Source organism: Aricia agestis, chromosome 12 (genome assembly GCF_905147365.1).
Source record: "Aricia agestis chromosome 12, ilAriAges1.1, whole genome shotgun sequence".
In the NCBI taxonomy this organism is placed as follows: domain Eukaryota; kingdom Metazoa; phylum Arthropoda; class Insecta; order Lepidoptera; family Lycaenidae; genus Aricia; species Aricia agestis.
The window spans coordinates 416,491-560,669 of record NC_056417.1 but is presented as its reverse complement, the minus strand read 5'-3'; the positions used below and the strand labels follow the sequence as shown (position 1 = coordinate 560,669).

At 37.1% G+C, this 144,179-nt stretch overlaps 5 protein-coding genes and 1 long non-coding RNA gene across 6 annotated transcripts; all 6 read right to left on the bottom strand.

Moving 5' to 3' along the window:
* Window positions 1-5,973: 5,973 nt before the first annotated feature.
* LOC121732367 (15-hydroxyprostaglandin dehydrogenase [NAD(+)]-like) lies at window positions 5,974-6,744 on the bottom strand. Its single transcript, XM_042122228.1, has one exon. The coding sequence runs from the start codon at window positions 6,727-6,729 to the stop codon at window positions 5,980-5,982; it is 750 nt and encodes a 249-aa protein (XP_041978162.1). The 5' UTR covers window positions 6,730-6,744; the 3' UTR covers window positions 5,974-5,979.
* Window positions 6,745-19,809: 13,065 nt separating this feature from the next.
* LOC121732323 (15-hydroxyprostaglandin dehydrogenase [NAD(+)]-like) lies at window positions 19,810-20,594 on the bottom strand. The gene has a single exon (XM_042122172.1). It carries the CDS (start codon window positions 20,563-20,565, stop codon window positions 19,816-19,818), a length of 750 nt encoding a protein of 249 aa, XP_041978106.1. The 5' UTR covers window positions 20,566-20,594; the 3' UTR covers window positions 19,810-19,815.
* A 13,963-nt stretch (window positions 20,595-34,557) lies between these two features.
* LOC121732647 (cytochrome P450 9e2-like) lies at window positions 34,558-53,189 on the bottom strand. Its single transcript, XM_042122601.1, has 12 exons — window positions 53,174-53,189; window positions 53,080-53,109; window positions 49,362-49,564; window positions 47,288-47,451; window positions 46,788-46,925; window positions 45,748-45,950; window positions 45,329-45,464; window positions 39,756-39,848; window positions 38,769-38,990; window positions 37,953-38,050; window positions 35,869-36,037; window positions 34,558-34,736 (listed from the first exon to the last, which is right to left on the bottom strand). The coding sequence occupies exons 3-12, from the start codon at window positions 49,559-49,561 to the stop codon at window positions 34,570-34,572; spliced, it is 1,590 nt and encodes a 529-aa protein (XP_041978535.1). The 5' UTR covers window positions 49,562-49,564; window positions 53,080-53,109; window positions 53,174-53,189; the 3' UTR covers window positions 34,558-34,569.
* Window positions 53,190-58,453: 5,264 nt separating this feature from the next.
* LOC121732648 lies at window positions 58,454-85,333 on the bottom strand. The gene is made up of 21 exons (XM_042122602.1): window positions 85,262-85,333; window positions 83,114-83,319; window positions 82,636-82,799; window positions 82,405-82,542; window positions 82,017-82,219; window positions 81,810-81,945; window positions 81,622-81,717; window positions 81,133-81,354; window positions 80,897-80,994; window positions 80,528-80,696; window positions 80,093-80,235; window positions 66,118-66,326; window positions 65,765-65,928; window positions 65,528-65,665; window positions 65,199-65,401; window positions 64,810-64,945; window positions 64,633-64,728; window positions 64,312-64,533; window positions 64,135-64,235; window positions 59,010-59,178; window positions 58,454-58,876 (listed from the first exon to the last, which is right to left on the bottom strand). Exons 2-21 carry the CDS (start codon window positions 83,314-83,316, stop codon window positions 58,701-58,703), a joined length of 3,186 nt encoding a protein of 1,061 aa, XP_041978536.1. The 5' UTR covers window positions 83,317-83,319; window positions 85,262-85,333; the 3' UTR covers window positions 58,454-58,700.
* Window positions 85,334-91,970: 6,637 nt separating this feature from the next.
* LOC121732296 (ETS homologous factor-like) lies at window positions 91,971-132,442 on the bottom strand. The gene is made up of 2 exons (XM_042122132.1): window positions 131,557-132,442; window positions 91,971-93,590 (listed from the first exon to the last, which is right to left on the bottom strand). The coding sequence occupies exons 1-2, from the start codon at window positions 132,414-132,416 to the stop codon at window positions 93,356-93,358; spliced, it is 1,095 nt and encodes a 364-aa protein (XP_041978066.1). The 5' UTR covers window positions 132,417-132,442; the 3' UTR covers window positions 91,971-93,355.
* LOC121732297 lies at window positions 93,901-110,813 on the bottom strand. The gene is made up of 3 exons (XR_006036348.1): window positions 110,705-110,813; window positions 105,998-106,003; window positions 93,901-93,911 (listed from the first exon to the last, which is right to left on the bottom strand). It is a non-coding gene; the product is annotated as an uncharacterized LOC121732297 (long non-coding RNA).
* Window positions 132,443-144,179: the final 11,737 nt, after the last annotated feature.

Genomic DNA, 144,179 nt, shown 5'->3' with positions numbered 1-144,179 from the left:
CCCTCGACACGAATTTTTAAATTACAGCATTTGTTACATTTTTTTATTGCATTATATATCGAAACATGTATATTTACTAGCAAAAGAACTTTTATCAGTAAAAATTTAAATCTGAATGATTTATAACATTCTGAAGTGATATCATCTAACGGCGCGAGAAAAACTGCTTATGCCACACATGATTATTTTTACGACAAATCACTAGCTCGAAGTTGAATTTCACTACATAATATTGACTGTATAACATAAGTTTATATTTCTGCGCAAAAAATCAACAATTTTAAATTAGTTTTCAAACATTATTAAAACAAAAGTTGCAATTATTGCACCCGCGATAAAAAAGGTACAAAAGTTTAGTTTTCTCGCTAAAATGAATTGTTAATAATTTGAAACTTTGTAAAAGTAAGAAGAATTGAGAGGGAAATAGGAATTAATCATTGGAATAAACTATTTGATGGTTTTTAATGAAAAAACAGTACCTTAAAAGTGGTTGCACCCGCGATCGAAGCAGTACAATTGCAAAAGCAACAATTTATTTTTTAACTATTCTAGTAATTTTCGACATATTTAATATTATTAAGGTAAACAATAACGTTAAATTATATTTGTTATCAATAGTTTTCATGTAATTACAAGATTTATAAAAATTTCAATAGAGTCACATCGTGTTTTATATTTTTAGATATATTTCATGTATTACTTAAGAGATGTTTCAAAATGATGATTAATCTTCTTTTATTTTTAAACATTTTATAAGACATGCTACAAATGACATAAAAATCATATATATCTAATATTTTTCTTTGAAAAAAATATTTTAACTTGTAATTCTACCATATTCTTTTAAATTATAGGTATAAATTTTGAATTCAATGTTTGCTGCAGTTCGGTTTTATAACAATACATCGAAAAACGTTTGCCTAAGTTACATTATTTAATTGTTTTTAGTGATTTAGACAATTTATTTTCTCAGATCGATAAATGACTGATAATTAAAAAATAACAACATTTTCAGTAGTATTATTACAACTTACTAATAATATTATGTATTGCATATCAAAAATGTAGAAATTAGTCGCAGACTTATCAGTAAATTCAATTTCTTTAGACTTGTTGCACCCGCGATATTCTGATGTTGCACCCGCGATCGTGGAAATTGTTAATAATTCCTAGTACTAATAACTTAAATTAATTGTATCTAGTTAAATCATTTCTTTGTCTTATACACTTTTGAAATATGGGTTAATAAATAACTAAAAGTTTCACAATTAACAGTATTCTCAAATGAACTCGTCCAAGTTCTTAATGGAGGGCCGATTTGGTTGCACCCGCGATACTCCTTAAAACATATTTTGTGGCTTTTCTTAGATTTAATTATAGTTTTCATTTACATATCATGATTAAACTAGTTAAAATGTATCCCTTCAAAAGATAATTTATTAATAGATATGTTTTATTTTGTCAGTAGGACGCTTTAAGTGCGTCTAAAGGTTGCACCCGCGATAATGGAATCGCCCTTAGGGTACATGAGACCCGTTTGGAGGATAATAAAGCAGTTAGAAATGCTTCTGAAATTAGTCATATTGTAATTTCTGTCCACAACTTTTGTTATTTTAACAAAAATATAAAAAACTAGATCACGCCCGCAACTCCGTTGCGCCAAAACTCGTTTATCGCGCGGGAACCGTACATTTTTCCGGGATAAAAAGTATACTATGTCCTTTCTCGGGACTCAGGGTATTTTTATACCAAATTTCAGCAAAATCGGTTCAGCGGTTTGGACGTGAGGATACTAACAGATAGACAGACAGACACACTTTCGTATTTATAATATTAGTATGGGTTACAAGTTTCAAGTAAACGGTGCATTCCCGTGACGGTGCGCTGTAAGTAAGACACGAGTGCTGGCTGTTGACTCCTTGATGTCGGCACGAAATTTCTAATTTCAGCGACGATACAAACGCTTTTTGTTATTCCGTTTCATTTGGATTTTCGAGGTTTCCTTTGATAATTTTTACGCTGATGATATAAAAATCCATTTACGTCCTAAAATATTCATGAATTTTTTATTCGTTTTTTCAAAGGAAGCCGAATATTTAGATACTCATACTTATCTTTACTAATATTATAACTTGGAAATATTATTATGTATGTTACAAACCACTCTACCGATTAATTAAAATTCATAATATTATTTCAATTATCCTTGGTGCGAAAAATCTAAATAATAAAATAACAAAAAAAGGATATGGACGAACAGTCCATAGACGGCCACAATTTTATAATAAAAAAAAATATAAAAAAACCACTCTACCGATTATTTATAATCAACATGGAAATACTTTGAATCCCAAGTAGGTACATATAACATAGAATAGTTTTAAATAAAACGTATTATCACTTAGTCTTGTTATACTACACCGGAGGTCCAATCCCCTACCCTATTCCCCTCCCTATACCCTCCCCTATTCCCTTCCCTTCCCATCCCTACCCTCCCCTATTACCCTATTCCCTCTTAAACGGCCGGCAACGCACCTGCAGCTCTTCTGATGCTGCGAGTGTCCATGGACGACGGAAGTTGCTTTCCATCAGGTGACCCGTTTGCTCGTTTGCCCCCTCATTTCATTAAAAAAAAAACATCCTGTAGTTAGGTACATAGTGAGATGAAGCTGGTAAGGAAGTCAGACGATTTTTAGGAATACACGGTACCAGGGAAACATAACTGTACAGAAGATAACTCGTACAAATTGTGTCGCGACTCGCGGATGATGAGGGATGACGCGCCTGACGCTGACACGTCATTAATACACTGTCACCGACCTCGACTACACCGCGACGATGCCGGGACGATATTGCAACAAGATCGTTGTTACATAACTCAGTCGCAGAAAAAAAGGATAGCTCCAGTAATAGTCGCGGTCCGCTGTGACCACCAGGCGCGCGCCGTGCTGCAGCAGCTGCTCCGCCGTGACCAGCCCGCTCGCGCCGCCACTCACCACCACCGATATTCCTTATATTTCCCCCGACATGGATCTCGGTTGCAAGAATAGTGCTATACTTACTAATGGTATGAATGAGAAAGTATGTCTGTCTGTCTCTTACCTCTTCACGCCCAAACCACTGAACTGATTTTGCTGGAATTTGGCATGGAGATACCTTGAGTCCCGGGAAAGGACATAGGATACTTTTTATCCAGACAAAATGTACGGTTCCCGCGCGATAAACTAATTTTGGCGTAAAGGATTTGCGGGTGTCATCTAAACTTTTTATATCAACAGTTATTTACAGTTATTCGAATGTTTGCTCCGGCTAAACATCCGCTGATAGTGCTTATCCAAATACGAATGAAACTCGAGGATCTAGATTAAAGTGTAGATTTAGCTGTACGATGTACCCCGTTGCAGATTAATACGGTACGGGTTTGTACGGTGAAGGAATTGTACAAACATTGCAGAGGAATTTGAAGGACCCTCATACATTTTTAATATAATTATTCGCAGATCAATTGATTTGTTTCATTTTATAGGCGTTCCTGCAAATAAACCCACAGCAAAACAGTAAACACACAGTGAATATTTAATAAATTTTATCACTTGAATTCATGGGCGTACCGAGGGGGGGCAGAGGGGGGCAGCTGGCCCCCCTGGCCCAGAACCTGGGTAATTTGCCCCCCCCCCCCCCTGGCACCAGAACCCGGGTGATATGCCCCCCCCCCCCCCCCCCCCTGGCCCAGAACCTGAGTACGCCCATGCTTGAATTCTAATACAAAATTCTGTAGTTCATAGCTTTCACACCGTAACATTTTACAGTCTCACATACATACGTTCAGGACAGTAGGTGTTCATGTAGCTGTGCACAGAAACTCATTCTGTTATCGACATGTGTACGTTATCGTAACGTTATCGGATATTGAATGTGAAATGTAACATATCTCTCAAAATATTATCATACAAAAAGTTAAATATAACAGCTTTAATATGCAGCTTAACACTGCAGGTGCCTACAGGACAGCTTGCATGCCATGTCTGAGTGTGAGAAGTTACCAAAGACGTTAGCAAAGAAGAATATTAGCTCATAGATAAAAGACAAAAATATAGACTTACAGTACTCAGTAAATTTTACTTTTACCCCTTTGGGGCGGAACCGTAATATAATAACTTATCAGGGTAACGACGGATATCATATATATACTCGTATGTAGTATTACACTGATAAATTATTCATTTCACTCATTATCGCATGGTGATACGTTTTGCGTAGGTATTATTAGGTTTCGATTCAATTCAATCAAATCGAAATGTAATGAATAGTGTACTAAATAAATAATATTATGTACCTAAATACACAATATTAATTGGTTTCAGTAAATTTAACTATGAAATATTAACATTTAAAAGTGAATGTAAATTTTAACGAGTACAGAAAACATTGAATGTGTGTATAATTATAACCAGGTTAAGTGTTGATTGAAACTTTATTTGTCTTAATCCCAACTGGAGCATCTTGGTAGTCGTATAGGAACCACATTACAAATTATAATATGTATAATATTATAAGACGCAATCTAAACAATAAAACTGAATTATTGTGTCCTATGCCTAGATTACAAATAGTTTGAAATTTTATTCCTTGACCTTTTATTCCTCGATGGGATGGGCACAAAAGTAGACAATTAACGGAGCACACTGGAAATAATTTAAATAGGTTCATTTTTGTTGAAAAATGTAGGATTCAATCGGGATTTAATTTTTTACCGACATAGAGATGATCAATCTCAGTTCTAAAATAAATACAACAATGTGTGCAGTCTTTTATTTAAACGGTAGGTGCATAATTATACCTAGGACCAATAAAAGTAAGTTTTTCACGCCAATTATAGTTTCACGTGAAAATAAAAATAATAATATCAAAATAATAACTTGGAAACTTAAAATGCAATAATTACCTAAGTATTTTATATTTATATAATAATAATGAAAAATATTTATAGCAATCATATAATTATAGGTACTTTGAAGTGCGAATAGTTAAGCCAGAACAAAACTATTTCGTTGTTAATGATGAAGAGAAAATGTTTTACTAATGCTCTTGACGTAGACTCTCACGACGAAGAGCCCAAGTAAGTATATTGTACAATGTACAGATTAATAAAATGACAAAAATTTAACATTTATACGTTTTTTTTACGTCCGTGCGTAGGTTGTATTTCTATTGAGAAAAAAACGGTAACTCAAATTAATCTACTAACGATGAAAATACAATAATATCATTTCTTATCTAGAAATTCTAGAATACTCATTTCGAGACTGATATAATTCTCAAAAGCTTTTTAAATTTCAACACCTTGATGTTGAGAGTGACTAATATTTTGTGTTTTAAAGATTAATTTGAAAAAGTTTGTGCATTCAACATTACTGCATAGTGCACAGTGGGTTAGGTATAGCATGCCGTGAGCCCGTGACATTCATGCCTATTTGTACATAGTGCACAGTGGGTAAGGTATAGCATGCCGTGAGCCCGTGATATTCATGCCTATTTGAACCGTCTGCACCCAAACATCATTTTAGTGCTGCATAAAATGCAATTAGTCATGCATAAAACATTTTTCTACTAACTTTATGAGTCACCACAGTCCCAAAACCCTAATGAGGGTTATATGGCGCTATGTGTCCGTCAGGTCTATCGTGCCAAATGACAATGTCAGACAGACATAAGACAGCTATTTTGTAACATAATATGACAGCTCCAGCTGTTTGGCACGACAATTGACACGATAGACTTGACGAGTACATAGCCACACACATAGCGCCATACAACCCTCATTATTTAATATTGGCATAAGCGAGTGATAATAACCGAATAGCAGAGAATTTCAGGGAACAGTCGGTTAAAACTAGCACATAAGACTCCTTGCTTAGAAGGTTGTGGCCTGTGGGTATCGAGTGCACCGCGAGGGAAATTCAAACGTGCGAGAGTGTTTTAGACGTTTATTTTCTCGGCCGGTCTCTCCCCCTCCACCAGCCACACCTCCCCCGACGCCGCCTGCCGGTAGATCGCCACCGTCCCCCGCCCGATGCTCTCCGGCGTCTGCCACTCCAACAACTTCACCTCCTCCTTGAACTCCTCGAGGAACTCGTCCTCCCTGATGTGCACGTTCGAGGCCAGCGTCGTGTGGGTGAGGCCCGGGCACAGCGTCACCACGCGCACCCCGCTCCGCTCGAAGTTGATCTTATGACCGAGGCTCTTCGAGAAGCCCAGCACTGCGAACTTGGAGGCATGGTAGATGGGGATGTAGGCGGAGATCCTGTACCCGTAGATGGACGAGACGTTGATGATGGTTCCGCCTCGCCCGCCGCGGTCCTTCCTCATCGCGTCGTAGAACTTGAGTGACCAGGCGATGACGGCGGTGGTGTTGATGTCGATGGTCTTGTTGTAGCTGTGCTCGGCGAGAACGCCGGCGTTGTTCACCAGCAGGTCGACGGGGCCGTACTCGCTCATCACCTTGTCGAAGACGGCGTCCAGGTCCTTGGTAACGTCACACTTGAGGAAGACGGCCTTGTCGCCATACTTGGCCTTGACGGTTTTGATGGCCTCGGCGCCCTTCTGCTCGTTAACGTCGAGGATGATAGCGAGCTTGGCGCCGCCCTGGAGGAAGTTCTCGACCATGGAGAAGCCGAGGCCCTCCGCCCCACCGGTCACTACGAGGGTAATGCCTTCAACGCTGGCCATGGTGCTGCGGTGAACTGAACCGGCGTCGACGATGTTTCCTGTTTATATACCGCGACGCTGCCGCACGAGACGAACGATATTCGGAGGCGGCATCGTGAAAATTTTTGTTTTGGTTAACGTTATCTTGTGCGAGTTCGCGGGCTATTGCTACTGAGATGCGGTAGGTATTGAGACATTTTTTTAATTAGGCGGATGTTGTTTAAAATACATCATCAGATAATATTATTATTGTGAATTAAATTATCTTGTATAAATAGCATTAATATAATATGATCAACTTAAGCATAAACAAGTGGTATTGTTAACATGAGACGAGATAACAAAAATTCCCCGCAACCTGCATTTGCAAATTACGATAATACAGATTACAGAGTAACAAGAGGATACCTACAATATATTCCCACCGTGAAATCCTAAGCACATATTATCATACAGAATAAAGATACAAACCATTCCAAATTACGTTCTTAAAAAAATCAAGCTGTGTTCGCTCAATTTCATTATCTAATTATTATCATTAAACACAACTGTTTAGCTACATGGCTCACTTGCACCACGGTTAATGTTAGCCCCGTCAAAAATCATGCGATCTGTTTCGTTCATCTTGTATGATACGAGTACCATGATATTTTGACAATTAATCAGCAATTATTTATCCATGGCGCTTCTAAGAGTCACAAATACCACGTCCACGTATGTTCGTCTGTCGCTACACTTGCAGCATACTAAACATATTTTACTCATTCATACTACATAATACATACACATTATTCCAACATCACGATCCACGGACTAAGTTTAAATTTAGCGATACTGATGAGATAAACTTTGTTTACTCAGTACTATTAATTTATTAGTTGTTGCTCAATATTTTTGCGTCGAAATTAATTTACGACGTGAAGTGCTCACTCATACATTTGTCCATTATAAAAACTATCCTACAACCTCCCGGGCACTCAACGTATATGCCACATTGCATCGAAATTCGTTTAGTGTTTTTAACGTTAAGAAGTCGCAGACAGACAGAAATGCATGTTTTGCATTCATAATAATAGTTTTAATATGATGATTTAACTAACAAATAAAACTACTTACTCAAAGTACTTATCTTTGTATTTTAAATAATTTATCAGGAGAATTAAGTAATTTTCATGTTACAAAGAAGCGACATGGCTGTCGTTAGACTAACGACAAAAGTAAATACAAAAGGAAAACTGTTGTTTAAATATTGACTTTCATCATTAGATGTAACAGCGCACTCGGAACAATCATGTAAATGCTACTAATGTAAGTTGTTGTTAGTCGTTGTTAACAAACATGGATTTATGAAACAAAGTAATTTTATAAATTTACTAGATGATCCGTTGAACTCCGTATCACTTTTTTCCTAATATAAACCTTCCCTGGACTTCCGTGAACATCTCAAGAATATTAAAATAAGCCAAATCGGTTCAGCCGATCTCGAGTTTTAGCGAGACTAACAACATTAAAAAAATATTTATATAGATTCAGGTTTACTTGAAACTACATCAGTGATTTTACTTAATCGGACTAAAAATAAATTTTTACGTATAACTCGACAAAACGAACGGTAATATTTACGACTTACGTTATGAGTTATAAGTAAATTAATACAAAGATAGCAAGCTCCTATCCTTACTAGTATTATAAAACATGTGAAGGTATCTCTTTCTGTCTGTCTGTCTGTCAGTTACCTCACGCCCAAACGGTTAAATAGATTTTTCTGAAAGTTGGTATGGAGATACTTTGGGTCCCGGGGGAGGATATTATAGGATACTTTTTATCCCGGAAAAATGTACGGTTTGCGCGACAAAAGAATTTTGGCGCAACGGAGTTGCGGGCGTCATCTAGTAACAGTGTATTTTATCAGGCTTTTAATATTATTTTCTTTAATTGCGGAATCCGCCGCCTCTTCCTTATACATAATATAATTACTAGCTGTCCCGGCAAACGTTGCTTTGCCATAATATAAATCAAGTATTTCACCCATATTATTTTATTGAAGTGACTAAATAAGTGTGTTACCATGACAACGTCCATCGCTATCCCATCCCACAAACAATGGTCGCCGTCAGTCTCGAGTTTTAATAATTTACTATTATTTATTCAACAAATGCACTTATCAATATAATAAGTACCCAGTAGCTGATTCTCAGGCCCACTGAATATGCATATAAAATTTGGTTAAAATGAGTAAAGCTGTTTCGGAGGAGTACGTGGCCTAACATTGTGACACGAGAATTTTATATAATATAAGATAATGTCCTCTTTGATCTCCAAATAATGTTTCGATATAAGTGCTGCGACCCCAGTTCGGGGGGATCTCTGAATTCTCCAAACTCACTACTCACGTACTTTTTGGTTTTTTTACACGGTATAATATACAGTGATATAATGGAAGTTTCAACACATACACAGCCACAATAAAGATGTCGAGTGCCAAAATCTGCTTATTACAATAATTACTTTTCTCGTTTTTCTTATAAATGGATAAAATATTAAAGGGTACTGACAGACCTCCAGCACCCGTAGCATGGTTACAGTAGATATGCAAAAGTATAGACAAACAGCGGAGATAAACTGAAGGTGCCGCTCCGATCTTTACTGCGGCTAGCCGCGATCGACAAAAAATTAAATATAATGCCACTGTATGATATTTTGTCATACAGTGGCATTATATTTGTCTATACTTTCTATACTTTAGTATTGCCGGGGTAAAGATCAGAACGGCACCTTCAGTTTATCTCCGCTGTTTGTCTATACTTTCGCATATCTACTGTTACCATGCTACGGGTGCTGGTTAAACTCATAAAATCACAGATGAAATAGAGACTTTTTATAAAGCCTATATCTATTAAAAGCCGCATCCAAAACTCGTAACTCCGAGATCCCATGTAATCATTCACTTGGGTTTGGTAGTGGACTCGTGTTAAGCGGGGCACACACTGAGATAAAATAAGGGCCCGCAGCTGCGGCCCTAGTACACGAATTACAACACACGTGACCATATTTGTTCGGTTAGATCGAATAGAATTTAGAAAGTATTCGACTGATTTTGATGAATTTAGCACAGATACAGAGGACCATCGCTACATGGCTACCCTTACAAGGACTAGCTTAAGAGGAGACACTAGGGCCGTTTTTCTATACAAACGCCTTCCCCTGTTTCCTCCCTGGATAATGCCGGTAGAGTTGTGTTTTTTTTTTCCTGAATATGGCCACTTGCACTATAAGCATGTCTCTATGTTTTTTTTTCTTTTCATAATTTAATTAAGTATTAAAAAAGATATGAACGTTCAAAAACAAAAAAAAATGGCCAGATTTTCCGCTGTCTTCAAACATCCAGAAAAAAAATTTGGCGTGATTATACAAAAAAACATAGGAACACAGCTCAAGGAACAGCCTGGCTTTTATTTTTAATGAAAAAAGTACTTAAATCGGTTAAGTTTTGGAGAAGAAATCAGGGGACAACGATTTATTAGAATTTTCAATTCAAGCTGCAGTTGTCTCTATCGCGCTCTGCGGGGGGAGGCTTGAGGTTAGGGGGACAGCAATAGATTTTACAAAAGCTTCTCTCTTGCCCTTGGTGTATCTGCTTAAATACACCGTTCCCGACTACGAGATTCAAAATATCGGTTTCCTTTTGTATACGAAAACATATTGTAGTGTTTAGACTCTAGACGTGTGTGTTTATCCATATAGCATCTAATTAACATAAGTTGGCAATGAATAGCAAACATAGTAATATTGATAATGGGAATATTAATAATAACTATTTAAGTACTAAAGATAACAGAATAAGCACAGTAATTAGTATAAAATATTTTTACTTTAAATATTTTTAGTTATATGGACCAATTTGAACAAAAACGATCCAAACCACAAAAACGTCATTCCGAGATAATTTAAGTTAAAGTTTATTTTGGAATTTAAGTGTCTTTTTAATGCACAATGTTGAGATTTTTTAATTTAATGTAATTGTATGTACACTAATCTAATAAACCTTTAAATATATAGTAAATAAATAGTTATAGTGTATTAGATATTCAAGAAAACTTGTGCTTGGATCATTATTGCAATATACATTTTGTATGAATTAAGCTGTACTGGTTGCTAAAATAAAATCACAAAAATTAAACGTTTATTAAAATTATCAAAATGTTTATTAAATTAATAAAAAATACTATATACTATCCTAATCCTCCTCCAAATTTAAATCAGGTTCACCGCCAAAACCGTCTACATCTTCTATAATTGTATTACATACTTCTCTTCAGTTTTTTTTTCTAGTAAAATATAGTAATCAATGCAATCGTCCAGTATTAAATGAAACAATGACTGCAAGCCGTTCAGATTTTCTTTGTTAATCGGTTTTCCTAACGGCCATAGTTCATTAAAATCCTCTTCTATAACTTCAAAGTCCTTACTCGGTCCTACTCCCACAAAAACCCGGCATAAGCCACCGCATCAATAAAGGCACCATGTGAAACCTTCCTTTTTATTATTAGTCTGTAAGATAATAATATTATTAATAATATATAAGTAGGTAATAACAATATTTGATTGACATTTGATTATTATTAGAGTATGTCTCGGGTAATGATGCATAATACTCGCTAATATGATTTTCATTACATAAACGCGGAAAATGTACGCATATTTTATAAAGTACTTAACCGTCAGCATAAGCATGGGGTACAAAAAGCCTGCTATAAATATAAGGTGTATATTTAATATATATTATTGATTATTGTAATATTTACTGAATATAATATTTATAACATAATTAGTCAATTGTTGTCTACTCGTAATACTTTTGCACATCACCATTTTCCTAAGACGTGTTAAATGTTGCCTGGAAGATGTTGCTTTAAAGACGTAATAAGGCCGCCTCTGTGTGCAGTTTAATTAATTATATTGTACCTATTTGTGTTTGTAATGTTATCAATACGACCTCTGTGGCTCAGTGGTGAGCGCGTTGGTAGCTCAAGCCGGGGGTCGCGGGATCGAATCCCGCCGACGGAACAAAAAGTTTTCAAAGTTCCTGGGTCATGGATGTGTATTAAATATGTGTATTGTTATGTCTATGCTGTATGTCTACGGTGGTATATGGGACACACAGAGACATAGACTATGGAGCAGTAGCAGGGGGGCACAAGTGAAAGACTCGAGAGCGTTGGACCAACTGTTTATTGAAAATAATATTTTACTTATTCTAAGCTCCGTTCATACGTCACATCTTACATACACGATTGCAACTCGCACGCGTCAGCATTCACACACTTACAAACAGGGTTCAAAGTACAGACCCCACAATATTCCCCCCCTTTTGAAAAATAAATTTTTGCATAATTATTAGTATCAAAATTACTAGCATAATACAAAAAAATAAGTTCCTGAAAATTACACAAGTAATACAAGATTACACCATTAATTACAATTTTACATATTATTTAGAAAAAAAAAATTACATTGATTTAAAATTAAATTTCTCTTTAATATTAAGCATTTTTATTCAATGTTTAATTAAGTATAAGTACATTAAAATTCCTTGTTACTCTACATTGCATAACGTTCGACAAAATCTGACGCAGAAATTACATTGTTGTTAATATTACAATAATCATTAATCACAATATAAAATGCTTTATAAAACAAGTCACATAATATTTTAACTTAAAATAGGGGAAATATTATTACTTATTACATTTTACATTTTTAAAGTATCATAGTATAATCTAAATAGTATATCAAGGTAAAAAGTGTAAAAACAAGGTGTAAACGTAAATTGTATACAATATAAGAATAAAATGCTTTAATAAAAATTGTCTTTTATTTAAAATTCCCATCAACTTATATTACGTTTTCACATATAAACGATCAATATAAGTTGTACTCATTAAAAATGTACAAGTTGTCTTACTGTTTGTACTGTATACTATATCATTGTTTTCATAAGCTATGACGCGGTACTCATATTACCTTCGCGGCGCTACCATTGTTATCGAACTTGACTTACGTGTTACTTTTAACGAATGATTAACTCTTATTTTGATCTAAGTCAGTTGTCTTGAACCACAGTCACTTTAAACGAATGATTAACTCTTATTTTTGCTCTAACTCGGTTATCTTTAACCATAATTACATAAAAATTAATATTTTCGTACTTTTTAACATAACGCTTCGTTTGAAACTAAAATGAGCAATTTCCTTATACATTTAAAAATCTTACTGGCATTTTAACTTTCCTTCCAGACTTTGTAATTTTTTGATTATTACACTCTACGTTACTTTTTTCTATAATATCATTTTCTACAGAGGTATCTTGTTCTGTAATATTTTTATCTAATAAAATATATGCTGGCTTTAACCTATCTATCGAAACTGAAGTTACTCTATCCTCCAATTGAATTTTAAAAACTTTTTCTGACCTTTCAATTACTTTATATGGACCTTCATAAGGACAAACTAAGGATGTTTTATTTCTATCGATTCTTAAAAATACATGTGAACAATTTCTAAGGTCTGGATGAACAAAAAATGCTTTCGAACTATGACTTTTAACACTGATTGGCTTGTACTGTCTGATATTATTTTTAATATCCTGCAACACTAAATAAGGATCTGGAATTTCAGGACTTTCTACAAAAAATTCTCCTGGCAATCGTAGTGCACGGCCGTAAACCATCTGAGCTGCGCTCACACCTGTCTCACATTTAATGGCAGCCCGAAGCCCTAACATCACGCTAGGAAGTTCGTGGCTCCAATTTTTATTACCATTAAGCCGTGCCATCAAAGATGCCTTCAAGCTTCTATGCCACCTCTCAACAGCACCGTTGCTTTGAGGATGATATGGAGTTGTCCTAATCTTATGAATGCCTAGGTATGACATTAAACTAGAAAACAATTTACTCTCAAATTGCCTGCCCTGGTCACTAGTGAGTTTCACAGGACAGCCAAACCTACATATCCATTCTCTATATATTGCATTCGCTACCGTATCCGCCGAAATATCTTTTAAAGGATACGCTTCTGGCCACCCTGTGCCTCGATCAATTATCGTTAAGCAATACCTATAATCATCTACTGTGACCGGAAGTGGTCCGATCAGATCAATGTGAATATGATCGAATCTATCCGCTTGTGGAAAACTACCATAGCTAGAATTCGTATGCCTCGTTGTCTTAGACCTTTGACAATTCAAACAAGTCTTCGTCCAAAAACCTATATCTCTATTCATATCTGGCCAAAAATATCTTTCTTTAATCATGCGGCGCGATGTTCGCAGACCCGGATGACTAAGACTATGTATACTACTAAATGCTGCTTTTCTATACGATTCTGTTAAATAAGGTCTAGCTATGTTGCTTGAAATTTCGCAATAAATATAATGATCGGAGTTCGGAATTGGCATCTTTTTGAATTTGAATTTAGGATTAGTAATAATATTCTGAAGTTCTGAATCATTACGTTGCTGTATAGCCAATTTTTCATAATCTATTGAACTTGAAGTGCATTCTATAGTTTCTATTCGAGATAATGCATCTGCTACAATATTATCTTGTCCACTAACATGTCGTATATCTGTAGTAAATTCACTTATAAAACTTAATTGCCTAATTCGTCTTGGACTTTCTTTCTTATTATTTTTACTTAATTTAGAAAATGCAAAAGTTAATGGTTTGTGATCGGTAAAAATTATCAAGTCACGACCTTCAAATAAACTTCTAAAATGTTCTACACCTAAAAATATAGCAAGTAACTCTCGGTCATAAGTGCTATAATTTTGTTGTGCCTGCGTTAACTTTCTACAAAAATAACCTAACGGGTTCCATTTACCGTCAACATGTTGTTGCAAAACTGCACCTACGCTGTTATTCGATGCGTCTGTAAAGAGTGCAAGCGGCACGTTGTTCGCAGGAAACGACAAAGTCGCTGCGTTCATGAGACCGTGTTTACACTCTAGGAATGCTTCTTCAGCATCCGGTGTCCAATGTATAGGAGTCTTATCGTTCTTTTTAGCTTTATGAATATAACTATTTAACTTATCTAAATATTCTATCGCTTTAGGTAAATGACTTCTGTAAAAATTGACCATGCCTAAAAATTTTCTTAACTCGCTAACATTTCGCGGTTTAGGGTAGTCGATAATTGCTTGTACTTTAGTTTTTAGTGGCCGAATCCCCGATGTTGAAACTTGGTATCCTAGAAATTCTACACTCGTAGCTTTAAAAGAACATTTCTCTAAATTAATTGTAATACCATATTCATTTAATCGACTAAATACCTGCTCTAAATGTTTTTCATGCTCCTCGTCACTAGAGGACGCTATAAGAATATCATCACAGTAACAGTATAAAAAATCTAGTCCCGATAGCACGATATTAGACATGAAACGCTGGAATGTTTGCGCTGCGTTTTTCAAACCAAAGGTCATGCGCTCGAATTCATATAATCCGAAGGGCGTAATTATTGCTGTCTTACAAATATCCTCTGGATTAATTAAAATATTATGATAAGCCTTTTTTATATCGATCTTAGAAAACAATTTTTTTCCTGAAAGTAAATACGTAAAATCCTGCACGCGGGGAATGGGATATCTGTCAGGTTTAGTTATTGCATTTAAAGCTCTATAGTCACCACAAGGGCGTACATGTCCATGTCCGGAATGTCCGGATATTTTTTTAAAATTTCGTAAACTGGATGGTTAATTTTTAATGTGGAAATCGTACTTTCACAATGGTTTACGATCGTTCCACGTACGGCCAAGTTAGTTATTTTATCTACTAAGCAGCGTCCATTAATATCTAAAATAAGTTTAAAATGATTTAAAAAATCTACACCTAAAATTGGCTGCTTAACGTCACAAATTACGAATGACCATTTAAAAGATCTCTTCAATTTTAAATCTAAGGTAAGAATTTTAGTGCCATAAGTCTTAATTTTAGAACCATTCGCTGCGAAAAGCGAGTAATTAGAATTTAAATTTATGTCCAGTCTATTTTTTACTACACTCTTTGGTAAAACAGAAATACATGCTCCTGAATCTACTAAAAATTTCAAATTGGATATTCTATCACTTACAATTAGGCGGTGATCGGAAACTGCGCTGCCTCCCGCCACCGGCTGCAGCTCTGCTAGTTTTCCGGCCTCGGGACGGGGGCTTCTCTCTTGTTCTCCCAGCTGCATGGGGGCTCGCATCGGAAAGCTCGTCCTCGATACTTCCAGTGGTACGTGCACAGCCAACCTGGACTCCCTGGCGCTCGACGTGGTCTCGATTGTGTCCGCTCCCTTGCATAGTTCCCAGTCGGCCTGCTCCTGCTTCTGCTTCTGCTCCGGACTCCATCTCTTTGTGCTTCTAACTGGTTAATTTTCAGGTTCATTTTCGCGATCTCTGCTATTATGGCTGCTACCTCGAAGCTGGTTGACGATGGCTGCTGCTGACCACTTGCTACTTCGCCGATATTACAGGGCTGGTGAGTGTCCATGATTTTATCTGCTATTCCTGCTAATTCTTCTAGATTACTAGTGGACGTCACTGCTAGGACCGCTTGGACCGAAGAAGGTAAGTGACCTTGCCACAAAATCTTCAGGGTCTCGTCTTCGATTTTTCCTCTAGCTAATTCCTTCATTCTTCTAAGCAGCTGACTCGGTTTCTGGTCACCAAGCTCGATTTCGGAAATTAATTTTCTTACTTGCCGCGCCTCCGATTCTTCATAAATTTGCAGTAGTCGATTTTTCAGCGCTTCATATTTATTCTGCTGCGGCGGATTTGCCAAAATGTCTGCAACTTGCTGAATGGCGTCCCTGTTCAGCTTCGCGACGCACATAAAATATTTATTCGCATCCGATGTCTTTTGTGGAGCTAGAATTGCCTCGACTTGATAAAACCACAGGCGAGGGTTATCCTTCCAAAATTCTGGGATTCTGCTACCAATGGAAATTGTTGCTAATTCTGTATCTTCTTTCTTCATAGCTGGCGAAAATCCGCTTGTTGAGGCTTGTGGTGCGGCGCCCATCAGGTTATGCTGCTGCTCGTTCATTATATTTTCAGCCCGGTGGTCGTCTGGGTGGAGCCTTCGTTGGTCGGAGTCTTCGTTGTCTTAGTTTTAGCCGGAGTCGGAGCTGTCTTCGTGTTCAGGGGTCACCAATGTTATGTCTATGCTGTATGTCTACGGTGGTATATGGGACACACAGAGACATAGACTATGGAGCAGTAGCAGGGGGGCACAAGTGAAAGACTCGAGAGCGTTGGACCAACTGTTTATTGAAAATAATATTTTACTTATTCTAAGCTCCGTTCATACGTCACATCTTACATACACGATTGCAACTCGCACGCGTCAGCATTCACACACTTACAAACAGGGTTCAAAGTACAGACCCCACATGTATTATATAATAAAAATCTTAAATATATAATATCTATAGTATAAAAGTATTAAATATATTTCCGTTGTCTGGTACCCGTAACACAAATCCTTCAGGTACTTACCATGGGGCCAGACTAACGTGGTGTGAAGCGTCCATAGAATATATTATTATTATTATTATGTGCACAATAAAGTATATTTTTTTGTTTGTTTGTACTATATTATTTAGTAAAGGTTGCAATTTCGTCCATGTAAACGGGAATGTTGCATTTAGCCACACTCAAAAGCAGCCTACTTCTTAAAATCGTAGTAGGTAGTAGTTTGAGAAGCTATTCGAAGTAAACAAATAGAAAAATCTTTCACTTTCATACTATTAGTAGAAATAATATCTTACAAGTATAGCCTACAGGACAGCTTGCATGCCATGTCTGAGTGTGAGAAGTTACCAAAGACGTTAGCAAAGAAGAATATTAGCTCATAGATAAAAGACAAAAATATAGACTTACAGTACTCAGTAAATTTTACTTTTACCCCTTTGGGGCGGAACCGTAATATAATAACTTATCAGGGTAACGACGGATATCATATATATACTCGTATGTAGTATTACACTGATAAATTATTCATTTCACTCATTATCGCATGGTGATACGTTTTGCGTATTATTAGGTTTCGATTCAATTCAATCAAATCGAAATGTAATGAATAGTGTACTAAATAAATAATATTATGTACCTAAATACACAATATTAATTGGTTTCAGTAAATTTAATTATGAAATATTAACATTTAAAAGTGAATGTAAATTTTAACGAGTACAGAAAACATTGAATGTGTGTATAATTATAACCAGGTTAAGTGTTGATTGAAACTTTATTTGTCTTAATCCCAACTGGAGCATCTTGGTAGTCGTATAGGAACCACATTACAAATTATATGTATAATATTATAAGACGCAATCTAAACAATAAAACTGAATTATTGTGTCCTATGCCTAGATTACAAATAGTTTGAAATTTTATTCCTTGATTACCTATTTCGATGGGATGGGCACAAAAGTAGACAATTAACGGAGCACACTGGAAAGAATTTAAATAGGTTCATTTTTGCTGAAAAATGTAGGATTCAATCGGGATTTTATTTTGTACCGACATATCAATCAATATCAGTTCTAAAATAAATACAACAATGTGTGCAGTCTTTTATTTAAACGGTAGGTGCATAATTATACCTTTTTTTTTTTAGGACCAATAAAAGAAGTTTTTCACGCCAATTATAGTTTCACGTGAAAATAAAAATAATAATATCAAAATAATAACTTGGAAACTTAAAATGCAATAATTACCTAAGTATTTTATATTTACATAATAATAATGAAAAATATTTATAGCAATCATAATATAATTATAGGTACTTTGAAGTGCGAATAGTTAAGCCAGAACAAAACTATTTCGTTGTTAATGATGAAGAGAAAATGTTTTACTAATGCTCTTGACGTAGACTCTCACGACGAAGAGCCCAAGTAAGTATATTGTACAATGTACAGATTAATAAAATGACAAAAATTTAACATTTATACGTTTTTTTTACGTCCGTGCGTAGGTTGTATTTCTATTGAGAAAAAAACGGTAACTCAAATTAATCTACTAACGATGAAAATACAATAATATCATTTCTTATCTAGAAATTCTAGAATACTCATTTCGAGACTGATATAATTCTCAAAAGCTTTTTAAATTTCAACACCTTGATGTTGAGAGTGACTAATATTTTGTGTTTTAAAGATTAATTTGAAAAAGTTTGTGCATTCAACATTAGTGCATAGTGCACAGTGGGTAAGGTATAGCATGCCGTGAGCCCGTGACATTCATGCCTATTTGTACATAGTGCACAGTGGGTAAGGTATAGCATGCCGTGAGCCCGTGACATTCATGCCTATTTGTACATAGTGCATAGTGGGGAAGGTATAGAATGCCATGAGCCCGTGACATTCATGCCTATTTGTACATAGTGCACAGTGGGTAAGGTATAGCATGCCGTGAGCCCGTGACATTCATGCCTATTTGTACATAGTGCACAGTGGGGAAGGTATAGCATGCCGTGAGCCCGTGACATTCATGCCTATTTGTACATAGTGCACAGTGGGTAAGGTATAGCATGCCGTGAGCCCGTGACATTCATGCCTATTTGTACATAGTGCACGGTGGATAAAATATAGCATGCCGCGAGCCCGTGACATTCATGCCTATTTGAACCGTCTGCACCCAAACATCATTTTAGTGCTGCATAAAATGCAATTAGTCATGCATAAAACATTTTTCTACTAACTTTATGAGTCACCACAGTCCCAAAACCCTAATGAGGGTTATATGGCGCTATGTGTCCGTCAGGTCCATCGTGCCAAATGACAATGTCAGACAGACATAAGACAGCTATTTTGTAACATAATATGACAGCTCCAGCTGTTTGGCACGACAATTGACACGATAGACTTGACGAGTACATAGCCACACACATAGCGCCATACAACCCTCATTATTTAATATTGGCATAAGCGAGTGATAATAACCGAATAGCAGAGAATTTCAGGGAACAGTCGGTTAAAACTAGCACATAAGACTCCTTGCTTAGAAGGTTGTGGCCTGTGGGTATCGAGTGCACCGCGAGGGAAATTCAAACGTGCGAGAGTGTTTTAGACGTTTATTTTCTCGGCCGGTCTCTCCCCCTCCACCAGCCACACCTCTCCCGACGCCGCCTGCCGGTAGATCGCCACCGTCCCCCGCCCGATGCTCTCCGGCGTCTGCCACTCCAACAACTTCACCTCCTCCTTGAAATCCTCGAGGAACTCGTCCTCCCTGATGTGCACGTTCGAGGCCAGCGTCGTGTGGGTGGGGCCCGGGCACAGCGTCACCACGCGCACCCCGCTCCGCTCGAAGTTGATCTTATGACCGAGGCTCTTCGAGAAGCCCAGCACTGCGAACTTGGAGGCATGGTAGATGGGGATGTAGGCGGAGATCCTGTACCCGTAGATGGACGAGACGTTGATGATGGTTCCGCCTCGCCCGCCGCGGTCCTTCCTCATCGCGTCGTAGAACTTGAGTGACCAGGCGATGACGGCGGTGGTGTTGATGTCGATGGTCTTGTTGTAGCTGTGCTCGGCGAGAACGCCGGCGTTGTTCACCAGCAGGTCGACGGGGCCGTACTCGCTCATCACCTTGTCGAAGACGGCGTCCAGGTCCTTGGTAACGTCACACTTGAGGAAGACGGCCTTGTCGCCATACTTGGCCTTGACGGTTTTGATGGCCTCGGCGCCCTTCTGCTCGTTAACGTCGAGGATGATAGCGAGCTTGGCGCCGCCCTGGAGGAAGTTCTCGACCATGGAGAAGCCGAGCCCCTCCGCCCCACCGGTCACTACGAGGGTAATGCCTTCAACGCTGGCCATGGTGCTGCGGTGAACTGAACCGGCGTCGACGATGTTTCCTGTTTATATACCGCGACGCTGCCGCACGAGACGAACGATATTCGGAGGCGGCATCGTGAAAATTTTTGTTTTGGTTAACGTTATCTTGTGCGAGTTCGCGGGCTATTGCTACCGAGATGCGGTAGGTATTGAGACATTTTTTTAATTAGGCGGATGTTGTTTAAAATACATCATCAGATAATATTATTATTGTGAATTAAATTATCTTGTATAAATAGCATTAATATAATATGATCAACTTAAGCATAAACAAGTGGTATTGTTAACATGAGACGAGATAACAAAAATTCCCCGCAACCTGCATTTGCAAATTACGATAATACAGATTACAGAGTAACAAGAGGATACCTACAATATATTCCCACCGTGAAATCCTAAGCACATATTATCATACAGAATAAAGATACAAACCATTCCCAATTACGTTCTTAAAAAAATCAAGCTGTGTTCGCTCAATTTCATTATCTAATTATTATCTCCGTAGACTCGTGTTAAACGGGGCACACACTGAGATAAAATAAGGGCCCGCAGCTGCGGCCCTAGTACACGAATTACAACACACGTGACCATATTTGTTCGGTTAGATCGAATAGAATTTAGAAAGTATTCGACTGATTTTGATGAATTTAGCACAGATACAGAGGACCATCGCTACATGGCTACCCTTACAAGGACTAGCTTAAGAGGAGACACTAGGGCCGTTTTTCTATACAAACGCCTTCTTCTGTTTCCCCCCTGGATAATGCCGGTAGAGTTGTATTTTTTTTCCCGAATATGACCACTTGCACTATAAGCATGTCTCTATGTTTTTTTTTTCTTTTCATAATTTAATTAAGTATTAAAAAAGATATGAACGTTCAAAAACTCAAAAAAATGGCGAGATTTTCCGCTGTCTTCAAACATCCAGAAAAAAAATTTGGCTAGATTATACAAAAAAACATAGGAACATAGCTCAAGGAACAGCCTGGCTTTTATTTTTAATGAAAAAAGTACTTAAATCGGTTAAGTTTTGGAGAAGAAATCAGGGGACAACGATTTATTAGAATTTTCAATTCAAGCTACAGTTGTCTCTATCGCGCTCTGCGGGGGGAGGCTTGAGGTTAGGGGGACAGCAATAGATTTTACAAAAGCTTGTTTTTCATTTCTCTAGCCATTGGTGTGTCTGCTTAAATACACCGTTTCCGACTACGAGATTCAAAATATCGGTTTTCTTTTGTATACGAAAACATATTGTAGTGTTTAGACTCTAGACGTGTGTGTTTATCATTATAGCGTCTAATTAACATAAGTTGGCAATGAATAGCAAACATAGTAATATTGATAATGGGAATATTAATAATAACTATTTAAGTACCTACTAAAGATAACAGAATAAGCACAGTAATTAGTATAAAATATTTTTACTTTAAATATTTTTAGTTATATGGACCAATTTGAACAAAAACGATCCAAACCACAAAAACGTCATTCCGAGATAATTGAAGTTAAAGTTTAATTTGGAATTTAAGTGTCTTTTTAATGCACAATGTTGAGTTTTTTTTAATTTAATGTAATTGTATGTATACTAATCTAATAAACATTTAAATATATAGTGAATAAATAGTTATAGTGTATTAGATATTCAAGAAAACTTGTGCTTGGATCATTATTGCAATATACATTTTGTATGAATTAAGCTGTACTGGTTGCTAAAATAAAATCACAAAAATGTTCCAAACTATTTTACTCAAAAACGTTTATTAAAATTATCAAAATGTTTATTAAATTAATAAAAAATACTTTAAACTATCCTAATCCTCCTCGAAATTTAAATCAGGTTCACCGCCAAAACCGTCTACATCTTCTATAATTGTATTACATACTTCTCTTCAGTTTTTTTTTCTAGTAAAATATAGTAATCAATGCAATCGTCCAGTATTAAATGAAACAATGACTGCAAGTCGTTCAGATTTTCTTTGTTAATCGGTTTTCCTAACGGCCATTGTTCATTAAAATCCTCTTCTACAACTTCAAAGTCCTTACTCGGTCCTACTCCCACAAAAACCCGGCATAAGCCACCGCATCAATAAAGGCACCATGTGAAACCTTCCTTTTTATTATTAGTCTGTAAGATAATAATATTATTAATAATATATAAGTAGGTAATAACAATATTTGATTGACATTTGATTATTATTAGAGTATGTCTCGGGTAATGATGCATAATACTCGCTAATATGATTTTCATTACATAAACGCGGAAAATGTACGCATATTTTATAAAGTACTTAACCGTCAGCATAAGCATGGGGTACAAAAAGCCTGCTATAAATATAAGGTGTATATTTAATATATATTATTGATTATTGTAATATTTATTGAATATAATATTTATAACATAATTAGTCAATTGTTGTCTCATACTTTTGCACATCACCATTTTCCTAAGTTCTTCATCTCTTAAGATGTGTTAAAGGTTGCCTGGAAGATATTGCTTTAAAGACGTAATAAGGCTGCCTTTGTGTGCAGTTTAATTAGTTATATTGTACCTATTTGTGTTTGTAATGTTATCAATACGACCTCTGTGGCTCAGCGGTGAGCGCGTTGTTAGCTCAAGCCGGGGGTCGCGGGTACGAATCCCGCCGACGAAACAAAAAGTTTTCAAAGTTCCTGGGTCATGGATGTGTATTAAATATGTGTATCATATAATAAAAATCTTAAATATATGTATAAGTAGTATAAAAGTATTAAATATATTTCCGTTGTCTGGTGCCTGTAACACAAATCCTTCAGGTACTTACCATGGGGCCAGACTAACGTGGTGTGAAGCATCCATAGAATATATTATTATTATTATCATGTGCACAATAAAGTATATTTTTTTGTTTGTTTGTACTATATTATTTAGTAAAGGTTGCAATTTCGTCCATGTAAACGGGAATGTTGCATTTAGCCACACTCAAAAGCTGCCTACTTCTTAAAATCGTAGTAGGTAGTAGTTTGAGCAGCTATTCGAAGTAAACAAATAGAAAAATCTTTCACTTTCATACTATTAGTAGAAATAATATCTTACAAGTATATTATGCTAAATGTTAACAGTTAACAATAATAGTGTTTTCCGATATCTAAATAAAAACTCTACAAAACTGAGGTAATCCTGCAAAAATAGCGGAAGAGACGCCGATATTGATAAATAGTTTTTTTTAATCAAATACATACAAAAAAATGAGCAATGACTGTAAATAACCTTGACCGAGACTCGCGCTAGGTCAGTGGGCAATATATTATGTTGTAGTGTAAAGAGCGTAGTAAACACTATAAATAAATAGTATATTTACCGCTGTACTCAGAGACGAACATTAATTACATAAATGCTACGAATAATAAAAACTAAGGAAAAGTAACTCCGTCAAAAAACATGCTCCACAATACTTGTCAAAAAAGTGTACCTTAGGTACACATTTCAATACTTTTGCAATATTTAGGTGACCTTGAGCGGTACTAGGCTGACGTTACATGACACATCAAAAGGAACCAAATTTAAAACGGTAATAATATGGGAGTTACGATTCCATAGATTTTATTATTCGTAGCATAAATGTAATGAAATAAAAATAAATCCGTTAAACTCTCCATGAAATTGAAAGTTTATCAAAATTAAATGTCTCTGAGTGCGGCGCGGTTAGAATCCTAAAATTATTTGGAACTCTCTCTCTCCTTCACTAGATTAAACATCGATCGTTTGTCATATATTATATTTTGGTTCCTTTTTCACATAGTAATTAGGAAAACAAGAGATACAACATGTTATTATTATTATTCATTAGCATTAGTTAATATTAGTTATACGACCTGCGAACATTCAAGAAGAAAGTGTATTCCCTATTAAAAGCAGCCAACGCACCTGCAGCTCTTCTAATTTTGCTAGTGTTCATGGGCGACGCTAGTTGCTTTCCATCAGGTCCTTTGCTCGTTTGCCCCCTTATTTTATATAAAAAAGTTCCTATCCACGATTAACTTTAACCGAGACTGCGTATGGCAGGGGCAAGCTATTGACATTAAATCCTGATGAGATATTAATAAGTCGAGACCTAAATTTATTTTATCGAAGTTCATCTTCGAACATGCTTGGTCCACATACAATGGGTCGGCGGTCCGGATGCGGACCGCGGTCCGCCGTTTGGTGATCCCTGGCTTATGGTATCCACTACCCCACTTCTGTCGGCAGGTGCAAGAGGCGCGGGGAGCGGCGACGTGTTAACAAGCATCATTTGCATCTAACCCGCTTACCGCTCATGTTCTCCTGCTACATCGGGATGCTGTGGGTAAACTAACAAAATTTATTCATAGATGGTTTTTTACTCTTAACTGAATTTAATTACGATTTTGACACAAACCCTATTATAACATTAATTGATAATTATATACAACTCTTCATTAATAAATTAAACTTCAATAAATTAATCAAATAATATGTCTCTGGGTGCGGTAGTTTTAGCAGGATAGTGTTAGTGTAGATTCTAGTAGAGTCCGTTCAGGGTTCACACTGCAAAGTGTAGACGTATGTACATTGTACATCCCGCGCTATCCCACATAAAAATGCTATTTATTATTAATATCTATATACCACAAAATATAACATCAACAATCTATTTGCTTAGATATTTTGTGGATGATAACTCTACAATCTATATTAATACCTACATAAAGTTCTATATATGCGCGTGGGATGTTTCTGCTCTGTTAATATTTGTCTGATAACCCGGTGTTTTGTAACAGATAGCGAGGTGTAAGTCAAGGTTATAGATACCAAGTGTTGAATGTTCCTCATATTATTGTTTTTTTTTTTTTTTTTATTCCATTTATTTAAGGTCGCTTAGAACAACAAGGTTATCAGCGACCACAAGCACAATAACATTATAACAAACTATAAAGATTACAAAATTTGATGAATCGCAGAACATTAGAACACATATCAGGATCACTTAATAAAAGATAACTATCACTACAAAGGTTAAACATTTGTCTTTCAGAAGTATAATTTACACATTCGAATAAAATATGTTTGACTGAAAATGGTAAGCTACATCTAAAACAAGTCTTAGGAGTGCTTTTCGTGATATAATGTACATGAGATGCATTGGTATGGCCTATTCTCAGACGCGTTAATATACATTGGTCTTTTCTATTAAGTTTTAAATTATATTTGGTTTCACCTTTAAAAACATCTCGCCTGAAAAAGTGCAATTTAGAAGTTTCAGCATTCCAATTTTGGTTCCACGTAAGATTTATAACATTCTTTAGGTCTCTTTTGGCGTCGAGAAGTATGATGGGTATTTCATTACCAGTGAAGGGTATCAAACTAGCTTCCCTAGCCACTTTGTCGGCTTTTTCATTACCGTCTATTCCCTGGTGAGAGGGTAACCATATAATTATTACATCAACTGACAGTTCTTTCAATTGAAAAACGACAGAGTGTATCAATTGTATTAGAGGGTTTTCAGAAAAGCAGTTTTGAGTAGCTAAAAGGGAAGATTTCGAGTCAGTGAAAATAGCATATTTTAAACTTACAGGGTTAGTTAAAATCATTTTTACGGCACAGTAAATTGCATAGGCTTCACAGGTAAATATAGAAAATTGTTTAGGTAAACTAATTGCGGTGGAATCGGAATCGTGAATAATGGAGCAGCCGGTTCCGTTATCAGTTACAGATCCGTCTGTATACATTAATTTATAGTCACAGTAATTTTCAAGTAGTTCTAAATAAAGTTTACGATAAACTAAAGTATCAGTAGATTCTTTATTATAATTGCAGAGGGATAAATCAACTCTAACATTGTATTTTATCCATGGGGGAATAGGATGAATATGTCGAGTAAATAATTTAGGAAGAGAAATATTTAAAGTTTCCAAATATTTTTTAAGGCGTAATCTAAGTGGAACCGGCAGTCTTACTTCTGTCTGAAATATATTTTGTAGATGATCGACCAAAATAATATCATTAACAGGATTTAACGGAGTTGAAGTAACATTATACATATAAGAAAGACAAAGCTTGATTCTTCTAAGCCACAAAGGAAGTTCACCTGATTCTACAACTAAGCTGTGTGAGGGACTAGTTCTGAATGCCCCTAAACATAACCTTAGGGCGGTATTTTGGATAGAATTTAAACTATTTATTAAACTTTTATTGGATTAATCATAAATTATTGATCCATAATCAAGCCTTGATCTTATTATAGCACGATAAACGTTTAGCAAACAATCTTTATTGGATCCCCACGTAATAGACGATAAAACTTTAATAATATTTAATTGTTTCAAACAGTCGGCTTTTAACTTTTTAATGTGGGCTTTCCACGTATGTTTACTATCAAATAACATACCGAGTATTTTAATAGAGTAAGTTCTAGTGAGAAGATGGCCATCAAGATGTAGTGTTACACTATCGAAAGGATTGTTTTGTCTAGAAAATATAATGAACTCAGTTTTAGATTTAGAAAACTTAAAGCCATTTTCATGAGACCATTTTTGTATTGAACTGAGAGCATTTTGAACCAATTGTATCGATATATCAATATTTTTACCAACGCAATACAAAGTCAAATCATCAGCGAAAAGCAAACCCTTAACTGGAGACTTTATGACAGTAAGGACATTATTAATGGTTAAAATAAATAGAATTACACTGACTACAGAACCTTGAGGAAGACCATTATCGATTTCAACAGGATCAGAACAATTATTATTAATTTTAACTTTAATTTTTCTATTGGACAGAAAATTATTTATAAACATTATAACATTTCTTGTAAATTTTAGACGTTTTAAGGCATGAAGCACTACCTTTTTTGAAACCATTTCGTAAGCCTTCTCAATGTCCATTGATACTGCTAATAGGTGACCTTTTAGAGCTAAGGCATCACAAATTGCTGAATCTAGTAATACTAAATGGTCATTGGTCGAACGAAATTTACGAAAGCCACTTTGAAATGGTGATATAAGTTTTTCGTGTTCTAATTTCCAACGAATGCGATTAGCAATAATCTTTTCTAAGATTTTGCAAAGATTACAAGTCAAAGCAATGGGCCTGTAATTTTTAGGAAGGGTATGATCCTTGCCTGGTTTTGGAATAGGAACAATGATAGATGTACGCCATATCTCAGGAAATAAATTATTTTGCCAAATTTTATTGTATAACTTTAAGAGATATGAAATACCACTTTTTGGAAGATGCTTAATTAAGCAATTGGGTATACCATCGGGACCAGGGGAAGAATTTTTACAATTCTTTAAAACAAAATGAAGCTCCTCAATGGTAAGTAAACTGTTTATTGTGTTTTCCTCTTCTAAATTCGTGCTTTTATCTACGTTACTGAATAAATCCACGAGAATATTTGAGGAATGAGAGATGAATTCATCACTATAATTAGAATTAGACGAATTTTTTGCAAAGTTTTTTGCTAAAACGTTACATTTATCAACACAATTTGTAATTTTATGTAAATCATCTTCAAGTAAGAAAGGGGAAGGTGTGTTTATATTATTATTTTTTAACCTGTTTATTTTATTCCAGATTTCTGAAGATGGAGTTTGGGGAGTTATTGAAGAAGTGTAAGCATGCCAGGATTTAAGCTCAGTTTCTTTCAAGAGTCTTCTAGCAAAAGATCTCGTTTTTTTATAATTAATCAAATATTCAATCGATTTAAATTTTAAATATTTTCTATGTGCCCTTTTGTAATCTTTTATCGCAGTTATACAATCATTTGTAAGCCAAGGCAACTTTTTTCGATTAATTTTATTACCACGCGACTTCGGGATGGCTTGATTTGCGGAATCAATTATTAAATTACAAAATTCAGATAAACATGAATCAATTGTAGTTTCATTCATTAAATTAATATCATATAATTCTCCAATCCCATTATCCATAAGCGATTCATATAAATCCCAATTTGCATTTTGAAAAATCCATCTGGGAACGTTAGAACTAATTTCTTCCGAAGAAGATGAATGACTTAATATAATGGGATAGTGGTCACTATCATGGGGGTTATCTAACACATTCCAATGAAACAATGGAGCAATCGTACACGATGATAACGCTAAATCAATCGCGCTAGTTGTAGCATTGGAAACATTTAAATGAGTGGGACGATTTTCATTTAATATAGTTATGTCATTGTATGTATCTAGAATATTAAGGATAATTTTGCCACGAGAGTCAGTTTTATAACTCCCCCATGATAAACTATGGCTATTAAAATCACCAATCAAAAGAAATGGCTTCGGTAGTTGATTAATTAAGTCAATTAAATCTTGCTCAATTAAAGCAACACTATTCGGTAAATAAATATTACATACAGTAATTTTCGTAGGAAAATTTATGATACAAGCAACGGCTTCTAAATTCGTATTAAGATTGACTTGTGATATAAAAATATTAGACCTAATATAAGACACCACACCACCACTTGCATGGGAAATATCATATTATTGTTGCTTTTACTAAAACTTCTCGTTTTCCTTCTAATAACAGTTTCGGTGCGATACGACCATTATAGCGGTCGTATTTGAGTTCGACTGCGCGGCAGCCTTGTGTCCTTTTAGGGCCCTTCCACACGACGTTTTTTTTACGTTTGTTTGTATCGATACAAAGTAAAAACGCAAGTTGAACGCTCAGCAAAAGGAAAGAAGCCGACACGTTTTAAACTTTATAAAATAAATAAAAATATATAGGTTTATTTCAAGCTTTAAACCCATAAAATTATAAGTAAATGTGTTAGTAACAATCAATGACTAAGACCCAATTTCACCAACCTCTGTTTGTTAAATCCTAACAAGGCATTACTTAACGGACCTTGGAAAATTAAACAGACTGTTAAAATACTTATGTCCCACAGTAAAAATTTAACAGCGGATTAGTAAATGCAATGTTAAGTGGACAACGAGTGAACAACTATCAATTCGTTCATTCTTGTTATAACGCGACGAAATTGCAATGTACAAGATTAATACGACATGTTTGCTGCAATGTGTCACTTGCTTTCATAGTAGTATAATAGTAGATAATGCGACCAAATTAAAATATCACTGATCGCATACATTTGTTACGATATAATAGTTCTTCTTAATTTAACAGGTTAATAATTATTATCTGTCAAAGCTGAAAACATGAATCATAATACAAACTTTTATTTACATATTTCGGTTTGGTAATTTTGATACAAGTTAGTATATTTCCAATGTCAAGGAAAATCCGAAGGCTGAATTTTTGGCAAAGTGAAAATAAATAATTATTCATAACTATGAAAATAATTAATAATAAGGACGTAGCGGAAACATGGCGGAATGGCTCAAAAGTCAAAACAGATTCTTTTATTGATATTGCATATTATTGTCTTTGAAAGTTGTTATTTTGACTCTTATAACAGCCTGTTAAATATTTAACGGACCTCCATAGCAGGAATTAAATTTAACACCGTGTTAGGTGATTTAACATGACATTAGGGCATGGTGGAAGGCTCGATAGCTCTAACAGGCCATTATCTGATTTAACAAGCCATTATTTATTTAACATTGCTTGATGAAACTGGGTCTTAACCTATGTTAGTATTGTTAGTATTTAAGAGTAGGTACAATATAATGTTTTATTTTAGGCCCTGTGCTACCTCCACCCAATGCCTCTGAATGGGGCAATTTGGTCTGCAAGAAATCATTTTTAGGATGCTGTTCCGAGAGTTACGAATACGTTGCAGCAGAGAAACAGCTTTTTGCGCATGATAGCGTGAAAGCCATCAGTACGAGCCTCGGCAAACATTCCTGATGCGCTACAGCGCCACGGCAGTCGCAACAGCATCCTAAAAGCGTTGTTATACTGTACGCGCAGAACGTTGTGGGCTCGACTCGTGTATGACACCCACAGGCCGCTCGTATAAAAAGACTGACAGAACGCCTTAAATAGATATTATATCTGTCAAAACGCGATGAAAACTATATATTGAGTATCGATAAATAATATATATTTGCGTAGTCGGTATCGAGTATCGATAAATACTATATAAACTCATGGTAGAGCTACTGGTCGTACCTTGCGCTAAAGACTCCTTGCAAATTTACCGCGAATGGACTTTAAAGGGCTGATTGTTAAAGTCGAAGCTTATTTAGTAAGTTTGAACAGTTGGAGTTAGCCCGCCCGGTTATTTAAGTTAGTTCCACGCTCGAATCAACTGCGCTCAAACATTTGATCAAACAGATGAAAATGTAAGGACGGGAGAAAAATTTTGCATGATCTGTGCCATAATGTCGTGTGCTACAAATTCATTTAAGTATTAATTTTGAGATTTATTACTGCTACACAAATTACCAATCAACCTTTTTTCACTTGTTTACAAGTAATTGTATAAAAAAATATTAACTAAATAACAATATGCCAGAGCTACAGCTCAATTCTGGCCACTCTTCTCTCAACCCCATAATTAACTACAATAATAATTACTGTTATCGAGAAAATCATGGTGTAAGTGAATGATATATAAGTTCTGTGGTCATTGTTATTGTTATTGCTAAAATTAACCTTAACTTCACACTTATTTTTAAAATAAAAAAAAAACTGTAGTGTCTAATATAAAAAAATCTTTTGCAATCCTCGTACGCTCATTTTGGGTAACTTTGAATTGCGGTTTAACTTTGAACAGTACATTACTGTCGTAAATTGTATTGTTCAAAGTTAAACTGCAATTCAAAGTTACCCAAAATGACCGTCCACTTGTAATGAAAATATCATTGCAAGTGGCGCTGTTTAGGGTTCCGTACCCAAAGAGTAAAAACGGGACCCTATTACTAAGACTTCGTTGCCTGTCTGTCCGTCTGTCTGTCTCCAGGCTGTATCCCAAGAACCGCTATAGCTAGACTTCTGAAATTTTCACAGATTGTGTGTATCTGTTGCCGCTTTAACAACAAAAATACTGAAAATCGGTCAAGTGCGAGTCGCACTTGCGCACGACGGGTTCCGCGGTACTGGTATAGAGCAAAAATAGGCCAAAAATTGTGATTTTTGTATGGGAGCCTCCCTTAAAATTTTATTTTAATATGCGCATTAACTCGTTAATCCGTTAATCGTTAATTAACGAAGTTAACATTTTGATTAACGGATTAACTTTTAAGTTAACTTTTAAAAATATTAACGGACTCGTTAACTTCCGTTAATATGCAGAAGTCCGTTAATCGTTAATCCAATGCCTACTATTTACCGCACGGAACCACGGCGCGGCGCGAAAACAGGTTACAGTTAGTATGAAACGACAAGTGCTGGGTGGGTGGGCAGCGCGGCCATAGTTAAAGGAGGGGACTGGGGAAGTAAGTTATCTTCATACAAAGGCACCGCGCGCGGCTTGTATGTGTGCGCCATAGTATCAATGAGTCGCCACTGCAGATGCAGATGCAGATGTCCAAATCTGTGCGGATGCTCCGCATTTACGGATGCGGATATTCGCAACATCCCTGGTATCAATGCGCCGCCACGTACGGCACACAACAAAATCTCGGCGGTACCAGCCTTATAAAACTGGCCGAGATTTTGTTATGTGCCGTACGTGGCGGCGCATTGATACCAGGGATGTTGCGAATATCCGCATCCGTAAATGCGGAGCATCCGCACAGATTTGGACATCTGCATCTGCATCTGCATCCGCATTAAATCAATGCGGATTTTTACGCGGATGCGAATGTCATACGAGTTGCGACAAGAAAAAAAGCGGCGGGGTCTGTGAATGGCGCGTGCCGTTTGCGCGTTACAAATGACCAAGCCGGCCAAGTGCGTATCGGCCACACACAATAGAGGGTTCCGTAGTACCGCCAGTTTTTGATAAGTTTTGTATCGTCAATGAATGTACAATTATAACATGTTTTACACTACTGTTGTTAGCATCATCTCAGTTACATTCAAAGGAATTTGAACGAAAAATTCCTTTGTACTTCTCAATAAATTATGAAGTTTTCTTAGCCGTGATAATTCTCTTTTTAAATTTAGCATATTTCCTACTCCCGTGAATTTTTCCACTTATTTTTCAGAATCAACCGTTTAGCTAATAGTAGAAGGGGGAGACACTGAACACCAACGATTTCTTCTACTTTAAAACTTTGCATATTTCACAAATGGATCCGTAAATCGGGAAAATGATCTAAGGATACTCGTAATATACTTATATTAGTTAGTTAAGCGCCATCTATTGTCCGAAAGTAACACTCTTATGACTGGTCACTGTCAAGTAACTAAGAAAGTACCTAGTGTTTTCAGTAGATGGCGCTTTTTAGTGAATTTGCCGAAGCGCCATCTATTGTTGGAAAGTGACACCTTTATGACTGCTCAATGTCAGCTTGTTAAGATAGTACCTTCTATTTAACATAGATGGCGCTTTCTTATACGTCTATAAGCGCCATCTTTAGTCAAAAAGAAACACTCGTATGACTTATCAACGTATGTTGCTAAGAAAGTACTCAATATTTTCAATAGATGGCGTGCTTTTAAGTTTTTTAAGGGCCAAATCACACCGGATCGGCAGCGGCCGGCAGCGGCGCGAAGAGGCGCGGCGAGGCCGGTAGAGGCGGCTCGCGTCGCCGCGGGCGGCCGCTGGCGGCCGCGCGCTACCTTCAGAGCGCCGCACAGTGGATCGAAAATCGAGTTTCATAGACATAGGAACTTGAATTTCCAGATGTCTTTTTTTGGGCTGAAATATGTTTTTCCAAGTTGTTATTACATAATAAAATGTAAAAAGACTCATCTACGTGTAATAATAAGGGAGTAATATTTTTTTTAAGAAATTTTAGTATGGAGCCGACATGAAAAATGAGCATAATATCTCTGGAATCGCATTGTTGGCCGTTATATCCTCACACACTATTATAGTACTAATTATTACTCACATTTTGGCATATTTTGTATTACGGCACCATTTGTATTAATTAAAAACTTAATTCAAAAAGAAAGAAGAAAGAAATTATTATGGTGATATAATGTATCAACCCTCTCTTTTTCCAGTGTCCAAAGTAACAATTTAAAACTTCCAACTGAATTAAATTAAATTGTCTGGAACTACTTGACATATTCTATTGTTTTTTTGTTAAATGATTGTAACTCCCTTATTATTACACGTAGCTGCGTCTTTTTACATTTTATTATGTAATAACAACTAGGAGACCATATTTCAGCCCAAAAAAATGACATCTGGATATTCAAGTTCTTATGTCTATGGTACTCGATTTTCGATCCACTGTGCACCGCGCGTCGCGAGGTGCCGCGAGCACTTTCCGCCGACGGGCGCGCGGAGCCGCGCGGCCGCCCGCGGCGCCTCGAGCACTTTCGAAGTTTTCAAGCGATACTAGTAGTTATAAGCATGTAAATAAAGTTTAAAATTATTTCACACTAAAAGTGCTCTTCGCGCCGCTGATCCGGTGTGAATTGGGCCTAATTCGCCATCTAGTGCCCAATAGCACCCAATAGTTAATAGTAACTTGAGTAATGACTAATGAGTAATGACTATTAGCTGTGTCCACATTCTGCAATTTCAACTTCAATTTTCGTCATCTTCCTTTTATTCAACTTTCGTTTGGCATATTCAATAATTGAATGCGTCAAAACTCAAAACCCAGCCGCGTTGAAAGAAAAGTGTCATAGCGAGCGCTACGATTACGACGCGCGTTACGGGCATGCGGCATGCGTCACGTTCGCTGTTGACAGCGCTATAAGGCATGCCCTTGATGAACAGAAAAAGGCACAATGTGGACAAAGCTATTCAAAATTAATATTATGTATGTTGTTGAAAAGTACCTAGATTTTTTTTTCATTAGATGGCGTAATAATTATTGAGTAATTTTATGGTGTTTTGTATTCATGTAATTATTTATTTATTTTCAGAAAAACCTGGACCTAGGTCAAATATTCTTTATTATAATATTTTAAAAAACAACATCGTTAAAACCTAAACTTTAATGTCGTGGTTTTAACCTTAGCCAGTGTCCGTCTTTAAAGCGAATGTTGAAGGAGTCGGTGCTCATCTTGTTGGTGGTGGCGGTCTTGTCGTTCGGAGACACCTCCATGTTCAGTATTATCATGTAGAGCAGGACTTTCAATTCGCATAGCGCGAAGCGAGATCCTGCAACATAAAAAAATAGTACTTAGGTAAGTATTACGTGTACATTTAACTTTTTTTTTAAATAAAATTAGGGGGAGGCAAACGAGCAAACGGGTCCCTGCTAAGAAGCAACTACCGTCGCCCATGGGTTGCGAGTGTCGCAACATCAGAAGAGATGCAGTTTAAAATAAACTTGTACATTATATCTATGCAGTGAGCATGCCGAAGATAATTATATAATATGAAATATGAATAGGTAGCTAAGTCATTATTGAAAGAGTTGATTAGTTTGGGTGATATTTTGATATCATTTTTGTGAACGCAAGCGTACAGAAAAAAACGATTCCAATGGACATACCGATTGTATTCCTATTTAAAAAATCGCTTGTTTTCTCAAACTTCATAAAGTTGTTAAATTGTGCGCATGGCCTTTTGTACTGAGATTAAGTTCTATTTAAGTTTCACAGTGCAAAAAAATATTTTCATAAGACAGGCTTGAGGCTGTGCAAATATAAAATACGTAGATATATAAGTTTAACTTTAATAATAATCATTATTTAAAAGCTGAATGCAATAGAATACAATAGTTGTCTAATAGAACTGCAAAAATGTACTAGGATCACCAGGATAACAGAAACAACCAGGAGCTAAATAATATTATTTATTTTTTTTTTTATTTATTTATTTATAGCAGGCTACATAGGCCCATACAATATATAATACATGGGAGAGCCATGCTTCGGCACGAATGGGCCGGCTCGACCGGAGAAATACCACGTTCTCACAGAAAACCGGCGTGAAACAGCGCTTGCGCTGTGTTTCGCCGAGTGAGTGAGTTTACCGGAGGCCCAATCCCCTACCCTATTCCTTCCCTTCCCATCCTTACCCTCCCCTATTACCCTGTTCCGTCTTAAAAGGCCGGCAACGCACTTGCAGCTCTTCTGATGCTGCGAGTGTCCATGGGCGACGGAAGTTGCTTTCCATCAGGTGACCCGTTTGCTCGTGCCCCTTATTTCATTTAAAAAAAACCTTAATGACTAACATACATATAAATTATATACACTTAATAACTACACATTTACACGAGTTATCGGCGACGTGACGCGCGCTTCATTCCGGAGTCTTCCCCGGAACCTTACTATTATAAACTCACCTATACAGTTTCTTGGTCCCACTCCGAAGGGCATATACGCCATGGGGTGTATGCTGTGCTTGTTGTCGTCGGAGAACCGCTCGGGGTCAAACTTCAGGGGGTCAGAGAAGTACTGCGGATCGCGGTGGATGGACCACACCGGGACGGTCAGCACGTCGCCCTTCCGCATCTGGAATTATTATGAAAGTGATTGTAGAGTCAGTTATATGATACTAGACTTTGAACACGACATAATATTAATATCTAAAGATATAAATACTAGTCAGTCAATCGATAAAAAATGTTGATAAAAACCTAGGCCTAAAGAATGGACATACAAAATCACACTAAAATCGGTTCAGCCTTTTGGAGGAGTTCACGCACAAACACTGTCCTGTTTTATATTTTCTACAACTTTGTCCTTTACACTTTGTATCTATCTCCAATCATTGCCTCGCTATGAGCTTCTAAAATTAGCCGAGTGTGTTTTTTAGGGTTTCGTACCCCAAGCGTAAAAACGGGACCCTATACTGAGACTTTAATGTCTGTCCGTCTTCCTGACCGTCTGTCTTTCCATCTGTCAGTCCGTCTGTTTGTCCGTTTGTCTCTGTCCGTCTGTCTGTCCGTCTGTCTGTCCGTCTGTCTGTCTATTTGTCTCCAGACTGTATCTCAAGAACCTATAGCTAGAGTTCTGAAATTTTCACAGATTGTGTATATCTCTTGCTGCTGTAACAACAAATACTAAAAACGAAATAAAATTAATATTTAAAGGGGGCTCCCATACAGCAAACGTTTTTTTTTTTTGGCCTTTTTTGCTCGATATCAATAATGGCAACAGGTAGGCACTGATATTTAAACAAAGGCCTTAATTATATATGTTTACTGCAATATTTAAGAATAATATTAAAATGAAATAAAAAATTAAGGGATGCTCCCATCCAAAAACACAATTTTGGTCTATGTTTGCACTTTGCTCTATAACAGTATCCTTCATGCGCGAGTCCGACTCGCAATTGGCTGATTTTTAATTTTGTTAGTCTCGCTGAAAATCGAGAACGGCTGAACCGATTTGACTAATTTTGGTCTCGAAATGTTCGTGGAAGTCCAGCCCTCCTAGCATACGCCAACGAGATATCTCGTGGATATCTCACTCTCGAGCGTAGTGATATTGTCGATATCGATATATATTATCTCTTTTTGCTAACATACATACGTCGAGATTCGAGAGATAAATTTCTCGTTCGTATATTGTTCGTTAGTATATAGACAAAAATAGCACATATAAAAAAATACAAAATTATCTCTAATTTTGACGACAGACGTACGAGAAAAAATGTATGTCATGTTAGGGTCAATAGAGATGAAGATGTTACACACTATGTTATTACGTTAGGGTAACTAGAATGAGTGTTCATAAAATTAAATAAAATCCTTTTGCTAACTGGATTACGTTTATTATGCAAGCGACCACTCGGGTTGCTGCACCAAGAACACTCTGATATATTTCATGTTAGTTCACCACATGCATCGAACATCGATATAATATAACGACGCATGATCACATCGATATATTATAATACAATACATTGTGTCCCCACAAACAGATAAACCAGTTAACATCGAGAAAACGTGTAGAGTGAGATATCTCGTTGGCGTATCTAGAGCATACGCCAACGAGATATCGGCGAGATATAGAGATATAGAGATCACGGCAGGGAAGGTTTACATTAAGAAGATTAAGAAGAGAAGTGATACGAAGTTCACCGGGCTATCCAGTATTATATTAAGTATTATAATACACGTGTATTAAGCGCTACAAAAACGCCACACCACAAAGTTATAGCAACACGAAAATGAAATCAATAAAGAAAAACCTTGGCTATAACCTTTTATAAATCGCTTCTTTATAAATAGAATCGCCGATTAAAATGTATGGAATTGACTTTCGTTAATATGAAGTTGAATTTCGACTCGTCTAATTACTAATGTCAATTCCATACATTTTGATCGGCGACTACTATAAAAAAGCGATAAAGAAAATAATTTAGCTATATGGCCTGATCACTTGATTACTGATTATTACAGATAGAACATATTGTACTCACAATATAGTCCGTGGCGTCGTCGTTGGCTTTCCCGAGATTGTACTCGCGGGTGCAGACCCGATCCATGATCACTCCCACTGGCCACAGACGCAGAACTTCTGTAAATTATATTTTCAAAAACGTAAAAAACGCGGATTAGCTTAAATATTATGACGGCAAACGCGATCATGCCAGATCATGAGCAGCAAACCAGCGGGGCTAAAATGGTCCCTTTGAACAATCATGATTTGAATCATAATATGATTCATTTTTCTAAAATCGCAAAATGCAAGTCTGCTTGCAATTCATTTCTGTATGTCTGTACTGATTTGACATTTGTCAGTTTGACAGTTTTGACAATTCATTTGCTGAATTGATTGAGAGGAATTGCTAAATGTGACCTTTTTAGCCCCGCTGAACTTAAGCATACAAGGATATGTTCCTTGTATGCTCAGTTTTGCTACTATTGATCCGGCAATAGGCCTAACACTAGGCCGAAGTAAAGCGGCGTAAATTCCGCATAAATACGCCCGCAATGTATTTTAAATTACCGATGACACACTATTCCGTCGCGTTTCATGATCCATCCGTATATTGTATGGGTTTGACATTACGGAAGTAATCATGCGGAATTTACGCCGCGTAACTTCGGCCTAGTGTGTTTAGACACTTACAGTTGTGGGCACAATTGTGACCCTGAAAAATATTGGGCAGCGCAAAAATAAAAATGAAAATAAAATTGATGATATTTAACCAATTTAAGTACTACCTATATTGGTGTTCTGTACCCTACAGGCAATATTACTTTCGCAACTACCGCTAAAACTCTCATCTCACCTGAGACAACCATATCCAAGTACTGCATGCGCTGTATGCTGGTGTAGTCGATCCGGCCCTTATTCTGCTCGTCTGTCTCGCTTATCTCGCGATACAGACGCTCCTGCACGTACGGCCTGAGCGCGATCTCGTGCAGCGCGAACGACATCGCGATGGAGACGCTCTCGAATCCCCCGATGAAGAACAGCACCGCCTGCGCCACCAGGTCCACGTCCGACCACTCTGAAACACGCGTCACGCGATTCAGTTCCGGACGACTAACCCTAAATTGTCGATTTTATAATTCATTTTATAGTTGAAAATAAGCCCCGAATTGTTTCATTTTTAGGATCCGACTTAGCGAAAACACGATATCTTAAAATTTTCTCGATAGAAAAAATCACAAAGATACAATATCTAATTTTTCATATTATATTGCCATAACCGTGCATTAAACTAAGTTAATATTTTAACACATTGTATAAAATTCTATCATTGAGAATCTGACCTAGCGGATTTTTAAAATGTTCTATATTTATCGAGTTATTGAGAAAAATCTAATTTGCGATGAATCCGCGTAGTCTTTTCACCTGGCATATGAAAGACGGACGTGAGTGTGAAGAGAGAAGGACGATGTTTGATTTTTTGCGTTAGTCGCCCTCTTAATATAATATTATGTATCATCGAGAAAATTGATTCCTAGGCAGTTGACAAACCAACGTCATTTGGTCGGATCATATTGTCAACTCAATGTTAATTGTGATCTGTCGGCTGGATTTGACGTAACGTGGCCAAATTACGTAGATCCCCCATCTGTCCATGGATCAACTTCTCGTTTGGAGGAGAAACAAGTCTCAATTTAAAGGATAATATATATTCAGTCGTTAACCAATCAAAATATATTTATGATGCACAACAATAAATCTACAGGTGCGTTTAGAAAACTTAACCATCTACATACTTTGATGTTCTTAGATATTTCTAACAACAGTCCTCTCGAGAGCGTACCTCTGTCAACAGTCTTCTTGAGAGCGTCCGACTCCTCGACAGTTGCGAACCCGGCGTCGGCGTCCCTCGTCGACTCGTCGTGGGTCAGCTTGCCTGGTCAATGTCACATTGATAAAATGTTAACCCATACCCTAGTAAACGAATGATTCTGCTTGGAAAAGTCGAAAGCAGAAATTTTGACTTTGGTACCTTGTTTAGACTAGTTAGGAGATAAACATACAAAAAGTCCTGACCCCTCCGAGGTGAGCCCGATGGAGGGGGGGGCAAAGAAGGTCCCGTTTTTTGTTTTTTTGCTTACTCATCATAAACGGTGCTTCGTACTGTACTACATAAAAAAAGTTAATTAAATTTTCTACAACTTTGTCCTTTACACTTTGTATCTATCTCCAATCATTGCCTCGCTATAAGCTTCTAAAATTGACCGATTTTCAAAAGTGTGTTTTTTAGGGTTTCGTACCCAAAGGGTAAAAACGGGACCCTATACTGAGACTTTAATGTCTGTCCGTCTTCCTGACCGTCTGTCTTTCCATCTGTCTGTCCGTCTGTTTGTCCGTCTGTCTGTCCGTCTGTCTGTCCTTCTGTCTGTCCGTCTGTCTCCTCCGGCTATAACTCAAGAACGATAATAGCTAGAGAGTTGAAATTTTCAGAGATTATGTATTTCTATTGCCGCTATAACAATAAATACGAAAAACAAAAGAAATTAAATATTTTAAGAGGGCTCTCATACAACAAACTTGATTTTTTTGCAATTTTTTGCTCGATATCTATCATGGCATAAGGTAGGCTGAAATGTACACAAAATACTTAGTTATATTTATACTTTAATAATTAAAAATAAAATTTAAATAAAATAAATAATTAATAATTAATTTTTAAAGAAGGAGGGGCATATCTTCGAAACTAATGTAGCACTTTGAGACATACGTCAAATGAAAGGGCTTGAAAAGTTAAACATTTTATTGTATGACAAAAAATCTCTAAACAATGGGAGAAAAAAGTTAATGAGGGTAGAAGGTAAGAAAAAATCACATAAAAACACCCTATATTATTGCATCAATTTATAGTGTTGCTGGTAAGGAATAACTTCTGGAAAGTAATCGTATATGGCAAACTTGAGGAAAGTGTTTAGTATATTGTTTCATATTTTTAAGAAATGTATGGAAAAACAATAAAACCTTAAAAATCTAACCTTTCCTGGATTTAACCGTACATCGTTACCTTGGAGAATTAGTTTATAATAAGCAATACTAGCAAATGGTGCAATAATACAGGGTGTTTTATTTTTCCTAAGAAAAAAAAACACCCTTTATTATTGCACCATACGCTAGTTTTACTAATTATAAACAATTTCTCCAAAGCGATGTTAAACGAAAAAATCAGGCAAAGGTTCGATATTCAACATTTTATTGTTTTTTGTATGAGAAAAATCAAGTTTGTTGTATGAGAGCCCCCCTACAATATATAATTTATTTTGTTTTTAGTATTTATTGTTATAGCGGCAACAGAAATACATAATCTCTGAAAATTTCAACTCTCTAGCTATTATCGTTCTTGAGTTACAGCCTGGAGACAGACAGACGGACATACAGAAGGACAGACCGACGGACAGACAGACGGACAAACAGACGGACAGACAGATGGACAGACAGACGGTCAGGAAGACGGACAGACATCAAAGTCTCAGTAATAGGGTCCCGTTTTTACCCTTTGGGTACGAAACCCTAAAAAACACACTTTTGAAAATCGGTCAATTTTAGAAGCTTATAGCGAGGCAATGATTGGAGATAGATACAAAGTGTAAAGGACGAAGTTATAGAGAATTTAATTAGCTTTTATTATGTAGTAAAAGAGAATTTTGTACGAAGCACCCTTTTTGATGAGTAAGCAAAAAACCAAAAAACGGGACCTTCTTTGCCCCTCCCTCGGGCTCACCTCGGAGGAGTCAGGACTTTTAGTATGTTTATCTCCTAACTACTCTAAACAAAGTACCAAAGTTAAAATTTCTGCTTTCGACTTTTCCAAGCAGACCCCCTTTTTTTTTTTTTTAAAAAAAAAAAAACCATTTTGGGCATTCGTTTACTAGGCTACCAGTAACACGAGAAAAGTGTCTACTCGTTTGTTGTTCTGCCTGATTGAGCTTAAAATTAAACCACTATAAAGGGTGGGTTGCACCAACTTACTTTAACTAAACCTGTAATTTTAACTATAACTACAGTGCAAAATATCAAATCTTTGGTTACAGTCAATAAGGGACGCCATATTTAGCCATCATCATTAAAAAACGCAATTTTTGACAGTTCTCCTTTACCAGCAGCGACCCCGCCCACGTTCATTTATAGCCTTGTCAGACTAGCAACAGACACCTCTCAAATTCTGTGGTCAAAATTGAGGTAAAAGTTAAGTTAGCCTTAACTATAACCATAACTTTGACTGTAACTATAACTAAGCCTCTGGTGCAACCCACCCTAAATCGACTGAGATAAAATTTGGCTAAGTGTATCGTGTTTTGGAAAAAGTTTTATACGATCTATGTAACCTAAATTCGCAATAAATAAATGATTATGATTATGATTATGATAGTGTTATGTATACTCGGTTGGTTCGTTTACTTATTTTCTATGAATTTTACTTATTTTAACTTCGGATATTTTAATGGTAAGGTAAAAGCACTAATGGCAGACTCGGAACTAATAGATGACACTTACGACAAAAATACCATAAAAATAAGAATTAGTCTAATTTTTCTTAACACTATACATTTTATAAGCTTCTCAAGCTATCTGTTGACGTGAAAAAATATATTAGGGACGCCTTCGGGAACAAAATTTTAAAATGGGATCAGTTTTCGTAAAAAATGTGACCGCGTCAACACGCGCTCGGCAGTTTCTTAGCAAATAGGTTAAGGAAGGCGAAATTTTGCACGTAAGTTTTGAATACATTTATTTGATTTTTGTAATTTCTATTGATTTCATTGGATTAATGGTTATGTTGTTTACACCAATTAATGTTTATTTATGATTTTTTATCCATTTTCCCTAACAATATAAAGGGTGTTTACTAATAGTTCTTGAAAATGTAAAAAACCTAATAGATGACATGGAACTCATATCATCATTTTTCAATACATACTAAAGTTATTTTGTAGTTTATTCTACTGCAAATATCACCACTATTCTCTGAAAATATAATTCTATTATCAAACTAACAAATTAGAACTACTGTACCTAAAAATTGACATATTAGACCTTGTCTGATCTAAAAATAGCAGTAAAAAGAAGAAAAAGGAGAGCTGAGAAAAGAAAGAAGAAAAAAAGAAGAGGCAAGAGAAGCATGGAGACTAAAGACGTACGTGGGAGAGCCATGCTTCGGCACAAATGGGCCGGCTCGGCCGGAGAAATACCACGTTCTCACAAAAAACCGGCGTGAAACAGCGCTTGCGCTGTGTTTCGCCGAGTGAGTGAGTTTACCGGAGGCCCAATCCCCTACCCCATTCCCTTCCCTACCCTCCCCTATTCCCTTCCCTTCCCTACCCTCCCCTACCCTCCCCTACCCTATTCCCTCTTAAAAGGCTGGCAACGCACCTGCAGCTCTTCTGATGCTGCGAGTGTCCATGGCGACGGAAGTTGCTTTCCATCAGGTGACCCGTTTGCTCGTTTGCCCCCTTATTTCATAAAAAAAAGACTGAAAATAAATTTGCTAGGAAAAAATATATGAAAAATAAAAGGAAAGATAGTTTTAGCATGGAAGAAGAATGGATAGAATCTGGAGACAACGTGGACATATCTTTAGAAAAAACGGCAAATAAAGACCTAATAAAAATGTTAAATGTAATGTAATATGTTCTATGTCAACTATTAGTTCATATTGGTGTCTACTATTAGTGATGTTCGTTAACTATTAGTTGTTATGACTAAGTTTACAAAAAGACCAATAATTTATTTTTTAATTGATTTGTCAGTGAATAATCATAATAGTTTTATTTTGTAAGAGTTACTGAAGACATGGAAGAAGTTATCAATCCTTTATTTTAATAAATATATATTTTACAACATTCAAATGTTCCATGTTTCCTTCAAGCGTCTGCCATTAGTGCTTTTACCTTAATTTAATAATTATGGACTGTTGTTTTGTAATAAATTCTAATTTTGTAAATCTATAAATTAAATTAAATGTTTACTATGACTTTTGCACGCCACCTGGATGGCAGAATGTTTAGAACAATATTTTATAATTATAAGACCTATGTTATGCACTACATTCTTGCAATAAATATATTTCACTAGCCCGCGACTTCGTCCGCGTGGACTTCAGTTTATAGCGCGCGATGTCAACAAAATTGGTGTCAAAAGCTTTTATTAAAAAAACCCTGGTACCCCTTTAATCAAAACAGCTGTGCAGTGTGTACATAATATTTCATTTTTTTTAATTAAACTTTATATTTTATGCCAAACTTTAAAGCTTATTTAGCCCCCCAATTACACAACTTTACCCATAAACTATTTATCATTGATAGGTTTAAGGTTACGTCATATAATATAAATATAAATTATAATATATAGTACTGACTTATTAACCCGTCGATCGTGAAAAAACGAGACACAATAGAATTTCTATTGTGTCTCGGTCACCGGTGACCGTATGGGGCTTGATGAATTAAATAACGTAAAAAAGAAATAACAATCGAAAATTTTAAAATTCGAAGGTATGATGATACCACTTCTTATAGAAAGATGTTGGGCAAGCGTTAGCGCGATGTAAGAGACGCACGGCGCCATGATTTTTTGGAACTAACTTAATTTGAACAAATTTTCGTATTTTCACCCCCTTACAACCCTTTTTTCCAGTAAAAAAGTAGCCTATGTCCTTTCTCAGGCTTTAGACTATCTGTATACAAAATTTCATTACAATCGGTTCGGTAGTTTTGGCGTGAAAGCGAGACAGACAGACAGACAGAGATACTTTCGCAATAATATTAGTATAGATTTCATTTCGTCAATTAAAGATAGCTTGCTATTAAGCTACCCGGGGCAACATAATAAATTATTATCATCGAGGAATTAATTGATTCCTATGCAGTTGACGGACCTACGGCATGTGGTCATGGCTTTTTTTTTATATAAAATAAGGGGGCAAACGAGAAAACGGTTCACCTGATGGAAAGCAACTTCCGTCGCCCATGGACACTCGCAGCATCAGAAGAGCTGCATGTGCGTTGCCGGCCTTTTAAGAGGGAATAGGGTAATAGGGAAGGGTAGGGATGGGAAGGGAAGGGAATAGGGGAGGGGAGGAAAGGGAATAGGGTAGGGGATTGGGCCTCCGGTAAACTCACTCACTCGACGAAACACAGCGCAAGCGCTGTTTCACGCCGGTTTTCTGTGAGAACGTGGTATTTCTCCGGTCGAGCCGGCCCATTCGTGCCGAAGCATGGCTCTCCCACGTATAAATCAATTCCCACGGCTTATATCAATTCAATGTTAGCTGTGATCGGTCGGATGGGTTTGACGTCGCGACCAAATTACCTAGGTCCGCCATTTGTCTAGGAACCAACTTCTCTTATAGTACTTTTGAATGACCTTTCTTAGCCTGCATGAGCAGGTGTATCATGTCGTGTCGCACGACGTCCCGTGCCGCGCGCTCGCGCATGGTGCCCAGCACCAGATCTAGGAAGAAGTTCTTCGTCTCCTCGCTGAAGAACTTCAGCCGCAGACTCTGCAATTATATTTTCATTCCATAAACATTAAACACCCATTCTTTGCAAGTATTTTAGCGTCAGGAGGGGCATTTTCAAATGTATAGTTGACCATCCGTATGGAATTCCATATAAAATGTCCAGTGTCCTACGTTACTGTCTGACTGACAGATAACTGCACAAGCTAAATTGCAGAACTGTATTTTAAGAAGTTGTCTTTGTAAAGCCGCTTAATCATAAAACGTGATTCCTTGGTCTTCCACTTAAAAATTTACATGAATGTTGGTTACAATCCGAACACACCTTGAAGAGCGTGGGGAAAGCGGAGTTCAGGAAGAGCATGAGCAGCTGCTTGAACTTGAAGGTGGAGGCGACGCGGCCCATCTCGTAGAAGCGGTTGTCGCGGTCGCGGTGCGAGTCCACCTGCAGCCCGAACGCGCACGACGCGATCACGTCGTTCGCGAACCGCGACGCCAGGTCCTTGAAGTCCACGTCTATGTAACCAGCTGGGGAGAAAAGAAAGGCACATACGATTAAATATCTGGAGATTCAGCGGCTATGCAACAGTGAAGGTACCATCGAAGAAATTGATTCATAGGCAGTTGACGGATCTGCGTCATTTGGTCGGATTGTGTCAATTCAATGTCGTGATATGCCGGCTGGGTTTGTATGGATTTGACAGATTTCAATTGCGTCAGACGTCTTGCGAATCTGTCAAATCCATACTAATTTAGAAATGCACCTACGCGTCTCGTTGCGGTCTGAATCAACCCTTAGGGTCAATTCAGACCGCAACGCGACGCGTAGATGCATTTCTAAATTAGTATTCGCAAGACGTCTCACGCTGACGACATGTGTCAAATCCATACAAATTTAGGCCGCGTCGCGTCGCGCCTCGCCTCGTCACGTTGCGGTCTGAATTGACCCGGCTGTTTACACATATGCCGGTGTGACCGCCGGCGCTGCATACATTTCTATGGACCCTTTTCACACGACAGCGGCGGCGTTTCTTTACCGCGGCGTGTAACGCTAAATCGACCAAACTACGTAGTCGTTGAGTTGCGGTACGTCGTATTTTGCATCTTGATGCCTTGCGCCATCAGACGCGGTGTCTTGAATTCTTGATATAAAGACGGACAGAAAATGAAGAAAATGAGTGACGAAGTTGCGAGTCTATCGCCTGTCGCCGTCTTGTATACACGGACATGACGAATCACGATACACGTGGAACTTTATGACAATCGTCGACGAGTCGTCAGTTGCATTTTTGAATACGTTAATTCGAAGCCATCCGTAATATTATTGTATTGACTTGCAGCTCCAGCCACACAAGCTACACTCACTCTTCGACTGTTCTATGTCCTTCTTCAGGGCCTCCATCATCTGATTGCCCGCCTCCTGCATGAAGGGCACCATCAGCCGGATTTTGGAGCTGGTGAAGGCGGGGCTCAGCGTCGACCGCATGTCCTTCCACTCATCACCTTTAAACACGAATAAATTAGACATAAAATTGTATCAGTAGCGTGGGGTTTCTAAACACCATCCCTATCGGTTTCTCTTAGATTATTTTTGAGACCGTCAATTTGAAACCTTCAAAATATTATGTAGCCTAGGGTTAATTTCTAAAAATGAGTTAATTAGTCTTGACCTGCATGTTTCTGGCAGTGAAATGTATAAATTGACAAATTCCTATGCAATTGTTTCTTTTGGTTTTGTAATTAATTGCAGTATAAAAAAAATCCGGGTTGTCAGCATCATGATTTCACAACTCACATTTTTTGTTTCTCCGTACGAAATCTCTCTCACTCTCCAGACTTCGTATATTTGTAGACAAAAAAAATACCTCTCAAGGAGAACAGATTCCTGGCGAAGAGCGGCTCGATGGACTCGTCGGTGAAGCCGCGGTGGTCGAGGAAGTGGTCGAAGTCCTTGACGCCGACGCGCTTGATGAGCTCCAGGTCTCTCAGGATGATCGTCGGCTTCACGAACTCATAGTTACCTACAAACCTAAAGTAATGATGCAAATAGTTAGTAAATGGAATATTGAAAACCCTCATAACCCAGAGAGGTTATGAGGGTTTTCAATATTCCATTTGCCACTAGATGGAGCTATGTAGCCGTAGGGTCTTTCGTTTCAAATATACATATTATGACACCTACATCATGACAGCTAAATCGTGAGTCGTGACATATGACAGTGGGTTGATACGATAGACCCTAAAGGTACATAGCAGCATCTAGTGACAAACGGAATATCAAAAACCCTCATTGCTCATGAACCATGACCATTATCGGAGGTCGTAGGTTCTTGCGTTGGTGAAACGTTATTCCTATGTTCTAATTAGAACAACGCAGGCTAAACGAATAGGACAACAAAGGCCTTGCAGATATCTCTCGCCAGTCGTTTCGGTGATCTGCTAAGAGAGAGTACTCTTCTATGCTGCGCCGACACTAATTGGACTCCATAAAAATAACTCCAGCGTAGATGGTCACTTTAAAATAAACCAGCTATAACAGTCGTCAAAGACAGGCTATCCAGCAAAAACAGCTTTATTTCTGAGTGCTAAGTCATAAGTGTGAGTTTTTCCATTACTAGATTACGCCCGTGTTAGAAAATGAAATAAGAATATAGAATTGAGATTATAATAGTAACAATTAAACAAAGGAATAAAGAAATTACAATAATTTGAATAGTAAGGTTACCTATCAAAAATGTGGCAAATAACTAGGTTATTTAGCTGTACCTCGAAGAAGATGAAAGTATTTGTTATCTGTGAAATATGCACCTCGAAGTAGATAAAAATGATTATTATCTGTGAAACATGATAGTTTTGGTTCATTTAGATACTTATTTATCTAATTATCGACACTTAATGTTTATTTCAGTTAGAAGTTGTTATTTATATTGTTGTTTCAATTAAAGATAATATGTTATGAATGTATTGTAGTGTTCGAAATATCTAGGATATTTCGAACATAAAAACTTAAATGAGAAATAAAACGTTTTGTGGACTATTATCCAATAGAAATGTTATGGTTGGCTGATTGGATAAAGGGAATATTTCCGGTCAAATTAAAATAATATTTAATAATTAAAATATCATACAAGACATAATATTGACTTGTTTTTGATTGGTCAATGGGTTTAGCCAATAAATGGAAATATACCCTGGTCATAGCCAAACCCGGGATATATAAGCCATAGAAAGTCGTAATTGGGTCACTTTCCCTGGTGACCTGGAGACGGCTGAACAGTGAGTTAAGTACTTTTCTATTGTAATTATTATCCGCCATATTTTATTGTATTTGTGTTGCTTTGTGTTAATTATTAGGTGGATAATATTTCTTAAATGTTATTTGATTATTGGTTATGCCTTTGCTATGATTGTTAGTGACTTGATTGTTGTGTGTACTGTGTTCTGTATTGTAATTTATACTGTTGAAAGGAATATTTAGACCCACCGAGTTTCTTGCTGGTTCTTCTCGGTGGGAAGGTCACTGAACCGGTGGTAGGGCCTTGGACCGACAATAAACATATTCTATCGTCTATATATTTTTTATTTAACTACCCTCACTTCTGATGACCATATTCTTTAATGTTAATTATCAGTTAATTTTGATATTTCTAACCTTTGATTAAGTAACTATTACATAGAGTCGTCCTATTTCTGTCGCCCGCAAATCCATCGCGCTAAAATTCATTTATCGCGCGGGAACCGTACATTTTTTTCGGGATCTATCCCGAAAAAATGTACGGGAAAAGACGTAGGATACTTTCTAAAGTATCCTACGTCTTTTCCCGGGCCTTAATGTATCGCTGTATCAAATTTCAGCGAAATGGGTTCAATAGTTTAGGCGTGAAGATGTAAGAGACAGGCACACTTTCGTATTTATGATATTAGTAATATGGATATTACCTTTCTCCCGGAAATGCTGCATACGATTTATCCACGTCCTCGGTGAAGTGGTCCAGCCGCAGCATCAGCCTGGTCATGTTGCCCAGCAGGGGGACCGGCCGGCGGTGCCTGACGCCGTGGCGGCTGAACCGGGAGTACACCTGGCGGCAGTACAGCACCAGGGACGCCACCAGAGCCACTGCCCACACTACGTACAGCATGCTCTGAAATGAGAGTATGTATGTACCATCGAGGAAATTGATTTCTAGGCCGTTGACAGACCAACCTCATTTGGTCGGATCATGTCAATGTTATTTGTGGCTGGGTTTGACGTAACGCGACCGATCTACGTAGGTCCCTCATCTGCCTAGGAATCAACTTATCTGATAACTTAGAACTATCTTATGTTTAACTGGATGCTGGCCGTAACGTCCTTTTTACCGAAATAAACTATACTAATTACTACGTCCATTTCTGGAAATAAAAACTCTTATATCTATAACGCTTACACGTTTTTGTTACCAAAACAGCTAAGTGATAATACTTCAGGGTATGTATATATATGTATATATTATGTGTATAGAGTATATAGAGTTAACTTAAGCTGAAAGAGCAACATTTTTTTTGTGGTTTGTGTAGGCAAGCGCCAAACGCCCGAGCGTCATGAATTTTTGACCGACTTCCAAAAAGGAGGAGGTAATACGTTCGGCTGTATGTTTTTTTTTTTTATGTATGTTCATCGATTACTTAGCCGTTTGTGGTCCGATTTACAAAATTCTTTTTATGTTGTATAGGGTTTGACTCTAATTTGGTACCATGTTTATAAAATTGGTGATCTGATGATGGGATCCATGAGTAATCGAGGGAACTCCTTAAAATTTATATGGAAACGGATTTCGATTTTTTCTGAAGTGTTTCAGGCATATACTACCAAAAAGTAAAATTTTGCACCAGGATGTACCCTGGTTCCGAAGGTACCCAACAGAACTTTTGAATCCTTATAGATACAAGTTCGAGGATTTTGGCTTTATTTAAACTAGTCCAAGCAAAAGCCAATGAATCCTACATTATTTCTGCTGAACATAGGCTAAATTTTATTTTGGAAAAAATTGGGTTTCGTAAGATATTTGGGGTTTTCGGACGGCAGGTGTAAAATCAACCAGAAAAATTATTTATTTTGCGTACGCTACCGAAACTATAAAAGATAGAACCATAAAATGTTCTAAGTAGTTGTAGATCTTATAAATATCTACAATAAGGTCCGCGACACACTATACTTATCTATGTCGAGTGAGGCACAATAACCATTTTTCTATTTAAAATCTTGAATTTTTTTTGGACTACATTTAAACGCGTTTATTTTACTTATGCTATTAATCCTTATGAAAATAAATTATTTCATCACTGAGTACAGTTTATGTAGATAACATTTGGTCTTTAAATGATTAAAATTGGACGTTTAGTTTTAAAATTATGGCGAAATTAAGATATAACGATAGTGGGCGTCATCAAGCGGGTGTGCGCGTGCGGGAGGAAGACAATCTGTGCGGTGTGTACTGTCTATGCATCCCTTCGGATAATGACTGCGTCCGCAGTCATTATCCAAAGCTCCCGGCGCGTGCGGGAGGAAGACAATCTGCCCCCGTAGACAAGTGGCAAAACGCTAAAGCTAACGCTAACGCTAGCGCTACAAAATGTATGGATTTGACATTAGTATTCGCTAGCGAAGCGATGACTTATGTCAAATCGCATACATTTTGTAGCGTTAGCGTCAGCGTTAGCGCTTTGACACTTGTCTACAGGCCCTGTGCGGTGTGCACTGTCTATGCATCCCTTCGGATAATGACTGCGTCCGCGTCGTCGATGTCAGTGTTGGAGTCTGTGAATTGACCTAGGAATCGTTTTGCTGACCGAGTCTTTCCTGGGTAGGCTTTTTGCAGCCGTAACCCTTATGATATAACTATGACCGCTAGTAATAATATGTACAACTCTTAACTCTAAGACAACAAGCCTTGTGGTCTCATTCTTAACTAAAAAGGGTAAAATTATTTTTTTTAACAAAAAATTAAAACCGACTTCCAAGGTAAAAACAAAAGTAATATTCTTAAAAATAATCTAAAAAGAATCAAATAATTACTATTCCTTATTACAGTGCCGTCTTCAGACTTCGCCTAAACCTCAACTATTTCTGTACTCAATCTTCATGCTTTTGAAGTCGGTACCAGCTTACCTTAGCGTAAGTTCTATGTCAAGTATCTCAGAACTTTTCCGGGCTTATACTACTACCAAGTGTTAATACTTTATAGGGTGTGTACTACTACACACCCTATAAAGTATTAACACTTGGTTTTGTTACTACGGGAGTCCTAGAACATTTTTTTTTATTACTATCAAGCTAATTTTTTTGTGAGTAGCGATGATAAGACGAACGACATTTTTATCTGCGAAAATTCTTGAAAGTGGTAGCTAACAGAGATAGAAAGGATTTAATACTTTGATTTGATGATCCTAAAATATGGATTGTTCTATTTGTAGGACAATGCTACTCTTAAATTATAATATAACTATTAACTTATCAATATACAAAAAATCAGCTTGTTAGGGTTCTATTTTAGGGTTCAGTAGTCAACCAAGTTTTGTTGATTACCTACGTACCTCTATATAAACTCTTCTAAACCGAGTTTATAAGTTACGGACTTTCAATTCTAGAATAAGCTAAGGTATTTTTATCAGACGTATTGTTACGTGCTAGGGTTCGAGGATTTGGAGAGAAAGACCTGGTGACTCTCTTGAAGACTTTATTAACACTGCACTAAACACTAGGTCTCAACACTTAGCACTAAGTCCAAACACTAATCACTAGGTCCAATCACTAAGCACTATCACTGTCCTAGGTCGTAGCCAAGTCGTAGGTTTCACTGGTTCACTCACTATTGATCACTTGATGTCGCCTCGAAGACCGCTCAGATTGAACTAACTTGCCGGGCCTGCCTGCGGCTCTTTTTATATGGCGAGACGAATTCCAGAAATTTCCCGATTCACGTAAACAAGTAAACAACCGTGGGAAATTTCTAGGAGGCTCGGGCATGTACCACAATAAAACTGCCGTCCTTGCGATAAGTGCAGTAAGTTGAATTTAATTTAGACCTTATGGACTCAGTCATAAGGTCTAAATTCAAACACGCTAACAAATAAAGGGTAAACACGTAAACAAACATTAGACCTTTCTAGAAGGTTCGAGTATGTACTTGCGCACCACGTGTCCGTATACCATGTACCGTAACAGTATCTATACTATTTAAATAATAAGTAATAACATAATTAAACATAATTAACACCTTTCAAGTCTCAGGCAGCAGAGACAGTATCTCGCTCATTATAATAATTTTATATTATTGATAAATGATATTTATTATCAATCATAAATAATCATAATATTTATGATTGATAATAAATAAAAATTAAGACTTTATTTGAAGTGTCCAAAGACACTTTTCTTTTCCTAGTTTTAATTTAAATTAATAAGTTATAAGTAAGCATACTCAACTTCAGCTCTTTAACATACTCTTACAATATGCGACTAGCTAGACAAAATTATAATATAGAAAGGACTTCTACGAAAAAAAGATTAATTATTCGTTAATGTGTTAAAGTTTAGAAGTGATTTCGTCCGTATTTAGTTACTAAATGCCTTTGCAATGCAAATTTTCTGCTTATTTTTTAATACTATTCTACTTACTGCAAGCTAAAGATAACAATATCCAGTATTAACACTTGGTTTCGTTACTACGGGAGCCCTAGAACATTTTTTTTATTACTATCAAGCTAATTTTTGTTCAAATGCCAGCGATAGAAACATAACGAAAAGTAAACAGTGAGCAGCTGCTATTATATAGGTACGTGTTATCTGATAGGGCGTGATTCGACTAACTTCCATATACAAGGTGTGGTTAAGGTACACCTTCTTTATATAATAGGTATTATAAATTATAATAAATGTGTAAGATATTTTACTTGTTTTTGTGGGTCTCTCCTCTGCAGCCTCTAAAATGATTAGACTCTAAGCCAGGCCCTTCCAACCGATTAGGCGCAGCACTCTGTGAGGCGTAGAGTGGCTAGGTAGAGGCGCCAAACGAAATATTTGGGATATCCTGATTCCTGATCTAAACTCTTCGGGCGCGTTCAGACTTTCGCGTTTTCTCGATACAGCGTCGCATCGCGTGTTTTCCCAAACGCTACAACAGAAAACGCGCTTATCTGAACGCGCCGTTATGTTATCTTTTGTTTGTAAGCCGAAGGACGCGATTGACACTTTTTGTAGCTATATGTGCAGAGATATGGGCTCCCGTCTGTCATAATAATAATGACTCCCACACTGGTTTGGTGACGGTGGCCGGTTTCATTGAAACCAGGCCAGCTACGCAGGAGTAATTTTATAGTGCCCAAGTGTGTGCGCAGTACACAAGAGCACTCTCTATCTCTAATTTCCCGGATTTGTCTCGTATCAGAAGACTTTGAAACCGAACGTGATGTTTGGGGTCGCGACATTCAAACGCGGGTCGTAGACTTGTCTTAATTCTAAATAATACTTATCTGATAGTTTTTGTTAAAGATAAATTAATTAATGCATTATTTAAAATAACCGATAGTAACCGTTTTCATCGACCGTCACCAAACATTAACGGTCTTACAACAAAAGGTTTAAACACCTGTTGAACAGTTCATTAGGGAAAATTCAGTACATAATGGTCTCAAAACAACTGTTCAACAGATCGCCGCTGCCCTAGTGCTTGAATGGCCAATCGACCAGTGAGCAAATTTTACAGGAGACGTTTTTTTTAAATTACTTATGGATATTATTAGAAGTTAATTAAACTTTTGCTGAGTTAGAAAAATGTAGTATTTCTTTATATGTATAGAAATAGTAATTGAAAATAATAACTATAGCACTCATTATATTTCATTTAAATATTGGAGATTGGCCAAAATTCTTCCGACATAATTATGTATATGGAGATTAAGCACAACGACATGGAGATAGTTCCCTAAAATAACGTGCCAGTTTAGTGCTTGTTTGTCCAAAATACCAGCATGTTCGCTATACAGTATGTTTAATTTTTTTATAAAATTATTAAAATATTATATGGCCGTGTATGTATATTATATTGTTTGTTTGTCCGCAATTATCTTTCGTATTCGCGCGAATTTGCGCGAATGCGCGCACAAATTCGCGCGCCTTTTTTTAATTCTCAGAAGTAATGAAGCTTTTGAGTTAAAGTTGAATTTGCTATGTTCGGTTTTGGTAATTCGCTTCGATTCAGCGCTAGTTTAAATTAGCCCTAAATGTGACAAATATTGTTCTGAAAACCGCATCAGAGTCGGTTCAGCCAAACGAGCGATAATTGCGGACAAACATACATCATACATACATACACACATACATAGAGGTCAACCTGAGAACCTCCTTTTTTATGTCGGTTTAAAATAGTAAGAACGGGTCATGGCTTAGCTGATGTCACAAGGTAATAATTTATTTATTAAGTACTTACTAAAAATCACCCTGTATTTACCCTCAAGTACTTCGAATACTAAAACAATATTGAAACAAAAGAATATATCAAGAAAATGGCAACGTACCCATCCAAATCAACTTCGCTCAATTTAAAATCCATTTTTTTCGTTGTTACAGACATTTTGAAGCATATAAAGTATTATTTTTTTTTAATTTGTCGTAGTAAGCAAATAATAAGTAATAAGCAAACAAAATGGCGTCGCGTGACGTGCGCGCGACCTTCGAAATGCTTGACCGTGATTGGTCGGTCGATGGATATTGGGCTAACAAGACCGGAGATGGATATTTGGATGAGTTAATTTGAGTAAAATATGGAGTTAGACTACTCAAGCACTTAAAACAGTTTTTATATGGGAGATTGGATATTTTATTTTTGCTAAAAAAGCAACTTACATGCAAGCAAAATAAAAAATATTTATATTGTAAAGTGCGTAATCAGGGTTACTATTAGTTTTAAATAAAAAGTCTATTCTGGTAAAACTGCACCTATCTTCCAAAAGCGACGACTTGTGGTTACACGTTTTAGCTGCACCAACGCTCAGTATCTTTCCAGCATCAGTACGGGGGACTCAAACCCTCGTTGCTTCAAAACAAAGAAAATATAAGATAAGATATTCCTTAAGGATGGCGATTTGGCGCCCCTAGAGGGTGGCGCCGGTGTGCATTGCACACATTGCACATATGGTAGCGGAGGCCCTGTTTGCGCGTCACTGCGTGAAAGCCGTCAACGTGCAACGCGAGACTTAGCAAACATTTTTGACGCACTTCAGCGCCATGGCAGCCCAAGCAGCACTCTGAGGATGGTTCTAATTTTGGCGAAACGGAGTTGGGGACGACATCTTGTTGTGAATATTTAATATATTATTATCTATTTGAAATTGACCCTGGAAGCCGGGATACACAGTTCACAACATGTTTAATTTGCGTGGCTATTGGCTAAATGCTAGGTTTTAAAAGTTCTACATTAGCATAATATAATATTCAAATTCAAATATTTAATTTATCTTCACTTAGTATTAGCAATCTAGCAATATTATGTAAAAAAACAGGGTGTGCATTTTTTACAGTGTGCATGTATGTACAGAGATATAATGAGTGATTCTTCAAAAATTATTCTTCGCGTCACTGTCGTGGGAATTTTTTATTTTCGAGTTATCTTTAAATAAATGCAAATACCTTCAAGGTGCTCTAAAGATAATAAATACGACCTTTAAGGCATGTAAATCGGTCCATAAACTACTGAGATAATCAAATTTGAAATTTCGTTCTCCACGAAAGTTGCGACGAACTCCACGAAAGTTATGATTACATTTTCTAGGAAAAAAATATGGATTGATATCTTTTTTTCCTTAAAAAATAAAATAAATTATTATTTATTTAATCAGTTTTTATTAAGATCAACAATACTAAATAGCATGGAGCTTTAATTTGTTGCTTAAGGGGCGCCAAAACCTTTTTAAAAGAAAAAAATTGTTTGGTCTATTTTTGCACTTTAATGGCACGGAACTCTTCGTGCGCGAGTCCGACTCGCACTTGGCTTTTTATCTGCTTTATTTCATAGATATAAAAAAAGATTCAAAATGCCCTAAGGGGCGCCAAAGTCCTTTCTGCACACAGGCGCCAGTATCCCTTACGGGGGCTCTGTGCGCAAAAAGGTAGCATCGTTATTGCAGAGACTTCGTAGCAGTGAAAACAGCATTCTGAAGATCATTGCTTCTAAATTAGACTGTCCCATTCAAAAACATTGGATGGAGATAGGAATAGGCTTGAGTTCGTAAAAAAAAATTATATACTGATTTGATACTACTAACACTAATAATATACTTATATAAGCTAATTGTTACTAATTGTCTCTAACAAATCTATGGACAAAATTAGTCTGAAATAAAGTTTTATTTATTTATTTATTTGAAGGAATAATAAATATCCTATCCTCTCTTCTCTACCCTAAACCAACGTTGAAATCGAAAACAACTTTACAATAGTGTCACAAGTCAAAATCAAAATCAAAATCAAAATTGTTTTATTTCTGAATAAATTTAAAATAAATGTTTTCAGAATGTCCTACATGATGCCTACCACCGGTTCGGGAACTAACCCGGCGAGAAGAACCGGCGTAAGAAACTCGCACGGGGCCCACTTTTTTACCAAAAAAGTGAGAAAAAAAAAATATTTTAAAATAAAGTTTACAATTTTGTAACTAAAATTTATATACAATATCCACATACATAATTATAAGTCCTATAATAATGAAGAAGTAGCCTTGCAAGAAGCCATCCTACTCCCAAGGTGTGCCATCGTTTATGAAATCATTGACCTTATAATAGGCTTTGGCACAGAAACGTCATAATTTGTATTACCTACTAAGTACTATGATTATATGATTGAGGAGTGAAACAGTGAAATTAATATAAAGATTTTATTTAAATTAGCATTATTCATTTGCAAGAAAACAGTAATTAAAAATTATTAAAATTTTGGTTAAAAAAACATTTTGGTGAATTAAAAACTAAAAAGACATAGTATTATGATATTATGTACACTGTATACTGTATAGTATATTAAAAAACACCATTAATTATACAACTCAAACCTTACATTTAATTTTATCACAAAGGCAGTAGAGGAGGGGAGGGTGCTATTTTTGTAGTCACTCGAGCGTTATGGAGAGCGTTATTTACATTAGGTAAAGCTGATAAAAAAATAATAAGAGGGTTTTATTCATTTTAGCGGTGGGTTCAGAAACTGCAGCCATTTTAAAGTTTTGAAAAAGAAAATATATTCAGAAAATTGGTTATTTAGGTAAATTATAAATATATTTTAGACAACAAGGACTAAATCATTTAGTTTAGTGCAAAATTAAATATCTGCAAATCTTAGTTAAGAAAATGTGAAGCTTTATTTTTTTATATTTTAAAATGTCCCTACAGGTATTACCTAACATTTGAATTGTCAGTGCTTTATATGGAAGCTTCTTTGGGGTATAATACCTAAAATCCCCTATCTTAATCTGACAGATCCGACGACATTTCAATATTAAAATACTCACCACGTGAGAAATCTGATTTCTATACCATGATAACTAGATGTCGGAAGCCTATGCAAGCTTAATCTGATACGCTCGAGCTACTCCCGAAATTCCCTCTTCCCCTCCCCAACTACAACTTTTCAACAAGAATTTAACTTCTAAAGTCTATGTTATTAGTACAAAAACATATTTATAAAAATTACAAGTACTGTTAAATATTTTAACTGCAAATAAAAAGTTTTTTAAACAAAAGTCTTTTAAGTTTAAACTTACATACCATTTTGTATTATTTGTATTCGTTTGTAAGATACATTATTATAATTATTTTTTATGATAGGTTGATAACCCGACTTGAAATAATTATGGTCGAATCCATCATTCCTCATTTCGATTTCCAATGCTGTATTTCACAAGACAAAATTCACACAATTTAATACTTTACTCCTAATACTTACTTTGATCCACAAGTTGTATTTAATTAAAAAAACTTTGAAGCCGGTTCAATTTTTTTTAAATACAACTTGTTTTTAAATACAATAATACTATTCATTGTCTTTATTGAATGCTCTACCGCCATAGATATAACAATATTTGGTCCCTACTCCCTAGTGAGCTCGTGGCTAGAATATGAGCCAGTGTACGCCCTGCAGCAGCAGGTTGAAGGAGTCCATGCTGAGGGTCCTGGTGGTGTTGGTCCTCGCACGCGGCGACACCTCCATGTGCAGCAGCAGCGTGTACACCAGCACCTTTATATCATACTCTATTGAACCTCGTTGCGGGGTTTAAAGGTCAGCCAGTGTCCGCCCTGCAGCAGCAGGTTGAAGGAGTCCTTGCTGAGGGTCCTGCTGGTGTTGGTCCTCGCGCACGGCGACACCTCCATGTGCAGCAGCAGCGTGTATACCAGCACCTTCAACTCGCACAGCGCAAACCTCGAACCTGGAAAATAGTTATGAAATTAGTTCATCACGGTCAATCGATAAACAAAGATCGTAGGTCGAGTTGTAAAGTTCTAAAAGATAAGTGAATTTAAATTAACAACTAAACTAAAACTAGATGAGCTTAAACAAACCTATACAGTTCCTCGGGCCCACTCCGAAGGGCATGTACGCCATGGGGTGTATGGTGTGCTTGTTCTCGTCGGAGAATCTCTCCGGGTCAAACCTCAGGGGGTCGGGGAAGTACTCGGGGTCGTGGTGGATGGACCACACCGGAAGGTTGAGCACGTCGCCTTTGCGGATCTGAGGTGTACCAGGAACAAAAACATCAATAAACTCGTTAGGTAGTAGTAAGATTATTATTATTTTTAACAAAAAATTAAAACCGACTTCCAAGGTAAAAACAATAATAACATCCTTATAATATGAACTAAAAAGTATTAAATAATTTTTCCTACCTAATAGTGCCTTTTTCCAAGTTCGGCTAAAACTCTACTATTTCTGTATTCAATCTTCATCATTTTGAAGTCGGTACCAGATAGCTGAATCTTCAGTCTGCCAGAATATTTGAAACTTTTGGAACTGGCACCGACTTCAAAATTATGAAGATTGAATACAGAAATAGTAGAGTTTTAGCCTTGGAAAAAGGCACTATTAGATAGGAAAAAATATTTAATACTTTTTAGTTCATATTTTCCTGAGTTTCTTCGGTCGTATTAGTCTTAGCGTGATAATATATAGTCTTACTCGATAAATGAGCTGTCTAACATTGTAATAAGTTTTTAAATCGGACCTGAAGTTCCTGAGATTAACGCGTTTAAGCAAACATATTCTTTAGGTTTATAATATTAGGTAGGTATAGATTTTTTTAATTATCGCTATCGCATCATGGGACGATGCATAGTATAATATGGTAGTGATGATGATGTTGATGATGTTGATGATGATGATGATGATGATGATGATGATGATGATGATGATGAATGTAATTTGCATAGTAGCATATGCTTTCCGTTCTTAAAACAACGCCGAAACTCCCAAACTTGTATCTATAAAGAATCAGGAGTTCTCTCAGCACCTTCCCAACCATGGTATGCCAGCTATAGTACCTCGGTGCAAAATGTTACTTGTTGGTAGCATATGCTTACAATATTTCTCACGAAACTGAAGTCACCACATGTTTCCCTATAAATTTTGAGGAGTTCCCTCGATTACTTATGGATCCTTCATCAGATCACCACTTTTGTGAATATAATACCAAATTGGGATGATACCCTATATTCCAAAAGAAAAATTTAGAAAATCGGTTAACAAACGGCGGAGTAATCGTTGAACATAAGAAAAATAACATAACACCTCCCCCATTTTGAAAGTCGGTTAAAATTGTAGCCTATGTGTTATTCTGATGTATAACCTATGTTATTGTAAAGTTTCATTCAAACCCGTTCAGTAGTTTTTGCGTGAAAGAGTAACAAACATCCATACATCCACACATCCATACATCCACACATCCATACATCCAAACTTTCGCCTTTATAATATTAGTAGGAAGGAAGTAGGATTTGACAACTACTTTGATACATATGACATATCCACCAATAGGAGGTGAATTTGTGTACGAATTCGGACATCTACCGGTCCCTAGCACTTGTAAGTTGTATGACTCGAGCGATCTTTACACGAAATATTACGAGTTTTTTGAGAATACACAAACTATTAGCAACAAATTATATTGTGCAGTAAAACCGATCTCGAACGCTTCAACTTCCAAGCGGCCACATGTGGTGTACGAATTCGGACATCTATAACCGGTCCCACAGCCCACTCGTTCGACTCGAGCGATCTTTGCACGAAATATTTTGAATGTGAAGTTTTCAGAATACACAAACTGTGTTACGCTCGTAAAAATCTCATAATTCGGTATTTTATTCGAAGTTGAACTTTTCTCACATCCTGAGAATTGTGCCCCACGTGCACGTGGTCTATGGCGCGGGCGGTTGCATACTAAGGTATCTATGAAGTATGACTATCTCGAATCTCGATCGACCGCTGCGTGCGCGCCCGGCCCCGCGCCGCCGCGCCGCTCGCTTGACAGATGAAGTGAGACCACAGGCGAGACGGCAAACAGTTATTGTACTAATGAACGCTAAACGCAATGCATAAGGTTGAAATTAGGTTGTTTTCCAGAATAGTAGGTAAATAATATCTCGGTGATTTCGCGCCGTTTGTATTACTTTGTATGGAAGTGAGACATTTTTTTTAATGAAATAAAAACGGGCAAATGAGCAAACGGGTCACCTGATGGAAAGCAACTTCCGTCGCCCATGGACACTCGCAGCATCAGAAGAGCTGCAAGTGCGTTGCCGGCCTTTTAAGAGGGAACATGGTAATAGGGGAGGGTAAGGATGGGAAGGGAAGGGAATAGGGGAGGGTAGGGAAGGGAATAGGGTAGGGGATTGGGCCTCCGGTAAACTCACTCACTCGGCGAAACACAGCGCAAGCGCTGTTTCACGCCGCTTTTCTGTGGGAATGTGGTATTTCTTCGGTCGAGCCGGCCCATTCGTGCCGAAGCATGGCTCTCCCACGTATATCCCTCGGAGACATGCATGTACTTACTTGTATTATCGAAGCAGCTTACTTCTCAAAGTAATGTCAAATGTGTGCCTTACAATCTGGAGTTAAGGCTGAATTTGTTATGTTTAATTTTGGTGACATTGGTGACCCTGACGTGGTAATGATGATGATGATGATGATGAATGTAATTTGCATAGTAGCATATGCTTTCAGTTCTTAAAACAGCGCCCAAACCCGCGATCTTGTATTTATAAGGAATCCGGAGTTCTCTTAGTATCTTCGGAACCATAGTATACCTCGGTGCAAAATCTTGCGTTTTGGTAGCATATGCTTAGGATGCTTCTTATGAAACCAAAATCACCATATGTTTCCATATAAATTTCGAGGAGTTCCCTCGATTACTCATGGATCCCATCATCAAGTCACCATTTTTGTGAACATGGTACCAAATTGGAGTGAAACCTAATACAACAAAACAAAAATTTCGTTCACAAACGGCGGAGTAATCGTTGAACATACACAAATAAAGAAATATATATATAAAAAAATCGACCCACCCCGCGCATTTCTATTCAAGTCGCTATATCTTAAAAAGTTATTGTTATTTATTATTTCTTTTTATTAATAATGCGAGTTAATATGATAGGGAATGTGTACGTTTACTCTACATTTTCATTTCCAACATGCTTTACTACAAACGACACAAATCACTAAGCACCCCCATCACTCAGTTTTTTAATCGTTAATTGAACGGTTTTGTTCTGTATAAAAAATCGGTCAAATCTTATTGTTTTTGTTTTGTCTCTTTTTATTGATTTTTATTGATTTATTGTTCATTTAACTTCATTTTAAACGTAATTTCTTTGTGGCGAAATGGATATTACTCCAAATAAAGCCTCTCAAGCAAGGGCTTTGCTAAGAGCTGAATTTAGACAACGAGTTGTGGCTAGAAGTCTTAATTTAAGTCGAACTTCGGTTACAAGAGTATACCGAAGTATTCTAGAGACTCTAAACTTTACCATGCGACCATGTTCAGGAAGACGTTGGGCTACATTTGAACGTGATGACCGTTTTAAGGTGTCAACGTCCTTGCGGAATCGACATCTTATTTCAGTTCAAGTGCAACGACGGCCAAGAGAAGTCGGATGAGTTACAGTAATTGAGTAGACTGTACGACGAAGACTTGCAGGCAGCTGTTTGACTTCACAAAAACTCGCTAACGGTCCAAAATTAGCCCCAGCACACAGTCAAGCGCTGCTTAGTTTCGCACGTTCTCATGTTGATTTTTCATTGGAGCAATGGCGGGCCGTGCTCTTTTCTGATGAAAGCTAAATCAGTCTTTATGGTAACGATGGTCGCAGAAAAGCATACCGTTGATAAGGAGAATGATTTGCGCAGGCGTGCATTGACGAAAGGCTTCCATTTGGTAGGTGTTCGGGGACTGTATGGGGCGAGATTTCTTTTGATGCATAAACCAATCTTGAGTTCGTAACCGGGCCACGCCTTGGCACTTTGAGTACCTATCGATACATTCAGGGCATACTAGGACAACATGTGGTGCCATGTGCTGGTTTTGTCGATGAAGGTTTCATATAATAATAATATCTATGGACGCTTCACACCACGTCAGTCTGGCCCTGTGGTAAGTACCTGAAGGACTTGTGTTACAGGTACCAGACAACGGAAATATATTTAATACTTTTATACTATACATATATTTAAGATTTTTATTATATGATACACATATTTAATACACATCCATGACCCAGGAACTTTGAAAACTTTTTGTTCCGTCGGCGGGACTCGAACCCGCGACCCCCGGCTTGAGCTACCAACGCGCTCACCACTGAGCCACAGAGGTCGTCGAATCATTTTGATGTAGAACAATGCTCGACCGCACGTTGCTGCGAAAGTTCGTCAATATCTCTCCGACGTCGAAATTTCGGGTTTGGACTGGCCAGCAAGGAGTCCTAACCTTAATCCTATTGAGCACCTATGGGGAGAACTCAAAAGGAGGGTCAGGGCCCGGACTCTTGCCGCAGATACCCTTCAGGAGTCAGGACTTCCAGATGGCTGTACAAGAAGATCGGCATGGTATCGCTCAGGAGTTCATCATAACTTTGATAAGGTCAAGGAAAACCCGGATGGAAACCTAAATTAGGGTAATGGGTGGCACTATGAGCTATTGAAATCAATTTGTTAGTGTTTTTTACAAGAAAGATGTCATTAATCGCCTACTGAAATGTTATGCCAAACTGACCGGTTTTTGTTTTAAGGCTGTAGACTTAGTAAACAATTTACAATAACAATAACTATAGCAATAATTAAATCCTTATTGTACTACCTTTAAAACGATTCCAACATTTATTTAATACTAATTATATTTCTTGAGTTATTACCGTTTGAATCATAAGGAGAGCGGTGGGTCGATTTTTTTGCACGCAAGTTTATATCCACAGCCGAACATATAACCTCCTCCTTTTTGGAAGTCGGTTAAAAAGTGAACGTTGATTAAATGTCACGTGATCTTTCTCTTTCATTGTATTAATCGAATATTATTATAAGATGAGGCATAATATTTTGCAGTAGCCCTGAGGCAGCCTGAGGTAAACTTCTACCGAATATTTAGTAGGTACCTATATTCTAAAGTAGCTATTTTAATGCGAGCGATTTAAATTCACTTACGATATAATCTTTTGAAGCTTTATCATTAGCTCTTCCCAAATTGTAATCCTTGGCGCAAACCCGATCTGTCAGTAAGGCTGGTGGCCACAATCTTAGTACCTCTGCAAAAAATAGCTTCGTTAACGTCAACGACTATTAATGATAACAACTATTTACGTGGGATAACTTTCACTTTACCTGATACAACCATGTCTAGATATTTCATCTGCTGAATGCTCGTATAATCGATTTTCCCATTATTTTTAGTGTCATATTCTTTGATCTCTTCAACAAGACGTTCCTGAACCTCAGGATTCAACGCAATTTCGTGAAGTGCGAATGACATAGCAACAGATATAGTTTCAAAACCAGCTACGAAGAATAGTACCGCTTGTGCCACCAGGTCGGTCTCTGTCCAAACTGCAAGCAAAAAAATCCTTAGATTCCAAAATTTCTTAGACTGATGGTTAGATTGTTAATTTGAAAATTAAGCTTTACTTTACTCATTGGTTCAATTACCTTTGTTAATTTTTTTCCTTCCAACTGATGATTCATCGACAGTTGCAAAACCGGCATCAGCATCACTTGTAGTTTTGTCATCGTGTGTTAGATCACCTGTTAAGTTTTAACATGACGTCAAGAAAAATTGTTATCAGTAAAATTGTAAACAGAAAGTTCTGCCATTAAAGTAAATACCTTTCTTAGCCTGCATGAGCAAGTGTATCATATCAGGTCTTGTTATATTTCTCTGCTCCCGGTCTTTCATCGTGTTTAGCACGAGATCGAGGAAGAAGTGCTCGGTTTCCTCCGAGAAGAACTTTAGCTTCAGTATCTGTAACGAACCATTCGATATGTTACTATTTACCTTTAATTAGGGTTGATTCAGACCGCAACGCGACGCGAAGATACATTTTTAAATTTGTACTGAATTGACAGATTGGCATGTCGCCTCGCGCAATTGAGATCTGTCAAATCCATACAAATTTATGTCGCACCACGCCTCGCCTCGCCTCGTCGCGTTGGGGTCTGAATTGTTCGTGATTAGAATATTTTGTTTATTAACAAAACAATTCACGTTATTTTACCTTGCCGATGCCGGGACAAGCAGCATTAATCAAGAACATGATCATCTGTTTAAACTTGAAGGTGGCAGCGGTTTTACCCATTTCGAAGAACTTGTTATCTTTGTCCATATGAGAGTCCACTTTCAAGCCGAAGGCACACGTCGCTATGACATCGTTTGAGAAGCGAGCCGTCAGGTCTTTGCAGTCTACCTCTATGGATCCAGCTGTAAAAGATAAGAGCATACACAATATATACTTAGTGCTGCCGATGAATGTCGATTTTAAATAATTTTATCAAAAACTGCTCGATGATATTTTTCAGAGCATTGCTAAAACAATCGTTTGCTTACTTCCGCTTTCTTTGAGGTCCCTTTTCAGGGCTTGTATCATCTGTCTTCCGACCTCCTCCATGAAGGGCACCATCAGCCGGATCTTGGAGCTGGTGAAGGCGGGGCTCAGCGTCGACCGCATGTCCTTCCACTCATCACCTTAAAAAATAATAGGTTCACCAGAGTAAATTACTATGTGTGAATATTGATTAGATGGTCTAAATTGAGAAATAACTCAAATATTTTAAGTTTTAGTACCTTTGAGTGAAAAGAGATTTCTGGCAAATAGAGGTTCGATAGCGTCGTCCGTGAATCCGCGATGGTCCAGGAAATAATCAAAGTCCTTGACCGTGATTTGCTTGAGCAGATCCAAGTCTTTTACCAGACCGGCCGGGCTAAGAAACTCATAGCGGCCTATAAATCTAAAAATATTTTCGGACATGATTATAGAAATAGATGTCAAGCTGTTGATCAAATTGCAGTTGCTCATGAGTCATGATGCGTCGACAAAAACAATGTGTTATCACTCACCATGTTGGTGCATTTTACGGTCAATGAGTGTCACTTAAGAATTGTTTTGTTCGATTAGATAAGCAAGGGTAAACAATCACCTCTCTCCCGGAAAACCGAAGTAGGCTTTATCGATGTCCTCCGTGAAGTGGCTCATGCGAAGGATGATCCTGGTCATGTTGCCCATCAGGGGGAGGACGGGGGGGCTCTTGACATCGTATCTACTGAATCTGGAGTACACCTGCCTGAAGTACAGCGCAGCTGCTGCTACTAGGGCACCAGCCCAGATGAGGAGGTATATCATTGCCTGGAAATAAAAGATGCGTTGATTTTTTTAGGAAACTTTGAAATATTTCTGGATGGAGGAACACATCCATTGATTTGTAACCTCCGACAAAAAAGAGGGGTATTATAAGTTTCACGTGTCTGTCTGTCTGTCTGTTTATCTGTCTGTCGGAAAGACACTGTCCGTGGCATCCTAGCATCCAAAAGGGTGGACCGATTTTGATCTAGTTTTTTTTTTGTTTTAAAGCTGACATGATCGAGAGAGTTCTTAGCTATAGTTCATCATCATCAGCCTGCTCAGTGCTTGAAAATCACGGTTTATCTGGTGCGTGTAAGGCCGTTAGTAACTTGCAGTCGTTTGATGGGTTTTGTATTTTGCAGTCTAGTTCGTGATATTTAATATATACTGTATACACATTAATGGAAAGTTGACCTGGTGCTGCAGCATCACCTGGTAATCAATAGAATACTCAACTCCTCGCCAACTTAGAGCAGAGGTTTCGTGTTAGGGCTCATTTTAATTGCAACAATTAGTAAGACGTAGATTAACAGTAGATAAACCTGGATTCTATAGGAGCCGAGCTCCGTATGAACCTAAAGTAGAGCGTGTTTGGGCTCATATTGACAGGTTCATCCAAGAGGACATGCACGGATGATATTCTTTGGGGTATAATTCTGTTGATAGGAATTATTCTGCACTATCAACCAACAAAAGTTTAAAAATAAATTAAAATTAAATTAAGAAATTTAAACCGCCAATAAACTTTAAAAAGTAATAAAACAATATATTTTACTTTAAGTTTAAAAAAATTCTAAGTGTAAAGTTATGTTTTAGTCCATAAATTGTTGTCAAGGTGTGTCAGGGGATCGCTAATGTACTGTATGTTTGATTTCACATAACATTATCAGCGAACTGAATCGAGACAATCAGCGACTTGACGATACAAAAGCAAAATTCGCTGTTGTCGTAGTTTACTTGGATGTCCCCCGACACACCGTGACAACAATTATGGACTAAAATATTACTTTACACTTAGGAATTATTTAAACTTATAGTCAGTAAATATTATTTCATTACTTTTTAAAATTTTTAAAATTTTTGTCTTTTACAGGTGTGCGTTTACATTTTACGAGCAGTTTAATTTACTAATTGCTTTCTGTTCTGCGACCGGAATATACACTATAAAAATATTAAAAAGAGTTTTTGTGCTATAACTTAAAACTTTTATGAAATCTTTGTCAATTTAAATGTAATCATAAACTGATTTTTAATCATAGAACCAAGATTAATAAAAAAACTTACGTCCCAAAACAAAAACTCAACGCGTTAATCACGTTGTATTTTTTCTTTTAATAAATCTATACATATAAATAAAATTGGAGTGTCTGTTTGTAATATTAAAATAACCGTTTTTTACTACATGCATATGAATATTTAGACGGTACTTACACCAAAATAAAATATATAAACTAGAGAAAAATCAAGCCATTAAAATGTACAACATGAGTGTTGTTACTGATAAACTAATGTTGTTTAAATATTATTGCTGTAACAGTCAACTGATAATGTTTATAATGTTATCATCACTGATACTATGATAGGCCACTTATTTTGAGTGTACACAATACCGTCTGCGCAGAATGTGATTAGATTAATTGCTTCCGTTGTTGTCTCCTGCCCCTGACATTGTCACTTGCCTTTAGTTATATACCTACTAATATCATTTGTTTGATAAGCAAAGACGAAAAGATTTTTATTGTTTGCTTGCATAAACGTGATAGATTTTGATAAAATTCGCACATCCTAGAGTAAACAAAGGCTTTTTTTAGGGTTCCGTACCCAAAGGGTAAAAACGGGACCTTATTACTGAGACTTCAATGTCTGTCCGTCTGTCTGTTTGTCCGTCTGTCGGTTTGTCCATCTGTCCGTCTGTCTCCAGGATGTATCTTAAAAACCACTATAGCTAGACTTAATAAATTTTTACAGATTGTGTACTTCTAGTGCCAATATAACAACAAATAAGTACTGAAAACAAAATAAAAATAATATTTAAGGGGGGCTCCCATACAACAAACGTGATTTTTTGGTCTTTTTTGCTCGTAATCAATAATGGCAAATGGTAGGCACTTGGTTGGAATGCTCAAAAAATCTTTAGTTATGTTTGTACTTCAATAATTAATAACAAAAATAAAATAAATAGTTAGGGGCTCCCACACAAAAGTCACATTTTTTGCCCACTTTCGCACTATGAAACCCTTCGTGCGTGAGTCTGACTCGCACTTGGCCGATTTTTTTACTATGGGATAATATTATGTCTTACCACGTTAAAAGTCGAAACAAAACGCTTTATTAGTTAGTTCATAGTGGTTATACCTTCCACATCATATAATATTATAGATATCATATCATCAAAAATTATTCAATAGAAACAAATATTTCATCTTTATAATGTTAGTATTTAGGCTGGCCGCATATACACGTTTTCCGTATTCAAAAATCCGAATGCATGGAATCAGTGGAAAATACCGTTACGGACTAACGACACATAGTGCCATCTAGCGTCAAACCAGTGAAACTTATCGAGTGAACAGACAACCTAAATTCCCTATTCGATACTAGATGGCGTTAGGTGCGCGAGTTTCGAAACTCGAACTTTGTAGAAACATTCCACACGTCTTGTTTACTTGTTAACGCAAATTAGTGCTTTGTATTAGACCATAGTGAATAAAGTCTTCAAGAAAGTCAGCACTCAGCAGGTCTTTCGAAGGATTTGGAGAGAAAAAAGCGAACGTGGGCGCCAGTTAATGTATTGTTACGTGTATTGTTACGTGCTAGGGTTCGCCCTACAATACAATAATTGGCGCCCACGTTCGCTTTTCTCCGAGCGGAACGAATTCCGCACGTGAAAAAAAGGAACGTTTGAGCTAGTCTAACGGAATTCCAAATCGTAATTATTCTACATTAGGAATCGAATAGAAAACGTGTATGCGGCCAGCCTTAAATGTCTTTTGTCTACATTGTACTATCAGAGAAGTTGATTCCTATGCAAATCGGGGACCTAAGTAGTTTGGTTGCGTTACGTCAAACCCAGCTGACAGATCACAATTAACATTGAATTGATATATTCGACAAAATAACGTTGGTCTGTCAATTGCATAGGAATCAACTTCCTCGATGGTACATAAAACTATTTACTAAGACTCTGGAACAAGTAAGATAAAATATATCAATAAGCGAGTACTTAGTATTCGCAACACATACAGGTTTACCATATTGTATTAGTTACATGTAACGTAATCTGCAGAAATATTATTGTGGTGTAACAGTATCGAGGCTTAGTTTGGTACTACTAATATATATTCTGTGGCTTAGTCAGTGTTGAATTCTTAATACCAGTCGGAGATCTCGGCTAGTTAAATAAATACGTAACTTTAATAATTAGAAATTATTTTTATAATTATTACCCAAGAGAAACAACTTTCGTCATTTTATAAAAGCTAAAAGTTTACCTGTACCATAACTGTAATCATCTTTCACTGCCGGAATTTTTTGACAGTTGCTTTCCACTGCCGGACACCCTGAAAGTATTAGACTTTGAGGTGGTCTGACAGTGGGAAACAGCTGTCAAGTGCCCAGCAGTGGGAGACAAGATTGATACAATTATCCCGAGGGATAAAAAAATGAGACTCTAATTTATACATTATCGAAGGTTAGGTAAACCTTCAGAGCTGGACACTTCATTACGTTCTTACCTCAATAAGGGTCATGTACAGACTAAAATGGACTCAAAGTGATAAGTTGTACTTGTAAGTAATAGAATATAACTTGACTTCTTAGTAAAACCAGTAAAACTTTGAAATCAAGTGCAACAAATGTAGTTAGTTTTGTTCTAAGAGCTATCATTCATTTGCGATCTATCGTTTCGATTGCCAATGGACATCGGAGGGTTTTATAAAGTTTTCTAAAAAGCTTGTTCTTTTGCGATTGATCGAAACGATCGCAATTCGCAAATGACTGGCCGCCCTAACTGCGTCCAACGCGAATGCTGTCATCTGATTACCTTTAATTGGACAATAGCACAGGAGTGTGTCCTTTACAGGGTCTTTGACCTCAATTTATATACACGTTTTGTTCTTGTTCGCCAACATGCGTGTACAAAATAACAGAATATGGTAAAAAGTTGATACGAAATGCACCATTTTGAAAAGATGTTTAGCGTAAAGCTCGCCAAATTGCGTAATTAATAATACATTATTATAATTATAATAATTATATTGTATAATATTATCCGGATATTAGAATAAAAATATCATAAATTGCTTAAGATAATATTGCTACTAAAAAATCAGTCAACTAATTATATATTAGCACTGTATGGAAACCAGAAAAGCAGAGACAATATAGAGTTGACTAGACACAAGAGAATTATTTACTGCATAGATCGAATTAAATTTATATTAATTCTTAATGAAAAACATTTACTTTGGCCACAGTATGTAATCATTTTTCTACGGTTTACCGTTTTATATTAGTAATAATTTTACCAACATAATATTGTTTTATTTACGACTAGATGTAATTTTTTGTTTGTTTTATTTTATTAAGTACTCAAACTCAAATGCAATACTTTATTAAGTTTGTTCATTATTCATTGGTAGTATTATTTGATTTTTTAATTGCAAAAACTGGTAAAACGGCTTACAACCGGTCTTGTTTCCGTACAACTTGCACTTTATTACAAATTGTATATTGCCTTGATCTATTGATCTTGTAAACCGTAAAAATATAGGCCACATCCGTATTTACGTACTTAATTTTATAAATGCGAATGTGTGTCCGTCTATCTGATACCTCTTCAGGATTAAACCGCTGAACCGAATTCGATTAAATTCGATTAAATTCGGTATGGTGTATGGAGATAGATTAATGAATGGGAAAGGACATAGGATACTTTTTATCCCGGAAAAATATGTTCCTGCGCGAGAAACAAACTGCGCAACGGAGATGCGGGCGTCATCAAGTTATGAATTATAATGGATTGCAAATTAGCTTCTAAAAACTCGTCCCACAGCCCACTAGGACGAGACCTTGTACAACGGTCAGCAAAAAACTCAACAGTCAACACACAATATTTTGTTATTTTGTATCCGTAATTCGCTGATATCCGAGGGAGCAGAAAAAGCCCAACACAGTTCAGACGCCATTAATATTATTATCTATATCTACTAAAATCACCATTTAACAATTAAAATATTCATTAAATTCAAAACGTTAAGGTTACAAATCAGGAATTCCGAATTTCAAAGTATCCCGTTATTTGCGTTTAATATTCTTTTAGCAACATTTATATCAATTGTTGCTTAAATTAGTTTTTGCAGTTAGCATTTTCGTAGTTATTTAGCAAAACTGAAAACTCACTGTTTTCCGTAGGGCACGCCGCGTAATGTTCGCGACGGAATAACAACTCGAGTGAGGTGCTCGAGTATTAATATTAAGATACGACACTCCTTTAAGAGATACGCACCTCGACGCATCGAGGAAAGTAAACCTTAATAAAGTGGTCATAAGGGTCGGTCTGTCACTGGATAGTTTTTTTTTTTCGGAAAACTGAATTCAGCTCAACGAAACTGAAGTCTAGTTGATAATGTACTCAAATGAAGGGTATTTTAAAAATTGCTTGTAGTTTGCATCAGAGAGTTGTTTGACCAAGTATTTTGAGGTCATTACTCACCGCAAGTGAACGTTGCGCAATTTAGAAGCGACGTTATTGTAAATGGTGGTGAAAATCATGAAAGATCGCGTAATAATGCGCCTTTACTAGTTTTCATTTCGAAAATTATTCAATTCGAAGTCTTTAGACTAGGAAGAATATTTCGTTCGAATAGGATAATAAATAATAATATATTATAGCAATGTTTTCACGCCAGACGGCAGCACCAGCAAAGACAGTAAACTAAAAGTTTTGTTCGACGCTAACAAGGTTTCTGTCAATACTCTGATACGTACGTGCCGTCATGTCGGATTTTGGTCGGATTATTTGTAGTATGTGCTAGTAGCACCCTCTGCTCCATCCTTTCCTTAATGTTCCTTATAAACATCCTGTATACGATCACATCTTAATCTCATTCGTATCGTAGACAACAAAAATGGTATTTTAATACGCTTATCAAATATCGCAGCGTGGGGATGACCTTCTGTACTAATATCATTATACTCGATAGCATTTTTAAATCAAATTATTATCCGCCCAGAGAGCAACAATAATTTGCAGATAAGTGTGTGATTGCGACGTGCACGTGACGGACAGGTAGTACACGTGTATACACTCATGGTAGGTATAGTAAGTACTTACTACATGTTAATTGTTACATACTACGTACGAGTATAGTTTTTTTTTTTTTTTATGAAATAAGGGGGCAAACGAGCAAACGGGTCACCTGATGGAAAGCAACTTCCATCGCCCATGGACACTCGCAGCATCACAAGAGCTGCAAGTGCGTTGCCGGCCTTTTAAGAGGGAATAGGGTAATAGGGGAGGGTAGGGAAGGGAAGGGAATAGTTGAGGGTAGGGAAGGGAATAGGGTAGGGGTAAGGGGATTGGGCCTCCGGTAAACTCACTCACTCGGCGAAACACAGCGCAAGCGCTGTTTCACGCCGGTTTTCTGTGAGAACGTGGTATTTATCCGGTCGAGCCGGCCCATTCGTGCCGAAACATGGCTCTCCCACGTATAAAATTATTGTTATCTCACTAGATGACACCCGCAACTCCGTTGCGCCTAAATTCGTTTATACCGGGGGAATCGTACATTTTTTCCTAATAAAAAGTATCGTATGTGATAATATGTCGTTTACAGGGACACATAGTGTCCCTATAACAAACAGCAAAATCAGTTTAGCGCTTGGGGCGCGGCATGAAGACGTAACAGACAGACAGACAGACAGACAGACAGACAGACAGACAGACAGACAGACCGACAACACTTTCGCATTTACAATATTAGTATGGAAGTATGGATATTATTACCTGCAGTTGTCCTCAACGATTGGGGCGTTTACCTCGGCGCGGTTCTTCCCCGAATGATTTACTTATCACTTTTATAGTGGACAATGATTAAGCATTATGTAGATTGTGTAAAATCGCAATATTATAATTTGTAATATGCAAATGAGTTACTCCTCTAGAGGAGTAACTCAAAAGTGTCCTTGAAATCGACGTCAACATAGAGATAATGCGTTGTTTTACAACTTATCCGAGTAGCTGCATGATCCAAAACGTTTTCCGATGAAAATATAATAGTATGTTTCTTTACAAGAATTCAATTTTATTCTTAAGTTTACAAAATGCAGTGCGAGTATTTTTAACATTGCTCCTAGACTAGAAAGGTCAATGACTGGTCCCACCTTAAATTGTCCTGACTGTAGTCTAGAGCCTGATGAATTATTATGTCTGTTATTACTTATTAGTTATTACTGTACCAATCTATCTAATATCATACTGCTGAAAGGTTTGTTTGTTTAAACGCGCTAATTTTACAAACTACTGGACCGATTTTAATGTGATTTGGTACAGATATAGAGCAGAACCCGAAAAAGGACATAGGTTACTTTTTGCAGAAAATGTTTGGTTCCCGGCTCCCGCGGAATTCTTATTTACGCGTAGAGCTTCTAGTATGAGATAATAATAATATCACAGTTGACGCTCTTATGTTTGTGTTAGACGCCAGCTTATATTAATGTTTGCATCCTTAGAATGCATGTGATTCTGACAAACAAACAGTTATAAATTATAATCAATTATACAAATACTGGTACCGAATACCGAGGACTTAGCAGGACCGGCTTACAGCTACGTCTTCGTGACGTAATCCTCGTTATAGTTATTATATCGTTATAGCTTCACATTTTTGGTCGTGGGTTCGATTCCCGCATTGGAAACATGATACTTCTAAGTTTGTTTAGGACATGCAGGCTGACCACCTTATTGTTAAGACAAACCATGCGTAGAATGGGCATGTAAAATGTAGGTCCTGCGCCTGATCTCTCGCCGGTCGTGTCGGTCTTCCGTTCCACTGGCTTATGAGAGTGAAGGAATAAAGAGTCTCCTATGCAACCGGCATTGTTTCTATGACACCAGCCACCGTCACAGAAAACGGGGTGGGTGGTATTATTACAGCTTTCGACAGACGAACGCGAACGTCACCATTGCGTTGTCGTTGTCGTCCTGCTAAACCATCGAGGGTTTTTCTGATGTAGGTTTAGTAAAAATGATGTCAAGTCCTTTCTACTAAACTCAACGAAACTGAAACTAAATTAGAGATAGAGCTATACACAGCTCACATCTACAAGTTCAGGGAAAGCTGCATTAATGCTATAAGGATTTATTGAAAAAATGAAATAAAAATTAAACCTTTAATTAAAGTTTTGGTAACAAATAATTTAATTTTACAGTAAAATATAACACCATTACCTATGGCTATTACTAGAGCATTTGCCTTTTCAGTCTGTGTTAGTTTTGTCATGTTATATTATTTTTTATTAAATAGAGATTTATGAATTATTAGTAATACCTAATGTACCTCTACCCAACAAAAGTTTTCACCTTATGCGAAAAAATCCTAAAAGCATTTAATTATAATTGGGTAACTCGCTGTCACCAGTCAATATATATTAAATCACATTATATTTTAAAGATTTTATACTTAATTTTAAAAGTATGTAATCTCCTTTAATTGGTCACTCAATTTCAGATACGTAATTTAATTAGAAATTGTATAAAATTAAAAGAGTATGCTCAAAACGTCAGTTCTTTGGCCTGTCACAAACCCAAAAACGTTCAATCAAGAGACTGTACATCATATTCTACGATTAATTTCAGAAAACTCGATATATAATTACAATCTTTAATGTACGCAATAATGAATGTCAGGACTATCATAATGTAAAAATATTTACAATGTATTTCCTTCCTTCCTAGTCGTATCCTCATGGCTGAGGGACGTGACCACCAAAATTTGCTTTCTGGGATAGGGCTCTCCACTTGTCTCTATTTTTGGCCTGATGAAATGCCTCCTGGAACGTGCAGTCAGCAGCCTTGACAATCGCGTCTGTCCATCGTGTAGCCACTCTGCCTCTGCCTCTTTTCCCCTCTAATTGCCCAGCTAGTATGAGACTCTCAAGATTATTAGGCTCCCGGCGGGCTATGTGGCCAAAAAAGGCAAGTGATCGTTGTAGACAAAGCGTGGACAGGCGGGTGGTAATTTTGAGTTGCTGAAGTATAGACGTGTTGGTCCGGTGTGCGGTCCAAGGGATGCCGAGCATTTTACGCCAGCACCACATTTCAAAAGCGTCAATCTTAGCTCGAGTACGTGCTTTTAGTGTCCATGTCTCGGAGGCATATAAAAATATTGAAAAGATTAGGAAACGCATTAGTGTTATTTTTGTGCTACGATAGATGTTCTTATTCTTCCATATCTTTTCTAAGCGCCCAACCGCAGATTTAGCCATCTGAGCCCGTCGGACAAACTCCCTCTCGCAGTTACCATTGTTGCTAATCAACGATCCCAGGTAGACAAACTCCTCTACGGGTTGGAGATCTTGTAGTAAGGATGTCTTTTGTATTTGGTTCAGCTTATCGACGTACATCAGTTTGGTTTTATTGCGATTGATTTGGAGGCCAAAGTCTCGACTAATCTTTTCGAGCCGCGCTAGAAGTTCAGCAAGTTTCACTTCGCAAGTACTTATAAGCGTGGTGTCGTCAGCGAACCTTAGGTTGTTGAGAAGGTATCCGTTAATTTTAATACCATCCTTCCAATCTTCCAACACTCGACGCATTATATATTCGCCTGCGAGGTTGAACAGCTGTGGAGAGAGGATGCAACCCTGTCTGACACCACGCTCTGTAGCAAACGGCTCTGACAGATCATTGTCTAATCGCACCCTTGATCGACCTTCCAGATAGAGGTTTTGTACCAAAAATATGAGATGATCGGGGACGCCCAACTCTCTCATCACCTCCAGCATTTTGGACCAGACGATGCAGTCAAAGGCCTTAGCGTAATCCACAAAACAGAGTACTATTGGGACATTAAATTCTCTGCTCTTTTCTATCAGCTGACGGATGTTTAGGATTTGTTCTCGGGTACCCCTGCCCTTTACGAATCCCGCCTGCTCTTTGGATATCTGTCTAGTTATAAAGTGTGCCAATCTGTTGTTTATAACATGGAGAAGAATCTTACTGGCGTGTGAAATTAGTGAGATGGTCCGATAATTTTCACACTTTTTAGTCGACCCTTTCTTATGTAGTGGTATCACGAGAGATTCTGTCCAATCGTCTGGCCACTGTCCTGTTCTCCATACTTTAAGACATATTGAATGCATTACTCTGATTCCAGACTTACCCAAGCTCTTAAGCACTTGTGCCTGTATACCATCTCCACCGCAAGCTTTTGTTTTGAGCTTATTTATAGCTGCTTCTACTTCATGGAGAACGATGTCGGGTTCTTTATCTGTAAAATCTAATCTAGTGTCAGGTTCATCAGCGTCATATTTGTACAGGTCTTGGCAGTAGTTCCTCCATCTTGTCATCACTTGGTTCTTGTCTAAAATCAGGTTACCCTTTTCATCTTCTATGTTCCAAGATTTTGATTTTCGTTCCCGTGTGAGAATTTTTACCTTTTGGAACATGTCTCTTGGATGTAGGGTATCAGAGTGTGTTTGTATATCTCTACATATGGAATTGATATATGCATTCTTGTCATGTCTACAGAGACGCTGTACTAGTGAGTCGAGTTCAGAGTATCGCTGTTGTTCTTCCTTTGAACGAATTCCTCCAGTCTTTAGAGCCTTTCTTTGTGCGATTGCCTCCCAAGTGGTCTTGCTCATCCACTCAGATCTAGGGTGTTTAACTTTCCGTCCATTTGTGATTGTTCTAGTTGTCTCTTCTAATGCGGCCTTAAGCTGATTCCATGATGTATTGGCTGAGTCAAATGGGCAATACGTTTCACTGTCCAGTCGAGTTTGTAGTGTGTCCTCAAAAGCTTTCGCTTCTTGTGTTAGAAGAATATTTTTGGATGGTGGAGGCTTTGAAACTACTTTGAGGCGGACTCTGTATTGAGCTATTAACAGCTGATGGTCGCTGCCACAATCTGCACCCGGAAAAGTCTTTGAGAGAGTTATGCACGACTTCCATCTGCTGCTGATTAATATGAAGTCAATCTGATTTTTATGACCTGTTGGCGATCGCCATGTCCATAAGCGTCTTGGATGTTGTTTATATGCCGTGTTAGTTACGAATAGTCCTTTTTCAATGCAAAACTCTAACAACATCTCACCTCGACTGTTGCGGGCTCCTAAGCCGTATTCCCCAATAACATTCCTTAGGTGTTGATCATTATCAGTGTGCCCTATCTTAGCATTAAAGTCTCCCAGGATGATAGTACATTCCTTCTTTGGTAACGCTTTGCAGGTTAATTCTAGCTCGTGGTAAAATTTCTCCATCTCTTCTTCGGTGGCTGCAGTGGTCGGCGCATAGACCTGTACAAAGTTAATTGGGTGTGGATGGGCTGAAATTTTTAAGGATATAATTCTATTGTTGATGGTATTATACCCCAATACCTTGTCTCGTAGCCAGCTAGCAACTATGAAGCCCACACCACTAAAACTATTGTCTTGCCTGTCAGAGTAGATTACCATATTTCCTTCAGGTGTTATGTGGTATCCGTTATCTTTGACATGGGTCTCACTCAATCCTAGTATAGCCAGATTATAGCGCTTCATCTCCGCTTCAACAACTTCGATTTTTCCTGGCCTTAAAAGTCCACGGACATTCCAGGTTCCTATTGTTATTGCCCTTCCCTTGGGTGTTAGTTTGCTAGAGTAAGATGTTATGTTTCCAACAGTAGCAGAGTTTCTGCAAGCAGCCTGCTGGTTAACTGACCTGCAGCCGGTAGCCAATTTCACACCAGTCGGCCCGGAACCAAGCTGGCGCCGAGCGTTAATCGGGTCGCATGACATCATATTATCTCTGGTGGCGTTCTTAATCATGGTGGTTTTCTTGGGATTATAGTCGCGGTAGTTTCCCGTTGCTTTCCGCGCTAGACTTTTTGAGGGTATTTAGTCCTCAAGGCCACTACTGCCTAGGAGTCAGGTTATCATATCCGCCGCCTGAGACTCGGCGTTGTTACTCGTTTAGCACCACCCGGGGGACACGTGTAGGGTAGTAAAAGGTAATTCCTACGGACGCGAGTAACCACCGCCCCCCTATACAATGTATTTAAAAAAGAGCTATTTTCGTATGAGAGCTCCCTTTAAGTGTTTATTTTATTTTAATTATATCATCTATTATTAAAGAAGAAAAAAAATAGTATTTTGTGAACATTTCAATTGCCCACCTGGTGCCATTATTGACATTGAGTTAAAAGGACAAAAAAGTATATTCTTTGTATAGGAGACCCCTTAAATATTTATTTTGTTACAATTTTATTGTTTATTATTAAAGTAAGAACAAGATTAAGTATTTCTAGAGTATTTAAAATTACCTGGTTGCATTATTGACATCGACCAAAAAAGGGCACAAAAATCACGTTTCTTGAATGGGAGCTCTCTTAAATATTTATTTTGTTTTTATTTTTGTATTTTCGTTATAGCTGCAACACAATTATACGTCATTTGTGAAAATAAAAACTATTGAACCATCGCTGTTCTTGAGATACAGCCTGGTGACAGACAAATAGATAGACAAATGGATGTACTGACGGACAGATGGACAAAAAACGAAAACTTTAATTCTGTTGTTTGTTGATATTAATTATTAATGTATACTATTAAGAAACAGTACTTAAGAGTAAAAAAAAATGTTTATTACAATTGTCAAAATTCTTATAAAGGTGTGATAGTGTTTTCCCCGCATTATTACAAAATATTTTTCAATATTTAACTTACTAAGAACTTGATACATTAAAATAATGAAAGTGATATAATTATAGTATATAAGCGTTTAATAAATGCCACAAATGTCATATATGTTTCTAATATGTTTGCCTTACATATCAGTACTGTGTCACCCTCGTCAGTCCTCTGGCAGTCAAATTCAGAAAAATCGATATATTTTAAAAACTACTCTATAAAATGACTGTCCCAATTTGCAACAATATATTCATTATATTACCCATCTTTTAAACCCAAAGATGTCTAAATTTACCATAAAAACTACAGTAAACATAATAAATATCCCTAAAAGTTACCCAATTTTTGTAGAACCACCCTTATAACAATGTTTTCATCTCATGCGAAAAGTTATTATATAAATAAATGCGAAAATATATTATTCATAATTTTTATCGTAAATAATATAAAATATTGTTATCACAGTAATTATACCTAAATGGCACAAGAGCCAGCGAAAATCAGACTTTCGTCTGGTTGTCGCTGGCTCTCACTCTACTGAAATCGATATTACAAGTCTTTAAATAATATAAAAATAATTATTCTATATTATGTAATAATAGATAAAATTTATTTCAAAAAAGTTTCATTCAATCTGTAGAACTCATATTACTCTTTGGTCACGGTAAATATTTCCCTTATCACTATAGAATATAACATCGATAATTAACTTATTATAATAATTGTAATTATAGTAAAATTCTCGTCAATCATCATTATCATCTTCATCATCATCACCATCACGATAAGCGCAGTCGTCTCCGCCATCATCATCGTCGTCCTCTACATCACCAGCATTATCTCATTATTATACTCTATTGAACCTAGTTGCGGGGTTTGAAGGTGAGCCAGTGTCCACCCTGCAGCAGCAGGTTGAAGGAGTCCTTGCTGAGGGTCCTGGTGGTGTTGGTCCTCGCGCACGGCGACACCTCCATGTGCAGCAGCAGCGTGTACACCAGCACCTTCAACTCGCACAGCGCAAACCGCGAACCTGGATATCATACAATTAATAGTTCTCTTAGTTGCTCTAATATGTAGTTGACTAATTCAAAATCTAGAAAATAAATCTAAATCAGGAAACAGAGTAATGATGATGATCCAAATAAAAAACACACTCGGACAAAAGATAACGAAAGAAGACTAGATAATAAAGGAGGTGTAATGTTTTACATTTTAAAAGAAATGACGATAGTTAAAGTAATAAAAAATACACGTAAAAAGGACAAAGTAAGAAGGTGTTAGAAGAAAAGAAAACACACTAGCGAAATAGAAGTAGCACCAACCTATGCAATTCCTGGGTCCGACGCCGAAAGGCAGATATGCCATGGGGTGTATGTTGTGCTTGTTGTCGTCGGAGAACCGCTCGGGGTCGAACTTCAGGGGGTCGGGGAAGTACTGGGGGTCGCGGTGGATGCTCCAGATCGGTATACCAATTATTTCACCTTTGCGGACCTGAAATTGTACTCAATTGATTTTGCCTGATAAGGAAACTAACTTTTGAGATGTAGAAAATTGTATCAGTACACAAGAAAAGGTTTCTGAAGGACGTACCGCATGATGTTCATATAATTACTAGGCAATCAAAAATTTTTAAACTCATAAACTACCTCTATATAATTGTCATAGAAACACGCTACAAAATTATCACTTACGATATACTCCTCGGCCTTATCGTTCGCCTTTCCTAAATTGTAGTCTTTCGCGCATTGTCGGTCTGTAAATATGGCTGGTGGCCACATTCTTAGGACCTCTGCAAAAAATATGTTTAAGATTATAATTACTTATTCACCGGCATATTTTAGGCTCTTTGGCTGTGAATCAATTCAGTATAGTAATAATTTCTATTAAATTTAGCTACAAGGCGTTTGTTATTTTTTTAATATTTCACCTGACACAACCATGTCGAGATACTTCATCTGTTGGATGCTCGTGTAGTCTATTTTTCCGTTATTTTTTGTGTCTATCTCCTTGATTTCTTGAACGAGACGCTCCTGTATTTGTGGCTGTAAAGCTAGTTCATGTAACGTAAACGACATAGCCACGGATATAGTCTCAAATCCAGCTATGAAGAAAAGAACGGCTTGTGCTACAAGATCTGTATCTGTCCAAACTGCAACAAAAACATTTTTAGTAATACGCATGTTATCTCAACTTCGTGTAGGTTTTCTTACAATTTTTTCCTTATTGATTAATAACAATAACAATGATTTAATATTTTTATATAAGTATTACATAGTCTGCGTCTTTTCGAAGTTTTTATTAATAAAAAAATATCCACAGCTGAATATATAACCTCCTCGTTTTTTGGAAGTCGGTTAAAATTCGATTTCAATATTTTTTGTTGTAGGTAATTGTAATTTTCGGGTCTTAAACCTACCTCTGTTAATTTTTTTTCTTCCGACGGAGGATTCTTCAACCGTGGCGAATCCAGCATCAGCATCACTTGTACCTCTGTCGTCATGGTTTAAATTACCTGGAAAATTAATACTGCCATAAAAATTACCCTAATCTAAAAAAATTGTAAACAATTTGCAAAAAATGTAAGTATATAATATATGCTAGTACCTTTTTTGGCCTGCATGAGTAAATGTATCATATCAGGTCTTGTTATATTTCTCTGCTCCCGGTCTTTCATCGTGTTGAGCACGAGATCGAGGAAGAAATCTCTGGATTCCTCCGTGAAGAACGTTAACTTTAGCCACTGCAATGGTATTTTATGAATTTTGTAACTTTGTACCATAAGTTAATTAATTTTATTGGTAAAAATCTTACCTTTGCGATAGCGGGACAAGCAGCCGTAATAAAGAACATAATCATCTGCTTAAACTTGAACGTGGCAGCGTTCTTGCCCATTTGGAAGAATTTGTTGTCTCTGTCCATGTGAGAGTCCACCTTCAGACCGAACGCGCAGGTCGCTATGACGTCGTTGGCGAACCTGGCGGTCAGGTCCTTGCAGTCGACTTCGATAGATCCGGCTGAAAATCATGTGACCTTGAAGAAATTTTCTTAACCTGTCGATCGAGGGAAAACGAGATATTCTATTGTGTCTCGTTCACCGGTGAGTATATGGGGCTTGATCAATTAATCAACAAAGTGGTGGGAGGAACGTGTCGTAGGCCGATGCGCATTTAGACTTGTATATCGATAAAATATTACTCACTTCCGCTTTCTTTGAGGTCCCTTTTCAGGGCTTGTATCATCTGTCTTCCGACCTCCTCCATGAAGGGCACCATCAGCCGGATCTTGGAGCTGGTGAAGGCGGGGCTCAGCGTCGACCGCATGTCCTTCCACTCATCACCTAACAGAGTAAGTGCCACCTTAAACTTTTACCCCGAAAGAGAAAAAAACCATAATGGGCAAAGTAAAGTTTAAGAATTTTGACTAGGCCTACCTCTGAGTGCAAACAGATTTCTGGCGAATAACGCCTCCACAGTACCGTCCACGAAGCCCCTGTGGTCGAGGAAATGCTCGAAGTCCTTGACGGCGACCTGCTTGATGAGGTCTAGGTCCGTTATCACCAACGACGGCTGCAGGAACTCGTATCTGCCTATGAATCTGGTGAAACATCAAGGGGGTGTGTAGAACAGGTACACGTTTTCTTGTCTTGCAGATTAATGCGCCGTTTCTGTGATGAAGTGTCGATATTTAAATATTCGTTACCAGTTTTAATTTAATGCTCTCAAGAAATACATTGTTCTGTAAGGCCAGTTTTAATAATTAGTAGCACCGGTCGTCCTTAAGTAAAAATGAAATGTTAGGTTCAGTTAACACTCGGAGACATGCAGGGACAATCCCATAAGGGGCAGGGGCATTTTAAAAATCACATAACTTTTGCGCGAGCATCGTCGCGACACGATTCAGCTACCAACCTCTCCCCGGCCAGGTCACCGTACAGCTGATCCATGTCCTCAGTGAAGTGTCTCCGGCGGAGCATGACCTGAGTCATGTTTCCCAGCAGGGGGACGACAGGCTTGGCCCTCACCCCGTAGCGGCTGAACCGCGAGTACACCTGCCTGAAGTACAGCGCGAGCGCCGCCGTCAGCGCGCCCGCCCAGATCACCAGATATATCATTTGCTGCAAATACATATAAATTTAAATGTCTGTACGTCCGCTTCCCTGTTGTGTCTATAATTATACGTCTGTTGACTCTTCACGCTTAAACAACTGAAACTAAAATTGGCACAACCATAGGGATACTAAGGAGGATTAATTATGGTCGTAGGATAGTTTTAATGTAGAGTAGAGAGTAGCAGAAAGAAAAGAATTCAAAATAACGAAGTTGCGGGCAACAGCAAGTTAAATAATATTTTTTACGACGACAACAAAGTGTTGGTGGTGGTGGTGTGATTATAGCAGTGTCCATTGTGGTAATAGTTCAAAACTCAAAACTATAGGTACAATTTACAACCGAGGATACATAATATTTAAGAGTTTTCACCGAAAACAAAACAATAACATGATTAATTTAAAAACAATAAAAAGTAAGCGCCTACAATATTTTACATAATATTTTATTTGTCATTATTACATTCTAATCGAGCGAATAACGCTATATTTATATTGTTATCAGCGTATTATCACCAAGTTGTGTTTCGCGACTTATTTGAGCGTTTATTGTGAAGCCGACCACATCCTGGTGCGCTGATAATATTTTCACGTTAAGTTTGTCGTGAGTGTCGCAGTCCACTGACAAATATAACTTACACACAATTATTAGGTCAAATCTTCCACTTTAATACTGAGTACAGACTCTATTAATTTTATACCTCAGTCAAAAGTCATAAGTCATAACACACGAGGTATGGTAATTGATACAAATTGGTACAATTTGAGCTAAAACTCTAGCGACATCGTGAAACACAATTGAAGGTCAAATGCATCAATCTGCCGTCCTCTACAAAGTCCTTGACCACAAGTTTGACAAATTAAGGCCGGTATAAATAATCATTACTTAAGATGCGACCCGGTCTCAAGACGCGGTTCGGGTCTGTGAATTGTGATTGGTCTAAATTTTGACAGCCAACCAATCACAGAGCCTGAACCGTGTCTTGGGACCGAGATGCATCTTGAGTACTGACTATTTATACCAGCCTAAAAATTCCGTCATTTCATTCCGGGCGAGATTCACAGCCCACAGGCCACAGCAGTCTTCAATTCTACTGTTTGAATGTGAATTCTTTCCGATCTCTATACCGATAATTTTAGTCGGTCGCGGTCGTTTGCGGCAATGGATAAAAAGCCACCTTAAAATTGACGCGAATCCGTTCAGCGTTAGATCCAGCCCGTTTTATATCTACGAGTAGCATCAAAATTATATTCTTATGTTATAATATTTAATATTAGTGTCAAGAGTGAAAAATTAATTAATTTATTATTTAGCACAGTGATACGTTTCACCTCAATTATATATTAATGTTAAATTGAGTGTGAGCCATAAAAACAACAAGAACTGGTTGTCTGCGAGGTTGGCGACGAGTAAACAAACTTGTACGTAGTTACTACTAGTTTGTATTGATTACCACGGCTGCAAAAAATACATAAATACACTGCAAAAATTAATATAGCTCCAAAAAAACTGTGACCTAACCTCGCATAGAAGGCTTTCAAGGTGGTTGGCTACGACTAAGATACTGTGCAAAATCAAGATTGTTTTAAATTTCTTGTATCATTAATCATCATTGCTAATTATAAATACCTGTGTAAGTAAATACCTCCTGCAATGAAATAGTTACATTGAAGCAAAAAATATAAGTGACTATAATATTTGAATTATTTTTATATTTTCCGGTAATGCATAATTACATTCATTTAAAACTTCAAAGAGTTGAATTCTCATTAACCTACCTTTTGTTATATTAACTTCTTTGACTTAAATGTAGAAAAAAAACCGAAACCTTTACTAAGTAGATATCCATTACTATCGCTCTTGTCTACGGTTAAATATTATTTTATATTGATGTGTATAATTTTTAATTTACGACAATTTATACGTTACAAAAATAAAAACAAAACTCACTTTTATTTTCTGCTACAAAACGTCCGCGCGTCGTCGACGGCGGAAGATAATAACATTAATGTGATAATGTTACGTACGTTGTTAGTTTGTTACGTACACGTATAAACTGTACAGTGTACCCAAATACACATGTGTGTGTGTTTTAGTGACTGTCCGCACTCTGCACTGCGAATTGTTAATCGCGTGAATATTTTCATATAAAGGACTATGAGAAGAAACGTTCCCCTTCCCACCCACCAACAGAGCAGAAACAGGTGTCATTCGAAAGATCTACTAGAATAAAGAATTTTTTACAATGGCGACATCTGTCAAATACGTGGGGTTACAGTGCAATTCCATCAAACTTGGCGCGGCGTCGTCATCGTGCCATGACACTACGCCGCCACCCTGACACGGTGCAACGCCGCACAGTGTCCCGGTGACACGAACGGTGCACCGCGCGCCCCTATTCAGGGTGAAACTTCCGAAAAATGGCGTTCCAAACTTAAACGAGGCATGTGAAATACCTATCAAACAAAGTCGCGTAGTGGAAATATTGTCAGATTTCAATCAATGGGCCACGGGGCGGCGCACTGTTCGTGGCACCGGAAGTCGGAACACGCGTCACGTGTTACGGTGGCGGCATCGTATCTCACGGTGACGATGCCGCGCCGTGTTTGATGGTGACGCGGCCTTAAGTTTTATATATATATATTGTTTTTATTTTATTTTTTCTCTTTTACATACGCATTACGCATTTCCTTAATGTGCAAATAAATTGTGTTAAAATGTGGAGATCATATTAATATCTATATCTTCATATTAATATCTGCCTTCAATTAAATCGTCATTTGTTTGTACATGAAATTAAAAACCAGCACAGTGCGTATCGGGTCACGCGCAATATAGGGCTCTGTAGTACCGCTAGTTTTTGATAATTTTTGTATGGTCAATGAATGTATATTTGTAACGTGTTTTTCACTACCAACAATACCATCTCAGTTATGTTCAAAGGAATTTGAACGAAAAGTTTCTTTATACTTCTTCGAATACATTTTTTTAAGTTGATCTACTATAATTACTCAATTACTTATTTATGAAGTTTTCTTAGCCGTGATAGTTTTCCTTTAAAGTCAGCATAATATCTCCTACGAATATTTCCACATTTCCAGAAGCAACCTGAGCTAAACAGCTAAACCAGACCTGAGCTAAAACAATTTGAGCTAGTGGAAAGGGGGACACTGGACTCTTAACGATTTTTTCACTTTAAAACTTCATATTTCACAAGTGGATCCCTAAATCGGAAAATGATCTTTGAATACTCTGAATAGATTTTTAAAAACGTACCCAACGACACCCCACACGATAGGATGGACGCGGAAAAAAAATCACCCCCGCTTGATGTGTATGGGGAGGTACCGTAAAAAAAAGATTTTATATACCATTTTGTCGCCATCATTAAGATAATATGCATACATGCCGAATTACAGCTTTGTAGGCCCTATTGTCTCTGAGACTAAAACCGCGGACATACAGACAGACACACAGACGGATGGACAGACCGAAACTATAAGGGTTCCTTGTTGACTGATATGCTGTTTGTTTGTAGAAAAAAGTTGTGTTTTTGTTCAAAAATAAACACCGTTTTTTTGGAGAAAAGTTTATTTTTTTAATAAACCCCATTGATTTTGAAACTGACACTGATACTTAAGACTTTTCTGGGTCCCAGTGAACAAATCGAGACGCATCCCATGACTGTTGAAGGGTGGGGACGGGGACCATACAAAATCCCCCATAGGCCAAAGCGTAATTTTTATCGCAAGTGCGGATATTCTTATAACATTCAATGTGTTACAGAAATGCAAGAAAAATCCGCGCAATAAAAATTTGCACAGCGCACTGCGGGCAGTCCCTTAATTCAAATTGAAATTCAAATCATTTAATTCGGGCATCAGACCTGAGGCCCATATAACAAATACCTTAAATCTAACATATATAAATAAAATTGGAGTGTCTGTTTTTAATATTAAAATAACCGTTTTTTACTACATGCATAAGAATATTTAGACGGTACTTACACCAAAATAACAATTTTTAGAATTTTTGTCTGTCTGTATGTCTGTCTGTTTGTTCCGGCTAATCTCCGAAATGGCTGGACCGATTTTGACGGTACATTTATTGGCAGATAGCGGATGTAATAAGGAGTAACTTAGGCTACTTCTTAACCGACTTCCAAAAAGGAGGAGGACATATTTTTACTTTTTATTTTTTACCTATGTATTTTACATTTTGTTGACGCGGACGAAGTCGCGGGTAACAGCTAGTCTATATATATAAAACTCAAAGGTGACTGACTGATTGACATAGTGATCTATCAACGCACAGCCCAAACCACTGGATGGATCGGGCTGAAATTTGGCATGCAGGTAGATGTTATGACGTAGGCATCCGCTAAGAAAGGATTTTGATAAATTCCAACCCCAAGGGGTTCAAATAGGGAATGAAAGTTTGTATATAATAATACTTCTTAGCGCGAGCGAAGCCGCGGACAAAAGCTCGTTATATAATAAATACCTTAAAACTAACATACATATTTTATATATACTTAAAAAACTAACACTGTCACATTTTGCCGGCGACGTGACTCGCTTCGTTTCCCCCGGAACCTCCGGTAGACTACATCCATCGGCCAGAACTCCGGCGCCTCGAAAGTCGACAGAAGATTCGTCGGTACTCTCACCACAAAGGAGCTAAAAATAACCTTGTGGCGAGACTGCAGACGCTCGACCCTCAGGCGCAGTGTCGTCTTCTTCTGGATGTAGTCCACGACGTCTTCGACCTCCATGGACCAGTGCAGGCGGGATATGTACAGGGGCGTCGCGGGGACCTCGCTCCGCAGACGCAGCTCAGGTACATAGGGCGCGGTGCCGCGATGGTTGCGGGCGGCGGTTAATGTCTACAAAGGCTGTAAGGGTGTGTGCGTTCATATCAACACACAATCAATATGAATTTTATGTAGCTCTCTACATTGTATACATATTTTTAAATATTTTTTTAAGTATTTTTTTACTTATATGATTATGAGTACCTACTACCAATTAGGGTACTTAATAAAAATAAAATATGTTAAAAAATTTGTGTAACACTATACGATTAATAAAAGCAAAACAACCCGAGATATCTTATTGAATACTAGCTATCTCGGTAAACGTTGTTTTGCCTTAAAATTATTTTCCCTGTTTTCCTGCTTTTCTCTTGAAGTTTTTTCTGATATTTTTTTCTATAGATCTCACGGAGCCCGAGACCTTTCCAACGAATGCAAAACCATGGAAATCGGTTCGTGCGTTCTGGAGTTATAGCGTCAGGGAGGAAAACCTGACTTATTTTTATAAATTAGACAATATAATAATTATTACAGCTGCGTAATAATTATTAGGAACTTATTACAATAGCACATCTTCCGCGTATGAACTCTTGTGGGGTTCCAACTGATGAATGATTTTTTTAGCAAATTATCGTGATCGATGTGCCAATTTGGTCACACTGGCGCATCAATTTGGTCGATTTTGAATGTTGTGTTTGCATTAAGATCAAGATCAATTGAAACTGAGTTTTAAGTCAAAAAAAGTAATTTTGAATTCCTCCCGAGCATTAGATTTGAACGCGCGCCTACGCGCTACGTACTGCGTAGAAAGCGAAATTGGCGATTTTATAATTCAGTTATAAAATGCATAGACTAATTTTCACATTTTAATAACATAATGTAAAATTCTATTACCGAGGGGCTAGACTAGCGGAATTTGAAAATCTTGAATAACGCCTATTGATTTGTCCTTTAACATAGTATTTTTTATTTATATACTAGCTATTGCCCGCGACTTCATCCGCGTCAGCAAAATGTGATAACAAAGATAATAAAACAGAAAAAAATCCCCTTTTTAAGGTTCTTTTATAAAAAAAGTTACTTATATACTTATATCTTCCTCCTTTTCGGAAGTCGGGTAAAAAGTAGCCTAAGTTATTCCTTACTACATCAGCTATGTGCCTAAAAAAGTCCCGTCAAAATCGCTCCAGCCATTTCAGAGATAAGCCGGAACAAACAGACAGACAGACATACAGACAAAAATTGTAAAAAATGTTGTTTTGGTGTCTGTACCCTATATACATTCATTTGCATTTAGTAAAAAACGGTTCTTTCAATATTACAAACAGACACTCCAATTTTATTTATATGTATTATATATATAAATAAAATTGGAGTGTCTGTTATCATCAGTCAGTCAAGGTGAAACGACGCGAGCCCTCACAAAGCTCGGCTCTTAGAATAAAAACAATAATTACGTCTAATGTCATTATTGTATAATTACAAATAATTAAATATCTAAGTGCTCAAATTATTAACAATATATTTTACGTTAACCTAAGAAAATATACAGACTGATTACCTATACAAAAAGAAAAATTGAAAATATCAAATAAGCGCCATCTATACGAAGCTAGTTTAAACATTCCGTGGTAACTACTTATTAGTACTTTGCTCGGCTAGCATCTAGATGTCGCCTTTTTCTATGGGTTTACTACTCAACACTAGATGTCATCATATTTGGTCGTCTAGTAATTCCGTTATTTGTCACTAGATGACTCTGTAACAATCAAAATTGAATACTTTAGGGCAGTTTATCGACGTCATAACCTTTTTTTTGTACGAGCCACAAACACACTTAATAATATTATGGTCTTGGTATCCCAGGCCGCTGCCAATACTGCCAATATTCAAAATGAACAACTTCACACGGACTACTGGAAAAGTCCCGACGGGAGATAAATTATTTTAAATTTACACAATCAGAACATTTTGACGTTTGTCCGTCAACTGTCTATGAATCAATTTCTTCGTTGGTACATACTTATACTGACTGCAAGACTACTTCTACTCGTAAAACCACTTAGGGTGGGTTGCACCAACTTACTTTAACTATAACTATTGTAAACATAACAAAATTTCAAATGAACACTCAAATCCCTAGAAAGTCTGGCCGTCACTGGCTCTTGGGTTATAAATTATGATGTATAGTGCATCAAGAAAGTAAAGAAATTAAAAAAAAAAGTGTCAACATCGTTGTGTCATCCCTTTCAATCAACCTAAGAAAAAAGGGATGACACTACGATGTGGCCACTTTTTAAATCATAATTTATAACCCAAGAGCCAGTAACGGCCAGACTTTCGGTTCGGTTTCGGTCGCGGTAACTTTAGGAGGTATCCAATTTTGAAGGTCTACCTGACCTTCGATAAAGTATAAAGCTATTTTTTTTAATCCTATTTTCTTTGGGCCGCAGGAATCTGGTCATCCACTTCAGGATATTTTGACAGTCGCTTCCCACTGCCAGACACCCCTAAAGGGCCTAAACTCTAAAGTATTTTGTACCTATTAGCTCTTAATGTATTTTTTGTAGTTTGTAGGTGCCAAAAATTTAAGGTTTTAAAAATCTGCCAAGTACGAGTTGGACTCTCACACTAAGGCCCGATTCGACCAAACTTGAAGTTACACGAGTATAACTATCATGAGAATAATTTTACTCCTTTAATTTACTCTAGGGTATTATCGTTTGCATTTTACCAAGTTACTCAAAGAGTATGAAATAAAATGTCAATTATAGTTCACAATGACACCGACCGTGACAGTTGACACTCTGTTGTGCAACTATTCTCAGTTTAATATTTACTCCACCAAAATAGCCCGTGTAAATATTTACTCCCGTGTAATTCCTCATTCTTGGATTAGAAGTTGGAAAAACGCAAAACCAGCTTACTCTTAGATTAGGAGACAGTTACACTCGAGTAAAATTTTACTCCAGTTTGGTCGAATCCGCCCTAAGGGGATTATATATTATCTATACAATACAACTGAGTATTTTGTGAACATTTCAAGTGCCTATCTGTTGCCACTGTTGGTATCGAGCAAAAAATAGCAAAAAATCACGTTTGTTGTAACTTGATGATATAACTATATATTTAACAAAATAAACTATATATTTAATTTGTTTTGTTTTTAGTATTTTTTGTTAAAGCGTCAACAGATATACCTACACATTACACAATCTGTGAAAATTTCAGAAGTCTAGCGGTTCTCGAGATACAACCTGGAGACAGATAGATGGACAGACAGACGGACAGACATCGAAGTCTTAATAGGGTCCCATTTCTATTATTTGGGTACGGAACCCTATAAACGAAAAAATATATTTTAGCAAAAAAATAAAACAATCATTCACATTCATAATTCGTATAATTTTTGTAATATTTAATAAGAAATAATACAATATTCGTGTCGAGTGAGCCGACATTATTACCTATACAATATTCGCTAAAATATATATTATAACATTTGAAAAAATAAATGCGTAAAGTCTAAAAATAAAGTTTTAACAAAAATAACTGACTTCAAAAATTATTGCACAATATCAAATATTATGCACCATACAATATTACTGGACACTCGTAATATTCGTTTTGTAACAATAAATTGATCGAAATTATTACAGAACTACCACGGAAAGGATCGAATCGTACTAAAACTACATTCCGTGGTAATTTTTTAAAGCCTACAAATCAAACTTACAATATCAGAGTATTATTAAATGAAGTCAGTTGTAACATAAACAATTTTATAATTTCAGATTAACTAAAAATATTTACAATTTTTTTTTGTTTTTAATAAGTTTTTTTTTAAATAAATATTTGATGACGTACACCGTAAGACACAGTTTTGTACTATAGACGTCGGGATGAACATGGGGAGAACGGACAGTAATATACCTCGCGACGGAGACGTTACGAACTAATAACTCGGGCCCGGACGAGCCCTAACACAACCTTAACATGACGTCGAGAGTGGGGCGGCCGAGCGGGGGCGACCGACGACTCAATGTAATATCGTGGACTTGAATTTAGGGCTCCACACATAACCACGAATTCGCATCGCATCGCAATGTCATTTTTATTATGAGTTTTGTCGCAAATATTTGCGATGCGATGCGAATTCGCAATAATGTGTGGGAGCCCTCAGTAGGCTAGCAATCGTCCATCGTCGGTCGGCCGCGCCCGGCCCGCCGCTCGCGGGACTCGACGAGACGAGACGAGACGAGACTATATACAGACTAACGCACATCACAGCTGGCGCCTGAGACCACTTACAACTAAACACATTTCGTGTCAACAAATATGATTCACTTTTGAAAACTACTTAATCTTTGGCCTACAGATCTTGTTCTTGTCATTATTGCACTCCGCGCCGACACTGGGACGAAGAGCACCCCCCCACACCTCTCCCGGGGGGCGGCGCTCGGAGAAACTTAAACGTAATATAAATTCTGGATCTAATTAAGTACAACAACACGTATGGCATCGAGCTCTACGACTAAATAAACTCACTTAGCGCTAAATAAATTAAGTGGAATGTGGAATTTTCAACGTTTGTTCCTAGCCTACGCTTAACCTAGTCGGTAACAATCGAAACGTTAAAAATATTTATCAAAAATTCGTTACAAAGAAGTCGGACGACCGTTTGTATAAGATTACATAAAAAAATAATATGGACTCCCCGACGAGGGGGTTAATTGACGAAGCAACAACAGCGATCCCGACCCGACCTCGCACCGACCCGGCCCGTGGGCGCCGCCCCCGCCCGCGACCACGGCGACCACGGCGCGGGCGGCGGCGACCACGAAAGCCGCAACACCGACCATTGAGCTGAACGATCCAAATCCAACAAAGACTTTGCATATTTTATCTACACAACTCGCAACAACGCATCCTTGAGCAACTCCTAGACTTACTGACAATAATTACTCCTCTATACTTATCTATCTAATTACACGTATGACGTATCTGAAAAAACACCTCGAACACCGAGCGGGAGGCGCTTTTATCGCTTAAAATACTAAACAGTTCACTTCGTTGTTCGCGCGCCTCGAGATGCCCGGACATAAGATTCACGATCCGTCGCCCACGCGGCACTCGAGCGCTCACGAGCAGGCGCTCACGAGCACCGGCGCGCTCACGAGCGGGGTGCTCGCGAGCGACTCGGCCGCGCGCGACTATTCCGCGCTGGCGTACTAGGAGTTGCAGGCGTCGTGGTCGCTCTCCAGCTTAACCTTGAAGTTGGGGTTGTCGGTGCGGAAGTCGGGCCCCTTGTGGCCGAACTGGTAGACGAGGCGCGCGGTGGGCACGGACACCAGCACGGCCTGGCGGTAGTGGTAGCGCATGGCGCGGCTGAACTTCTCGAACGTCATGTTGTCGTTCTGCTTCATCTGCCCCCACAGCTTCGCCACCTCGTCCGGCTTCACGAACCTGCAACCAGAAGGAGCAATATCAGTATAGGGTTCATTCAGAAACCTGTCAGGTGAACAAGAGCTCCTGTCGACTAGGCATCTCAGTGTTCATGCCTTATTGCCATTCTGTAACTTTACAAAACATACGAGTTTTTGGCACAATTTAAGTGTACCTACTTTTCGACTGGTCGACCCCTGTCGGTAAAACAATCATTTTAAACAGAGCCAACGTCATTAGTTGAGCGCGCAGTTTTAACTTTAGACATCGTTTTTCAACGAAGTAGCGCCGTAATTATCTACTAAGTAACAAGTTTGAGGAAGAGAACCGTGATCTTAATAACTAGTAATTAGAATCGAATGATAATGAGTAATGATTTATTGGAAAAGAAAGGCTAAAATTAATGATAGCGTCGAGAGAAATGTACCGGGAAGGTCACTGGGTCCGCGAGGCCGGCACGCGACCATTGTTAGCTGTTCCCTTGAACATCTACTGGAGCAAGTTCATCGCTAGGCGAGCGTCGACTGAGTACTGACAACTCACACTCAGCCTTCTACACCTCGATTCTGCTATCAATCCAACAAAAATACTGATTGATCCATACGACAATGTCGTTGCGAATCAGTTTATGCCGAAATAACTGGACGTCAGACTCGCCCAAGAAGTGCAACTTTACAGTAGTTACCTACTGTCAGTAAGACAAATTCGATTTCTATTCGAATGTCATTTGTTAAAAGTGACGAAAGTATTCAAATCTGTGACGAATCCGTGACTTAAATTTTCCGGGCGCTGATTGGTCAAAAGTCAGAAAGTCAGATTGAAACGGCAGAATCGGCGGACTAAAGTCTTGAGACAACGCGGCCCAGCGAGTATCGGTACAGAGGTGAGGGGAACTCGACCGTGTTGTTTGTACGTCCATACATTATAACGCAACAATTAGACGTCAATTATTGCCGCGATAAGGAGCAATTGGCCGTAATAACAACCTGCATAGATCTGATAACACTGCTGATATTGGAGTCACAGGTCTGATTTGCAGGTATGTTATTATAGTCAATAATTTATAGTTATCCAGTATGCTTCTATACTACAAATTCAATTTAATATAAATTTTGACATTAACTCTATACATTTTCAGTTAACACGTTAGCAATGTAACGTAACATATGCGGTAAATAGGTAGAGTCTTGACTCTACCTACTTAAATTAATGGCAGTATTACTGATCAAGTTCATAACTCAAAATATAGGAATAAAATAATGGAGTTTCAACGAAAACAAATTATAGTTTTAGTTGATTACATAATACTATACTTTATTATATTATGTTACAAATAATAAAATTAGGAATTTCGTCAGATTTGTCTAAGCTTTTTAACGACATAAAGTAAAACTGGTTAGGTATTATGTTAGGTCATATTTCATTGACTTGGGAATAGGAAACTAAGCATTATAATAATATAATAATCCATAATAATAATATACATACGACAGCGTGTCTGTTTGTTACCTCTTCACGTCCAAACCGCGCTGCACCGATTTTGATGAAAGGTATGGAAATACTTTGAGTTCCGGGTAAGGACATTGAATAGTTTTTTTTTTCATTTAGAGAGCAGCTCGAATTTCCAACTCTCTGTGTTTATCCTTGTAAATAAAGGTTATTCTTGAATTTTAAAACGCAACGTCGTATGACATATCGTCTCAGTGTCAATCGACGCCAACAGATCTCTAAAGAAGTCAAGTTCGCCGTGTACATTGTACATAATGAGTGCAATACGTTACACATGATATGTGTACAGTTAGCAGCATACAGTATTATTGTGTTAAAAAACAGTAACACCAAGTAACAGTTGTTGGTTTTCAGCATAGACATAATGTTTTCAGTCACTCGAGCGGCGAGACGGAATTATCTCGAGAGGTTTTTTTTTTTTATAAAAAAATAGTAATGTTTCTTCCATTTAAGCAAATTTATATTAAAAACTTAAAGTTTAAATAGCAGTACGCAGAATTCTGTTTATACTTTTCATAATAATTGTTAGGCAAAGCACGCCCATCTTCTTACTTTTAAAGTTACATAGCAGAATTTGGACTCAAGTGCGTTTACAATCGTTATAGCAGCGGACGCCAGTGTTACTGGATTAGCCTGGATCAGCAGTCGGCACTGTACTATTGTACACATGTCCAGCATCCAGTTCCATCTAGTCCAGTAACTGGCGTCAGATGTATCAGCAATACTAATACTATACTACATTAAATACATTTTATATTTGTTGGAGTGTACCGATGCACAGTGTGCTGTGTGATGAAGCAAAACGTCCAGATAATTGTGATCGGAGTCAAGGATTACTTGTTGCATTATCACCGACGACGAGTGCATTAAAAATGTGCACCTTCATACGACACACGAGCACCGCTGCGTTGCTTCAAAACTTAACTGCAAGATTAATCAAAGCATAATGATGTCAAAACTACGTTTTCATTAAAAATAATAATCAACAGGACCACAGTTAAAAAATTACAGATAAAAAATCAAAACATAAGCAGAACTAATTGCAATTTTAATATTATATGCGTCTACTTAAAATATATTTGTTATATCAGCACCCTTTTGCTGTGCTGTGTGCATAATTTAGAGCTGTGCGTTCACAGTTCCATATCCCTAACTATACTTTTGTATTAGTAGTAATTAAAAATTCCATACATAAAGATCATCATTTTATATCACTTATACCGTAACTGCAGCGACACCGTACGCGGTGTGAGGGTACCGCGCGGTAATGTCTCGCCGACCTTGTGTCAGACCGACTGATAATCGCTCAATATTTAAATCACAATACTATTAGCATGCTGTATTACAAGTTACAACTAGGGATATAGGTTATTTTTATCTCATAGTTCTGTATAGCAAGTGTTTATAAACAAACTATACCTATATTGGGTTAGGGGAAAACCGCTCAAATGTGATTGATGATGAATGATTGATGAGTGACTCTATATACAGGGTGTAACAAAACTAAGTGATAATAGTTTAGGTTGTGTATGTGTCCCTTATGTCTACTTACTGTTCACTGTAAAACTTGCAGCGCTGAAAGATTTTTTTTTTCGTGATTTGTATGGGCAAGCGCCCGAGCTTCATGAGCTTGTCCATACAAAAGTTAAAAAAAGTTGATCTTTCAGCGCTGCTTCTTTCACAGTGAACTCTCTACGAGGAACACACCCTATAGTATTATCACTTAGTTTTGTTACACTCAGTAGTCTGTATAGCACGTATAATTTGGACTTTTTGCTCATGAGTAAATCTTTAAATTCATTCGTCATCATTCATCAATCAAGAGCTTTAAAACTGTTTTTTTTAATCAAAGAATACCAGTAATAGGATCATTCTTTAGCTTTGATAATATTAGTTTGTACCTCAGCGTTTACGCTACTGACGCACCAATACAACAAATCATTTTCATCAGGAAGATAAAAAATACCTTCGTAATAATTATTATAAAAACAATAATTTGTAATTGCTGGGCCTGCTTCAGTCGGTGAGGTCATTTTTTTGCAACAAGCGCCGTCAACACTCAAGGTGACCGCTATTGTTTACATTGGTGTGTCACAGTACAAATCATATTCAGTAGAACATCATTAAACCGGCGACCACTGGAATCGGGTGCACGCTATGTGCGATTTCAGATAACTTTAGAGAACAGTTATAAACAGGAAACTTGCACAATGATTTAAGCTGCTGTCGCCAATCTGACATATTTTTAACTCTATTTTTTACTTGATATAATAATATTTTGTGCTACCGCCAGCCACCATGATATGATAGCTTGAGTATTATCATTTATCTAGAATACAGCTAAGTTACGCTACTGTAAAATGACATTGTGCTATTACTACTGTACTACTGTTGCCATGGTAAACATACTTCATGATCACTACGAAACATCCTTTAAAGAGCCATGCCCCAGTAATCTAGTTTATTCCAATAATTACTGATTTTATGTTTTTAAATCATAATTTATTATTTTATTAGATCAAACATCAGTTCCCCGTACCCTATTGTATTATTTTAATGCAGCCTTTCCCAAAGTGGGCGATAACGCCCCCTTGTGGGGGCTGCAGGTCTTAAGAGCCCATATGACCCTAACTTGACTACATACTTTAACCTAGATCTCAAAATCTGTAAGGTCTAGAAAACTGAATTTTTTGACACAAGTAACTTCAGTTTATAAAGATTAAATGCTCAAGACGAAAACACGATTACTCAAAAAATGCTCGATAGTTTCTTTTTTACAAAAAACCTTGTTTTAGACACATTTTTGCTTGGATCTTCGAAGTTTGCTGTCTTTTCTTTAATATTTTTTAATATGTAAAAAGGTATTGATAAAACCTAAATTTTTTCAAAACACTTTTTTCATAATCACTATAGTTCGTCTTTTATTCAAGTAAAACTAACTCGGCGATGATTCCGCGCCGTCCTTTTTCACCTGGCATATGAAAGACGGGCGTGAGTGTGAAGAGAGAAGGACGATGTTTGATTTTTAGAGTCAGGTGAGCTCTTAAGGGGCGTTGAGTAGAGGCTTTGGGGGTGATTTGTAATTTCATTTCATCTGGATGCATTTTAAATTGAAACAATGGGGGCGCTAAACATAATTTGTTTTCATAGTGGGCGGGTAGGAAAAATAAGTTTGGGAACCCCTGGTAATTGGTATAGACTATAGATACATAATATATGAATAATATAGAATAACGTATTTGGTAATACAACACTAATCGCCGTCTGTATATAGGCAATACAAATTAGATCTTCAAAGTTAGACGATTATTCTTTCTTATATGAACAATATATTACGTATATAGGTAATCCCCGAGCCTTATTATGTGGAGTGTCGTGGAGGCCCGATGCCGGTCACGTCGGGCTCCTTGGCCCGGGCGCGAGGCCGCCTGCGCCCGCGCATCCAAATTCAACCGAGGTCCGCCCGTACATTAAGATTCTGACGATAACAGACTCGTCCTTAGCTCATGAACGTTTGGGCTCGGTTTAGGGTTCCGTACTTAGGGCTCCCACACAAAACTGCGATTTCCCATCGCATCGCAATGACATTTTGAGTATGAGTTTTGTTGCCGATTTTTACGATGCGTTGCGAATTCGCAGTTTTGTGTGAGAGCCTTTAGTGGGAAAAATATACGTCTTATTATTGTCCGTCCGTCTTTCTGTCACCTGACACCTCTCATCGCGCTGTAAAACATTTTCCATTGTGACAGCTGGACAATTAAATGGTACATTGATGATTGATTTATTTATGTCGCCGGCCGCGGCATTTGTTAGGCATGATAAAATAATTAGTTAAGTGGGCTTGAACAAACGTGTTTTCTTTCACAATTTTGTAGCAAACCGGTGTATTATATATACGGGTCACGGGTGTAATTTATACTCTTACATAAAATATTTGATAGGAATTTCAGTGCATATTAAAAGTTATTCGAAATACGGAACCCCGAAGATAGCCGCGCCACGGAAACATCTGATTCAGCGGAACCCAGATTAAGAATTGGTTTGCAATTTTCAGGACGACTATGTTTATAATTTATATTATCTGCTTGTCAAATGTTTATATTATTGGCTATTGTGTTCAGTCCTGCAGTCGGTAAAACCGGTGACGTCCGCCGCCTATCTCCTGACCGCTAATTATTATTATTCATTAGTACATGACGTCAAATGTCATCACGTATTGCACTTAATCACTGATCTCCATTATACAAGTACGCTGGATCTAGGATCCCCACTTTTTTTTGTGCCATTTGAAGCGGAATCAGCGCCCCCATTATTAGGACAGAGAACTAAATTTGACGTAACCATTGGTAACCATGTATTTATTTTAATTCTCTATGGCTTAATCGTTCGAATTGTTTTCGTGTTTTTAAAGTGTTTTAAAAGGTTTTACGCGATTAAATAATATATATAATATAAGTGGTGGTTCATAGTTAAACTATGAAAGGGTGTAAGTATGTTATGTAAAACACGGTACAAAAAGGGATGTGGGGTTACATTTCACAAGTAAGTGATTTTAACAGCTCATTTCTACGATATTAAACTTTTATTGATAATATAGGCACTTAAAAATGTGGCACTAATCTTATTATACCGTATTCACCACATATTTACCTTTGTTTTACCGATTTTTGATAAAAAATAAAATTCAATAGTGCTGGAGTTTCCTGTCGATAAAACTTATCGTTAACTATAATAATTGTATTGAAATCTCCGATAACCGATTTTTATTATCAAATACATATTATGCTCTTAAAATAATTGACAGGTTTCCGTCTGACGATTGACGAAGGAAGACTGGAATTATGGTTGAAAAAATTAAAAAGCCTGGTTGGCGTCCGCTACTACCGCTTGCCGTTACTATTTGAAGTGTTCAAACGTTCTCTGTGAAAATACAAGGCGCAAAACTACCATTTGATCGTGATTATGTTTGGAAAATTTATTTCAGCGTCTACTCTTTCTTGACAGACTGTAACTGTGTAACGGTAACTAATAAAATATAATGTTAAAGTATCGCACATATATTTTTATTATTTATAAATACCTTGCCACCCCAATAAAAAAATGTATTCAAACGTTCCACATTTATTTATGGATCGCATTATCCAATTAGTTAATTTCCCTCGCACTTCGGCAATCAGCGCCAAAATGGCGAAAATCAAATGAGATAAAGTAAATCGATAAAAATTGGCTTGCTAGATCCCTAAATAAATAAGGAACTTTTATATTATTACTAGACTTTCCGCGCGGCTTCTCCCACGTAAATATCTAATTACACAGACAAATTGGTCCACAAAAAATAGCCTATACAGTGTGTAACAAAAATAGGTGATAATACTTTAGGGTGTGTACATGTTCCTTGTAGAGAGTTCACTGTGAAAGTAGCAGCTCTGAAAGACGAACAAATTTTTTCACTTTTGTATGGGCAAGGGCCCGAGCGACACGAGTTTCCCCATACGAAAGTGAAAAAAATGTTGGTCTTTCAGCGCTGCTAATTTCACAGTGAACTCTCTACAAGGAACACGTATACACCCTAAAGTATTATCACTTATTTTTGTTACATCCTGTATAATCCTTCACGTTATACATTCCCCCGCTTTCTCCACATTTTCCTTTATTTCTTAGCTCCTATTAGTCTCAGCGTGATAGAATATATAAAATGGGCTGTCTAACACTGAAATAATTTTTTAAATTGGACCAGCAGTTCCTGAGATTAGAGCGTTCAAACAAACAAACTCTTCCGCTTTATAATATAATATGATGAGATTAGTTAGGGTCTAATCACACAGAACACTTATTCAGCTTTGTTCAGCTTTAATACGATACACTGTAGCACTACTTTGATAATATTAGAAAGGAAATTAGAAAATACAATACAACAACAACAAAGTTTTTGTTAGAAGCTTATCTTCAGTTTTATTTTTAGTTGTTCGTAGTGCTAACTGCTAAAAATAAATGGATTATAGATAGGTACTGCTACTTCACGTTATCTACGTATGAAATCGTTGTTAATTTATTACACCTATCTAAATTACGGAGAGGAAGTGTGTAATCTTTAATAAAAATATGTAGCGTTTGTATTATTTAATTTAATATTTTTGTCCTAGTGGTCGACATTATCTGAATCTGGAAACATTTCATCGATAATAGAAAAGACAGTTGTACATCACTAGTATTAGTTCCAAATACTCCCACTACTGCTATGATGGCGAATTTCAAACGTCATTTTTACGTCAAATTTAGTTCCTATCCCTAATAAAGGGGGAGCTGATTCCGCTTCAAATAGGCACAAAAAATAGCTGTCATTTCAAAGGGTATCATCAGTCCAGCGTACTTGTATAATGGAGGTCAGTGCACTTAATTAACGATATAGTAATGCTGTGACTGTAGTAGTTTTTACACCAAAATTATGAAATCAATCCAGCCAGCCATCGAGACATCTTGGAAACTTCTTGGCTGCTGCTCTAGCGTTATATCAAATGGAAATCGCAATAAAACATGGAGTCCATTTCACCAAAACTTGTGTTGATTTTCACCAACCGTCCCTTAACATTAAGTATCATCTTATGGTATTTTAGAGTCACAGTTTTAACCTAGATTCTTAAGTTGACTTAGGTTAAAATTTTAAGAGATATACTATGGTGGCCCTAATAGCCGCTAGATGACAACAATATAATGTTAGGGGGCGATTGGTGAAAAAGAGATAAGTTTGGAGAGATAACTTAAAACTCAAAGTTTATTTAGGACGATTTCAAATATAATTTGTAATATCTTCATGGTGTTTTTATTTTCGGACGAGGGACAGAACATAAAAAACAGTAACACGCGGTGAGTAATGTGAAACTCAATCACAAACAGCATGACTCAGGGATTTCTTTAAAAAATATCTTAAAAATCACAATGCAATATGCATATTTTTTGTACCATCTTAAAAATATGGCGCAAAAAACCCGGGTCCTCATGAAATGTTCAATCAAACCCTCGCTCGATCCTCAAAAAGGTCAATATTTTGGGTTTAACTTCCAATAACATTAATCTTTAAACTTCAAACAATCAACTTACGTTGACCAAATGTTTGGTTTTTGCAGGAACAGTCTACACTGCAGCAAAAGATGATGAAGCAGGATTTTTAATTGTTTAATGATCTCTACGTGAAGGTCGAAGCAGAGGGTGCCACTAGCACATAATATAATAAATAATCCGACCAAAGTCCGACACGTTACTGACAACACTAGTGCTGCCTCTAACATGAAAACGTTGCACTTATATAAGCTATTTCATTTCCTAAAGCTTTATGTCGTCTACTACCAAATATCCTTTTATTTATTTTAACTCAAAATGTAGAGAAAGCAAACAATTTCTAATTCCAATAAATAAGTTGTTATCGCAATAATCATTTCGCCGTATATTTTAAATGTGATATTGTCAGATATTGAGCATAACATCTAAATGTATTTACATAATTGACCAATAACTTATGAGCCATAACTAACATAATATAATCGTACCTACACAGTCTACACGTGTATTTTTGACTAACTCCAAAAAAGGTGGCTCATTCATTTGGTCACCTAACACCTTTTTGTTTACATTATATCAAAATGAATCGGAATAGAGTATAAAGGTGCGGGCACATTATGACCGTAGCCGCTGCGGCCTGCGACCCGCATTTTTTATATTATGTTTATGGTGTATCTCGCACTCAGTCATACTATTATACAAAATGAAACAAAACTGAGTGATAATACTTAGGGTGTGTATGTGTCCCTTGTATAGAGTTCACTGTGAAAGTATGAGCGATGAAAGAGGTCCCTTTTTTAAACTTTTGATGGGAAAATTTCTAACGCTGGCGCGCTTGCCCATACAAATCACAAAAACTCTTTTAGCACTGCTACTTTTACAGTGAACTCTATATGAGGGGCACATACACATCCTAAAGTATTATCACTTAGTTTTGTTACACCCTGTATAAATATAGAATGTCGCCCGCTGCGGCGCGGCCCGTCCCAGTGTGCGTGTACCTCACTCGTATTGTTTGAGATAAGCCGTCTTAATGCGGCTGCACTTGGCCGATTTATTTTCCCGGTCAAGGAACCGCGGGCCGCGGCAGATGCGTATGTAAATGGCGGACGTGCGCCACACCGCCACGGCGACCATGTGCACGCACTTTGCAGGACTACTTGTAGGACAACTACCAGGGCGGCCAAGCTTGTGGGACATTTGTAGGCCCAGGGCGACCGAGTTGTGTAGCTTTGTAGGACAATTATAATATTAGTATGCTTACTTTATGAGTGACCATGCATAATAATTATTGTTTTATACTTTGTCCGACAATGTGATCGGTCATGGTCACCCTGTAGTCGATGGGATGACCATGCTAGGTCACTCTGTAGGACGTGTTAAACGTGATTAACATTAAAATGAGTGTAAGCAGGATAATTATATCATTATTGTGATAGAAATAAAGATAACATGACGGCTGGTCAGAAAAAATCAACTGACGTCTGACGCCATAAAAGATGCGGTAATAATATAATATAAAGTTTTTTTTGTCTTAAATATGAAATTGAATGCTTTAAACCGAGGTCGACAAAACTATTACAGTAAAAAAACAATAAAAATTATAAGTAAGTAAAGATAATTTTTAAGTAGAAGAATTTAAACAAAGGGATATACGAGTACAATATACATATTTATAAACATGATAAAAAAGTAAAGAGTGGAGGGGGTCGCGTAATATTTTTATACAACATCGTAAAAAAGGTTGAAAAACACTGCTTTAAACATTAACTTGACGTGGTAGATCGATATCACAACCGGTCCGCTAATAATACCTAGATGCTCTCGGCGAAGGCTGTGAGCTGTGAGCATTACACTTATACACAGCCGATAGTAATAAAGTTCAATCGGCGAATCGAGGCACGAAACTTCATTACAAAATGACAATAATTTGAATGGTCTCATTATTTTGGTTATAAGTTATAGTATAAACAATATTATGTTGCTGTCTACAGCAGAAGCCCGAACTGCGAGCAATCTTAAGGTAAACCAGTCGAGAACTTAACATATTTTAAGATTCAATAAAGTTTACTTTGTGTGATATAGGATAGCATAGCTGTGCCGAATTTTATTAAAACAGTGAAGAGTATCTAGTTCGATTCATATTTAAAAATAATTTAAACTTGATATAATAACGTTGGATGAAAAAATCTTCAGAAAATTACGCACGAGCGGAACAGGCATTACGGAAAATTGCTTGCAAAATGTTACAGTGAAAATTCCGGTTTCGATTTTAGACTATGAGATTGAGATGATAATTTATATTATATGTATATTAAATACTTCCCAGGACTTAAAGTACCAAATTTCGTACACAATATGATAGTTTACAATGTTCATCGAGTAAAGATATCACTTATTTTAGCGCCAAGAAGTTGAATAAAATTAATCTCTTGTGTGAATTATAACCATTTATTTTAGTGTAAAACACGTCATCAGCAAAGTTAAGAACCTTCAATTATGCAAGTCATATACAGCCGAGCTAAATTTAGGTATCGCCGTATGCGGGTACTTTAAAAACACTACGCCGGTAACGACATAATTATTATCATCTCCATCAGCTGTTTACCTTTCTGTCCTTTCCCATAATATGCAGTAAGTATGTTGTATCGACACCGGAGGTCATCGACCTAACACTGATAAGCGGGCTGATAAGACGTGACGTAACAGTTCATAGAAAAAGTACCGAGACATAGAGTCCAAGGAACAGATGGAAATCTTACAAAATCTGTTTTTGGAATATATACCAAAAACTCATCGTTCGACTCGTGCTTGCCAAGTTTGACAAACTGCGAGAAATCTCCAAAATTCAAGGAGCATTACAAAATACTGTCATAATATTATTATTATGGTATCCAATGATCATAATTGTTGAACTATTTTATACGTGGGAGAGCCACGCTTCGGCACGAATGGGCCGGCTCGACCGAAATACCACGTTCTCACAGAAAACCGGCGTGAAACAGCGCTTGCGCTGTGTTTCGCCGAGTGAGTGAGTTTACCGGAGGCCCAATCTCCTAACCCCTACCCTATTCCCTTCCCTACCCTCAACTATTCCCTTCCCTTCCCTACCCTCCCCTATTACCCTATTCCCTCTTAAAACTTTTAACTAATGAACGGTACCACCTGCATATTTTGTAGATTTGAAAATATAAACAGTAGTATTAAAAATAAGTAGGTCGCAATAACATTTCGAGATTAATTTCCATCTGCAATAATAATCGTTATTTTTATCTCTACCTCAGTAACACCGACATAACTAGATATATCTCTACAGGGGGTGTCCCCTACTCTACGTCGCGCAAGGCCGGAACTACACGTCGCGGACTGACAAACAAACATTTCTTATGTAAGAAAAATCTTCTGCAGATCCTCTTAGCCTATATTTTTATTGGTTTTTATTTCCTTATTTCTTCGTCAATGATAATATTATATTATATATCTAATATAGTTAAGTATATTAGTAAAGTAGATGATCTACTTTACTAATATACTTTACTTATGAGGTGCACTTTACAAATTATATCCTGCATGATTTAGCTTTTTTTTATTTTTATTTTTTTGTACTTATAAAAAAAATTAAAAAAAAAACAAAAGCTTTAGGGTCGACCAGGCCCGTGCTCGTGTACCAATGGACATGCTTTGGCACGAATGGGCCGGCTCGACCGAAGAAATACCACGTTCTCATAGAAAACCGGCGTGAAACAGCGCTTGCGCTGTGTTTCGCCGAGTGAGTAAGTTTACCGGAGGCCCAATCCCCTACCCTATTCCCTTCCCTACCTTCCCCTATTACCCTATTCGCTTTTAAAAGGCCGGCAACGCACTTGCAGCTCTTCTGAAACTGCGAGTGTCCATGGGCGACGGAAGTTGCTTTCCATCAGGTGACCCGTTTGCTCGTTTGCCCCCTTATTTTATAAAAAAAAAAACTGAGCTTTGATTTGGTTTCTTTCGGAAACGAAGTTAGTAAAGGCTATAGAGTAGAAAGCCTAGTCATATTAATATAATATAGTCACAACTTACAACTCTGAACTCACAGCTGACAGCGTATCAAAGCAAAATGTGTGGTGAAATGAATTTCACTTAGGGGTTGTTTAATGTTTAGGGCACATTTTGACGTTTTAGTATATTATCTTATTTTTACTGAAGTTGTAGAAGATATTTGGAGAGGCCTTTAATCCCTACTCAGTGTGACAGCATAATATAAATTATAACCAGGAAAAATTGACCTGTGAAACAGCATCGTGACTAATTATTAATAATTATTATCCTTAGTTTAGTAATAACACTAATAAATAACTGAGAGAGATGTTGTGTTCACATTTTTTATGTTTCCACCGTGGCATCACAATCTGTGTTATTGAAGCATACAATATGCGATGACCCCTCAACAGCCTCAACAGCCTCAACGGTTTGCAAATTGGCGCGAATTGACATACAAAAACACATCTAATGCAATCGACAACGTACTTTATCTTCGAGCAGTAGAGTCGAGAACGTGTTGTCAAGGAGATGCGTTAAAATTCTGTGCATGTTCGAAAAGCTTTCCAGGTATTCTCGACAAACATAAGAGCCGATGCGTAGATGTATCATGTATGCTACAGAAAGCGAAATACAATTCTAACAAAATGACCAAAAAAATCAATTCATAGTTCATACGCTCCCATCAAGTACTATCTAGTTCTAGAGGTACTTAGATCAAGAATCTAGTAGATTATTATTTATTTATTGTATGTTGGCCAGAATTTTATTACTTGACATTGCTATTTTTAGGGTTCCGTACCCAAAGAGTAAAAACGGTACCCTATTACTGAACTGAGACTTCGATGTCTGTCCGCCTGTCCGTCTGTCTGTCTCCACTCTCCAGGCTGTATCTCAAGAACTGCTATAGCTACACTTGTGAAATTTTCACAGATTGTGTATTTCTGTTGCCGCTATAACAACAAATACTAAAAACAAAATAAAATTAAAATTAATTAAGGGGGGCTCCCATACAACAAACGTAATTTTTTGGCTGTTTTTGCTCCTAATCAATAATGGCAACATAATTATAGGCACTTGGAATATTCAAAAAATCCTAAGCGAGTACTAATATGTATTCTGTGATAACAGTAGGTACCCTTAGAACCCTTAGTGCGCGAGTCCGACGCAAGTCGGGTTCCGTGGAGTAAATAATCAGCCAAGTGCAAACTTGGCTGATTATTAACTCCACGGAACCGCAATTTGCAAAAAAGAGCGTGTGCCGAGCACACGTGTCAGAAGTCAGAACTCAGAAGTGAAACTTAGTCAAAATCGTCGCCTTACTCTCAACGAGCCTAAAGAAGTCTCACTTCAAAAAAAAAAGAAAATACTTAAGAATTTTAACATATTATATGTTTTGTGTTACCTAATAGATAAAAAGTGTCGCAGCATAGACAGATATAATAGTATAAGTGATACCAATTGGCGATTTACTAATGAGATATCAGCCAGTATCAGTGATAACTGATAACGCGGTGAGTGCTGACACTCGATATCATTCGTCGCGCTTTCGAGTTTTTTCACTGAATTTTTTGTTTCAAAAATATATCAATATTACCTATTCTAACGACATGCAAAAAAACAAATTTAATTATTTTTTTATGATAATGATAAGTAGAAATAATATAAGTATAGGTAGAGTATTTCGCTTCTTTTTGTGGATATTATAATAATTATTTTGTTTAATATGTACTAGACTTTAAGAATTTATTACAACTTCGATTTTAGGGATCAAAACAATGAAACTACTCGTATAGCACACCCTTTCTTAGGACTCAAAGTATCAGCTCTTTACAATGTTCATTACGAGTACAATCAACTCAATGGTCCAAGCGTGAAGACTGAAGAGGTAACAGACAGGAAGACAAAAACACATCATTATAATATTAGTAATTAGTATGCATAAAAAACCATTTTTTTAATTAAATAAGGGGGCAAACGAGCAAACGGGTCACCTGATGGAAAGCAACTTCCGTCGCCCATGGACACTCGTAGCATCAGAAGAGCTGCAGGTGCGTTGCCGGCCTTTTAAGAGGGAATAGGGGAATAGGGGAGGGGAGGGTAGGGATGGGAAGGGAAGGGAATAGTGGAGGGTAGGGAAGGAAATAGGGTAGGGGATTGGGCCTCCGGTAAACTCACTCACTCGGCGAAACATAGCGTAAGCGCTGTTTCACGCCGGTTTTCTGTGAGAACGTGGTATTTCTCCGGTCAAGCCGGCCCATTCGTGCCGAAGCATGGCTCTCCCACGTATATTAAACGTGGGTTCACAGAACGTCGTGCGTCGTATTTTTAGGGTTCCGTACCAAAAGGGTAAAAACGGGACCCTATTATTAAGACTTCGTTGTCTGTCCGTCTTTCTGCCTGTCTGTCTACAGTCTGTAACTCAAGAACGGTAAGAGCTAGAGATTTGCCACAGATTATGTATTACATCTATTGCCGCTGAAACAACAAATACTTAAGGGGGGCTCCCATTTAACAAACGTGATGTTTTTGGCCTTTTTTGCTCTATATCAATAATGGCAGGTAGGTACCTAAATTTTTCACAAAATTCTTATTTATATTATGTATACTTTAATATTTAATAATAAAATTTAATATAAATAATAATATTAAAATAAAAAATTAAGGGGGCTCCCATACAAAAAACGCGTACGGAACCCTTCGTGCGCGAGTTCGGCTCGCACTAGGCCGATTATTTCGGAAGTTCTGAGCCGCGTGACTCATGCTCAGTGTTCATAGTACTATCAACTGGGTCACTAATGTGCCAGTTGGCAATTGGTACTAGTATTATGCAATTTTTTCGTACACGTATGGTCCTAGACCAGCCTTTGATAAAGTGGGCGATAACGCCCCTCGTGGGCGCTAAATAATAATTTGTTCAGGTAGACAAAGTAGTTTGAGAACCCCAGTCCTATACGTATGGACTACCTTTATAATATAAACGCAAAAAGTAACTCAACCGTACCTTTGAAATTAAAACTTTCTTAATTTATTTATCCCTAATCACTCCTATTCGCGCGTGCACTGATTCTAGTCTAGTTTGAAAGTCTAAGTCAGAGTAGACAGAATGATAGAGTATGCCGACTTAGAACTGATGTTGAAATTTTTAAATTTGACGTATTATGGCGAAAATCGTCGCTAGGGTTGTTAACTTGTTACCTACGAATTTAAAACTATGACATATTCGATGGACGTGTTCCTCTTTGGTCGTATTGTTGTTTGTGTTTTGGCACATGTGATTAAAATTGTCAGAATCCAATTTTGAAATCTTTATTTTAAATATTTAAAAATAAATTATATCAGCCAGCGCGAGGCACAATCCGTTCATAATCCTAGTGAAACCCGACGAATTTGACAGATATTGAAACCTGTCCGTTTCTTTGCAGTCGAACTACTGGTAGTTATGTCTATTGTGTCTAAGTACTGTGTAAAATATATTATTCGGAACGTGCACGTCAGTAGTGACATATTTCAAACGAAGTTTTAGGGGCATGTGTCAAAAAATAAACAACAAGAGTTTTTTTTTTTTTATGAAATAAGAAGGCAAACGAGCAAACGGGTCACCTGATGGAAAGCAACTTCCGTCGCCCATGGACACTCGCAGCATCAGAAGAGCTGCAGGTGCGTTGCCGGCCTTTTAAGAGGGAATAGGGTAATAGGGGAGGGTAGGGATGGGAAGGGAATAGGGGAGGGTAGGGAAGGGGATAGGGTAGGTGATTGGGCCTCCGGTAAACTCACTCACTCGGCGAAACACAGCGCTAGCGCTGTTTGTTTATTTTGTAAATACTATAGCAAATAAAATATATTTAGAACAATAATTAATGGTATTTGGGTTAGATTTAGTTAAAAACTACTTCTGGAAAATGAATATAATCATAAAAAACTGGTTTTGAAAGTATAAAACATTCAATAAGTTTCAAGGCTAAAAAGGAAAAAAAAATCTGTGCTAAAAGGAAATAAATTGGTGTTAGCAGGACATGTAAGGGATGTAGTCTTCTACATCCCTCACATATCCTGCTAAGAACTAATGGCAATGTTATTTAATACGAGCCAATATAATTCGTTGAACATCGGTGACTTTAGCACCCTATCAAACAAGTTCAAACGTAAGTAATGAGCCAACCAAAAACGTAACTAAGCATTTAGATAAACGTAGTCTAAACATTTTTATTCATTCTTACAGATAGATAATAATGATCGGTTGTTGCTGGAGTAAAATGCAGCTGCGTTTATAACCAGAGCGGCAAGTGCAAACATATTGCTGCTGTAATTATAGTCGGGGCATTTTAATAGGCCACATTTGACAGTTCATCAAAATTGAGCCAGGTAGTCTTGTAACGACGACATAAAAAAAATAAATATTTTGTCATTGTTATTACTGCACAATTTATGAACTTTTTCTGATAACGATTACATATTTATTATAAACATAACCAATATGAGTTTTTTACTATTTACTTTCACTGATAAGCAATTTTAAACATAAAAAACAAATTATGATTTAAAGAACTGACATCGTTACAATGTTACGTCAGCTGACCTTTTTTCTTTTTAATCTCTAGGGATGTTACTCTAAAAATCGAAAGCGAATAAGTAGAATCAGATGCATTGATTACTTGTAACGAAATATCCCCATAAATTCATAAACACGTTGTGAAAAGTAACACATATTCATGTGAAATTAATATTGATAATACAAAATTGGACAGTTTGATATTTTAAGTGAATAATTGCAATTTTTCTTGTAAATTATGTACTTGTATTATTTTGCTCTTTGAATTTGCAAAAGAAAAAGTAATAATAGGCCAGGAATTCGTTTTTGATTTTATAAATAGCACATAAAATTCAAATATTTTATTTCAAGTCCGTATCGATTTATTCGTTTTGGTCGATGTTTTTAAGCAGCTCACCTCACTATGGAGATTATTCAGACAGATGTCAAATGTGGCCTATTAAAATGCCTCAACTATAGTAACAAAAATACAAGCAATACTTTATACTTAAAAAAATTAATTTAATGTTTTTAAAAATCTTGTTTTTATTTATTTTTTACAATATTAATACTCTGTAAGAAAATCGGAGTCTATAAATTTACTAAAACACTGATACTTTGGATTGAAATAAAATAGGTATTCTATGAAACTATCACTGCAAGTTTTGTCGTCGGGTTTTTGAGAACATGGTGGTCCAACATTCATCACTAAAACGATAGTTAGGTACTCAATTAATATCTTTATAAAATGCAACTTAAATATAATTGACTTGACTGATAATGCAATTTTAGGTTATATCGAATCACATACTTTTTCATTTTTACAGCAGCTATCTGATCTAATTTCCTAGTGGATTTAGGAAAAACATTAAATTTGTATACTGACTACCTATTTTTGCTGTTATTTTTGCAGTCTACGATACAAAAACCATAAAAACAAATTTCTAAAAATTTCAAAACAAGATTGACAAATTCGTTTGACTACTAACTGAGCCCCTTTGGTTGCATATTTTTGCCGCGGCAAGCGCAGCAATCGCTTTCTTTATCCCCTCCACCCACTTCGCACGCTCCGAATAGTGGTGTACTATTTTAAGATTATTTTTTATTTTATTACGTCTTAAAATGGCGCCGACCGGTTTTGAATTTCGAATACAGATTCAATTGTTGTCATTGAGACTGTTGATGTCATACTTGAATCTTAATGCTGGTGATCAAATAATTAAGCAGTTTCAGCCCGGCCGCACATTGTCCGAAATTTCTGATACGAAACATTTGAACGTCCGCGCTGTCTCTTACATTTTGTACTGAGCCGAGTGAGCTCGAACTCGCCGGAAGGATATTTCGGATAGTGTGCGGGGTGGCGGTCCGGCGAAATTCAACTGTTTCTGATCAGAATTCGGACAATGTGCGGCCGGGCTTAATCTTTAATAGTTATTCGCTTAGCAACCAACTCGAACCGATGAAGCGTGACCGCGTCATAACTGTTTAAGCTCAGAAATAGTCAAATTGTCGGCAAAGGTGAAAGTGAAGCAGCATGTAGGCATGCATCTTCACTGCGCAGTACAAAGATAGGGAATTACTTCCTCTGCTGCGCCGCGCCGATGGTCTTGTCTCCCTCCGTCTTAAAAATTTTCGATCGATCTGATGCGAGCTTAACAGATTTTATCATTTTACCCATTCTAATAACAGTGCAAAATGCCGCTGAAGGAGTTAGTGCGTTCAAAGTTATTTTGGCTCTAATTAGACCTTACCACTATAATTGGTACAACTCTCGTAGATAATAATATAACTCCAAACAGTATGTAGCATCCAACTTCTGGAGCTTAAAAGAGCCTGCGAATCTCTGAACACAACGAAGCTAACGGTACCTCAGTGACGTCAACACGCATAAAATATATTAGGGATTTAGTTCGTAAGAATGCACACTGTGTAAAACATTAAGGTTTGAACCGTATTATGTTAAAAACAAGGTCGAAGTTTAAAAAAATATCAATAAATGTGTTTAAATTCTAGAAGAGACACGTGATTCTAAATGTCTCTAATTAGTAATTTCGAATTCACATTTCTCTATCCCCAAGCAAAAAGAATGGATTTCATCTGATAAAATATTTTTTACAGTTTGTACAAGGTACCTAATAATACTGTCTATGAAAATGTTACTTGAGTTTTTATAACGAAAGATCTGAGTACAATGAAGACATAAGATGTAAAAAAATAAAATATATGCTGCAAGTCTGTCAGCCTGTCTGCCGTAGTTTTTCATTAAAGAAGTTTAACAGATCGCTAAAAGTTTAACCGAATGTTAAAAATATGTAGTTTTGTAGATCTGAATAAGAGTTATTTATAGAACAAGATTATACCGTTAATTATTATTTATTAGCAATTAATAGTTCCTAGTGTTAAACTAATTGCTAACATCTAATATTATGTATTTTTACCGTTTCTCTCACTTATAAATATATAAATTATAAATCACTGAACAGAATGATGTGTGCAATATTCGTGCGTGTGTTTGTGTGTGCAGACGCATGATAGTGTGTGTGCAGGCGCATGTGTATGTGTGTGTTCATAACCTGAATGCTAAGTGCATGCTGCTCGTGTCATTAGGACATTCTTGGCAGAAACACTGCGCTGAGCATGTTCGAGTTTTAAATTGGTCGGGGAACTACCGATACTGTGAGTGACCTCGACTGACTGTGATCGCCGATCGGTGTCCTCATACTTCGTTCTGTGTGTATTAAGTATTGAGTGTATTCAGTACTATTAAGTAGTGTGTATTAAGTAGTAAATTATTTAAATAGTAATGTTATACAGTGTGTAACAAAAATAAGTGATATATTTTTTTCACATACAAAAGTGAAAAAAAATTTGGTCTTTCAGCGCTGCTACTTTTACAGTGAACTCTCTACAAGGAACACGTACACACCCTAAAGTATTATCACTTATTTTTGTTACACCCTGTATAAAGGAGAGTTTGACTCTTCAAAACTACTAACATAAAATTATTGTAATTGACAAAACATACATTTTGTATAAATTAGCTGAAGGTTGAAGAATCGTGATACAAAGATTTTAGAGATTAAGACTTAAGATTTAACTTAAAATTTTTACAGTCAAATCCAAGTGCCAACACGATCCATATTTACTATTTACACAATGTAACACGTCATGTTAATATTATCAAAATATCATAATATTGACTCAGCGCTTATGTCTTAAGGACGATAGCAGAAAAATTATGACAAAAAGGGTATCATTTAAGCTATCACCAATTTAATTAGTTTTGTGTTTCTTAAATAATAGGGTTTGTCCTCAAAATAGTAGATCTGTCACCAAAATGTAGTCACCAAACAATGCAAAATCAGTTCCACAATAAATCACCTAAAATCCTGAGATATAAGGTCTAGTACCAAATAAATGTTTTTGTATGTATTATAATAGGTGTGTCCTAATAAGTATTTAAGCAAACCAATTTAAAGAGATCACCAATAAATCATATTATGTTACTAGAAAATTGCATTAAGTTCAAATAAAAAATTAGGGTTGTCATCATCGTTTCAACCAAAAGATTCTGCTACTTAACTATACTCCCAAGGTTCTAAATTTCCACTGGTAGTATAAATTATATTTAAATAAAATTTTTAGCAGAGTAGTAAATAAAACAATTAAAGTCAAAATAATCAATATTTATTGTTTAAAATAATTACCACTGAACAATCAGCGCTGGTTTAAAATAGCTGGCTTATGGCTAGCAGAATAGTAGATAAAACAATTAAAGTTAAAATAATAAAAAAAAATCGAACCTAGTTACCTACTACCCATCGTTGAGGCCGGATTGGTAAATTTTTAAAGCGCGCCAATTTGTCTCCGCCCCTTTGATCATTTTTTCATTAAAATTATAAATTGATGTATTAAATTGGTAACGAATACTATTAATTTAATATCTGAACGAAATAAAATGTTACTACTGTATTGGTGACAAAATATCAAATAAAAAGGAGTCGCAGTCAGGGATCGCTAATCGATTTATTTGGTGACAGATCTACCATTCTGAGCATAGAGCTATTATTTAAGTAACAAAACTGTTATTATAAGAACGAAGTTTATATTTATGTAATGCAATATAATTTTATTGGTTATCGATCTGTTATTTTACACATATATTAACATTAATTTGATAATTCATACCTGGGAACAATTTTTGTTTATCTGAGAACGAAAATATTTCGTGGCGATAGATCTATTTATTAGGTGATACAACTTGATGACAAATATAAATTTTGGTGATAGAAAATATAGTTCCCTGACAAAAATATGCAAGTCAGTACGAATATCGATGATATGAAATGAGTAGACTAGAACGGAAGGCTGGCGCGCGAAGATCACACGTGACTGACTTGTAACATCACGCTGTATGCCAGCCAGCTTTAGTTAACCGACCTGTACCTCTCAAAAAGTTGTTATGCCCCGCGTTCCATTTAGCGTTAAAAACGATCAAAACGCCCAAAATGGAGGCATTTTGATCGTTTTTCACTAAATGGAACGCGGAGAAAGCATGTGTGACGTCACTCAACGCTGATTGGTGTTTTGAAATCCGTTCCGTTTCAAGTTACTTTTAATTAGTAATTTTTGTAAAAAAACAATATTTTATAAAATATTAACCTTGCAGTGGCTCTTCTTTTATATTCTTTTAACGTTTTATTAGCAAAATTTTCATAATTTATATTATATTTGCATGTTCCCTATTAAAATAGAAAACTGTCATTTTTTTTAAACATTAGATGAGTTTTGACGTATCAGTACAGAGATATTATGTAATTGTGGCCAATGACCATACATCATCCTTCCTATCGTCCAATCGGCATGACGCTACCGATTGGGTCAGTTAGAACTTAGAACTGACCGTTCGTGGATTAGTATGACTCATGCAAATGGTCACCATGGTATAAGCACCATAAGCTAATCCACTAGATCTAATCTACATTAGAGCAGGACGTCTAAAAACACCTTTCCTTTTCCCACGGCCGATAATAATAACTATAGGTGAATGAAAGTGTACTCGCTACATAGTAAGTCATCTGTACGTTACGTCAGCGTGTGCGAACATTTGGCGGCGCGTTATCCTCATGCCGTCTCGCTCGCGCGCACGTCACAGACGCAGAATGCGTCCTGACAGTTTTTTTAACCCAAAGAAAGCACAAGTGGCACAAGTTTGTAGTTGCATGAGCCATGATGCATCGCGCTTTGTACTGATTTTGATATCTCGCTGGATCATTCGGAAGTCCTTTAAAATTATCATTTACATTTTGCAACACATGAATGATGAACGGGTGACAAGGGACATAATTACAGCGAGTAGTTTTTGCCACACTTTTTTTTATTGTTTTAGTGTTCAATTGCAGCATTCTATGATCGTTTCTTCTAAAACGTTTGAAATTATCTAGATCTGGTCGTTACGTCATTTTCTATTCAGTATTCTGTGTTCATCTATAAAATAATGTGCGAGAAATAGTAAAAGTATTACTCGTTACTAAATCCGCCTAATCTTATTATTTCAAAAGTCAAACGATTTTATAAATAACGAAATAATAATGTTTCTTGATAGTGAAAAATAAATAACAAAACAAATTGCCAATTGTCAATTCATTTCCCATCTCGTGTTGTTATCGACTTCCTAAAAGGATTATTGGGCTATATTAGTTAATATTATTCTCATTGTACCATCAGACAAATTTTAGATGGCGGACCTACGTAATTTGGTTGGCTTATGTCATGTTAGTCATCTCTCGTCACGTGTCGCCTGAGTTTGACATAACCCAACCAAATTACGTAGGTCTGCTCTCTACCTACGTCTTCTCTGATAGTGCACATTATCTAGGTGTGTGAAGCTTAATTGCAATTTCAACTGAGAATTGGACCTATCATTGACAGAGGACGATGTCCCATCCAAAGTCATACAAACGCATTACCTTGAACGGACGTCGACACTGAAAACTGAGCCCTATTTGGACAGCGACGAGTGCTAAAATTAAGCAGCACACTAACACTGACACATTTCGATAAGCGATAAAAGAAAACGTTTTGAATACGGGTTTGTGTTATACATATGATACTTGTGAAGTTTTGACTCACAGATATAAATTGACACGTCTTATGAGATACCGGGAAAACCCTACATTATTTTTAATTAAATTAAATAAGCGATTACACTGACTGACTACTAGATGATGCCTAAGAATTAAGTGTGAAAAGATATCAAACGGGCAAACACTCTTTCGCATTTATAATATAAGTTATAAATATCGATATTCAAATAAGTAAAAATATTTAAATTACGCTGGAATAAAGAACAAAAAATGCGAAAAGGTGCAGATAATGACAAAAGTTGATTTAAAGTGTTGGCAATCGGCATTTGAAATCGAGGAGCAAAAACTGAGTATTGTCCTTTAACCAGCCGTGACGAGCGTATGTACAATAGTAACGCGGCAAGAAACAGCAATACACCTTTTGTGTATGACGCATCACGCATCTCAGAAGCAACTGAAGCAAAAGTAATTGCTTTTAGGGTTCCGTACCTAGAGGGCGAACGAAACCCTGCTACTGAGTACAGCTGGCCGATTCTGTATCGTACATTTGTGAGTTAATAACTGAGTTAGTAACGAAACGGAGGAGTGAGTAACGGAAAGTGCCACTTTTTGTATTCACTTGCATACAAAAGTGAGACTTTCCGTTGCTCACTCCTCCGTTTCGTTACTAACTCAGTGATTAACTCACAAATGTACGATACAGAATCGGCCAGCAGCTGGCCGATTCTGTATCATACATTTGTGAGTGACTGAGTCTCTCTATAACGCGGTTAAAGCCTCCGTGGTTCAGTGGTTTACATTGTGACTCACGACAGTCACGACGGTCGGGGGTTCGATCGCGTTACAAAAATATTGTTTTGAGGTTTGATTAGGACGATTGTATGACAAATAAGGGTTTCTTGTTGACTACAGAACCCTAAAAAGGTCGTCGGTTCGGTCGCTCTTGGCCGGGTCGTCGTTTTAATGCTGTATTTCAAATAGAGTCATCGCGTTCCACAGTTCACTGGCCAGATTATAATGTTTATTATTGATAAGTGGCGCATCTAGCAAATATAACATCATCGTCCATGCGACCGCAGCCTGGCTGTTACAACTTTAAATGAAAGTAACAGCTCACTACCGCAAGACGAATATTAATTACTTAACTGTAATTAAATGAATATTTTGATGTAAGCTCATACAAATGTGTTCAGATTTAAGTTAATCTTAACATCAACATAATTATTAGAATTTCATTAATGTACCATTGTGTGTCTTAATTGCAAGTTAAGTGACGTTTTAATCAGGTAACAAGTAACAATATTATTATTTATTAAGATTTGGTTCACTGTCAGTATACGAATTTTGATAGCCAACTTGTGTAGCGACGCACCACGCTCGGTGTCAACTGACCCTAATAATAATAATTGCTCCCACACCGGTTTCGGTGATGGTGGCCGGTTTCATTGAAACCAGCCCAGCTACGCAGGAGTAATTTTATAGTGCCCAAGTGTGTGCGCAGTGCACAAGAGCACTCTCTATTCCTTTACTCTCATAACCCAGTGGGACGGAAGACCGACACGACATGCGAGAGATCAGGCGCAGGACCGATTTTTTGCATGCCCATCCGACGCATGGATCATCTCACTTGTCAGACAATCAGGTGATCAGCCTGCATTGTCCTAGCCAAACTTGGAAATATCATATTGCCAACGCGGGAATCGAACCCACGACCTCCGAATCAAGAGCCGCGCTCTATACCACTAGACCACGGAGGCGTTTTACGTGTGTGACCCTAATTCACAAGACAAACTTCGTGCAACACTCACACGCATAGCGCATACACTGCAGTTGTATGTGAGAGTGTGTATGTGTGTGTCGGGGAATCCCCGCGCGCAGATTCAGGTCATAAACTCATAACTGACCCGAGCAATACTCGGAACTCTCGGATGGCGTTTACAATTGGTTATGGTAATGAGATGGTAATGGATAGATCACTCGTCATGGGGACAAACCACTTACTGCCGCACACAGAGACATTTAATTGTGATTAACCTTCAATATAATGAAGAGTTTGACAGATAATGTATGAGGCTTATGGCAAAATTTTAAATTAATTACATTTAAGCATTTAAGTAATTAATGTTCCACTCTGAGTGCGGCACTGAGTCTATAGACGTACATCGGGTTTGTGGGGTATTAACGTATTCGTTAGTCATTACTCATTACATTATAACTATTTGTGAAAACTTTTATATTGCTCATAGTTACAATCTAGTTACGTTAATTTATTATAATAGCTGTAAGTTTTCCGAAGAAATTAAAATGAAATAAATAAAATTATCAAGAGTGAAGTAAGTAACAAAGTTATAGCGGTCCTACTATTTTATCGTTTAACGCGTCAAAAGCTCATAACTTATAATATTATTGTGCATTTTATTGTTTAGCAAGACAATACTTTAACTCCTGAAAATGGACGTAGGATAAAAGTATGTATGTATTGTTGCTTAACATTAAAATTTTAGTTAGCTAGTTAAGACTTAAGTGTGATGAGACGATTTACACTAGTATGAAATATGCATGCAGGGATAAGCCGGATCCATTATAAAATATGGTTTTAAGATAAGTATTTTCTTTTTGTAAATTGTGGGATTATTACCCAACATAAGAGGGCGATTTATATACTAATAGCAGGACGATCAGTATTCCGGCGATCGCTCCGAACAAAACAAATAACGGAATTACTCATTCACCTCCGAGAAAAAACAAAAGAAGTTGCGAGAATTCGCGACCCGGAACCGGCAGGGACGCACTAATCAATATAATAGACCCACTATGAAAAAAATATATATACATAGCCTCCGTCCTCGCAATTACCCGCGCCGAGGGATGTTGAGCTCTATGCTCTAGGCGCTAGGGTCCATAGTTAGCGGACGGGGATTAAACGGGTCGCTCTAGTTATAAATAGATTTTCACGAAAAAGAAATGTTACAGGGACTCGGTGCAGGCACAGAGCAGCTGCGCGCAGAGACAGACTCGTTAATTGTTCTTAAATTACAGCCATTTGTATCATACAATTTAGACTAAGAAAATATGTTATATTAGATGTATTATGCAAGCTACGTACGTTTTAAACCTAAAATGTAACATAAAAAAACAAAGGTTTGTTTATTTGCTAAGATTTGCCTAGAAAAATACTTTTGCATTTTATTTTAATAACAATTTAAAGATTGCAGTAATCTAAAGTTTATTTTTAAGAGTTTACAATTTAAATTAGAAACTCTTTAGTTCTTACTAAAATGTATTTAAATATTAAAATTATAGAGAAATCTAAAGTAAGTAATACGAATGTTTGACATATTTTATTTATATGGCTATCTAGTACCAATGTACATATTTTCACACGGTAACCAGTAGCCAGCTGTATCCTAACTTTTACACTAATAAGTAATTATTATTTAATAATTATTTTAACGAACGCGATTGTGCACCGGATGGCCGATAATAGTTTAATTAACTCCACTAATTAGCTCGAACAAACAGACGCATATTTATACAATATTATTATTTATACAATATATATGTATATCTACCGCAACGGGACCCATAATATGTTTTCCTCCCAAAGATAATACCGTTTTCCTTGAAGCCTGAACTGCGTCGACACTAGAGATTTAATATTAATTGCGTAGCTTTAAAACCCTAGATAGTTGCTACTTTATTAAGCACAAAATATCATAACACTTATAACTTACACCAAAGTTATGAATAGAAATATTAAAAGTTGAAGTGAGAATTGCATGGGCTTCAATTAATTATATACAAAAATAACATTAAAAAAATAACTCTCGAAAAAAATATGTCGTCTCTGTTGTCACATTACTCGTGTTCTAATTTTTCGAGACCACACTCTCACAGACGCAATTAAGGCGCGTGCGGGGGAGGGGAGGGGTGCGGGGCGAGCGCGGGGAACGGCGGGCGCGCGGGGGCGAGGGGGAGCACCCGGGAGAGAAAAAATGCGAGAAAAACGCGGAATACGGAAACGCTCGTGACACGTGACTCCACGCACCCCGGCGCGTCGCCATGGCAACGGCCGCGCGTGCTAGCCCGGAGGGGGGGGGGGGGCGGTGTTTACGCCGATACTCGTGTACGGAGCTACTATTCGGTAATCTGTGGTACTAGTACCAACGTAGGGCAGTTAGCTAGTAAACACAAACTATACAAATTGTCACGTCTTATTATACAATGACATTAAATTATTATTAGGGCACCTAGGTTTAAAGTATACTGAGATATATATACCATTCGTCATCTACAGACAAACAGAATAATAACATTTAATTGCTAACCAAAACCAACATACAAACAACAATATGTACGCAATTAATTCATACTTGTATTGTCAAACACTCTATCTGATTCTGTTGCGTCTTCACGCTAAAACCACTTAACCTAACTCCTGTCTATATGTATAAAGTTAAAGTAATTAATGTAATGGGATAAATTTTGGTATGCCGTATGACCCGTATGGACATGGAGTCTCGAGACACGTTAAGGGATCGTGTTCATCGCAGAATGTACGGTTCCAACAAAAATGTACGTGTAAATACGACACCTAGTACCAATATAAATAGAAATCAATCTTATTCCACTACTATGTCTCTACTTCTTACTACTGTATGTATTAGTATGCTTTTATTTATTTATTTATTTATATTTTATGAAATAAGGGGGCAAACGAGCAAACGGGTCACCTGATGGAAAGCATCTTCCGTCACCCATGGACACTCGCAGCATCAAAAAAGCTGCAGGTACGTTGCCGGCCTTTTAAGAGTGAATAGGGTAATAAGATAAAGAAATAAAAAAGCGCTGTTTCACGCCGGTTTTCAGTGAGAACGTGGTATTTCTCCGGTCGAGCCGGCCCGTTCGTACTGAAGCATGGCTCTCCCACGTGTAAGAATGCTATACATAATCCACAGCCATACTAATATTATAAATGCGAAAGATTGTCTGTCTGTTACCTCTTCACGCCCAAACCGCTGTTTGGTATGGCAAAAAGAAACCAAATTCAAAACAATTGAAGTATGGGCGTTACTTTTCCTTAGTTTATATTATTTGTAGCTTTTATCCCTACTAGTACAATATTGTAGAGTTGAAGGTTAATGATATTTTAACTTTTTTATGCAAATGGTAACTGTGCATTCTGCCATTCCCATTAGATAATTAATATTAATATTAATGGGCACATTACGGCCAATGACCGCTATGAAGGAATAATTATAATATTATCTTTTTATAATTCATAACCAAGTGATTCGAAATTAAACCATGTAGATTGTAGGGGTTTTACTTAAAAAGAAAATACACTATGTATAGACGTTACAACTTATTCTTAAACTGTATTTTGTCCTTATCTGATTCGTTAGTTAAGTAGTATAACAGACACTAGGACAAAATATTGTATATTTGACGTGTGACAGCGGGAATCTTTTTATCAGTAAGAGGGTAAGTGGTACAACGAGTCGTAACAATTTTAAAAGTAGGTTTAATTTAATTGATAATCACAACAAACTAAAATTCTTAATTTACATAATTTCTATGTAGTACTTAACTCTTTCAATGTTGTTGTCCTTTTTCAGCCGAAACATTTGTTATGCTCGTGAACATGATAAAAACTATTTTTAGAAATAAATTGTTTGTGCTTGCTAAGTTTTTGCGATGTATTATGTCACGGTTTAATGACAATAATATATAAAAACGAGAAAAATAGACACATTGCATCGAGTGAATCATCATTGAATCTACAAAATCAAGCGCAGAATTAAAATTAAGAAGATCAGCCTTAAACCTCGAGAAGGTTACAATATGAGCCGTATGTTTATATAATTTAGGGCTATATTTCGGCGGCGCCGGCAGATATGTAGTATCTTTGTTTACGTCAGTTACACGTGTTCTGCCCGGCCTTGACGGTGCTCGGCAACGGATGGGAAAAAATCTATAGGGGGCGGCCTAGTTATACCCGCCATGCCCGCTAGACACGACGCGCGACTCTACGCGTGGTGCTTTCGGAAGTTAACTTAGTACATAGCACAATAGACATCTGTACATAGTTAGTACTAACACGCATCACACTAATAAAAAAGGCAAAAGTTTGTGAGAAGACGCTGAACAGGTTTTGATAAAATTTTGTTTAAAGATAATTTGGTTTCGGGCAAGGAATAAGATAGAACACTTTTTATAACGGAAAATGTACGGTTGGTACGGTTCCAGCCTGATATACGAATAACAATTCAATGAAAACATCTAGTTAGTACAAGCAATTAGCTATTTTAAATCATTTTTGTTACGTATCTTACGGGAGCTGTACATTATTCCGAGACAAACATAAAATAATATGTCCGTGCCCAGAAACCAAAGTACTCAGTAGGTACCGTTCATCAAAATCAGGTAGACCGCAGAATCAACAGACAAACCGACAGCTTCGCATTTATAATACAAGTATAGATTGTATCATACATTATTATAATATTAAATTTGATAATAATATGTGTTTATGTTTTACACTACGCCAAGGTCCAGTGTTTGGTGCTGGATTTTTAATGACCAGAATATTATTATTATTTGTTATAAAGTGTTTTACAAAATTATGACCTTGACGTTTTTTTTACGACTCTACTTGTTGTTTGTTGGAAACAATTTAAAGCCGACGAAGTCTTAGTAAAAACTAAAACGAAGCTATGCAGTAAAATAACAGAGATAGATAATTGAAAGTCAAGTTAAAGTTACAAAGACTAAACTTACGAAAATTTTAAAGAATTAGCAAAAAATATATCAAGTTAAAGTAAAACACATAAACCGATTATTCTATTATATAACCTCACAAACACACAAACCTATTATTATAATATGGATAATAATATTATGTATAATATTATAAACTCTCTGAACTGAACTTATGCCAAGAAAAAAAATTGGCCAAGTGCGAGTAGGACTCGCGCACGAAGGGTTCCGTACCGATATAGAGAAAAAATAGGCCAAAAATTGTGTTTTTTGTGTGGGAGCCCCCTTTAATTATTTATTTTATTTAAATATTATTATTAATCATTAAAGTACACATATATTTAAGATGATATTGAATGTACCGTAACTTCTTGGTGGAAATTCATGTTTCACAGTAATAATATACACTTTTCATGCACTTTTTCCACTTTTATAAATTACAATTATATTTTACACGACCGGTTTCGATAAAATCATCATCAGGTGATGATGATTTTATCGAAACCTCTAAAAAAGGTCTTTGTGAAAATTTCAAGTGCCTCTTATCATTATTGATTACGAGCAAAAAAGGCCAAAAAAATCACGTTTGTTGTATAGGAGCCCCCTTACATATTAATTTTATTTTGTTTAAGTAATAGGCATGATGACTATTTTTTTTTTTCTTATCGGTAATTGAAGGACACTTAAAAAATAGAAACATCGTTGAAAGAATGACTCTCATAGCTTAAAAATTCACCAAGATATGACAATTCAAATATCTCATAAAAAAGACCTGCCCGAAACGCTCCGTACAAAGTGCTACGAAAGACTGACGTCAGTCTTTCGTAGTTTGTACGCATCGGGAGACAACTTTGTTCGACAGGTATATTAAATATTGCGTTTATGAAAGTGGTTTTATAACAAAAGTTGCTTTTAATTGCATAAGTTATCGAATTGTATACAAATATTAAGAAATCTAATTGAAAAAAATATCGACTTGAATATCCAACTTTAAAGGCGCTTAACAAAAAAAATACAAATGTTATCAAGCTGAAATTTTGGGAACACTTATTTTTTACCATTTTCCATTTTCGGAAAATGGTAAAAAATGGACTAATAAAATAACAGAATGGCAACCGAGGGAAGGACAGAGAAAAAGAGGGAGACCAAGAAAAAGATGGGAGGATATATTCAAGGAAAAATGTGGATTAAATTGGAGAAGGAAAGCGAGAGACAGAGATACCTGGAGAAGACTGGGGGAGGCCTACGCCAAAGAGGCGACTTCCACATCTTAGGTTTAAGGAATTACTAATAAGATATTGCTAAACTAATATTACTATTATTATTAAAATTATAATTGAAAAATCTTTAAAATTAACAAGTTAAAATGTTTAAAGCAATTGTTGTGATACCAATAATAATGATTTAAAAAAATATATATTAATGTGTAATTCTAATAAAATTATTAATGTAGCAACATTCTAATATAATTATAATAATTAATAATGTAGCAATATTCCTGTATGGTGGTAGAATAAAGGCTATTTTTATTTTATTTTATTATTTTTTACCGTGATTTCTTTATTTTATTAACAAAATTCGCTAATCTTTGACCTTGTCATCATCCCTATTGTTGTTATATCGGCAACAGATATACACAATCTCTAAAAATTTCAGAAGTCTAGCTATAGCGGTTCTTAAGATACAGCCTGGCGACAGACAGACGGACAGACAACGAAGTCTTAGTAATAGGGTCCCGTTTTTACCCTTTGGGTACGGAACCCTAAAAAACATACAACAGCCAAACATTCTCCTGTTTCGGAAGTCGGTTAAAAACTTTAAAAGATCAATAATAATTTAACTTCTACATTATTATTTAAAAAAAAATTAAACCAACTTCAAAGGCAAAATCAATATTAATAATAAAATGATCTAAAAATTATGAAATAATTCATTCTTTATTAGTGCCACAATAGACATAACGACCAGTAGTTCGACTGCAAAGAGACGGACAGGTTTAAATATCTGTCAAATTCGTCGGGTTTCACTAGGATTATGAACGGAATGTGCCTCACGCTGGCTGATATAATTTGTTTTTAAATATTTAAAATAAAGATTTCAAAATTGGATTCTGACAATTTTAATCACAAACTAATCCTGTACTCAAATTTCATTCGTTTGAAGTCTGTAATTCTGTACTTAATTTTCATTCGTTTGAAGTAGGTCATAATGTGATGACCCTTGGTGTAATTATGGTTGTGATGATGATGATGACTCAAATTGATATATTGCTTATGCTTTCAGTTGTTTAAACGACGCCAAAATCCCCGAACCTGTACCTATAAGGGCTTAAAAGTTCTGTTCGGTACCTTCGGAACCAGGGTATAACCTGGTGCAAAATCTTACTTCAGAAGAAATCGAAATCACTATATTATGTTTCCATACAAATTTCAAGGAGTGCCCTCGATTCCTCACGGATTCAATCATCCGATCACCACTTTTGTGAACGTGGTACTGAATTCGAATTAAACCCTATACAACAACAAAAAATTTTTATGCAAATCGGCCCACAAACGGTAAAGTAAATAAATAAACATATAAAAAAATATACAGACGAACATAATATAACCTCCTCCTTTTTGGAAGTCGGTTAAAAATATTAATATAACTTAATAATATGATCTTTCGGTCGTATAAGTTAAAAATTGTATTATATAATAAGCCACGACTCTATTCTATTGTCTCATTAACACATTCCACGGAGATAGTAAATATTATTATAATAAGTAATTATAAAAAAAATAAGTCTCTTTTTTTCTTGCAATCTGCCCGATTCAGGGCATTTAGCTAGAGGTTATGAAATTTTAATTTATCTTGAATGAATGTAGCCCTTCTTCTAGCAGTTCAATATTTATATTATAATTATAATATTTATATTATAAATATAATTATAATCTGCGTGGAAAAATATAATATATGCTTGGAAAGTCACACTCCTTTATATCAATTTCTAGAAAAATCCTAATGATTGTTTCTGTCTCATACTATTTTTCAAATAATCTACATAATATTGTCAGCTTCACTGTAAGACCCTGACTACTGGATAGCAGTTTAAAACGGCCATTAAAACTACATTATAAGTCTACATAATTACTTTTAATTACTCATTATATTATTCAATTTATTAATTAGTATCAAAATCTTTTTTGATTGGTCATAGGAAATTCCAAATCTGGATAACCGGTCTGGACTAAAGAATTCTTTGCGTTCAGGATTAGAACTACAAGATTACAACGATATTTGGATCAATGTTAAGGTTCTCTTTTTAACCTTTTTTAAACAATTAAATGCTAATATTCACCGCCTACAGCGCGTACACGTTTTCGTTAATTGCTGACATCGGCAGAACGAAACAAGCAAAAAGCAAGGTTACCTTTGTCCGACAAAAAACGACACTAACCTCTTGGGTAATTTAAGTTTTGCTGAATGAGTTGTAGTAACTAGTGATGAGAGTAGTACTACTGGTACAACTAATATATTATATTCTGTGGTACTACCATGATGTAGATAAGTTTATGAGTATTTTAGTACAACTAACAGGAAAGACAATAATTATTCTTAGGGACGTATATGGCCCAAATAACACAAGCTAGTGAAAAAACATTATATTCAATATCAAAATAGTATGAAATTTCCTAACTCGTTTAATTCTTATCACACCTTATCATCCAAACTAATATTATTTGCGAAAGTAAGTCTGTCTGTTTGTCTGTCAATCACGCCGAAACCACCGAACCGAATTTGTTGAAAATTGGTATGGAGATATTTTGAGGCCGAGGAAGCACATAGGATAGTTTAAAGTCGGTACCAGTCTCAAAATTTTCAGATAATCTGTCGTAGAACTCATCATTAAGCTAACTGGTACCGACTTCAAAACAATAAAGACCATGTATGTACAAAAATATTAAGCTGAGACTTGGGCGAATTCTTTTTTTTTTTTATGAAATAAGGGGGCAAACGAGCAAACGGGTCACCTGATGGAAAGCAACTTCCGTTGCCAATGGACACTCGCAGCATCAGAAGAGCTGCAGGTGCGTTGCCGGCCTTTTAAGGGGTAATAGGGGAGGGTAGGGAAGGGAATAGGGGAGGGTACGGAAGGAAAAGGGTAGGGGATTGGGCCTCCGGTAAACTCACTCACTCGGCGAAACACAGCGGAAGCGCTGTTTCACGCCGGTTTTCTGTGAGGACGTGGTATTTCTCCGGTCAAGCCGGCCCATTCGTGCTGAAGCATGGCTCTCCCACGTAAGATTTTGAAAAAGGTAAGGTAGAGTAAGAATTATTTGATACTTTTGGTTCATCTAAGAATAATATTATTATTGTTTTCACCTTGGAAGCCGGTTTAAATTTTTTGTCAAAAATAATTTTTATTCTTGTTATAATATTTATGTTATGTAACTCGTATGCAACTACCGTCCGCGTCTGCCAGTACGTAAGTACGTATATATTATTTTAATGATTTCAGTTAAACGTGGTTAAGCTAACAAGATTTGTGGAGTCGCTTAATGTTGATTCTATTGTGAAAAAACTCCGTGAACAAAGTTCTGTAACTTTTAACTTGTTAAAAAAACATTTTTACTAATATATATATTTTTTAACATACAAATTTCGAAGCAGTACAAAAATTTTGTTTTTTTTATACATTAGATAATTCTAAAACTCTACATTTTCGCTCTCTATTGTGATCAATAGTAATAGTTAATAGTATATTTTTATATTATGTACCTGATGTTTGATTGATAACAATTAGATTATATTTACATTTAAAACCGAGGATGGATTTGATCCGAGGAACTCTATCATTTTTTAAGCCAACTGTAAGTCGCGGAAACTCTACATTTGGCAGTTATTCGGATTTAGTGCATCGGCTGGAGGTCGCCGGCACCCGTCAGGTTTAGGTCGACCTTAGTGTGGTAGAGGTCGCGCCTGCTGTAGGTCGACGCGCGAAGGTCACCGAACTGCAAGTTGCACCCGACGCAAGACGCAAACAGTAGAGAAGTGATCACGATCAACGCCGTTTTGCTTTCATCATCAGACGCAAATGTAGAGATAAAGAGCGCTATAGCGTACAAGATGAATTATTATTCTACGTATTACATCCAGGGTAATTTCCAAAAGCGGCCCCTTCAGGCAGTGCATATTGTGAAACATCGTATTTCAAAATTCGACAGCTAAAGTAGATTACTATAAGAATCTTTCTTAAGATTTGTTTAAAATTATTGCGTTTTATGTATTACGAAAGCGGCCATCTTATATCTGCAGGTCTTTTCAACATTCTCCCCACCAAAATCAGACCTTGCAGAGGCCCGTCGGAGTTTGTCACTTTTTGGCAACAGTATTGACCTTAGTTCGACGATAGCTCCTTCGCGTGGATTGGTGCGTGTGCGCCGGGGCGGGGCTAGCCAGGCCGTGATCTTGCGGGGGGCTGGCCCGAGAGGCGGGAGTGGAGGGAGAGGGGGTTGATATTCGCACATACAATAATTATTTATAATGGTCGTTATTGCGTGAGTTCAGGAAGTTAGAGACTCAATTAGCAGCTGGCAGGTAGAGTCATTGTAACATAAACATAGAAAATACCTCCTACACGTGTAGCAAAAATCAGTCAAGTATGAGTCGGACTCGCGCATGAATGGTTCCATAAAGGAGGTATAAACAGACAGACGGACAGACAGTAATCAGATGAGTAATGATGAGAATCAGATGAGTAATAGGGTCCCGCTTTTACCCTTTGGGTACGGAACCCTAAAATTTGCATAAAATGTTTAAATACGATTGCATCAAACTGGTGACCTCTATTTCATATTCACAGCTCATTATCTCGACGACAACTCTACACTCAGAACACCGCGATACATTTTTTGGGTAAATTAATGTTGATCTTGCGAGAGAACGCAGTGACATCATAAAAGTTTATTAAAAATACTTAAATGCATTACTAAGTAAATAGTTTGCAGATTCGTGCGAATATTATCAAGAATTATTTAGAGATAAAATATTAAATTTATGAATCAGGCTAAAAATACACATGATAAAGTCTCGTGTAATAAAAGTACAAAAAGTTGTACATCGACCTCCGGTTGTATTGTAATTCAAAAAATGCACCTTTGTCTTGTCTTTATACGGCTACTAACTACATAATTTGTAATTAACGAGTATTCGCTTCATATTAAGTCTATTTTTACCGACTTCCAAAAAGGAGGAGGTTATATTAGCTATTAACTAACGACTCGACGTCATATTGGAGTTATTAAATATATTTAAGGTTCTTACATTTATCACTGTATAGAAGCACGCGTAAAATAATGTTTTAAAATAAATGTACATTACCTAATGATGTATGGCCTTTATAAAATAAAGATTTAAAAAAATGTATGCTAAAATATTTTATTTATCTTCTCGGTCCCAAAATGTTAAAGCGTAGGTTAAAGCGATATTAGTTTGTAATAAAGTTTTAATAATTTTTTCACATTTTCTTAAACGTAAGAAATGTGACGTCAGCAATTATTATAAAAAGAAAAAATTGCAATAAAAGTATCAAAAGGTAAAATTTTAAACTTGAAGTTTAAATATATTTTACTTAATAAATTTTTAATTAATGAAGGTTCGTAAAGTTTATTTTTACACGATCATTAAAAGATGAGTTAAGACTTCAGCTTCAGGTTATGTATCACAATATTAATAAAAACCAGAAAGAAGTTTAAAAAATAGTAAATGATCGGCCAAGTGCGAGTCGGACTCGCGCTCATAGGGTTCCGTACCGTTATAGAGCAAAAATTGTGTTTTTGTATGGGTGTAATGTATATTTATATTATTTAAATATTATTATTAATTACGAGTATTAAAGTATGTACATATATATTTTAGGCCTTTGTGAAAATTTCAACTGCCTACCTGTTGTGTTGCCATTATTGATATCGAGCAAAAAAGTCCAAAAAATCACGTTTGTTGTACTTATGGGATTAAATATTAATATTATTTTGTTTTTAGTATTTGTTGTAATAGCGGCAACAGATACTCGTATACATCTGTGAAAATTTCAGATGTCTAGCTATAGCGGTTCTTGAGTTATAGCCTGGCGACAGATAGACAGACAGACGGACAGACGGACAGACAACGAAGTCTTAGTAATAGGGTCCCGTTTTTACCTTTTGGGTACGAAACTCTAAAAACGTTAAACAGTAACCATTTTTCCTTAATAAAACATTCATTCAGATTGTATGAAGGCTTAAACAGGTGTAGTGCTATTACCTCTCATAAAGTCGCGTTTTCCTCATACATCCTACACCGTACACTGTACACGTGATACATGACCTAGGTCACAACACCGTAGCTAGAATTTTTATGTCCCAAATTATCTAGATTCTAGACTAGACATAAATAAATAATGTATGGACTGTGCGACGCGACGTTCGCCATCAATTCTTGAGATCCGACATTCTATTAGGTATTTGTTTTGGAAATTCATACGTTTCTTCGGTTCTGAAATTTTTTAGTCCAAAGCATTAAGCTAGATTTTTATTTATTTTATTAATAATATTATGGTCCTCGATTTATCTGTTATTTTGTATTTAATGTTTGGTATCGTGTTTACAAAAACTCTACATTTTAAGCTGTACCAACTGTTGCTACATAATTTTAAGAGCTGCTTAAACTGCGATCAATTATAAAACGAGTGACACCTCAACATCACATTTTTTTATAATTACGTCGTTACGAGTATCTAGTAGAATATAGAGACGATCGAAATCATTATTCAATGGTAATAGTAATGATACCAATTTATGTTTATAGTCGTGCGAAACCGACTACTTGGAAGTTAATTACGGCGCTAAAGCAACACGAGCAATTCCTAGAACTAGAGATTTAACGATGCATAATGACCATCGATCACAACGGTCCACGTGCGGCCGCGGACGTGATGTATACGGCATTATATACAGGAGAGCACGACACTAACATTACACCACGACAGAAACTGCACACAGACACCTACCTGAACTTCCCCTGCGAGTGGTCCTCCCACTTGATGATGGAGGGGCAGTACTTCTCGTCGAACAGCAGGTTCCGCAGGAACTCGGGCACGGAGACGCTGCGCGGGCGCTTGCACACCTTGCGGCCCGTGCCCTTCGGCCGGCCGGGGGGCCGCTTGAACACGCGCCGCTTGTCCTCCTCGTCGCCCGACTTGCTCTCGTCGCTGGCGTCCGGCGACGCCGTCTCCGACGACCGGAACACATCCTCGGCGTCGTCGCTGGAGTCCGCCTGCGCGAAGCTCGTTTCGCTCGCCCCGTACGGCGCGTACTGGCCGCGGTGGTTGACGGTGTCCAGGTCGAGCACCTGTGACTCGGGGTTGGGGTACTCCTCGTACCGGTACGTCGGCCGCAGCATCTCCTCGCCGAGCCGCACGCGCAGCACCTCGAACACGGTGTCGGCGATGCTGCGCGACAGCAGCGGGTCGACGCGCGGGTGCGCCATGCGCTGCGCCACCTCCTCGCGCCGCATGCCGCGCAGCTCCGACCCCGGCACCCTGAAGTTGTGGACGGGCACGTCGTACTCGTTGTAGCCGTGCGAGACGGCGCAGTCGATCACCCAGGCCATGGTGTCCTCCTCGGTCCAGACGGCGACGACGCGGTACCGCCACTGGTCGGGGCGGTGCTCACGCGGCGCGACGAGACTGTGGTAGACGCCGGCCGCCTCGACATCGGGCTCGTAGCCATCGTAGGGGCGGTAGTAGGCGTCGTACGCGTAGGACACTTTCTTGAACACCTGGAAGTCGTCGAGGCGCGCGGGCGCCGGCGGCGTGGGTGGCAGGTACTCGCACATGGTCTGGTCGAAGGGGCGCGCGTAGTCGATCATGGCGGCGTGCGCTCGTCTCGGCGGACCGCGGCGGAATGAGCCGCCCGCCGCGCGCCCGCCGCCCGCCGCCGCCGCCGCGCCGCGCCGCGCCCGCCAAGAGGTTTGTTTACAAGCCGCGGTGTCCTCCGCCCGCGACAGATTCTCTTTACTAATTTTTGTTTACAAATACGCGAGGTGCCTTCCGAGTGACTCTACTGCTGCGATGTCTCTACAAGTGTCCTACAGTAGCTCTATGCCGAGTGAAGGTGAGTTAGCACGAGTAGGTAGAGTACACTGTACACTATACGTCATATTTTTTCGAGTTATTATTTTATTATTTAACACCAACTAAAATTAAAGTGTTTAATATAAAATATTACACTAATTATTGATAAGTAGACAGTACGTCGCCGGCTGTGAGTCAGCTCATCACCCAGTCTCTACTCTCTACTATGTGCGTTTGTATAATTTATTTTATTTTATCAGGAAAACATACAGTGATTTGATTTACAATCTTAAATACTACAAAAACACTTAGCACCATTTACACGTTTTCACAGTTAGACACTCAATAACAACAAAAGCTTATGATGATGATAAGCATTGTACATCTTTATAATTATTACACCTCGTATACTTATTTAAAAGTCTAAATAATGTTTGATCAAACGGTCAAACTCTTCATTAAATTGAAGTTTAATCATCATTAAATATCTCTGAGTCCGGACGTTAGAGAGTCCAGTAGGGAATCCTGATTTACGCGGGCGAAGCCGCGATATAAAGCTAGTTATATTATAACATACATTAATAAAATTTAAAATAATTAGCACTCAGTCAAATGAAATCGAAAGTCGATAAAATATTTACCCATTGTACCACTAATTACTAATAATAATTAATTATATTTTTTTGTAAAAAAATTTCGTTATCAAAGCGGTTGTTATCACAATGCCTGATTAAATTGACTGTTATACAATTAACGGAAAAAGTTAATTATTGCATTGACTTGCTCTCCTTCTCAATAATAAGAATTAAGAATATGATTAATTTCATACTCTACATTCCTGTTTCTCGAAGATAGAGACTGTGAAAAATATTTTAGAATAAACGCTGTTATTTTATTTTCTTATTTTTATTAAAATTAGACATTTACAAATGACCATAAATAACTAAATTCTGAATTGTTGGCAACGCAACAATAGAACTTTTGTGAAAATAGTTTTCATGTCATTAAGATTTTTAATTGAGTCGCTACATTTAGTTTGTAAACAAAAATAATTACTTAATCAGTCATCGTTTTATAAATACCACTTTGGTTCTAAAGAGCGATTAAATATAATTAAAATTTAATTCAATAGCTCTAAACAAACAAATGGCATAGCCCCAACCGGGTCTTCAGTGAGTATTAAAGTATTTATTTTTACTACAATATATAATTTTTCGGCAAATAACGAGCAACTCGCTCACCCGCGACAAGAAAAGTAAAACTCAATTCAAATATTTAAGCAATTGCATAGCTTTCATCGAGAGTTTTGAGCGCGGCGCGTAATAAACCTAACACAACCCCACTCCGACCGGCACAGCAGTGTAGCGATGCTACACTTCGGCGCGGTGTTTGTGTGCGTGCGACTAGACGTATGCGAATTATAATTGCATAAGTCGATAAAATGCATTAGTTTTACTGCGGCAGTCCCCGAGTGCCGTACGTATTTTTTATTATAACAAAATAACTAAGGATTAAGGAATAATATTCGATTGTATACAGGGTGTAACAAAAACAAGTGATAATACTTTAGGGTGTGTACATGTTCCTTGTAGAGATTTCACTGTGAAAGTAGCAGCGCTGAAAGACCAAATTTTTTTTTCACTTTTGTATGGGCAAGGGCCCGAGTGTCACGAGTTTCCCCATGTACACACCCTAAAGTATTATCACTTGTTTTTGTTACACCCAGTATAAGGGTAGATATAAGGTAAGTTTTTCAAGTTCCGAACTACTCCCAGCCACTCTCAGCTATTACCAAAGTCTACAAAACATACCACACTTTGCACGTGTTACGAAGCACAGTGCATACTGTTTATAACAGCCGCGTATATCGGATACAGCATCTTAAAATGTGTAGTGTTCCTTCAATGTCGTTGTATCAGGTTTTACAAGTAGAATGTTAAAATAAGGACAATATTTTAATTGTTTCCGGTACATTCAAGGATTTTCGATTCGGTTTTTAACTTAGGATCGTATTTTTTTTATGAAAGAAGGGGGCAAACGAGCAAACGGGTCACCTGATGGAAAGCAACTTCCGTCGTCCATGGACACTCGCAGCATCAGAAGAGCTGCAGGTGCGTTGCCGGCCTTTTAAGAGGGAATAGGGTAATAGGAGAGGGTAGGGATGGGAAGGGAAGGGAATAGGGGAGGATAGGGAAGGGAATTGGGCCTCTGGTAAACTCACTCACTCGGCGAAACACAGCGCAAGCGCTGTTTCACACCGGTTTTCTGTGAGAACGTGGTATTTCTCCGGTCGAGTCGGCCCATTCATGCCGAAGCATGGCTCTCCCACGTATATGCCCGAAAGTTCTGCATTTTATTAAAGTTGAGCACATGCTGAGGAAACGAGTCACCAAACTACAGACAGTCTGTGTCACCAGTCACCACGCACCGGCCACTACTCTTGTATTCTGGGTGTCCGTGGGCGACGGCGATCACTTTCCATCGGGCGATCCGTTAGCTCATTTCATGCAGTATGCCGAATTAACATTTTAACGATGGCATCGCAAATCAAAAATGTAATCGAATGATGAAAAGGTGTCTACGTACCCTGTATCTGTGAATACGATGTTTAAGAAACAATACTTATATTATTATGTGAAAAAGTATAGAACGTGTCCAAAATTGTAATCTAAATATATACAGACGCGTGTAAGATAATTATGTACAATCTTATCAGTGTGTGCGCGAGTGTATTATATTTAGAAGCTAATCTCTGGTACGTCAACATTTTATATTATTTTATCGTATACATCTTGAACCCTGAAAAGTAGATAGTTTAACGTACATACTGTATTATACGTGACGTAAAAATATAGATAAAAATATTACCTTCTAAGTCTAATTAAGATATTATATTTTAAAAGTTGTTAACATAACGAGACTCTAAAAATATTATTACGTTACGCTAATGACATAAGTATTAAATGTGCTTTAAGCAAATACCGCGACCGTAAGCAGGAAATTTCATTGTTTATTCTCCGCAGTTTACATCTGAGCCTAATTTCATCAGTATTTCTATACTACTAGTAGTTTTAGGTGATATGCGATACATAAATTCTATCTAATAAAATGTTTATTTATTTATTTACCTAATATTCGAAAACCAACAGCTTATAATTTTACTTAAATAGTTATAGTATAGGTAAAACAAGAAGCCAATGATAAGTTTTCACCATTAACAAAGAAGAACTAACAAACAAACATGATTTTTACAACAACAAACAAAATTCTTTAAAGAAGTTATAAGACTAAGCCTACAATGTGCTATCAGAGAAGTCGATTCCTATGCAAATGGGGGACCTAAGTAGTTTGGTTGCGTTACGTCAAACCCAGCTGACAGATCACAATTAACATTGAATTGATATATTCGACCAAATAACGTTGGTCTGTCAATTGCATAGGAATCAACTTCCTCGATGGTACAATGATGCTTAAGAAAATAGAACAGTTAAATATTAATCGAAGAAGTTAAGGTTGAGTTTATATCTTGCATTCTTGGCCCGCAATGTATAAGGATCAAATGAGATTTTTTACAGACATTATTAAAATAAGCTCGCACTAGACAGGAGTTACGCCTATAGTTAGAATTGTAACATGGGATAGCCAGTGGTGGATTATATCTACGTAGTCGGTACATAAAAGTTTACTTTATTGAGAAAGTCAGGACAGTCAACGAGAAAGGTAGTTATCAGAGTTATAGTATATTTTAAGTTTGAAGCATAAAATCTAGGCCTTTACATCCGTTTTGGATGATTTATACAGTATTTTTCAGAGCGAAGTAACCACTTCTCAAATACTGTAGTGCCTGGGACAAGATTTTTAAATGTCCGTATGGTTGCCCAAGCGCATACGGCATTCTCGCATCATATTCGGCCTAGTCCAGAGGAAAGAACTAGTCAATACGTCTGGGACCAAGTATGTGCGGGTTTCCTCACGATGTTTTCCTTCACCGTACGAGCGTCCGTATTATGTACTTGAGATCAGAAAATGTCTCATAGGTACACGCCTCCACCCGGGTTCGAACCTGCACCCTCTAGGAGTGCGAACCGAAGGTCTGCCCATTAGGCCACGGACGCTCTTTGAAGCATAGGTATCGCATAAATCGCCTTTGTATATTCTCGATCCGCGTAATATATTTATCGTAGCATGGGTTCCATACCTGGCTGGCATATTCTAAATGGGGTCTGACGTAGGAACAGTAGAGAATTTTGAGCGTTTTTGCGTTTTTGAAGGGGGAAGGGTTTGTTGTATTATTGTTATCTGTAAAACAGTAATGATAATTATACAGTAATGATAATTATACAGTAATGAAATCTATATATTAATACGTGAGAGAAAAACTTTGTAACCATTTTTACGAAAAATGGGGAAACGTAGGTGCATGAAATTTTGCACAGTTATAGTTTATATGGTGAAGGAGTGCATCGAGCTAATATTATTTTAAAATTATGCTTTAATCATATATATTTTTAACAAATAAAACGTTACACACACTACGACACTACTACTAGGAAAAATGACAGATTTTTGAGTGGCAAGGCTATACATACGAATTATACTCTTTTATTTATGGTTGAAGTCTGTTGACAAGTTGACAAATTGAAAATGGATTATTGTTTTTTTTTTTATTTAATTTTAGATACTATTAGACAATGCTTAATCGGCCAGTCTGAGATCAGCTGAGCCCCAGAGACAAGAATTAAAAAAACTATGATGAAGTCAATATTTTTTACAAAATATAGGTAGCTGACCTAATGTCGTTGCAAGTAAGGTCGAATTTCGACCATTGGGCGATCTCTAGTATGTATAAATTATAATAATAATATGATACTGAGCTGATCTGGCAAACGTTGTTTAGCCATAGAAATGTTTTCTAGTATAAATATAAAAAGTAGATAAAAACCTATTCTCAGGCCTAAGAATGCACATACAAAATTTCATTAAAACCGGTTGAGCCGTTATGGAGGGAGGAGTTCGCGCACAAACACTGTGACACAAGAATTTTATATATTAGATATTATAGCAACTTTTCTAGTATGTAATATCAGAGAAGTTGATTCCTAGGCAGATGGGGGTCCCACGTAGTTTGGTCGCGTTACGTCAACCCCAGCCATAAAGTTAATATACCTAGCGGAATGGAGAAACAAAGGCCTGAGCAAGAGAGATGTCACTATCAGTAACACTGCGGGGTAAAAAGAGACGTGTGATACATGACAGGAGAACTCTTCTTTTGTCTTCCAGTCGGCACTTATCGGCACGTTGACAATTTAGTCTCATAGAATTCATGTTCAATCATGCTTGTGTAAGTGTATATGTACACATAATATTTTAACACACAGATGTAAACCAATTTCGGTATCGTTTGACAGCTCGAGATTGTTGCTCTATTCCGCTAGGTATATTAACTTTATGACCGCAGCCGACAGACCGCAATTATTAACATTAAATTGACATGAGCCGACCAAATGAGGTTGGTCTGTCAACTGCCTAAAATCAATTTCCTCGATGGTACAGTGTACAAGTTTAGTAGTTCGTAGCGCGTCTACGAGTGTAGCGGTGGTACGCGGCGGCTACGGGCGGGCCGCTACGCACAACTTTCTCTCGCTACGCGGAGAGTGACGGAGACAGTCACATCATAATATTCTGCAGTCATCTGGTTTTGATCAGGTGTTACTAGACTATAAAATATTTTATTTTTACCTTACCGATTTACATTTGGTAAAAAAAATAATGAGGTCAAAATTCAAAACTAAATTTTAACTAGGCTTATTAAAATATAGCCTTCGTCACCCGTTCTAATAAATCTGTTAAATAAGACCCGTAGTTTAAAGTTTAAACGGCACGGTCGACTTGTTTGAGGCTGTTTTAATATTGAATGATAATAATTTTAGAGTTTTTTAAAATGAGACTTTTTAGAGAATATTTATATTATTAAATATTATTGTGTATGATCTGCCATTATTTTTTGCCATTATTTTAATGTGTATGTGTTGAATAAATTTTTATTATTATTTTGTACAATTTCTAATTTTCTGTAGTTTTTACTTACTGCGTGGTGTATTTTAAATATTCCATTGAATTTACTATAAATAAGATGTTAATCTACAACTGTCGCACATATGGTCCTTTATCGCACGGGAACCGTACATTTTTTCGATTTAAGAAGCATTTTTGTCCTTTCCATCCCGGAAAGTATCTCCATACCAAAGTTCAGCAAAATCGGTTCAGCGGTTTGGGCGTGAAAAGTAGCAGACACACGGACCAGACACACTTTCACATTTATAATATTAGTATGTAAGTCTACCACACGACTTGCAATATTTAGGTACTATAGACCGTGAATTCTCGTTCACTGGAAAATCGGCGGTGGACACGTCGGCGGGTATACTACGCGGAAGACCATACGGCGGTGTAGCTATACTGTGGAAAAAGTCTACGTTCCCGTGTGTATCGGTAGTGACGTGTAATAGTATACGACTAGCTGCAATAAAAATTCAAGTGCAAAACGAATCGCTTTTAATATTCTCGGTGTACATGCCTACGGACTCCAGTGACAATTTATTAGAGTTCACCCAGTGTTTGAGTGAAATCTGTGCAATTATCGAAGGTAACGATGTCGAATCCGTTTACGTGCTTGGTGACTTTAACGCCCACCCAGGTGAGTTATTTGCCAATGAACTTTCGAGCTTTTGTTTCGATCAGTCGTGGTCGTGTGTGGACATGGATTTACTAGACAGTGACACGTACACTTTTATTAGTGACGCTCATGGCTGTAGACGATGGCTAGACCATTGTCTCGTCACTAGTGCTGCGCGACAAACAATACGCGGTGTGTCAGTGTTGAAGGACACTTATTGGTCTGATCATTTACCTCTTATGATTGAATGTAACCTGGACTTAATTCAAGCTAAGGTTTCGCAGTCTCATACAAAACATAATTTGTATAATAAAATAATTTGGGGCCGCAGAAATGCTTCTGAAATAAATAGTTACTTTGACAAATGTAATGATGATTTAAAAGACTTTCATTTTCCACTGGAATTTCATGATTGTGCTGATAAGAGGTGTAGTAATTTAAAATGTAAAATGGATATAGATATCATGTATAAAAGGATAATTAAGATCTTAACAGACGCCTCAATAAGCAGTAATTTAAAAAATGCTAAGCATAAATTTAAACATGTCACAGGCTGGAATGATTATGTCAGGGAGGCACACGGGAGAGCTCGACACTGGTATAAGCTATGGTTGTCCCACAATAAACCCGATTGTGGTTATGTTTACGAAAATTTGAAAGAATCTCGTAAAATATTCAAGACCAAACTTAAGTGGTGCCAGAATAATGAGCATAAAGTAAAAATGGATGCCATCGCCAAGCATCACTCTGGTAGAAATTTTAGTAAATTTTGGAAATGTACGAAAGAGTTAGATTCAGGTTCGTGTGCTCCCGTCTGCGTCGCTGACAAATATGATGCAGTTGAGATAGCAAATGCTTTTAGAACCCACTTTAGGATGGAATCTCCACTGTCATCATCATCATCATCAGCCCAGTGGACGTTGAATGCTGAGGCCGCCGTGGATGACTGGGTTACACACTTTACTGCCAAAGATGTGGCTAGTGTGGTTAAAAATATGACTAGAGGTAAATCTCCTGGCCACGACGGTCTCAGCATTGAACATCTGCAATACGCAGGTCCTCACTTATATCGAGTATTGACTATGTTATTCACGATATGTGTGGGACATTCTTATTTACCAAAAGACCGAATGTATACCGTTGTTGTACCAATTGTAAAGAACAAAACTGGCGATGTGGCAAACATGTCTAATTACAGGCCTATTTCATTAGCGACAGTCACTGCTAAGGTATTGGACAGTTTGCTCGACAAGCAGCTGAGCAATGGCATAAAACTAAATGATGCCCAATTCGGTTTTAGACCAGGCTTATCAACCGAAACTGCGATACTGTGTCTCAAGCAAACTGTCCAATATTACACAGCAAGAAAAACGCCAGTCTATGTCTGCTATTTAGACCTATCAAAGGCGTTCGATATGGTGTCGTATAATATTTTGTGAGAAAAATTACGTCGTGATACTAGTGTAACAGATGATATTATCTCGCTTCTTAAATTCTGGTACGGTAATCAGGAAAACGTGGTTAGGTGGGTTAATACCTATTCGGATGCCTTTGGTCTGGAGTGCGGTGTGAGACAGGGGGGGATCAGCTCGCCTCGTATTTTTAATTTGTACATAAACTCCCTCATTGAGGAGCTCAGCAGTACCAGAATTGGGTGTCACGTGGCTGGTGTATGTGTCAACAACATCAGCTACGCAGATGACATGGTTCTGCTGAGCCCCTCAATGAAAGGTTTAAGAAAGCTGCTGAGAATATGCGAACGTTATGCGGAGGCCCATGGTCTTCGATACAACACAAATAAAAGCGAATTTATGATATTTAAGTCGGGTAATAAAATCTACGAACATAAACAACCTCTATCGTTATGTAATGCACCACTGAATATGGTAACAAAGTTTAAATATCTTGGCCACTGGGTCTCCGACAACTTAAGTGATAATCTAGACTTAGAGCGGAAGCGTAGGGCGTTGGCTGTCCGCTGTAATATGCTGGCCCGAAGGTTTGCGCGTTGTAGTGAACCAGTAAAAATAACTCTGTTTAAGGCTTATTGCCAATCATTTTACACGTGCAGCCTTTGGACCAGCTATACGCAGAGGGCATACAACGCGCTACGCGTGCAATATAATGACGCGTTTAGGGTAGTGATGCGGCTGCCCAGGTTTTGTAGCGCATCCGGCATGTTTGCGGAGGCGCGCGTTGATGACTTTTATGCAAACGTTAGAAAAAGATGCGCATCGTTGATGAACAGGCTCCAGGCAAGCCCCAACACTATCCTAAGCGCGTTGGCATGCAGGTGGGACTCCCCACTGCTGCGGCATTGGATAGGCCTGCATGCGCCTCAAGCTAGGTGCAACTTATTATGAAATATGAAAACAACTAACCTTACTAACATAATTTTTAAGATAAAATATTGTAACTAACAAAACTAACACTACCACTAACACTACTAACTTAGTCTAAGAAAAATTGTTACTAACTTAATAACTAATGCTTATGTATGTGTTGTCCGAAATAAATGATTATTATTATTATTATTATTATTATTATTATAATAGCTCCCACACCGGTTTTGGTGACGGTGGTCAGTTTCATTAAAACCAGGCCAGCTACGCAGGAGTAATTTTATAGTGCCCAAGTGTGTGCGCAGTACACAAGAGCACTCTCTATTCCTTTAGTCTCATAATCCAGTGGGACGGCAGACCAACACGACCGGCGAGAGATCAGGCGCAGGACCGACCGACTTTTTACATGCCCATCCGATGCATGGATCATCTTACTTGTCAGACAATCAGGTGATCAGCCTGCATTGTCCTTACCAAACTTGGAAATAACATGTTTCCAACGCGGGAATCGAACCCACGACCTCCGAGTCAAGAGCCGCGCTCTGTACCACTAGACCACGGAGGCGTTCATTAGTAGTAGTAGTATTAGTATGTAAGTATGGATTTAACGTCACCAAATGCACTACCACAAAATAATTTCAATTTGAACAACATTTGTGGGTACTAAAACTAAAACCACACGCCCAGTCTATTATTATAACGAGGAAATATTGTGTTAAATGGTCTTCCCCATCTATAGGTTGAGGAAAAAGTCTTTTCGCATTATAGTATATTGTATGAAATTGACATAAAATCTCTTGGGCTATACCAATTGTATCTGGCTGATTTTGGTATCATTAAAAAGTTTTAATTTTACAGATGACAATTCCAAATTCAAATTAGGTAAATGTGAGATTTTCATTTGTTTTCCTTATTGTTAAAATGAGTAATTCTAACAATGATATTGTACTTATACAGATATGTTACGTCCATACTATTTTCCGGCTTAAATCTCTTCCGAACAATTTTTAAATTCAAAATTGCAGACATTGACAAATTTGACAGATGAGTGAAACAAAAGATACGAAAAACCATTTACGTAAAAGAGACAGTTCTATTTTTAAACGTCGAATCGTATCGCTGGCTCTTTCTTCGCCTGAGCTGTAACAAAAATTCGATTTTTTCCAGATTGTTCGAAAAAATAATTGAAAATGTAAATAATCGAGGTATTTATTGCAATCAAGACATGTGGTAAGAGATTCCATGTGTTTTGTTTACTTTCGAGTCATAATTGGTACATTTTCGATACACGCACGACGTCATTTTGAATTTATTTAGGTAAAAAAAGACGCGGCACATTCGTGACTGCGCTCGATGCAGACTAAACAACAGACGGCCCAATTGGGCCGTATTCGAAGCTTCACAACGCGCACGGTAGTAACATGAGATGTGCGAGGCTTGGGAGTCCAATCAAAAATGTGTTGTCCGTGCGAATGCCATTTATTGAATGCCATCAATTATAATTATTACTTACTATTGCTAATATTACACAATACAGTCAGCAGTAATATAAAGGAGCTTACACACTACATCTCCCCCCAAAAAAAAAAAAAAATAATCCATACTTTTTTTTTAAACACAATATTCCATCAAAATTCAATAAAGACAATTTTTATAAATATTATTATTCGTAACAAGGTTTAGTTCTATTTTTATGAACAGTAACTTCTTTTCCATCTTTTAAAATAGTTACATTTGGTCTATTATCACTGACTACAACATATGGACCATCATACAAAGTATTTAATTTAGTACCAGTTTCATTCTTTAACATAAGTTTATCTCCAGGTTTGTACAATATTGGACTAATATGATAATCATATTTTATTTTACGTTTAAGTTTCGAGTTAATTAAATTATTTCTAGCATCGTTCTGTGCTCTTTGTAATCTAAATTTAAATTCTAAAGGGTAATTATCATGATTATATAAAATATCAACATTATTTGTTAAACTAGTGGGTATGCGACATACTTGACCAAATACTTACTCAAATGGTGTATACTGTGTCTCAGTGTGCACAGTAGTGTTGTATGAAAAACACCAAAACTGTACCCAAGAGCCCCATGAAGATGGCTGATTATTAGTTTGTATTCGCAAGTATGCGCCTAACATTTTATGACTATTTTCTAACGCACCTATGCTCTCATGATGGTATGCAGTAGACATTAATTGTTTAATATTTAAAATTTTCAAAAGTTCTTGCATTGTGCTCGATATAAATTCTGTACCTCTATCTGTAGCAATTTCATATGGAATTCCGTAACGTAAAATAAAATTTTCTGCAAAAGCTCTGGCTACTTCTCTGGTAGACTTATTTTTCAATGGATACGCTTCCACGTATTTAGTTAATTCACATTGTAAAGTTAAAATATAAGTGTTATTGTCATCATCCCTATCAAGAGGTCCTACTAAATCTAAATAAACTTTTTCAAAAGATGACTTCGCTGTCGAAGTTAATGTTAAAGGTTCTTTAATAAACTTTGTATACTTCTGTGACTGA

Bases quoted from the DNA above. Each gene is read 5' to 3' on its own strand.
- LOC121732367 (XM_042122228.1), bottom strand. From the start codon at position 6,729: ATGGCCAGCGTTGAAGGCATTACCCTCGTAGTGACCGGTGGGGCGGAG.
- LOC121732323 (XM_042122172.1), bottom strand. From the start codon at position 20,565: ATGGCCAGCGTTGAAGGCATTACCCTCGTAGTGACCGGTGGGGCGGAG.
- LOC121732647 (XM_042122601.1), bottom strand. From the start codon at position 49,561: ATGCTGTACGTAGTGTGGGCAGTGGCTCTGGTGGCGTCCCTGGTGCTG. The intron at 39,849-45,328 runs GTCATTCAAAAG...GACATTGACCAG, and splicing joins GCTCATGCAGGCTAAGAAAG to GCAAGCTGACCCACGACGAG. The intron at 36,038-37,952 runs GTGAGTACAATA...TAATAATTCCAG, and splicing joins ACGACGCCACGGACTATATT to ATGCGGAAGGGCGACGTGCT.
- LOC121732648 (XM_042122602.1), bottom strand. From the start codon at position 83,316: ATGATATATCTGGTGATCTGGGCGGGCGCGCTGACGGCGGCGCTCGCG. The intron at 81,946-82,016 runs GTAAGATTTTTA...ATACCATTGCAG, and splicing joins CTTGTCCCGCTATCGCAAAG to TGGCTAAAGTTAACGTTCTT. The intron at 64,946-65,198 runs GTAAAATAACGT...GGTTCGTTACAG, and splicing joins CTTGTCCCGGCATCGGCAAG to ATACTGAAGCTAAAGTTCTT.
- LOC121732296 (XM_042122132.1), bottom strand. From the start codon at position 132,416: ATGATCGACTACGCGCGCCCCTTCGACCAGACCATGTGCGAGTACCTG. The intron at 93,591-131,556 runs GTAGGTGTCTGT...TTCTGGTTGCAG, and splicing joins CACTCGCAGGGGAAGTTCAG to GTTCGTGAAGCCGGACGAGG.